The sequence below is a fragment of the Rattus norvegicus genome, chromosome 1 (assembly GCF_036323735.1).
Source record: "Rattus norvegicus strain BN/NHsdMcwi chromosome 1, GRCr8, whole genome shotgun sequence".
NCBI classification, from domain to species: Eukaryota; Metazoa; Chordata; class Mammalia; order Rodentia; family Muridae; genus Rattus; species Rattus norvegicus.
The window spans coordinates 217,371,350-217,495,410 of record NC_086019.1 but is presented as its reverse complement, the minus strand read 5'-3'; the positions used below and the strand labels follow the sequence as shown (position 1 = coordinate 217,495,410).

The following is a 124,061-nucleotide window of genomic DNA, read 5'->3' as shown; positions in this document are numbered from 1 at the left end:
CCATTTAGTATTTTCTGTAAACTTAGTCCCAAATCATAAATGATTCTCCTTCTTCTTCTTCTTCTTCTTCTTCTTCTTCTTCTTCTTCTTCTTCTTCTTCTTCTTCTTCTTCTTCTTCTTCTTCTTCCTCTTCCTCTTCCTCTTCCTCTTCCTCTTCCTCTTCCTCTTCCTCTTCTTCTTCTTCTTCTTCTTCTATCACATCCTCCTCCTCCTGCTTCTATGAGGATGCTTCTCCACCTACCCCCCCACCCTGCGCTGGCATTCTCCAACACTGGGGCATCAAGCCTTCACAGGACCAAGGGCCTCTCCACCCGACAAGGGTATCCTCGCTTACATATGTGACTGAAGCCATTGGTTACACCATGTGTACTCTTTGGTTGGTGGTTTAGTCCCTGGGAGCTCTGAGGTGTCTGGTTAGTTGATATTGTTGTTCTTCCTATGGGGTTGCAAACCCCTTTAGCCCCTTTAGTTCTTTCTCTAACTTCTCCATTGGGGACCTTTTTCTCAATCCAATAGTTGGCTTTGAGTATCCACCTCTGTATTTGTCAGAATTTTATAGAGCCTCTCAGAAGACTGCTACATCAGTCTCCTATCAGCATGCACTTCTTGGCATCCCCAATAGTGACTGGGATTAGTTACTGCATGTGGGATGGATCCCCATGTGTGGTAGTTTCTGGAAGGCCTTTCCTTCAGTTTCTGCTCTACTCTTTGTCCCTGAATTTCCTCCCATGAGTATTTTGTTCTCCCTCCTAAGAAGGACTGAAGCATTCATGAGCTTCATATAGTCTGTAAATTGTATCTTGTTTATTCCAAGCTTTTGTGCTAAAATCCACTTATCAGTGAGTACATATCATCTGTGTTCTTTTGTTATTGGGTTATGTCACTTGGGATGTGGTTCCATCCATTTGCCTAAAAATTTCAAGAAATCATTGTTTTTAATAGCTGAATAGTACTCCATTGTGTAAAGGTACCACATTTTCTGTACCCATCCCTCTGTTGAAGGACACCTGGGTTCTTTCTAGCTTCTGTCTATGACAAATAAGGCATGTGAATGAACATGTGTCCTTGTTATATGTTGGAGCATCTTTTGGGTATATGCCCAGGAATGGTATTGCTTGGTCCTCAGGTAGTACTATGTCCAATTTTCTGAGGAACCACCAGCCTGATTTCCACAGTGATTGTACCAGTTTGCAATCTCACCAGTAATGAAGGAATGTTTCTTTTTCTCCACATCCTCACCAGCATCTGTTGTCACCTGAGTTTTTGATCTTAACCATTCTGACTTGTGTGAGGTGGAATTTCACGGTTGTTTTGATTTGTATTTCCTTGATGACTAAGGATGTTGAACATTTCTTTAGGTGCCTCTCAGCCATTTGATATTCCTCAGTTGAGAATTCTTTGTTTAGCTCTACACCCAAGTTTTTAATAGGGTTATTTGATACTCTGGAATCTAACTTCTTGAATTCTTTATATATATATATTGGATATTAGCCTTCTATTGGACAAAGGATTGGTTAAAAAAAAATTTCCCAATCTGTTTCTTTCCATTTTGTCCTATTGACAGTGTCCTTTGCCTTATAGATGCTTTGCAACTTTATGAGGCTCCATTTGTCAATTCTTGATCTTAGAGCATAAGCCATTGGTGTTCTGTTCAGGAAATTTCCCCCTGTGCATGTATTCAAGGGCCTTCCCCACTTTCTCTTTTATTAGTTTGAGTGTATCTGGTTTCTTGTGGAGGTCCTTGATCCACTTGGGCTTGAGCTTTGTACCAGATGTTAAGAATGGATCGATCTGCATTCTTCTACATGCTGACCTTCAGTTGAACCAGCACCATTTGCTGAAAATGCTGTCTTTTTTTCCACTGGATGGCTTTAGCTCCTTTGTCAAAGATCAAGTGAATATGTGGGTTCATTTCTGGGTCTTCAATTCTATTCCACTGATCTACCTGCCTGTCTGTGTACCAATACCATGCAGTTCTTATCACTATTGCTCTGTAATGCAGCTTGATGTCAGGGATGGTGATTCCCCCATTTCTTTTATTGTTGAGCATAGTTTTCATTATCCTGGTTTTTTTTGTTATTTTAATGAATTTGCAAATTGCTCTTTCTAACTCTATAAAGAATTGAGTTGAAATTTTAATGGGGACTACATTGAATCTCTAAACTGCTTTTGGCAAAATGGCCATTTTTACTATGTGGTCTTTCTATCTTATGAGATCTTCAACTTCTTTCTTCAGAGACTTGAAGTTCTTGTTATACAGATCTATCACATGCTTGGTTAGAGTCACACTGAGGTATTTTATGTTATTTGTGACTATCATGAAAGATGTCATTTCCCTAATTTCTTTCTCAGCCTGTTTATCCTTTGAGTAGAGGAAGGTTACTGATTTGTTTGAGTAAATTTTATGTCCTGTCTCTTTGCTGAAGTTGTTTATCAGGTTTAGGTGTTCTCTAGTGAAATTTTTGGGGTCAGTTAAGTATACAATCATATCATCTGCAAATAGTGATATTTTGACTTCTTCCCTTCCAATTTGCATCCCTTTGACCTCCTTTTGTTGTCTAATTATTCTTGCTAGAACTTGGAGTACTATATTGAATGGGTAGGGAGAGAGTGGGCAGCCTTGTCTAGTCCCTGATTTTACTGGGATTGCTTCAAGTTTCTCTCTATTTAGTTTGATGTTGGCTACTGGTTTGCTGTATATTGCTTTTATTATGTTTAGGTATGGGCCTTGAATTCCTGATCTTCCCAAGACTTTTAACATGAAGGGGTGTTGAATTTTGTCAAATGCTTTCTTGAATCTAATGGGATGATCATGTGTTTTTTATTGAGTTTGTTTATATAGCAGATTACATTGGTGGATTTCCATGTATTGAAGCATCCCTGCATCCCTGGGATGAAGTCTACTTGATCTTGATGGATGTTCATTTTGATATGTTCTTGGATTCTGTTTCTGAGAATTTTATTGAGTATTTTTGCATCAATATTCATAAAGGAAATTGGTCTGAAGTTTTCTTTCTTGGTTGGCTTAGGTATAAGCATAATTAAATTGTCAGATTTTTAAATTTCTGCTTGATGAACTCTGCTGTTAAAAGTATTGTATTTTATTCTATTCTTCTTCAAACTTTGATTCTTTTTGTGCTATGAATCTTTGTCAAAATTCTTATTAATATTGCATATTTTCTTATTGCATTAACTTGTCCAACTATGTTCTCTTTTATTTTACTGAATTCCACAGGATTATAATATAATATAAATTCATTGTCAGGAAATTCATATATTTCCATTTCTGTAGAGTCTGTTATTCAAGAGTTGATGTATGCCTTTTGTGGACTCACAGTTCCTTAATTTTAAGTTCTTATATCCTTGCATTTGTGTCTATATCTTGTGGAGGTTGTTGGGAGAGCAGGGTTGTGAAGTGGGGTACATTTTATATACTATTAAATAGGTATATTTCAACCCATGGATAGACTTCATCATACCCTGAGCAGAATATCAAGTCTAAATTTGCAAAGGTTAGGATAATCTTAAATCTAAAACACAACTTCATTTTTACTTGTGAAAATTTTACTTCTGTGGCATTAATTTAAGTCATAATGAGGCTCGCACATTCACCCCCATATACACAATCATTCATACACGTGTACACAAATGTGCCTACACACACTAAATAAGTGCTCTAACTGCACTCACCTCAGATAGAATTTAGAAATCATGGTATTTAAAGTATCCCCCAATGTAGAGTGAAAGTCATAACAAGAACCCTCAGAGTGCTGTGGCAACTACATGACTTTCCTTCACAGAACACCCAACAATTAACTCACTGACAATATTAGAAAACCGATTTCTTTAAAAATCAATAATTGTTCTTATCTGCACTCCATGTCCAATCTTCGTTTTCAAATCTATACTTCTTCTGCTTTATCAAAGAAATTCCTCATTGTATCTGACAACCTTTAATCATCCTCTTGTGTCCATCTGATCCTTGTATATTTAATCTTACCCTGCTTAATATCCATGGTGGTCATTTAAAAATATAAAACAGTTTTAATTTCTTATTAAGAGAAACTCATATTTCAACCCCAATCTATATTTCTAACATTATTTTGAATTTTGCCTCCTTTTAGTTTTGGAGTATCAAATATATTGGATATATTTCAGTTTTCGTTTTTTTGTTTGTTTGGTTGGTTGGTTGGTTGGTTGGTTGGGTTTTTTTGTTGTTTTTTTTTTTGTTTTTTGTTTTTTGTTTTTTTGTTTTTTGTTTTTTTGTTTTGTTTTTTTTTCGGAGCTGGGGACCAAACCCAGGCCCTTGCTCTTGCTAGGCAAGTGCTCTACCACTGAGCTAAATCCCCAACCCCTTCAGTTTTCATAAATCAACAATTTTATTCCTGTTCTGGAGTTCTAGACACATTCAGCTACATTGCAGAAAATTTCAACCACATCCCTTTCTGCTCTGCTACCACAACAAAAATTCCACTCTCATTTCTTCTTGGGCACTGATAGTATCACATGTGTTCTGCCTTCCTTCACACACAACTCCCCACCACACATGAGTTACTCAACCAACAATGGTATGGAAGTGTTGGAGAAGTCTTTGTGTCTTCCCTCACAAGCAATAGAGGACAAAGATGTTGTGGAATTAACAGATGTTTCTTTCAGTCCGATTTAAGGAGTACTTTGGTTTATTTGTTTACTGTAATTATTTTTGTCCTTATTTTTCCAGGCATACATTCAGAAGATTAAGCAAATGAAGACTTTGTCTAACTAAAACCACTAAAACCTAAATAGGTCTAGGGAGAAAACTCCCAAGAAAGGCCTAAAGTGCTGGCATTGCAAACAGAAGAACCTTTGATCATAAGCACTCACATAAAAATTCAAAGGTCAACCCAGTGGCACAAGTTTGTCATCTCTATTATGGGAAGACAGAAGTGTGAGGATCTCCAGGGCTTGACAACCCACTAGCCTACCCTACTTAGAAACTTCCAGGCCAGAGAGAAATGCTGTACCAAAAGATACTATCCATAATTCTATGTATGTGAGAAATGACACACAAGGTTTTCTGATGGTCTCCACATACACATACACACATTCATCTTCACACAATACCACCATTCATACATGCATGCACACTCATTCACATACAGTATGTCAACACTCTAGCCCCACTTGCCTCAGATTGACTTTTGGAAATCACTGTATTTGAAGCCAAGCAATTGGACAGTACAGTATTAATCTTCTAAGAGCTAGTACATAGGACCTCTGTGTGGAGTCCTGCTAAGAGCAGCTCTCCAGTGAATATTGCCAGTCCTATGCTTCTCTAGGGGTTTTGTCTATTTGGTTTTTGTTTTGTTTGTTTTTGGAAAGGGAAATGTTACCTTTTACTACCTCCCTAGTTTTTTGATGAGAAAAACTGTTTGTATCTTAATGATTAATTAGTTATAGGATCCATTATTAGTTATTCAGGAAAACTACAACAGCATGATCATAACATTTACCCATCAGTATATTTTCTTTTTATTTCCAATGCTCAGCACATCTGACAGCTTCAGGCAATAGCAGCCCTGTTAGTAAGAAAAAGTATCCCAAGTTTGTAACTTCCATGGAATGGTAACTACTCTGTCACCCACATATTTTATATTCCTAAACAAGATCCTCTGTATACACCTAGGTAAACAACCCATAAGATGGCCTCGTTGATAATAGTGTGTAACATCTTTGGGCTGCTAGACTTCAAAATCAGTCTTTGTTTCTTCTCTAACAACCCAACTTTTCAAGTAGCTGGCAACGAACTTGGGAAGGATACTGCAAAACAATACTGAGGATCTTCTATATGTGTGGCCTCTTTTCTAGTTAGACTGAAAGCTTTTCTACAACAGACTTTTTATCAGCAGAGACTGAGTTATGTTCTGGATATTTGAGTCTGATGTAACTAATTTCTAAGGAACTCTGGAAGTAAATTCATGCAGCTGTTCCCTACATTCATACTACAGAAATATACTTTTTGACACAGGGCAAATAAAAAGCTTGAAAACATGTATTTATGATCTAGATCTCAGTGTTCCAACTTTCATATAAGCCAAAGAATATTACATGGGTATGAGGGATAGTTCTCCAGACTGCCATGAAAGGATCTGAAAAGATCTGCCATGGATTTACATTATCTATGGTATTTAGGAGAATATTGGCAAGTATGGTGTCTTTATTTTTTTATTCCCAGTACAAAAATGAAAAAACCCAGGTAGCCCCAGGCCTTCTAGTTGCACCAAATTCCCAGTGGATCAGCACTACCACCAGATATGTTTCCTTGCTTTTGTATGACCATCTACCTCATGGATCAAAATGGTCTAGAGGGAATCATAAAGGAGATGGTCTATAGGACCAATCTCTCCCAGAACTGTAATAAAATACAGTGGAAGCCACCCTGATAAATTTTTACAAGATTATGGTGCTAACATGAAAAAAAATAATGACCTGGGATGGGAAAATCCTGGACTAAGATCCCATAAGTGTGCTTTGTAGTTCAAGCTCTTTCTTAACATAGAAGTTTCTAGTGATTTCCCTCTTCTGTGTACATTCTACCTCATCTGAAGAAACACTCACACAGTTCTCTCTGCCCTTTACACAATGGCCACACTAAGAATCTTCAAGCCTCTTCCATTAATATATTTCCTAAAAACAAGAGCTCAGGTTTATGCCTTCAGAGTCCCATGAATGGTATCAAAGATTGGTAGGTACTGAGGTCAGGCCACAATCTTTCTCTGGATCAGACTGAGTACATTAGTCTGGTGTCTCGACCTTGACATATATCACCCCACCATATTCTGCATGTGGCAGATAATTTCTTAACTAACAAGTTATAAAAGTAACAGTATTAGTTGAGAACAAATATAGAGGAAGAAAAAACATTCAGAAATGATCAAAGGTGAAAGTACTGGCTTCCATTTTGAATAACAAAAACAGCTGAAATCATATTCACAAGCCACTTTTGGTTCTTCCTAGGCCTTTATTATTTTTTTCTTGCCTCCCAGGATTGCAGCAGAGACTGCTCCCCCAAAGGCCCCAAAGTACATATGAGTTCTTCCCACCCTTCATCTAGACTGGTGACTTATACCATGGGACATGGTCTCTTTTCTTCCCCCTTATTCTACCCCCAGGTGTCCTAGAACAAGAGATGAAAAAACATCATCACAAAAGCCTAGGAAAGACAAGTCAGCGCCTACCTTTCTTCTCAGCTGGAGAGCCTGTTATGTGTCAGATGAGGAACTGACTCCAGGAATGTACCTCAGGTTCTTTGTTCAGATGCAGTGACTTAACCACAGCTCCGGTGTCAGTAAGCTTAATTAAGTCCAGTATGTTTCCTAAATCCTAAAGAACACTGCTGAGGACCTTGAGAAACACATCTAGTTCCCTTTTGAATTAGCTGAAGTATGCACTGACTCTGCGTCCTGGTTGTGGGCATGTGGCTTCTTTAAAGCCACTGGAAAAGCAGCAGCTGGCACGACCTTTCCTACAAAAAGCAGCAGCTCAGGTTTTACTGACCATATCAGTGTATAATTCCATATTTAACAGACCAAAGTCATTATCGTGGCCCTTAAACCCCCATGAAAACTCCATTTCAGGAAAGATTGGTGACTTATTCCTGGAACCCCATTACCCATTATCCAGGATTCTGAGGCGAGAGAATTGTGACTTGTAGCTGACTTGAGCTACATAAAAAGAACCTCTCTCTAAACAGCAAAAACTTACAAATGCCTGTTTGTAACAATTTTACACATTTTCCTGTTACCGTTTCTAGAAAACTATATATGCATGCTTTTCATGTGTGTTTTTTGTGAAATTCTACCATTTGGGATTTACAACAAAGGTCCATCAAGGGGCAGCACATCGGTTACAAAAGGATAGTGCTTTGCAATGTTTAAGTAAATAACCCCTTTCAAAGCCAAAGACACATTAAAGAGAAATTCTATTGTAAAGATTTACTACACGATCTTGTCATCTTCCAGAATATAAGATTGTTCATTGATAAAATAAAATAATCCTCAGTTTAACATAAATATTAGTTTGTCTTTATTACTATAAAACCATATACCTGGTGTTGTATAATTTACATATAAAAGTACCCTTATTTCATTCACAATTTTAGGGTCTCAAAAGCATAGCCTTGGCACTTGCTGGTCTTAGTGATCTCTGGGTTCAACACAACATGAAAGATAGGAAAATGGTGGGAAACTGGCTAAGAGGTTGAGAGCACGTGGGAAGGTGAAAAGATGAAGATGCCTTGTCTCGTCTCTAGACAACACATCTTAAAGCTTCCACCTCCCTCACATTTCCCCACTAAAGATTACAACTACAACTTATGAATTCTCAAAGGATAGATACATCCAAACCACAACAAACAGGACAGGAAAGTGGTTAGCAATTTTTAGTCATTCAATAATTTCTTAGAGAAAAATTTCCATATATCAAGCAATATGTCATAGATAAAATGGTATAGAAAAATACAAATAGACTCTGCTGCTCAGCAGTTTATCTGCTTCTGGAAAATTCAGACAAGCCAACACACAAATACACATGCTAAAATCCTGGCTATCCAGTGCTTTGCCAGGTAACATATAACAAACTGAGTCGGTCATCATCGGTCCCTAGTAAACCCGGCCTTGAAACTAAAGAGAAGACTTTCTGAAGGTGATGACATCCAAAAGGAGACGTGATGAATGAGATAACCAGATGTAAGAGAGTGGAGGAAGGATGGAGATCTTTTGTACTGATTCAGTAGTCATTTCTTTAAAACTTTTACAGAGCGATTTTAACCAAGCAAAACTTTCAACAGCAGATGGACTGGAGGGGGATGTGGTGGTGCTTTTGTTTCAGGGAATGCTGGGGTACAGGCTCTATGTAGCTTCTTCAGTTGTAATGAATCTCATCAATGACCGAAGGTGCCTTGGTGGTTGAAGCTGTAGAAGTTATTAGTAAGGTTGGGGGATGGAGGAGAAAGATTTTCTTAGTAGCAGTGGTTTGAGGTTATTTTATTCTTGTTTTCCCCATACTGGTGAGAATTAGCTGAAATGAAATTAGCCCTTACAAGGGCTGGATCTGACACAGCAGTACATACATACAATGCATGTATTTTTGGAGTAGATCTGGGACCTTGGGCTTTGTAGCTGGTAAAACTATTTAATTCTCGAGTCATTAGGGTTAGAGTCTTTGTGGCCTTAATGAGTTCGACTCTACCATTCATTCTCAATGGGCCAGTTAAAGATAAAATTAATATCAAAGAATTGAGAAAGGAGATTTATTCCATGTGGCTACATTGAGAAAACAAAGAGATCCAATGATCTCCCAGACCCCCAAGTGCTTTGTGAGAGTCTACACGTGAGGTTTAAGTTTAAATAAAAGGGGACACAAATGCATATCTCAGCAGTCCTGGTACAGGTGCAGTTTAACCCAGCACTGATTCATCATTGTTTTGGCTCCACTCTCTCCTGAAAGGTGGCCTGACAAACTGTCAGAACTGCAAGAAACTCTTTCCATGAGACATATTCCTCTTCTGTTGGCACCAGGACTTCGCTCTTCTGTTTAGCCCAAAATTTATGAGGACTTTCAATCACTTGGGAATCACCATTTGAAAGGTCTGATAGCCAAGGGGAAAGGACATGTTTCTCTTTAGAACATTCCCCCTTTATTCCAGGAGAGTCAGTCTTCACCCGAAGCTGGGATATATGTTCATTCTCTGTATCGTGATGACGAACCGCCACACACAAAGTCGGGATTTGTGACTCTGAGCATCCTGGAAGTTCAGAAAAACATTGAGTCATGATTAAAGCTCTGAATGCAGGGACAAAGTACTCACGTGACCATGGAGAAGAAGAAGTTTGGGCTCAGAGCATCAGGATGCAATGCAATCTTGATCCTGGAGCCATCAGGGCTCAATAACAATATGGTAACTCTTGGTCCTGCTATGTTGGACAAGGCAGGGATCCAAGACCTGTGAAACTAGGTGCACAAGAATTCCATTTTTAAGAGAGATATGACACAGTTATGGCTCTGTTCAAGAAAATAGGGGGATTCAGTGATAATGTCTGCTTATTACCTGGGGAGCAGAGGACCACTGTAGCCCAGATTCAAATATTACACGGCAAGGAGTGCTAGCTGTTTGAATTTGATGTTATAAGGGAAAACAATGAGAGATTTTTAAGAACAGTCTGAGAAGAAAGCTTGAGAACAATTTTACTAGCATTTAAAAAGAAGCATTACAAAACAACCAAGCTGTAAATCTCAGCAGCTGCCTGAAGAAATGAGATAGAAAAGAGGAAGAGAGAAAACCAAGTCATGTCATTTGAGTTACTCACTGAGATCAACAAGCACATGGAAAATGAATAGCTGCGTGGCAAAAGTTCAGCTGAAGGATTTGCAGAGAGAATAAGGAAGTACAGAGCACCAGGGAAAGTGTACGTAGGCTCTGACCAGCAACCGGAATAAAGACAGAAGAGCAGACAAAATCATACTTTTCTGAAAAACGGTCCCTTAGCTAGGGAATTGACCTATGCTACTCGGATGTTTTGTCTCCAACCAGATCAGGGATTCCATTTTTCAGGCCTGTAACTAGAGCAGTGAATACATCTCAGCCAGTTCACCAGGAAGAGAAGGCTCTTAGAGGTGCAACTGCTTGGTTCAACAATGGCACTATTACCCAAGTAAACAGGGCACCATGACTATTCAGGTACTGGGAGGAAAAAATGGCTATTTTGGTCATTGAGACTCCATTTCCTGGGTGGGAAATGCTGTAATAACTACTAAGAGATAAGGCTGTGTATATTCACTGAGGGATCCAGTTCCTGGGAAGGCAGAACAACAAAGATCATGAAGGTCCTAGTTTCATTGGCACTCCCCAGTCCCAACCCAAAAATAAAGCCACCTGGATGCTTTGTATGATGTACAACATTTTTGTACTATATCTCTACATTCTCTTTCAGTTGTTTCCTCAAAAATATATTTGTTTATATATTTTTTGGTATTTTTGTAAGAAGGATGAATTCTAAGAACTTCTTTTCTACCATTTTCCTAAAGTCTTTACAAATGTTTCAGTTGTTGTGTGTGTGGGGAGGGGTAAATTTGTGTGAAGTATGTGGTCTGTTGAAATTGATAAATTGATAGCTACCATCCTGCTACCATTTATATATGGTATATATATAGAACATATATATACCATATATATTCTAGCTAGTCTTTTGTCTTGCTACACAACAACAGAAAATATCTGAATACCTAAGAGGTATCTATTCAAAGGAAGAAACTAGTTTATTTTAGGATTTAGAGATGGGTAAAGTTTTGGTAAACTTTAAACATAGCGGTCTTCAACTGACTTATAGTAAAGCACAATTCTAAAGACTTCAAAACCAGCTGGGCATGAGTGGGTGCATCTGGAGTCCTTGAAGTTTTCAAAGTTAGAAACAAATGTGTAATGTTCAACTTTAGATCTTTTCAGTTCTGCATCAAATGATACCTTATTTGTCTCTGTTTTAACTAAGAGTAAAAGCTAAATTTCAGTGTATTCCTATGCTCATGATAGACATGATAGACATGATTAATGCTTTTAAAAATCTTCATGTATGGGGTCCCCATTAGAGGAATTAGAGAAAGGATTGAAGGAGCTGAAGGGGTTTGCAACCCCATAAGAACAACAATGCCAACAACCAGAGCTCCCAGGGACTGAACCACCACCCAAAGAATACACATGGACAGACCCATGGCTCCAGCTGCATATGTAGCAGAGGATGGCCTTGTTGGACACCAAAGGTAGGAAAAGCCCTCGGTTCTACTAAGGCTGGGCCTCCCAGTATAGTGGAATGTCAGGGTGGGGAGGTGGGAAGGGGTGGGGGGTTGGGTGGTGAAAAGGGGATAACATTTGAAATGTAAATAAAAAAATCCAATAAAAAAAAGAAAAGCAGGAAAAAAGGAAAAAATCCTCAATATTTTTACTATATAATCCATTGTCATAAGAATGTGGAAAACCATTTAGAATGGCATTTTCACATCAGTTTGGGTTCCCCCTGTGAGCAAACTCAAAGCTCGAGACAGAGTTTTAGTGCTAATACTGCAGTTGGATGAAAACATGTGTAACTCAATTATCACAAAATAAACACAACTATTTGTCTACATCTCAGGCTGAAAAAATAAATTAGAAGACATCTCATGCTCTAAAGACACAGTTACCTTTTGTTCTTTCCTATAAAACACAGAGCCTTAGCTTCTAATACCTGTGATGTTTCACCTGTTTGTCATTTCAATAATAGAGTCATTTTAACATGTATTCTTCTTCATATCTTTTCTTTGTTACTATTGTACAACTATTGAACAATATACAACCAAGAAAAAAAAACTTAAGGATATAGCACTTCATGCCTAAAATCCCAGCATTGTCAGGTGTAGAGTGAGGAAAAATTATGAGTTCAAGGCCAATATGGTCTAGATAGGACTATCTCGTCTTAAATTAAAACAAAACAAAACAACTTCTCAGGGATTACATTAAATATATACGATTGTGGTCAAGTTTTGAATTGAGGGATTTTAGTAAAAGAAGAAAATTATGGGTGAAAAATTTGAATTTACACAATTTGTTTCATTTTGTTGTACAAGGGGGGGAAAAGCAGAAATTTACTCATAAGCATAGGAATGCCACTGGAGAAGTGATTACCCAGTGACCTGTTGAGATTAAGAAATAATCCATTTTAAAAGTAGGGTACAGATCTAAACAGAGAATCCTCAACAGAGGAATCTCTAGTAGCCAAGAAGCACTTAAAGAAATATTCAAAATCCTTAGCCATCAAGGAAAAGCAAACAAGGACTGTTTCAGCTTGAGACCCATACCATAAGAGGGAGCCCACCCTGAGACTGCTAATGCTATTCTGCTACATTTGCAGGCAGAAACCTAGCATAGTTGTCACCAGTGAAGCTTCACCCAGAAACTGATGGAAACAAGTGCAGAGACCCTCAGCCAAACATGAGGCAGATCTTGAGGAATCCTGAAGAGGAGGAGGAAAAAGGATCGTAGGAGCCAGAAGGGCCAAGGACATTATAAGAAAATGCATAAAATTAACTACCCTGTGTCCACAGGGTTCCACAGAGACTGAACTGTTAACCAGAGAGCCTGCATGGGACTGAACTGCACATATGTTATAATTTGTGTAGCTTGGTCTTCATGTGAGAGTAGGTGCTGTCTTTGAGTCTGTTACCTCCCTTAGGGACCCATTCCTCCTACTCAGCTGCCTTTTCTATCCTTAATAGGAGAGGATGTGCCTAGTCTTGCTGCAACAGGATATGCCAAAGCTGGTTGATATCCATGGGAGGCATCCCCTTTTCTGAAGAGAAATGGAGGAGTGGATGGGACAGTAGTGAAGATGGGGGTTAGGGAAGATGGGCTGGGAAAAGAGAAAAAACTGGAAACCATGGTTGTGGTATTAAATAAATATGTACATACATACATACATACATACATACATACATACTTACATACATACATTTGAAAAAGAAAAGAAATTTATATACCCATCACAATGTGAGAGAACCCAGAGGTAGTAGTAAGAGTTGGGATTAAAGAAAAGACAGTTCCCAAAACAAATGTCCATTTGTGTCCAGATGTGATTGCTTGATTTTTCAATTCATTTTTGTTGACGAGTAAGATTTCACAATGTCTATACTGGAAGAAAACTTTTTGTGCTTCTAAGGAAGGCTAAAAATCTCAAATATGACTTAGGTGCAGAAGAAACAGGGTAGAGACTCAAATTCCAAGACTGTTTCTTCAGTTCAAAATGTCAAGACATTAGAGTTCATGGAATCATTTTCTGAGCCTTAGCAATATTTCACCCTGCTTAATAACTATCAGTTTCAAATTTTCTGTTGTTTGGGAATTTCTTAACACACATGTATTGTGACCAAATGCACCACCCTTTTCCCACTCCTCCAATTCTTCCCTAACACCCCCATCACACTTCCCTCCAAACTTCTTACACTCTTCCCTTTTTAAACCTACTGAGTTCACCTTGTATTGCCTGTAAGTACATGGGTATAGAACAATCTACTGGACCATGAATAAATAGCCTCTCAAAGTCCTTAACCTCAAAGAAAACTGACTCCCCCTCCCTAGAAGCCATCAACTTCCAATAGACTCACATGAATCTTGTCCGTGTAATCACAGAAAACTGCTGTGTGTGTTTTTAGGAAGTGGTGTTGTTTACATTGTCCCAACAAACATGAAATGAAGAAAGAATATTATTACAACCATTTCATCAGCCTCCTCTAAAGGACAGGTCAGCTAGGGTATAAGAGGTGGTATTGCCTGAGAACCCTAAAGAAACAAGGAAATACAAATTGGTGTGAGTTGGTGCTGAATACTCTTATCATTTTTTTTACACAAATGCATGTGTTTCCCTGGTTCTGAGAAAAACAAGAATAAAGAACAGTCACTTCCTCATGCTAGGACAAGCAGTTCTTGGAACGAAATACCGTTTGGTCTCTTCTCTTTTCCCATTTCCAGTTCTTTAGCTCTGTGTATAATATTCTTTGTTTCCAACAGCCATAAGAAACTGCTAGATGTCTCAGGGACAGATTAGTATGCATAAATGGATAGAGGACTTTGATCACTCACATTTGTTAAATAGCTAGAAACAGTTATGGCAAATAGGAATCAGGGTGAGCACTTTCTGTGGACTTCTAGGAAGCGAACTCCTCCCTGGGCTGGACTCAAAGAGGCTGTCCTTTGGGACAGAACTGATGAAAAACATTTGTTCTTTATTCATTCTGATGTGAAATAAGAGTGGGTAGGACCTCTGGATGGAGTGAGGGTACCACCTCTATGAGTGGGCCACTGTTCAGTGACTTTGTATTAGCAAGAACAAATGAAAGGATCCTAAAAGAATTTGATACCTTTGTTCCCTGATGTCAAAGAAAAGTGTTACAATTTCTACATAAGAAAGGAAATGAATCTTACAGTGTGCCCATGGAAGAGGATCTGAAGCAGCCAGTGAGGCTACAACTCCATGGTACCAACTCCATGGGTATATCCTTGTAAGATCCTAAGCCAAGACAACTAAGCTAAGATCAGAGTCATGACCTCTGGGAACAGACTTTTGAAATGCATTCTTTCAGCCTTTGTTTGTAGAATTGATTACAGTGCAACAAAAACTAAAACACATCGTCAAGTAAAGATCCCTACTGAGTCTACCATGGTTATAACAGATCAGTTCGTACCAAGAGACAGCAATACAGAATTCCAGAGCACTTAACATGAGCAGTAGACCCTGGCAATATATTCATGACAGAGGATTATGAAGAGTGGAGGATGCAGTCCCAAATGCTTGCTACTAATTGATAAAGGAAAGAGAAAAGGCCTAGAACTGATATCTGGAACTTGGCACCTCATACAGTTGAATCTTGGGTCAGTATAATATAAAAAAAAGTGTGAATACAAAATTTTTTCAAGTTAATGAAATTTGACAAAAAGTAGCTGAGTTGTCAATTTTATTGATGTAAAAATAATTAGAAACACCAAAAAGAATAAGGCTTTAAATGGTGTGATTCCTGTTAAGTCCTTTCAGAAACACTAAAGAACCATATAACTTATCAGAAAATCTGAAATGACAATATTGACCTCTGCTCTTGAGGTTAGAAGTAAGTGCTGGTGTCTGTTAGGAGACTAATAATAACTGATGCAAGGCTTTCAAAAGAGGGCATTCCATGGCTTTGAACTTCTGTATTCTTATCTAAAACAGGAGGTAAAGGGAAATATAGACTTGACATCTAAATAAAAGACCCTCACTGTGTCCATCACTTCTAGCTTCTCAGTTAATAAAGATGGATGGGGGTAAAAAGAATGTTGTTGGAGTCAATGAGCATCAGAATTTCTTCTATCATGATCCATGAACACAAGAAGCCCTGGTCATTAGAATGAATACACTCGTGTAACATGTGTCTGATCTCAGGTTCTACTGTAATCAAGGAAGGCAAATGAAAACCTCCAAGCTGAGAGCAATGTTGAAGATCTCTGTGAGAGAAGTGTGAAACAGGGCAGGTAATGTTCCATTCTCACCTGACTTGGACCTGAAAAGGAATCCACATTCTCAGAAATGTCTCTGCTATCACTGGAAGCTCCCTACTCTTCTTTCTCAGGCTTCTTTCTACAGCCTCCTAATGTGCTTCTGGCTTCAGTGTCACCTCAAATCTCTTACCAAAGTGTGTTCCTGTTTCGTCCCAAGTTGAGTTTTTCAGATGATTTCAAGGCACAAAAAATAAGCATCGAATTTAGAGTGAACTTCAAAGTGTGTACACTGAAGCTGGATAGCCCTGGCTGTTTGTATACTAACCTTGATTTTAGAAGGTTTAAAAGTGATATCCTAATACTCAAATGGCTTTAATTAAACAGCTTAGTTACTATCTTCATCAGCACATTTCTAATTAACCGATAAAAATCATTCATGTGAATGAATTCAATAACCTCTGGGGGAGAAATTACAGAAAACGGGACCATCCATCCTGCTTTCTGAAATAAATCAGGAAGATGTGGACTTTTCCTGCAAATGGCCCTGATTTGGAGTTGGGTGTTCCACTAGGACCCTGTGTTAACAGTCTAGTACGTGCCGTGATGCTGTTGGGTGGGTGTGCAATCTTAAGGAAGTGGCTTTAGTGAGAGCACCTGAGACTTACTGGTAACTTGTCCTCCAAATGAAGAGCAGCAACTAGCAACCTACTTCTCTGTCCTCCCAACCATGAAGTCACCAATTTGTTTCACCATGGTCTTCCACCATGAAGTGCAGTCAGAGCGCAGACTTCCTCACTCCCAACAAGAATCATTTCATAATGAACCGATGCCTCTCCAACTGTAAGTTTAAAATCAAAACAAAAGAAAAAAAACAACGAACCCACAAAACTTTATTTTTCATTTTGTTAGCTCTTTCAGAGTTTCATATAAGGTACTTTAATCATATCCACTTCCTAGTCCCACTTCTCCCAAACCCACTCCCTCTGCTTTACCAACCCACCTTTATCCTCTTGCTCTTATATCTGTAGATTTAACACATCAATGAGAAAAAGGTTCATCTCTCAACCCTTACTAGAGAAGCTTCCTTTTGCAGTACATAGTGGTTAACACAGAGACCCACAGATGATCAGTGTGCAAATGATAAGGAATTGAAGGCTTCCAAGCTCTAACTGGGATATCTATGTCACATCCCCTTCTCCCAAGATCCAGGGGTCACTGGGAAATAGGGAGCAGAACAATTGAAAGAATTAGAAAAAGAGAATGACTGCAAAATTCTCTCTTTACAAGTTAATTGTCACGTCTATTTACCATATTGATTAAAAATGGGCAACTGCAAACATACAAATGCTTATAACATGAAAATATGATTGAACTTTATAATGCCAAGGCTGGGACTTGAAAGGGTGGCTCAGTGGTTGAGAGAGTTTGCTGCACTTGCAGAGGCCCAGAATTCAGTTTCCAGTACCAATGTCAGTAGACTCATGTCTGCCTTCTTCTGGCTTCTGCAGACATGCATGTATACACATACACAGACACACCCAAGCACACAAAGAAAAATAATAAGATGAATCATTTTAAAAGAAATTAAGAAAAAATTACAAGTAATTAAATAATCTTATTTACAATGCCAATTAAACTCTCACAATTATTCAAATTGCTCTTCATTTAGACATAGATGGAGACTATTAATCATGCAGTGTTAGCATACGTCTTGATCTGAAAACCTATATCATAGTTAAATAATTAAAGGGAAATATTAGATTGCTTTATTAAAATTAAAATCTGTATATGGATGGAGATATCCCTGACATCTTGCTGCAAACATTAAGGAAAAGATTTGAACTAAGGGGTAAAAATTATTATTCTTTAAAGATGAATAAAACATATGGCAAACATCTAAAAATTATTAAATAAAAACTAATTAAAGCTATCAGAAGTTCAGAAAGGTAGTTAGTAAAACATTTTATAAAGAAATTAAGTGTATATTTAAATTAAAATGTGCATTTGACTGTTTAAGAATTGAATGGACAACTCTGTTCAGTTTCCTGACCCCTCTGTATATCTCCCTATCTCGTCCCATACCTGATCCTGCTGCCCTTTTTTCCCTTCCCCTCCTCTCTTCCTCCCAAGTCCGTCCTACCTTCCACCTCCCATGATTATTTGGTTCCCCCTTCTAAGTAGGACTGAATATCCACTCTTAAGTCTTCCTTCTTCTTGAGCTTCATATGGTCTGTGAATTGTATGTGGGTATTCTGAGCTTTTTGCCTAATATCCACTTATCAGTGAGTACCTACCTTGTGTGTCTTTTTGGGTCTAATTTACCTCACTCAGGATGATATTTTCTAGTTCCATCCATTTGCCTGCAAATTTCATGAAGTCATTATTTTTAAGAGCTGAGTAGTACACCATTGTGTAAATGTACCACATTTTCTGTATCCATTCCTCTGTTGAAGGACATCAGGAAATTGAACAGAGGTGGGTAGCAATAGGGGATGGGGAATTGGGGGGTAGCCACCAGCAAGTCCAAGACACTAGGAAAGTAAGAGGCTCCCAGCACCCAACAGGAATAACATTAGCTGAAATACCCAACAACTGGGAGGAGAAAGAGAACCTGTAGAGATCATATCGAGAGGTTAGGCATACTCACCGTTAAGAGATGGGACCACCCACCCATCTCCAAAATGTTAACTTAGAATTGCTCCTGTCTAAAGGAAATACAGTGACAAAGAATGTAGCAGAGACTGAAGGAAAGGCCATCCAGAGACTGCCCCACCTGGGGATCCATCCCATATGCAGACACCAAACCCAACACTATAGCTGATGCCAAGAAGTGCTTGCTGACAGGAGCCTGATATAGCTGTCTCCTGAGAGGTTCTGCCAGAGCCTGACCAATACAGTTATGGATACTAGCAACCAACCATCAGACTGTGCATAGGAACCCCGATGGAGGAGTTAGAGAAAGGACTGAAGGAACTGAAGTGGTCTGTAACCCCATAGAAAAAACAAAAATATTAACAAACCAGACCCCACCCCAAAGCTCTCATGGGTTAAACTACCAATCCAAGAGTACACATAGAGGAACTCATGGCTCCAGCTGCAGATGTAGCAGAGCATGACCTTATCTGGCATCAATGGGAGGAGAGGCCCTTGGTCCTGTGAAGGCTCAATGCCCCAGTGTAGGGCAATGCTAGGGTGGTGAGGCAGGAGTGGGTGGGTGGGTGGTTGGGGTGGGGAGCATCCTCATAGAAACAGGAGGCAGGGAAATAGAATGAAGGTTTGCAGAAGGGAAACTTGGAAAGGGGATAACATTTGAAATGTAAATAAATAAAATATAAAAAAGAAAAAATTAGCCAGATGTGGTGATGTTGAAATCTCTGAACACAGTTTTCACTCCCACATTCTTGAATTGATTAAAATAACAAAAATTCTTGTTGGACTTCATGGGAAAAAAGGGTTGAATAGAAACTCTTGTTTCAATACCAAATATTTACAAAGCATCTCAGTGGTATAGCATTAGGAAAGAAGTGAAGTATATATAATAAAAATGCCTGAAGTAAACATGGAGAAACAAGAAAAACAAAAAAACACACAAAAAACAACCTCTTGTGAAGTTATTTTTCCAGGTTTCTTATAAAACATAGAAATTATATAAGTCAAAGCTTAGAAGATCAAGTAACTGAAGAATCTGTATGATGTATAAAAGCAAAATCTTTAAAAGGAAAGTGTAGAGATGATTAAGGAAATTAATAAATATTTGTTAGCATTGAACAAAGGCTCACTGTCAGAGCATAGGTGGCACAGCAGGTAACCTTCAGAGCCCTCTCAGTTCCTAGGAAAGAATTTATTATCATGGGTAGATCTGGCAGATTGGAAACACCCAATTCTGTGGTCAGGAAAGAGAACTCAAAATTAGATCAGAAAAGCAAAGTGGTTAGGTTTCTTGACTATGCTCTTCTGGAGAAGATTGTTTATTTCTCATAGCTGACTTCAGTATCTGACATTTTGAAGACCTAGAGTCTTCACAGACATGGTGATGGTAGCTTGTAGTGATTGCTTAGCATGAAATTGTGCAATAAAACACTCAGGAGAGTGTCAAGAGCACAACACATGCTCAATAAAAGCTATTACTTGTGTTGGTACTGATAGATTCATATGTATATGCATCTTTTGGGTATATGCCCACAAGTGGTATACCTGGATCTTAGGATAGAAATATTCTGAATTTTCTGAGAAACCACCAAATTGATTTCCAAAGTGGTTGTACAAGTTTGCACTCTCACCACATAAAGGAGTTCCACTTGATTCACATCCTCGCCATCATATGCTGTCCCTTGAGTTTTTGTTCTAAGCCATTCTGATGGCTGTAAAATGGAATCTCTGAGTCATTTTGATTTGCATTTCCCTGATGACTAAATTAAATATTTCTTTAAGTGTTGTTCAGCCTTAGAGCCTTCTCTCAAGAATTCTCTGTGTATCTCTATACCCCATTTTTAAATTGGGTTATTTTGTTTTACCAACACCTCTTAACATGAGCAATAAAACTATGTTTCACCAGAATAAATTAATTTATCTGTCCTATTTCCCCAGATATGAGAATGTCACTGCCCAGAGCCATGGTTGAATGTCTGTCTTCATCTCAGGATAACCTTCAAGGGCACCAGAAGTTGACAGAGAATTCTGAATATGTATTCTTGCCCACCACTTCCCTCTTGTGGCTCAATTGAATATATCACATTGATGTTGGGTATCAAGGAAAGGAAGCTGGAAATAGAGTCAGGTACAGTTGATTGGTACAAGCATTCATTGTGTTCCTGGCTCACAAGCCACTTTCTTTCCTCAGATCATAATGTCTCATATTTTAGTGTGAGAAACTACTTGTGGAGATCTCTAACTCCTCTCCCTCCTTCCATCTACTCTTCTGTATTTATAGTATTTGTTTCACCTCTTTCAAGTACAGCCTAGTCTCAGCAACTTTACGTATAAGGTGTGTGTGTGTGTGTGTGTGTGTGTGTGTGTGTGTGTGTGTGTATGTGTGTGTTTTGTGTGTGTGTGTGTGTGTGTGTGTGTGTGCGTGTGTGTGTGATTTAAACTTCTCAGGGAGCTTTCTGGTGACTTGAGCATTGCAACTGATAGAAAAGGAGGAGATACACTCAGTGCTAAGTTCATTAGGACATCACATACTCATAGGAAGGGAACCAAGGGTCCATTTGGACATTTCCTTGACCAAAAAAAAAAAGGTGTTTAAAAGGCCAAAAGATGTAGGATCCATTGCAATGATCGGATTCTATATCATGTGCTTTTTCTACACTAACCATATTGGACCAAGACTCCCCTGATACCCTGCTATTGCCCTGAGTTGTGGGAATGCTAAAGCTTTAGTTCTGCAGGACCAGCCTATTCAAATGCTCTAGCAGTTCATTGGTGGGATAGACGTTGGGTTAGGGCAGCTTAAACTCTGGATGTGGGCCTAGGGTAGTAGAGCTGAGCTGATGAGATCAACAACTCTCCTGTGCCCACACCACTAGTGCCAGCTCTCTTGAGGTGCACTGGTAAGGGTCAGAGCCAGCTATTCTGAGTGCCAGATCTGACACAGGGTGGGGCCAGCCCTCCTGCACTCATGCCACAACTAGCTCCACTGTGTGATGATCAGAGAAGAGGAGGGCCAGTACAGCAGGGCTCACAATCATTGACACGGCCAGAGGTACAGCCCAAACCAAGAATGCCCACTTGAACCTTGGTGGTAACACAGGCCATGGACATTGAACCAGACCCGTGTTGTGATAGGGTCATGGACCCAGACATGGCCATCAGCACACGCTCAGACATCACCATCATCAAAGCATCAGGTATCAGTCACCTCAAACTGTTCCTCAAGGCTTTCAAGTCTCCAATTTTACCTAGACACTTCATGTAGAGTAACATTAATACTTTCTATATAGGATTTTTGCTAGGTTTGTATACCCAAGTGAGAATCTTACCCTCACTACTACATCTCACCCTCAAACAATAAATAAATGCAGCATCCTTCTTTTGTTTTATAAAATTGTTTCACTGAAGCTGAGAAAAATTCTAGGCCTACCTTGCCCATCTATGATCTCTACCAAAATAGAAGAGCAGATCCTGATCTCAAGACCTTCTGCAGTGTATATAATAAATTCCTTTTCCTTTGACAACTGCATCAACTTGCACTGTTCCTCTAGCACTCATTTGTTCACAAGTACTGCCAATTTACTAAGTATGTTCTAATGAAATCCCATAAAATCTAATGGATAAATGACCTTTCCCCCTCCTACTTGAAAACTCAGATCAAATGCGCACATTGTCAGTCTCTGACATCTCTCTGGTCCCTTCCAATTTTTCAAAGATATGGAAATGGGCAATACAAGAGAGAAGGCAGAAATGAGTTATGACAGTAACTCCGAAAGCACTGTCCCTGGTGTCTGCTTGTACAATAGTAGACACACCAGTTTAATCATCTGGAAAGTGGAGTTCTCTTGTAAAGCCAGTGGCGTCTTTGCTTTATACATTCCCTGAGACACCTGGGATATAAGAATAGGAAGCCATTTTGGAAATGGCAGTGAATGATTCTGTCTCTCATTTCAGGAGATATAATCAGATTAGTCTAGAAGATCAAATGCTGGTTCCTACACCTTTATTTCTACACCAAAGACAAATCTTTTGGAGTAGTTGAAGGGTGGGGAGGGTGTTGCATATACTTTGTGACAAACCTGCTAGAGAAACAAGTAGGCCATCAAAGCAGACGGCCAAGCTTCAGACCTTCACACCCTCTCCTCTGCTCCAAATCCAATTCCGAAGTCTTAACCCCAGCCCCCTAACAATACATCTGCCCTGCTCTGCTGCTTTTCACTTCTTTGAAGTAAGAAGACTAAGCACTGTGTGGTAGAACACTCTGCTTGACTCTGTCATGTAGACCCCTCCTAGGCCATCCCCATTCCTAAATGTCAGTTTCCCATACATAGAAACACATTGATCCTAGAACGCCCTGTGTCTGTACATGTCAGAATCCAGAAGAATTCCCTACCAGGCAACCGCTACACCCTCCTGAGAACCACAGCAGGCAACAGAAAGCAAGACACAAAACACCCATCCAACAAAGAAAAGACAAAACATCAGCACCCTAAATTACAATCCTCTAAAACACAGATGTGTAGATGCCAACATAAAAACCACAGGGGCTGGGGATTTAGCTCAGTGGTAGAGCACTTACCTAGGAAGCGCAAGGCCCTGGGTTCGGTCCCCAGCTCCGAAAAAAAAGAACCAAAAAAAAAAAAAAAAAAAAAAAACACAATAAAAACCAGCCAGGGTGGTCAAGGAAGAAATAAAGAAAGAAATTAAAGACTTTTTAGAATTTAATGAAAATGAAGGTACAACATACCCAAACTTATGGGACACAATGAAAGCTGTGCTAAGAGGAAAATTCATAGCGCTGAGTGCCTGCAGAAAGAAACAGGAAAGAGCATATGTCAGCAGCTTGACAGCACACCTAAAAGCTCTAGAACAAAAAGAAGCAAATACACCCAGGAGGAGTAGAAGGCAGGAAATAATCAAACTCAGAGCTGAAATCAACCAAGTAGAAACAAAAAGGACCATAGAAAGAATCAACAGAACCAAAAGTTGGTTCTTTGAGAAAATCAACAAGATAGATAAACCCTTAGCCAGACTAACGAGAGGACACAGAGAGTGTGTCCAAATTAATAAAATCAGAAATGAAAAGTGAGACATAACTACAGATTCAGAGGAAATTCAAAAAATCATCAGATCTTACTATAAAAGCCTATATTCAACAAAACTTGAAAATCTGCAGGAAATGGACAATTTCCTAGACAGATACCAGGTACCGAAGTTAAATCAGGAACAGATAAACCAGTTAAACAACCCCATAACTCCTAAGGAAATAGAAGCAGTCATTAAAGGTCTCCCAACCAAAAAGAGCCCAGGTCCAGACGGGTTTAGTGCAGAATTCTATCAGACCTTCATAGAAGACCTCATACCAATATTATCCAAACTATTCCACAAAATTGAAACAGATGGAGCACTACCGAATTCCTTCTATGAAGCCACAATTACTCTTATACCTAAACCACACAAAGACACAACAAAGAAAGAGAACTTCAGACCAATTTCCCTTATGAATATCGACGCAAAAATACTCAATAAAATTCTGGCAAACCAAATCCAAGAGCACATCAAAACAATCATCCACCATGATCAAGTAGGCTTCATCCCAGGCATGCAGGGATGGTTTAACATATGGAAAACCATTAACGTGATCCATTATATAAACAAACTGAAAGAACAAAACCACATGATCATTTCATTAGATGCTGAGAAAGCATTTGACAAAATTCAACACCCCTTCATGATAAAAGTCCTGGAAAGAATAGGAATTCAAGGCCCATACCTAAACATAGTAAAAGCCATATACAGCAAACCAGTTGCTAACATTAAACTAAATGGAGAGAAACTTGAAGCAATCCCACTAAAATCAGGGACTAGACAAGGCTGCCCACTCTCTCCCTACTTATTCAATATAGTTCTTGAAGTTCTAGCCAGAGCAATCAGACAACAAAAGGAGGTCAAGGGGATACAGATCGGAAAAGAAGAAGTCAAAATATCACTATTTGCAGATGATATGATAGTATATTTAAGTGATCCCAAAAGTTCCACCAGAGAACAACTAAAGCTGATAAACAACTTCAGCAAAGTGGCTGGGTATAAAATTAACTCAAATAAATCAGTAGCCTTCCTCTATACAAAAGAGAAACAAGCCGAGAAAGAAATTAGGGAAACGACACCCTTCATAATAGACCCAAATAATATAAAGTACCTCGGTGTGACTTTAACCAAGCAAGTAAAAGATCTGTACAATAAGAACTTCAAGACACTGAGGAAAGAAATTGAAGAAGACCTTAGAAGATGGAATGATCTCCCATGCTCATGGATTGGCAGGATCAATATAGTAAAAATGGCCATTTTACCAAAAGCGATCTACAGATTCAATGCAATCCCCATCAAAATACCAATCCAATTCTTCAAAGAGTTAGACAGAACAATTTGCAAATTCATCTGGAATAACAAAAAACCCAGGATAGCTAAAACTATCCTCAACAATAAAAGGACTTCAGGGGGAATCACTATCCCTGAACTCAAGCAGTATTACAGAGCAATAGTGATAAAAACTGCATGGTATTGGTACAGAGACAGACAGATAGACCAATGGAATAGAATTGAAGACCCAGAAATGAACCCACACACCTATGGTCACTTGATTTTTGACAAAGGAGCCAAAACCATCCAATGGAAAAAAGATAGCATTTTCAGCAAATGGTGCTGGTTCAACTGGAGGTCAATATGTAGAAGAATGCAGATCGATCCATGCTTATCACCCTGTACAAAGCTTAAGTCCAAGTGGATCAAGGACCTCCACATCAAACCAGACACACTCAAACTAATAGAAGAAAAACTAGGGAAGCATCTGGAACACATGGGCACTGGAAAAAATTTCCTGAACAAAACACCAATGGCTTATGCTCTAAGATCAAGAATCAACAAATGGGATATCATAAAACTGCAAAGCTTCTGTAAGGCAAAGGACACTGTGGTTAGGACAAAACGGCAACCAACAGATTGGGAAAAGATCTTTACCAATCCTACAACAGATAGAGGCCTTATATCCAAAATATACAAAGAACTCAAGAAGTTAGACTGCAGGGAGACAAATAACCCTATTAAAAAAATGGGGTTCAGAGCTAAACAAACAATTCACAGCTGAGGAATGCCGAATGGCTGAGAAACACCTAAAGAAATGTTCAACATCTTTAGTCATAAGGGAAATGCAAATCAAAACAACCCTGAGATTTCACCTCACACCAGTGAGAATGGCTAAGATCAAAAACTCAGGTGACAGCAGATGCTGGCGAGGATGTGGAGAAAGAGGAACACTCCTCCATTGTTGGTGGGATTGCAGACTGGTACAACCATTCTGGAAATCAGTCTGGAGGTTCCTCAGAAAATTGGACATTGAACTGCCTGAGGATCCAGCTATACCTCTTTTGGCCATATACCCAAAAGATGCCCCAACATATAAAAAAGACACGTGCTCCACTATATTCATCGCAGCCTTATTTATAATAGCCAGAAGCTGGAAAGAACCCAGATGCCCTTCAACAGAGGAATGGATACAGAAAATGTGGTACATCTACACAATGGAATATTACTCAGCTATCAAAAACAACGGCTTTATGAAATTCGTAGGCAAATGGTTGGAACTGGAAAATATCATTCTGAGTGAGCTAACCCAATCACAGAAAGACATACATGGTATGCACTCATTGATAAGTGGCTATTAGCCCAAATGCTTGAATTACCCTAGATGCCTAGAACAAATGAAACTCAAGACGGATGATCAAAATGTGAATGTTTCACGCCTTCTTTAAAAGGGGAACAAGAATACCCTTGGCAGGGAGGAGAGAGGCAAAGATTAAAACAGAGACTGAAGTAACACCCATTCAGAGCCTGCCCCACATGTGGCCCATACATATACAGCCACCCAATTAGACAAGATGGATGAAGCAAAGAAGTGCAGACCGACATGAGCCGGATGTAGATTGCTCCTGAGAGACACAGCCAGAATACAGCAAATACAGAGGCGAATGCCAGCAGCAAACCACTGAACTGAGACTAGAAACCCCGTTGAAGGAATCAGAGAAAGAACTGGAAGAGCTTGAAGGGGCTCGAGACCCCATATGTACAACAATGCCAAGCAACCAGAGCTTCCAGGGACTAAGCCACTACCTAAAGACTATACATGGACTGACCCTGGACTCTGACCTCATAGGTAGCAATGAATATCCTAGTAAGAGCACCAGTGGAAGGGGAAGCCCTGGGTCCTGCTAAGACTGAACCCCCAGTGAACTAGACTATGGGGGGAGGGCGGCAATGGGGGGAGGGTTGGGAGGGGAATACTCATAAGGAAGGGGAGGGGGGAGGGGGAGGGGGATTTTTGCCCGGATACCGGGAAAGGGAATAACACTCGAAATGTATATAAGAAATACTCAAGTTAATTAAAAAAAAAAAAAAAACAGCCAGGGCAATATGTCTTCATTAGAGCCAAGCAACCCTATCACAGTAGGCCCTGAGAATTGCAACACTGATGAAACACAAGACACAGATCTTAAAATGGCCTTTATGAATCTAATAGAGGTCTTTAAAAAGGAAATTAATAAACCCCTTAAAGAAATCTATGAAAACACAGTCAGTAGAAGGAAATGAACAAAAGAGTTCAAGACATGAAAAAGGAAATATAACCAATAAGTGAAATCTAAATTGAGGGAAATCTAGAAGTGAAAAGTTTAGGAACACAAATGGGAACCACAGGTGCAAACCTTACCAACAGAAAACAAAAGATAGAAAAAGGAATCTGAGGCATTGTATACACCACACAAGAAACAGATACTCAACCAAAGAAAATCAAATACAAAACAATCAACAGCAAAGCAGATGACACATAATATGTAGGGAATCTGAGACGCTGTGGAATGACTAAATTTAAGAATATTAACAATGGAAGAAGGAGAAGAATCCCAGGGCAAAGGTCAAGAAAAACATTTTCAACAAAACCACAGAGGAAAATTTCCTTAACCTGAAGAAGGAGATACCTATCAAGGTGCAAGGAGAATACAGAATACCAAATAGACTGTACCACAAAAGAAATTCCCCATTGGCACATAACATTCAGAACACTAAACATAGAGAACAAAGGAAGAAAATTGAACGTTGCAAGGGGAAAAGATCAAGTAATAAAGACAAACCTATTAAAAGAACATCAACCTCTCAAGGGAGACTCCAAAGGACAGAAGGGCCTGTACAGATGTTCAAAAGACTAAGAGATTACAAATGCCAGCTCTGTTAGTCTTTCTATTCTTTTGACAAAACATGATGACCAAACAGCAAGTCAGAGATAAAGTGATATATTTGGCTCACACTTCCACATTATTGTTCATCACTGAAGGAAGTCAGGACAGGAACTCAAACAGGGCAGGTACCTGGAGGCAGGAGCTGAGGCAGAGGCCATGGAGAGGTGCTGCTTCTTCTGGCTTGCTTCTTCTGGCTTGCTCAGCCTGTTTTCTTATAAAACTCAGGACCACCAGCTGATGGATGGCACTACCTAAAATGGTCTGGGCCCTCTCACATTGATCACTAATTGAGAAAATAACTTACAGCTGAATCTCATGAAGGCATTTTCTCAACTGGGGCTCCTTCCTCTCTGATGAGTCTAACTTGTGTCAAGTCGACACAAAACCATCCAGTACACTAGCTTAGACTAATATAACTAAGAAAACATTCAATTACAATAAACAGCAAAAATTAGACGGTCCATAATAAAAACGAAAATTGAGCAATATCAGTAAACGACTCCTACTGACTGTTTGCTACACTCATAGCTTAGTACCTTGCTCTGTCATCATCATCAACCTGCAGAAGGTGAGGAGAAATACAGAGACTCACAGCCAGACATTATGCAGACTGAGATACCTTGGAACACTCAGTGCTAAAGGGATTTCTCCATCAAATCTGTCCCCTCTGTCCCCTCATGGTAGAGGACACAGAAAAATGTAAGAGCTAGAAGAGATAGAAGACCCCAAGGATGCAAGACCCTCTAAATCAAAAGTCATTTCTGACACTCTGCTAATATCATTTCCTACCCTTTTGGTTGATGGGGATGGATGGACAAAAGCAATGTCACCTCTTCCTGACTGGGACATCTGACCTGTACCTGACAAGGGTGAGTATGGAACATCCTGGATAGGCTGAAGTCTGCTGTGAATCTATCCATTCCCTTGCTGGGTGGCAGAGTATGGCCCCAGTCCACATTGGTTTAAGAGGACTTAACACAATTATGTAATAAACTTGGTTAAATGGAGCCACTGAGTGTCAAGGGTCCATCTATCTCATCAAAGGTAACTGTTCTTTTAGAAGTCAAGAACATTCTCTATGACATCTGAGTAGATTGTGAAGAGGTTAAGAGCACCAGCTGCTCTTCTATAGGAACTAGGTTCAATTTTCAATTACCACATGGTGTCTCATAAATGTCTATAACTCCAGTCTTAAGGGATCAGATTTCTTCTGGATTCTGTAGGCCCTAGGCATACATATGGTACACAAATGTACACTCAGGTCAAGCACCTATACTGTAAGAGCAGCTTTGACATCCTAGGTAACCTGAGGTGAGGCTTAGAGATGGTGAGAGATCACTCACCATACATTTCTTGAGGGAGTAAAACTTGATTCTCTGGGGATGGCACACCCTGTGACTGTGAGAGACTCTTTGAACTCTTTGGGGGCAAGGTAGGAAAAAAGAAAGAAAGCTAGCAAAAGAATCACACACACACACACACACACACACACACACACACACACATACACACACACTTGGTGAATGAAGTAAGACAAGCTCCAGCAACTTCACACATACATACACATCTACATACATACATACTACATACATTCATACCTACACACACATTCACACATTGGTTGGATGGAAGAAACCTCCAATCAGATGATATACACATATACATATTTACATATGTACACACATGTACATGTATAAATGTATGCGCATATGCATATATGCATACATATACACACATATACACATATACACATACATATAAACAGATATTCATAAATACATAATACACGTATATACATGTATATAAAATGCATATATATGTATTTTTATATATATATATGTATATGTGTATGTACATATATATGCACTAATGCACACTAGCTGGGTGGAAAAAAGCTTCAAGCAAGCTACAACAACTTTATTTTTTCTCCCATACCTTATATATCCAAGTAAATTCTTTCAAGCAGAATAAAAATTACTATATGATTACTAGATTTCTTCTAGTGAATGATTACAATGAGTATACCAAAAAATATGTTCTTCAATAGTCTCACACAAGTAAATATTTTATGTTTCAAATATGAAGTAGCAAATTATTCCCAAGAGCCCACATACATTCGTAACTGAGCAATTTATTATAGATTAACAAATTGTACCCCAGTGGGTATTTTGGCTAAGGAACCCCCACTGAGTTCTTAGAGTCTCTCACCTGCTGGGTCTCTGGTACTTTCTAGAGGGTCCTCCCACATCCCACCACTGATACTGCCTCTCTACATTCATTCTCTTGGCACTCTGGGCTTCTCTCCTTTATCCCCCCTCCCATACCTGAACCTGTTCCCCTTTTCTGCTCTGGTTCCCCTCTTGTACATAAGTCTCTCCCTCTCTCTACATCCCATGATTATTTCCTTCCCCTTTCTAAGTAGAACTGAAGCATCCTCACTTGGGATACTTTTCACCCTAGGTATTCTGTACATTTTGTCTCATATTCACTAAGCAGTAAGTATATACCATGCATGTCTTTTTGGGTCTGAGTTACCTTACTCAGGATGATATTTTCTAGTTCCATCCATTTACCTGCAAAATTCATGGTGTCCTTGTTCTTAATAGCTGAATAGTATTCCATTTTTGTAAATGAATCACATTTTCTGTATCTATTCTTCGGTTGAAGGATATCTGGGTTGTTACCAGCTTCTGGCTATTACAAACAAGGCTTCTGTGAATACAGTGGACCAATAGTCCTTGTGGTATGGTGGAGCGTCTTTTGTGTATAGCTGCATCTTCAGGTAGAACTACTGTCAGTTTTCGGAGGAACCGCCAGATTGATTTCCAGAGTGGTTGTACCAGTTTGCAGTCCCACTAGCAATGGAAGTATGTCCCTCTTTCTCCAACATGTGCTGTCCCCTGAGTTTTTTATCTTAGCCATTCTGGTTTGTATGAGGTGGAATCTCAGGGTCATTTTGATTTGCATTTTTCTGGTGACTAAGGACTTTGAACATTGAAAAAAATAGTCTTATGAAATCTTAAAAGAACCACAAGTCTAAACTTTTATATAAAAATCAGTCATTTCTATTTTAACTCTTCAGGATACAAATCTATTACCAATTTTTATTTAAATCATATCAGGAACCTGAAATTAAAAAAAAATGGGCACAAAAAATAAATTATCGCCTTGATCACCAGCCCAGTTTCAGTAAAAGACTCACATCGGCCAGTGCTGAGAGCTGCCATTGTTCATGTTCCCTGATCTAAAAAAAAAAAAAAAAAAAAAAAAAAAAAATCCTAGCTAAACTATCAAGAGTGTGCCTTTCTGAACTTTAACTTGTTTTCTAAGATTTTCTATCTCAAAGTCACTGACAAAAAAGCTGTCCATCTTCTCTGCTAGCTGAGTCCTCTGGGGAACACGAAGCTAAACAGCCTGCTATTCCCTCTGAACCTCCATTCTCCACTGACCTCTCCACCCACCTTCCTCAGATCTGAGGAGCCTAAACTATACAGGTTAGCTTTCCTTCCCCCACACATCTTCCCTACCCACTGAGTCCTCTGGGGCAACCCAGGCTACCCAGAGCAACCTGCTGTCCAGGGAGACCTCCATTCTCCCCCACCTCTCCACCCACCTTCATCAGATCAGCAGCCCCTGAACCATACAAATAAGCTTCCTCCCCATGCCCATATTTCCTAGCTAGTCTCTTGTCTTGCTCCAGCAAATACCTAAAGACCCAAGAGGTATCTAATCAAAGGAAGAAGTTCATTTATTTTAGGATTTGGAGATGGAGAAGTGTACAGTTTTGGTAAACTTTAAATGCAGCAATGTTCAACTGCCTCACAATAAAGCACAATTCTAAAGAGTTCAAACCAAGTCTGGCATTGGTGGATGCATTTGGAGTCCTTGAAATCTTCAAAGTTAAGAACAAATGTGTAATATTAAACTTCAAAATCCTTTCAGTTGTGCAACAAATGATACTTTGTCTCTTTCTGTCTTAACTAAGAATAGAAGCTAAATTTCAGTGTATTCTTTGTTCCAATGCTAACCTCCACTTTCAAGTTTCAAAGAATCACAGTATCTGCTGGTACATGCTTTCAGATTAATAAAAAGGGATACAAGCAGACACACTGGTTTCTAAACAGGGCATTCTATGGCTCTGAACTTCTCCTTTATCCTTTTCCTGAGGAGGAGGAAAGGGGGATATAGAAAGGACATCTGAATAAAAGACCCTCACTCTGTCCATCACTTCTAGCTTCTCAAAAATGATTCTGTTTTTTCAAGAATGTTGTTGGAGCCAATGAGCATCAGAATTGCTTCTATTACAAATCCATGAACACAAGAAGCCCTGGCCATTAGAATGAATACACTTGTGTAACATGTGTCTGATCTCAGGTTCTACTGTAATCAAGGAAGGCAAATGAAAACCTCCAAGCTGAAAGCAATGTTGAGGATCTCTGTGAGAGAAGTGGGAAACAGGGCTGGTGATGTTCTATTCTCACCTGACTTGGACCTGAAAAGGAATGGAGATCAATTCCACAGTTCATCCACATTCTCACAGATGCCTCTGTCTATCACTGGAAGCTCCCCACGCTTCTTCCAAAGACATGTTTCTCTATCATGCTTCTTTCTACAGCCTCCTCATGTCTTTATCTTTAGTCATCCCAAATCACTTGCCGAACATGGGATCCTGTTTCTTTCCAGGTTGAGTTTTTCAGATGACTTCTTGGTACAAGAAGTAAAATTCAAATTTAGTGTGAACTTCAAAGTTTGTACACTGGAGCTGGACAGATCTGACAGTTTGTATGCTAAGCTTGATGTTTGGAAGGCTTAAAAATAATATTCTAATGCTCACAGGACTTTAATTAAACAGTTTAGTTACTATCTTCTTCAGCACATTTCTAATTAACCAATACAAGTAATTTATGTAAATTAATTCAATAATCTCTGGGAGAAAATAAAACCATTCATATTCCTATTGAAAAATAAATCAGGAAGATGGCCCTGGGGTTTTAGAGTTGGATGTCCCTCCGGGACCCTGTGTTAACAGTCTGTTACCTGCTCTGGTGCTGGTGGCTGGGTGTGAAATCTTTAGGAAGTGACTTTAGTGAGATCCCCTGAGACTTACTGGTAGCAAATCCTCAAAATGAAGACCAGCAAGTACGTACTCAGTATTCTCTGTCTTCCCAACCATGAAGTCACCAGGTTGCTTCACCATGGTCTTCCACCATGAAGTGCAGTCAGAACACAGACCTCACCACGCCCAATGGGAATCATTTCATAATGGACTGATGCCTGTAAAACTGTGAGTTCACAAAACAAAAACAAACAAATAACAATAACGAAACCCACAAAACTTTATTTTTTATTTTGTTAGCTCTTTCAGAGTTTCATATAAGGTACTTTAATCATATCCACCTCCTGGTCCCACTTCTCCCAAACCCACTCCCTCTGCTTTACCAACCCACCTTTATCCTCTTGCTCTTATATCTGTAGATTTAACACACCAATGAGAAAATGTTCATCTCTCAACCCTTACTAGAGATGCTTCCTTTTGCAGTACATAGTGGTTAACACAGAGACCCACAGATGATCAGTGTGCAAATGATAAGGAATTGAAGGCTTCCAAGCTCTAACTGGGATATCTATGTCACATCCCCTTCTCCCAAGATCCAGGGGTCACTGGGAAATAGGGAGCAGAACAATTGAAAGAATTAGGGAAAGTGAATGACTGCAAAATTCTCTCTTTACAAGTTAATTGTCACGTCTATTTGCCATATTGATGGAAATTGGGCAACTGCAAACATACAAATGCTTATAACATGAAAATATGATTGAACTTTATAATGCCAAGGCTGGGACTTGAAAGGATGGCTCAGTGGTTGAGAGGGTTTGTTGCTCTTGCAGGGGCCCAGAATTCAGTTTCCAGTACCAATGTCAGTAGACTCATGTCTGCCTTCTTCTGGCTTCGGCAGACATGCATGTATACACATACACAGACACACCCAAGCACACAAAGAAAAATAATAAAATAAAAGAAAGTAAGAAGAATCACAAGTAATTCGATAATCTTACTTACAATGCCAATTAAACTCTCACTATTATTCAAAATTACTCTTCATTTAGACATTGATAAGAATAGCATTAATCATGCTGTGTTGGCAGATGACTTGATCTGAAAAACCTATATCATAATTAAATAATTAATGGGAAATAGTAAATGTGCTTTATTAAAATTAAAATCAGTATATGGATGGAGATATCCCAGGATACTCTTCTGCAAACATTAAGGAAATGATTTGAACTAATGGGTAAAAACTATTTTCATTTAAGTATAAATAAAACTTATATATCATACATCTAAAAATTACTAAATAAAAACTAATTAAAGCTATTAGAAATTCAGAAAGGTAGCTAGTAAAACAATTTATAAAATATCGCATATATTTAAATTATAAATGTGCATTTGACTGTTTAAATATTGAATAGAGACCCTTGTTTGAATAGCAAAATATTATAAAGCATCTCAGAGAAATACATTAGGAAAGAATGTGAAGTATGCATAATAAAAGTGCCTGAAGTAAACATGGAGAAACACTTGAGGGGAAAACTATATTCCTCAGAGAACAAAGAAAAGACTCACTTTGCCAAATACAGAAATGGACTCATTTTGGAGATAAAAAGTTTGTCCAAGTAGTTAAGTGTATGTAATAGACTTTAAGATTTTAGCCAGAGAGGCAGTAAAAAGTATAAGGTATGTCAATAAGTGAATGCTTAGCAAGCAAACAGGGCAAAGAGACCTAGAGAGTTTAGTGAAAAGTTGAAGTGAACTTCACTGAGATAAAACCAGGAAAGTGTGATCACAAGTATCTCCTAGTGCTTGTAGATACTTTTTCAGGAATAGATAGAAGCTTTCCTCACCAAGCAAGAGATGGCCTCGGTAGTCATCAAGAAGATACTGGACGAAATCTTCCCCAGGTCTGGAGTGGCCAAGGTAACCTGGTCAGACAACGGCCCTACTTTCGTTGCCAAGGTAAGCCAGGGTGTGGCCAAGTATTTAGAGGTCGATTGGAAATTACATTGTATTTACAGACCTCAAAGTTCAGGACAGGTAGAGTAAATAAATAAAACTCTAAAAGAGATTCTGACCAAATTGACCATGGAGACTGGCACAGACTGGGTGGCACTCCTTCCCTCTTGCTCTCTTCAGAGCAAGAAATACCCCTTCCAGATTCAGCCTTACCCCCTTTGAGATCTTATATGGGGCCTCAGCTCCCCTGACTGTATTAGATGATGTTACTGAACCAACATGTCATAGTAATAATGATTTGTATGCCAGGCTAAAAGACCTACAGGTGATACAGAAAGAAATCTGCTCAGAGCTGGCAGCAGCCTATGCCCCGGGGACCCCCGAGACATCTCATCAGTTCCAGGTCAGAGACTCGGCTACATACGATGGCACTGAACCCAGATACTCACTGGAAAGGACCGTACCTGGTGCTGCTGACCACCCTGACAGCCGTTGGTTCTCAGCCCTCACCAGCCGTGTACTAGCTGTTGGGGCTGAGAGCTGGGACCTAGAGGGAAACTCAGATCTTCAAAAAGCTCCCTAGACTTAATTTCATGTTTGCCCTGGGTTCTATCAAGATAGGTGTGGGGATAGGCTTGATTTCTATTACAAATGATGTAACATTGCATATGTTAGTACTCCTAACACTTCTTGGAACTGTGCCTCAGGGATCACAATCTGTATAAGTTTAGGAGTTCTAAAAGCTAGTCATGACCTTGGTGTGTAGGTTTAGATAGTGTCCAGATTGGAATCCTGATGCTAAAGACTTAGTAAGACAAAAAAAGAGTTGAGAATTACTTAAGGCTATCTAGGTGCTGCAAGGGCAGCACAAGGACATCTGCCATTGCCCTGCAATGCAAGGCTTATAGAGAATTCAGAACTGCCATTGACTCAGATATAAAAAGAGTGAAAGACTTTTTAGCTGACCTCCAAGAATACCTAATCTCCCTCTCAGAGGTAGTCCTTCAGAATAGGAGAAGATTAGACCTGATATTCCTTAAAGAAGGAGCCTGTGTGCTACACTGAAAGAATGTTGCTTCTATGCAGACCATTCAGGAGTAATTAAAGACTCCATGAATAAACTTAGAGAAAGGTTAGACAAAAGACAGAGAAGCGCATCAGGGATGGTTCGAGAGCTGGTTTAGTAGATCTCCTTGGATGACTACTCTGATATCTTCCCTTATGGGACCCTTCTTAGTTTTGTTTCTGCTTCTGATTATAGGTCCATGTGTGTTAAAGAAACTAGTTAATAGGTTTGACTCCTACAAAAAGATAGACGCTCAACAAGGTTGGTTTGAGTCTTGGTTCACTCGGTCTCCCTGGATGACTACCCTACTCTCTGCTATATGTTTGGGCCATTACTAATAATTTTCTTGGTTTTAGTTTTTGGACCCTGCGTGACAAACAGGTTAATTGCCTTTGTTAAAAATCGAGTGAGTGCAGTGCAGTTGATGGTTCTGAGACAACAGTACCAGTCAGGACAACTGGTGAGACCAAATAGGAGATTTGATATCAAAATTCTAAGATTAGAATTACTTAGTAGAAGAAGAGGGGAATGAAAGGAATATACAGATTTAAGGTTTAAAAATATGAAGTTAAAAGAATAAGTTTCAAAATTCAGACTCAGGGCTAAACACTGTGAAAAGCAAGTCCAGGCAGCCCCGCCCTGCCGCTAGGACTAACAGACCATAAAGATAAAGAAAAGGAATGCGGGAACCAGCCCGAGTTATCAGGACTGACCCAAACCATCTGGCAGAAGGGCACCTCCCCCAGCTTACTCAGAGTCACACCTTAACCAGATGTTCTTCAAACCCTGATACGCCCCTAGCTTCTAAAATCCTGTATGCTCCAGTCAATACGTACTCTCCAGCTGTGCTGTAATCTCACTGCTATGTTTAAATGAGCCAATCACTTATAGCCATGCCAGAAATTAGCCAATTGTGTGTAACCGCGCCAAACCCCCTAGCCTTCCCTATATAAACCCCTGACTTTTGAGTTTCAGGGTCGACACCTCTGTCTCCTGCACAGGATACGTGTCGACCCGGAGATCCCCGTAATAGATCTCCGTAATAAACCTTGCCTTTGCTTATTACATAAAAAAAAACAATTTATAAAATATCACATATATTTAAATTATAAATGTGCATTTGACTGTTTAAATATTGAATAGAGACCCTTGTTTGAATAGCAAAATATTATAAAGCATCTCAGAGAAATACATTAGGAAAGAATGTGAAGTATGCATAATAAAAGTGCCTGAAGTAAACATGGAGAAACCAGAAAACAAAAACAAAACAATAACAAAAATCCTCTTGTGGAGTTAGTTTTCCAGGTTTCTTATAAAGTAGAGAAATCATATAAATCAAAGCAAAAATATCAAGTAACTGGAGTAGCTATACCATATAAAATTGGGAAAGAAAGTGCAAAGATAACTAAGGAACTGAACAAATATTTCAAAGCTATGAACAAAGGCTCACTGGGTAGTGCCCCATATCAGAGCCTGAGTGGAACAGCAGGTGACCTTCACAGCCCTCTCATTTCCTAGAAAAGAATCCAATATGAAGTGGCAGATTAAAAGACCAAATCTGTGGTCAGGAAAAGGAAGTCGAAATGAGATCAGAAAAGCAAAAGTGGTTAAACTCCTGCCTATGCTCTTCCAGAGAAGATTATTGATTTCTGAACCCCAGCTCCTGTATCTGACACTTTGAAGGCCTAGAGTCTTCACAATGATGGTAGCTTGTACTGATTGTTTGTTGTGGAATAGTTCAATAAAACATTCAGTAGAGTGTCCAGAGAATAACACATTCTCAATAAAAGCCATTATTCCTGTTGGTACCAATACATAGCTATCAGTCCTCCATGTCTCAAACGTAAGCTCTTGTTGCAAATGTGAAACAAATCGAGCTAAAGCTCTAAACACTCATTTTCCTTATCTGTCTATAGATGAATGGAACTTACCACACCTGAGTAACTTCTCTCATTCTAAACTGCACATCAGAAATGTACTTTCTAATTAGCAATTATCAATTGTTTGTTGGTAAAGTCTAATATTTTAAACTCATTCTGAATTTGTGGGAAAGTCCACAAATGGTGCTCTTATTAATGTAATAACTTTACAGTCAAAAACTCTGACCCAGAATTGTTCCTGTCTGAAAGAACTGCAAGAACAAACATGGAAAAGAAGACCCTGAGGAGAAGGAGGACCAGTCAGGCCCCAATTGAGATCCAGCTCAGGAAGTAAGCAGATGAGAGAGTCAGATGCAGATATTTATACTCAAGCAATGGACAGAAGCTGGTGGCCCCTGTGGTTGAATTAGGGGAAAACTGGAAGAACCTGAGGAGGAGGGTGACCCCATAGGAAGACCAGCAGACTCAACTAACCTGGACCCCAGGATCTCTCAGACATTGAGCCACCAACCAGGCAGCATACACCAGCTGATATGAGGCCCCCAACACATATACAGCAGAGGACTGATGGACTCGGTCACAGAAGATGTATCTAACCCTTGAGTGACTTGGGGCCCCAGGGAGTGGGGAGGTCTGGTTGGGTGGGGTTGTGGTGGTGGGGACATCCTCTTGGAGACCGTGGTGGGGACTGGAGGAGGTAGGGGATGTGGAGTAGTCAGAGAGTAGACCAGGAGGAGCATAAAGTCTGGACTGTAGAAAAAATAAATTAAAGGATAAAATAAATAAATAAAAATTTCTGACACAATAAAAACTTTACAAATTTTGAAAATCAACTCATAACAAGTAATTTACTTCTAGAGGGTTTTCAAAATTAATCTTATAGAATAAATTTAACTACTAGCAATTTCTTTTTCTTTTTAAATTACTGTTTGTGTGTGTGGCACATGTGTGTGTCTTTGTTCATACATTTGTATATGAACATGCCACGTCAATGTGAAAGGTCAAAGGACAACATCAGACAGTGATCCTCAAGATCTACTTTTCTTGACAAAGGGTTTCCTGTCTCCTGCTCTAGATTTCAGGCTATTTGACCCCACAAGTCTCCTTGACTTCTACCCCCACATCCTATCTCATGGCAGGAAGCACTGAAATTGCAGAGGGTCACATCCAATTTTGTACAGGTTCTGGGGATCCAAATTCAGTCCTCAGACTTTGCCAGCATGTGCTTGGCCCACGGATTTGATAGCAAGACACCAAGCAGGATAAGAGGCGCTGCTGATGCCCCATCCCTAGCTGAGGAGCCATGGCTAATTCATAGCTGGGGAAGGACAGTGACTTTCCTTTGGTGGGTGTCACTGACAGTTGTTCATGCCCCAGTAGATGACTCTACACCTTTAGGATGTCAGCAGGCCATTACCATTGCTCTTGATTACACTTTGACACTTGAGAGTAAGACCCTGACACTGAAGACACAGCACAGGAGTCATAGAACATGACTGAATCGAGCTGCTAGTGACCTGGAAGCTTATCCCTATTGGCTAGCTTTCATAGTGCTATGAGGTAATTTTTCCAATATTAAACAATAGTTTAAAAATACATGAAATTGAAAGGGATATGTGTTGGGGAGGACATGGGGATGGGATGGAGGGATGTAGTTGGGAGTGGATATGATCAAAGACATTTAGAACTAGAGAGATCGCTCAGTGGTTAAGGGCAGTTGCTGCTCTTACCGAGTACCTGAGGTCAGTTTCTAGCACCTATGCCATAAGAACATTAAAGAAGGGAAAGGAAACGTGAGTAAATAAGAGACAATATCTAGAAGATGCCCTTATCTCTACCAAGAGTACAGGGTAGGACAAAGGTAGAAGAAACCAAAACCACTCTTTGATATTAGAAGTTGTAACTACATTTGTCACTATCATGCTTAAGTGGTTAACTATCTCATTTCTTACAAGGTCCCTTTTTTATTTTTACATTTTTTATTTATTTATTTATTTATTTATTTATTATGTATTTACTTCCTTACTTATTTACATCCTGATCACAGCCCTCCTCCCTCCTATCCTCTCAGTCCCACCCTTAAAATCCTTCCTCTATTTTCCTCTCATTTTTTTTCCTCAAGAAGGTGAAGCCACCCTTGTGTATCATCCCACCCTGAGACAGTCCCAGTAGGACTTGCCCACCGAAGCCCAACAAGGTAGTCCAGTTAAAGGAAGAGGATCCAATGGCAAGAAACACAGTCAGAGAAAACCATGCTCCACTTGTACAGGACTCACATGAAGACCAAGCTGCACATCTGCTCCAAATGTGTAGTGGCCCAGGTCCAGCCGGTGCATACACTGTGGTGGGTGGTTCAATCTCTGTGAGTCCTCGTGGACCCAGATTAGTTGACTCTGTAGGTCTTCTTGTAGTGTCCTTTACCTTTCGAATTGGCTATTCCCCAGTCTTCCACAGGAATCCATGAGCTCTTCCTGATGTTTGTCCATTGGTCTCTGCATGTTTCCATCTCCTGCTGGATGAAGTGTCTCAGAAGGGAGCTATGCTAGGTAGGTTCCTGTCTGCAAGCAGAGCATAGTATCATTAACAGTGTCATGGGATGAGTCTCAAGTTGGGGCATTATTTGAAGTTCCCTCCGTTGCTGAACCATCTTTATCCATGCACATCTTGTAGGTAGGACAAATTTCAGGTTGAAGATATTGTGAGTAGGTTGATGTCCCACTCCCTACAGTGGAAGTCCTGACTGGGTGCAGGAAGTGGACACTTTAATCTCTATATCCCGCCACTGGTAGGAAACTAAACTATAGTCATCCCCATCTACTCCCCATAGTCTCTCCAACCTCAGGCCTCCAGCTAGTCCTAGAGATACCCCACATCGCTTTCCATTCTCATTCCCAGCCCCCTTCGAGCCACACCTAATTGCTATCCCTGTTCCTTTCTTCTCCCCCTCTCCTACACATTTCCTTTCCATCCCATGACTATTTTGTTTCCCATTCTGAGTGACAATTACACATACACTCTTGGACCCTCCTCATTAGTTTCTTTGTGTCCATAGATTGTAGCATGGTTATCCTGTACTTTCCAGATAAATGAGTACATACAATATATGTCTTTCTGTGCCTGCCTTACCTCACTCAGGAGGATATTCCTACTTCCATCCATATGCCTACAAATTTAGTGATCTCCTTGTTTGTAATAGCTGAATAGAATTCCATTTTGTAGCTGAACCACATCTTCATCCATTCTTCACTTGAGGTCCATCTATGTTGTTTCAAGTTTCTGAATATTATTCTAAAGCTGGTGTGAACACAGATGAGCAAGTGTCCTTGTGGTGTAGTGCGGCATCTTTCTGTATTTGCCTACAAGTGGTAGAGCTGGGTCTTGGGATAAAACAATATTCAATTTTCTGAGAAACCACCAAATTGATTTCCAAAGTGGTTGTACAAGTTTGCACTCTCACCAGCAGTGAAGGAGTGCCCCACATGTTCCACAACGTCGCCATCATGTGATGTCCCTTGAGCTTTTGATCTTAGCCATTCTGATGGCTGTAAGGTGGAATCTCAGAGTCATTTTGATTTGCATTTCCCTGTTGACTAAAGACACTTAACATTTCTTTTAGGTGTTTCTCAGCCATTAGAGCTTTCTCTCACGAATTCTGTTTATCTCTGTACACACTTGTAAATAGGATTATTTTGTTTTACAAACACCTAACACTGAATTTCAGCAGAATAAATTAATACAGCTGTCATATTTCTCCCAAAAATTAGAATGTCACTGCCCAGAGCCAGGGTTGAATGTCTGTCTTCATCTCAGGATAACCTTCAAGGGCACCAGAAGTTGACTGAGAATTCTGAGTATGTATTCTTCCCCACCACTTCCCTCTTGTGGCTCAATTAAATATATTGCAGTGATGTTGGGTATCAAGGAAAGGAAGCTGAAAATAGAAAAGAGTCAGGTACACTTGATAGGTATAAACATTCATTGTGTTCCTGGCTCACTAGCCATTTTCTTTCCTCAGATCATAATGTCTCATATTCTAGTGTAAGAAACTACATGTGGAGATCTCCAATTCTGCCCCCTCTTCCCACCCACTGTTCTGTAGTATTTTTTTTCATATCTCTCAGGTACAACCAAGTTGCAGCACTTTTATGTAAGGTGTGTGTGTGTGTGTGTGTGTGTGTGTGTGTGTGTGTGTGTGTGTGTGTGTGTGTTTCAAACTTCTCAATGAGCTTCCTGGTGACTTGAGCATTGCATCTGATAGAAAAGGAGGAGATATATGTAATGCTAAGTTCATCAGGACATCACATGTTCATAGGAGGGGAACAAAGGGCCCTTTAAGGCATTTCCTCATCTTTAAAAAAGGTGTTTAAAAGGCTGAGAAACATAGGATCCATTGCAATGATCAGATTCTATACTGTGTGCTTTTTCTACACTAGCCATATTGGACCAAGACTCCCCTGATACCCTGAGTTATGGGGATCCTAACGCTTTAGTTCTCCAGGACCAGCCTATTCAAATGCTCTAGCAGCTCATTGGTGGGATAGATGTTGGCGTAGGCCAGCTTAAACTCTGGATGTGGGCCTAGGGTGGAAACTGAGCTGGTGAGATCACCAACTCTCCTACACCCACACCACTAGAGCCAGCTCTCTTGGGGTGCACAAGTAAGGGACAGGGTCAGTTAATCTGAGTGCCATATCTCACACAGGGTGGGGCCACCTCTCCTGTGCACATGCTACCAGAGCCAGCTTTCCCAGGTGATGGGTGAAGCCAACCCTCCCGAAACCATGCCACAACTGTCACCATGTGTGGTGGTCAGTTAGGGGTGGGACTAGCTCGGCAGAGCTCACAATTGACAAAACCGCAGGTGGCAGCCCAAACCAAAAATGCTCACATGGCCATTCATGGTAACACAAACCGAGGACATTGACCCAGACTCCTGCTGTGTTAGGGCCATAGACCCAGCCAGGCTCAGACATCACAATGGCATCAGGTGGTACTTCAGGCCAACCACCACAAACTGATCCTCGAGTTGTTCGTGTCTCCAATCCCCCCTCTTTTCAGAGTACATAAACTGCTCAGCTTCTCTTTCATTCCTATCTCTCCACCACTTACTTCTCATTGTGTTGTCAGTAGACTAGCAGATGATACAGTGTACCTGGGGATGGATCCCATTTATCAGCTTATTTGAAATTTTCTTGGGGGATTCCACTTCTCACACGGGACTGAGACACAATGGTCAAGGGAGACAATTTCTTCCTCCTTTACTCTTAGTTAAAGTGAAAAGTCTCAAAAACTCTGTTCACTCTAATGACATTTAAGTGAATCCTAACCGGAGTTTTTGTTTATTACAAGTATTCTCATTTGTAAGCTTTGGTTTTGCTCTTCATGTGAACGCGCACTTCCTCCGTTTTTGTTCTGATTTGTCTTGTTTGTTTTGTCAGAGAGGGGATTGATCTCATTTACCTTGTCCAGAGAGTCCACGTGTTGTGCCTCCTATCTTTGGGTAACTTGAAAATTAGATCTGCTCCTGAATCTTGATGAAAATAAGTGATTAAAAGTGTAAACTGACATTAATACTTTCTGTATAGGATTTCTGCCAATTTCATATACCTGAGTATGAATTTACCCTCATTTCTACATCTTACCCTCCAACAATAAATAAATACAGCAACCTTCTTTTGTTTTATAAAATTGTTTCACTGAAGCTCAAAAAAATTCCAGGCAACAAAGCTCCCTTGCCCATCTACGATCTCTACCAAAATAGCAGAGCAGGTCCTGATCTCAAGACCTTTTGCAGTGTGAAACAAGTTCTTTTTTTTTTTTCATCTTTATTAAATTGGGTATTTCTTATTTACATTTCAAATGTTATTCCCTTTCCCAGTTTCCAGGTCAACATCCCCCTAACCCCTTCCCCTCCCCTTCTCTATGCGTGCTCCCCTCCCCATCCTCTCCCCATTACTGCCCTCCCCACAACAATCCCGTTCACTGGGGGTTAAGTCTTAGCAGGACCCAGGGCTTCTCCTTCCACTGGTGCTCTTACTAGGCTGTTCATTGCTACCTATGCAGTTGGAGCTCATGTTGGAGTCCATGTATAGTCTTTGGGTAGTGGCTTAGTCCCTGGAAGCTCTGGTTGGTTGGCATTGTTGTTCATATGGGGTCTCGAGCCCCTTTAAGCTCTTTCAATCCTTTCTCTGATTCCTTCAACGGGGGGTCCTGTTCTCAGTTCAATGGTTTGCTGCTGGCATTCACCTATGTATTTGCCATATTCTGGGTGTGTCTCTCAGGAGAGATCTACATCCAGTTCCTGTCAGCCTGCACTTCTTTGCTTCATCCATCTTATCTAGTTTGGTGGCTGTATATATATGGGCCACAATAAAACAAGTTCTTTTGACAACTGCATCAACTTGCACTGTTCCTCTATCACTCAGTGCTTGCAATTTACTTACCAGATAAGTTCTAAAGAAAACTCATATAATTTTATGGATAAATGACCTTTCCCCCTCCTACTTGAAAGCTCAGATCAAATGAACACGTTGTCAGTCTCTGACGTCGTACTGATCTTTCCAATTTTTCAAAGATATTCCAGTTGATTACAGAATGGAAATGGGAAATGTAAGAAGGAAAGATAGAAATAAGCACCTTTATAGAGGAAGGGGAGGGGGATGTGATAGGGGGCTTATGTCTGAGAAACTGGGAAAGGAAATGACATTTGAAATGTAAATAAAATATCCAATAAAAAAGAAATGAGATGGCAATGACTCTGAGTACAATGACTCTGAGTACAACAGTAGACATACCACTTTACTCATCTGGAAAATGGAATTCTATTGTAAAACCTGTGGCATCTTTGCCCTTACATATTCTATGAGACTCCTAGGATATGAGCATAGGAAGCCATTTTGGCAATGGTAGTGAACCATTCTGTCTCTCATTTCAGGAGCTATAATCAGATTCAGTCTAGAAGATCAAATTTTAAGTCTAGAAATTCAATTTTCAGAGCACAATAGCTGAACGGAAAAAATCTTCAACAAGCAAGCTCCAACAACTTTATTTTTTCTTCCATAGCTTATATATTCCAGCAAAGTCTTTTAAGCTGTAAAAAATTACAATGTGGTTACATTCTACTTTTTTCTATTAAATGAGTACATGAAAGAAAAAAAGTGTTTCCCAATACCTTCATATGAATATCTTAATTGTTATAAATGAAAAAAATTATTCCCAAGAACCCACATATTTCATAACTAAGCAATGTACTGTACATTAACAAAGTGTAAGCAAGCAAGATCATTTTCTCAGCCACTTTCTCTTATTGGCAGTTGGCAACTTGCAGGTACAAAGTAAGGATCAATTATTTTATTATTCATCTTCAAAAGTGATCTCATATGCTGACAGGTGCCTGATATAGCGTCTAAGAGGCTCTGCCAGAACCTGACAAATACAGAGTTGGATGATCACAGTCAACCACTGGTCTGAGAACAGGGCTCCCATTGGAGCAGTTAGAGAAAGGGTTGAAGGAGCTGAAGGAGCTTGCAACCCCATAAGAACAACACCAACCAACCAGAGCTCCCACCCAAAGAGTACACATGGACTGACCCATGGCTCCAGCTACCTATGTAGCAGAGGATGTCCTTGTTGGGCACCAATGGGAGGAGAAGCCCTTGGTCTTGCCAAGGCTAGACCCCTCAGTGTAGGGGAATGTCAGAGTGGAGAAGGGGGAAGGGGTGGATGGATGGGTGGGGGAGCACCCTCATATGAGTTGAGGGGGGTATGTAATAGAGGGTTTATGGACGGAGACTGGGAAAGGTGATAACATTTGAAATATAAATTTCAAAAATCCAATAAAAAATCTTAAAAGAACCACAAACCTAAACTTTTACATAAAAAAATCACTATTATTTCTACTTTAAATCTTCAGGGTGCATATCTGCCTTCTATCAATTTTTTATTAAGTCATATCAGGAAGTTGAGGGCCACAAATGGATACAAGAAATTAATCATCATCTTGATCACCATCCTTGCTTCAGTAAAAGATTCACAACAGCATGTGCTAGGGGAACTGTTATTGTTCCTGTTCCCCAATCTAAATAAATAAATAAATAAATAAATAAATAAATAAATAAATAAATCCCTTCCTCGACTATTAAGAATATGCCTTTCTGAACTTTAACCTGTTCCCTAAAATTTTCTACCTCAAAGTTACTGACAACCTCCACCCCCACCCCATTTTCCCTGCTTGCTGAGTCTTCTGGGAAACACCAAACTACCCTGGCAGCCAGCTGTGCTCTCTGGACCTCCATTCTTCCCTGGCTTCTCCACCCATCTTCATCAGATCTGAGGAGCCAAACATTACAGGTTAGCTTTCCTTCCCCAACCCATCTTCTTGCTCACTGAGTTCTCTGGGGCATTGAAAGCTTCCCTCAGCAGCCTGCTGTCCAGGGAGACCTCCATTCTCCCCCACCTTTCCACCCACCTTTATCAGATCTGCAGATCCTGAACCATACAGATAAGCTTCCATTTCCCCACCCATATATCCTAGCTGGTCTCCTGCCTAAGCAAAGACTGGAGAGGTATCTATTCAAATGAAGAAATTAGCTTATGTTATGATTTAGAGAAGGGTGAGGTTTGGGTAAACTTTAAATGTAGCAATGTTCAACTGTCTTATAGTAAAGCACATTTAGGTTCAGGAAGTTGAATATGTAGCAGTCGTGGGTGGTGACCTGAGGGTAGCCACTATAAGGTCCCGGATACCAGGGAAGAGAGAGACTCCCTTCAAATGGGAGATAGACCCTGTAAAGACCACCTCCAATAGATAGGCACATCCCCCAGATGAATATGGGACTACATACCAATCTCAAAATTTTTAACCCAGAATTGTTCCTGTCTAAAGAAAAGACAAAAGACAAGGCCAAAAAAAAAAAAAAAAAAAAAAAAGAGCTATCCTATCTCCAGACACCAACTCCCTACACTATTGCTGATGCCAAGAGTACTTGCTGACAGGAGCCTGGTATGGTTGTCCCCTAAGAGGTTCTACCAGCACTTGACCAATACTGATGCAGACACTCACAGCCAACCATCAGACTGATCCTAAGGACCCCAATGGAAAGCTAGGGGAAGGACTGAAAGAGGTGAAGGGGATTGCAATCCCAAAGGAAAAACAATATCAACTAACCACACCACCCAGAGCTCCCAGACTAAAGCACCAACCAAAGAGTATACATGGAGGGACCCATGACTCCAGCTACGTATGTAGCAGAGGATGGCCTTATCTGGCATCAATAGGAGGGGAGGCCCTTGGTCGTGTGGAAGCTTGATGACCCAGGGTAGTGGGATGCTAGAGCAGTAAGGCAGCAGTAGGTGAGTGGGTGAAGGAGCACCCTCATAGTAGAAAAGGGAAGTGGTCAAAGGGGGTATGGGATGGGAGGGGTTGTGGAGGGGAAACCAGGAAAGGGAATGATATCATTTATAATGCAAATGAATGCAATGATTAACTTAAATTTTTTAAAGCCTGGCATTAGTGGGTATATCTAGAGTCCTTGAAATCTTCAAAGTTAAGAACAAATGTATAATGTTCAACTTCAAATTCCTTTCCATTGTGCATCAAATGATGTGTTATTTGCCTCTTTCTGTTTTAACTAATTATAAAAGTTAAATATCAGTGTATTGTTTACTCCAATGTTAACCTCTGCTTTTAAGTTTCGAAGAATCACTGTATCTGCTAGTACATGTTTTGAGATTAGTAAAAAGTGATACAGCAGCAGATACAATGGTTTCTAAAGAAAGCATTCTATGGCTCTGAACTTCTTCTTTATTCTTATCCAGAGGAGTAGTGATAGGGAGATGCAAAAAGGACATCTAAATAAAAGACCATCACTATGTCTGCTACTTCTAGCTTCTCAAAAATGATTCTGCTATTCAAGAATGTTGTTGGAGCTGATGTGCATCAGAAACAATTTTATCATAAATCCATGAATACAAGAAACACTGGCCATTGCAATCAATATACTCATGGAACATGTATCTGATCTCAGTATGTATCTACTACAGTCAAGGAAGGCAAATGAAAACCTTCAAGCTGAGGGCAGTGTTGAAGATCTGAGAGCAGTGGGGAAAAGGGCTGGCAATGTTTCATCCTGAAACATTTGGACCTGAAAAGGAATGTAAATCAGTTACACAGTTCATCCACATTCTCGATATGCCTCTAACACTGGAAGCTTTTCTTCCAAAAACATATTTCTCTCATGCTTCTTTCTACAGCCTCCTAATGTGTTTCTGTCTTTAGTCTCATCTCAAATCACTTGCCAAAAATGGGATTCTGTTTCTTCCCAGGTTGAGTTCTTCAGATGATTTCTTGGCAAAAGAAGTAAGCTTCAAATTTAATGTAAACTTCAAAGCTTGTACAACAGAGCTGGACAGACCTGGCCACCTGTATGTTAAGCTTGATTTTTGGAAGGTTTAAAAATGATATCCTAATACTCAAATGAATTACATTAAACAGCTTGGTCACTATAATCTTCAGCATATCTCTCAGTAGCTGATAAAAGTAATTCATGTGAATAAATTCATTATTTCTCCTAAAAAATGACAGAAAATAAAACCATCCATCCTCCTAATGAAAGTAAATCAGGAAGATGTGAAATTTTTCTATAAATTGCCCTGGATTTGGAGTTGACCCTGTCCTAGTTCCCACTATGGTACTGTTGGGTAGGTGTGAAATCTTAAGGAAATGAATTTAGTGAGAACACCTGAGACTTACTGGTAACTTGTCCTTTAAATGAAGAGCAGCAACTAGCATTCTCCTCCTCTCTGTCCTCCCAACCATGAGGTCAACAGTTTGTTTCACCATGGTCTTCCACCATGGTGCATAGTCAGAGAGTACAGACCTCCCCATTCCCAACAGGATTCATTTCACAAAGAACTGATGCCTCTCAAACTGTGAGTTTAAAAATGAAAACAAACAAGCAATGATAACAATAAACCCACAAAACTTTATTTTTCATTTTGTTAGCTCTTTCAGAGTTTCACATAGTGTATTTTGATCATATTTACTAACTCTGGACCCACTTCTCCCAGACCCATTGCCTCTTCTTTATCCATCCTCCTTTGTCTTCTTGTTTTTATATCTGTAGTTTTGACACATCAATGAAAAAAGTTTCATCTCTAAACCCTTACTAAAGAAGCTTCCTTTTGCCCTACATAGTGGTTAACATACAGACCCACAGCTGATCAGAATGCAAATGATAAGGAATTGAAGGCCTCCAAGCACTAAATCGGATATCTGTATCACACTCTCTTCTCCCAAGAGTCACCATGAAACAGAGAACAGCATAAAATGAAAGAGTTAGAGGACATGAATGACTGTGAAACTTCCCTCTTTATAAGTTAATTGTCACAGCTATTAGTCATAGAAAGTGGGCAACTCTAAACATACAAATATTTGTAATATGACACTCTAATTGAAATTTATAAAATGAAGGCTATTATTGAGAGGTCGGCTCAGTAGTTGAGATTGTGCACTGCTCTTGCAGAGGGTCAGAATTCAGCTTCAAGTAAGTATATCAGTAGACCCATATCTGCCTTCTTCTGCCTTCTATAGGCATGCATGTAAATATACACAGACACACACCAACATGCAAAGAAAAATAATAAAATAAAACGTTTTAAAAGAAATTAAGGAAAAATTGCATGTAACTCGATATTCTTATTTACAATGCTAATTAAACTCTCACTATTATTCTAAATTAATCTTCATATAGACAGAGATGAAGAATGGTGACATGCTGTGTTGGTATATGTCTTGATCTGAAACCATTGGTCATAACTAAATAATTAAAGGGAAATAGTAGATGCCCTTTATTAAAATTAAAATCAGTGTATGGATGGGGAGATCCATGATACTATTCTTCAAACATTAAGAAAAAAATTTGAAGTGCTTAGAATTACTATTATTTAAACTTGAATAAAACTTACATGGTAAATTTCTAAAATTACTAAATGAAAACTAATAAAGCTATTGGATATTCAGCAAGATAGCTAGTAAAACATTTTATAAAGCAATTGTGCCCCTTCTGGCTGGCGCCTTCTGCCAGGCCAGATCACCAGCTTGTCTGCTTCTCTGAAGACACTACAGTCTAAGGGCGTCCTAGGAGGCCAGCTGCATGCAGGGTAACTGGTAAGGGACTCTTGCAAATAGCCACTGGGAATTCCAAGGAGCCCAGCAGACTCTGGACCCATCACCTTCTCCTCCCCCTGTCCTCTGAATCCTACTTCCCCTTTGGATGGTGCCTTCTGCCAGGGCAGATCCCCAACTTGTCTGCTCCTCTGAAGACATGATAGTCTGAAGGTCTCTCAAAAGAGTCACTGCAGCCAGGGCCACAGATCATGGACATACATGCCCCTCTGAAGGCTTTAGAGTCTAAAGGACTCACAGGAGTTCTGCTACAGCCAAAGCCACAGGCCTACCAGGAGACCTGCAGCAACCCAGGGACACAAGAGGCAGGCACGAGACAGAGAGACACAGACCAGCTAACAACAAGGATAACCAGATGGCGAGAGGCAAGTGCAAGACCATAAGCAACAGAAACCAATATACTTTGGCATCATCAAAACCAAGTTCTCCTACCACAGAAGCCCTGGATACACCAACACACCTGAAAATCAGGAAGCTAACCTAAAATCCTATCTCATGAAGATAATAGAGTCCTTTAAAGAGGATATAAATAACTCACTAAAAGAAATTCAGGGAAACAGGTTAAAAGGTAGAAGACCTTAAAGAAGAAACAAATAAATCCCTTAAAGAAATACAGGAAAATAAAATCAAACAGGTGAAGGAATTGAATAAAATGGTCCACGACCTAAAATTGGAAGTAAAAACAATAAAGAAAACAGAAAGTAAGGCAATCCTTGAAATGGAAAGATGTCAGTAGTTAAAGATGTAAGCATTAACAACAGAATACAAGAGATAGAAGAGAGAATCTCAGGTGTAAAACATACCTTAGAAGATATTGACACAACAGTCAAAGAAAATAAAAAAGTCAAAACATAAAATACTCCTAACCCAAAACATTCAGGAAATCCAGGACACAATGAAAAAATAAATTTAAGAATAATAGGAGTAGGGTTGGGGATTTAGCTCAGTGGTAGAGCGCTTGCCTAGGAAGCGCAAGGCCCTGGGTTCGGTCCCCAGCTCCGAAAAAAAAAAAAAAGAACCAAAAAAAGAATAATAGGAGTAAAGGAGCGAAGATTCCCAGTTCGAAGGACCCAAAAACTTCTTCACCAAAATCAAAAGAAAACTTCCACAACTTAAGAAAAGAGATGGTCATAAATGTACAAGAAACCTATAGAACACCAAATAGAGTCACATAATAATCAAAACACCAAATGCACAAAACAAAGAAAGAATATTAAAAGCTGTAAGGGAAAAAGGCCAAGTAACATATAAAGGCAGACCTATTCGGATTACATCAGACTTCTCAGCAAAGACACTAAAAGCCAGAAGTGTCTGGTCAGAGGCCATGCAGACTCTAAGAGAACACAAATGCCAGCCCAGGCTACTATACCCAGCAAAACTCTCAATCAACGTAGATGGAGAAACGAAAATATTCCAAGACAAATTCAAACAATATCTGTCTACCCATCCAGTCTACAGAAGATTCTAGAAGGAAAACTTCAACACAAGGAAGGTACCTCCACAGAAGAAAAGGCAAGATATTAATCATCTCACAACAAATCCAAAAGGAGAGAATCACATGCACCACCTACAACAACAAACATAACAGGAACTAACAACCATCTGTCTTTAATATCTCTCAATATGAACAGACTCAATCCCCCAATAAAATGACATAAGTTAAGAGTCTGAATGCAGAAACAGGATTTAGCATTTTGCTGCATACAAGAAACACACCTCAATCACAAAGAGAGACACTATCTCAGAGTGAAAGGCTATAAAAATGTCTTCAAAGCAAATGATCCCAGGAAACAAGCTGGAGTTGCCATCCTAATATCCAATAAAATAGACTTGCAACCAAAAGTTATCAAGCAAGATGAGGAAGGACACGTCATATTCATCAAAGGAAAAATCAACCAAGAGAAGGTCTCAATTCTGAACATCTATGCACAAAATGCAAGGACACCCACATTCATAAAAGAAACTTTGCTAAAGTTCAAAACACATATTGAACCCCACACAATAATAGTAAGAGACTTCAAGAGCCCACTCTCACAAATGGATGGGTCATTGAAACATAAACTAGACAGGGACACAATCAAACTATTAGAGCTTATGAACCAAATTAATTTAACAGATATATACAGAACATTTAACCCTAAAACAAAAGAATATACCTTCTCAGCACCTCATGGTACTCTTTCTCCAAAAGGGACCATATATTTAGTCACAAAACAAGCCTCAACTGATAAAAGAAGATTGAAGTAATCCTGTGCATCCACAGAGTAAGGCTGATCCTCAGTAGCAATAAAAACAACTGAAAGCCCACATACACATGGAGGCTGAACAATTCCCTACTCAGTGATAACTAGGTCAGGGAAGAAACAAAGAAACTAGTGACTTCCTGTAATCCCTGTAATTCAATGAAAATGTTGACACATCAAACCCAAACTTATGGGACACAATGAATGCAGAGCTAAGATAAAAATTCATAGTACTAAGTGCTCTTGTAAAGAAATTGGAGAGAGCATACACTAGCAACTTAACAGCAAACCTGAGACCTCTAGAACAAAAAGAAGTAAACACACCCAAGAGGAGTATAAGGCAGGAAATAGTCAAACTCAAGGGAAATCAACCAAGTAAAAACAAAGAAAACAATTCAAAGGCAGGTTCTTTGAGAGAGTCAACAAGATAGATAAACCCCTTGCCAAACTAACTAAAGGGACCAGAGGCAGTATCCAAATGAACAAAATCAGAAATGAAAAGGGAGACATAACGACAGAAAAGGAAGAATTCAAAAAAAATCATCAGATCCTACTACAAAAGCCTAGATGAAATGGATGATTTTCTAGACAGATACTACCTACCAAAGTTAAATCAATAGCAGGTAAACTATCTAAACAGGCCCATATCCCCTAAGGAAATAGAAGTAATTAAAATCCTCCCAACCAAAAAAAGCCCAGGGCCAGATGGCTTTAGTGCGGAATTCTATCAGACCTTCATGGAAGAGCTAATACCAACACTCCTCAAACTATTCCATAAAATAGAAACAAAAGGAACACTACCTAATTCATTCTGTGAAGCCACGATTACTGATACCTAAACCACACAAGGACCCAACAAAGAAAGAGAACTTCAGACCAATTTTGCTTATGAATACAAATGCAAAAATACTCAATAAAATTCTTGCAAACCAAATCCAAGAACACATTGAAACCATCCTTTACCAGGATCAAGTAGGATTCATCCCAGGGATGCAAGGTTGGTTCGATATACAAAAATCCATCAACTAATTCACTACATAAACAAATTCAAGGAAAAAAATCACATGATCATCTCATTAAATGCTGAAAAAGCATTTGACAAACTACAACAGCCCTTTCTGTTAAAAGTATTGGAGAGATCAGGAATTCAAGACCATTCCTAAATATAATAAAAGTAATATATATCAAACCAACAGTCAATAACGCATTAAATGGAGAGATCCTTGAAGCATAACCACTAAAACCAGGGGCAAGACAACAAAGCCTACTCTTCCCATATCTATTCAATATACTCAAAGTTCTAGCTAGAGCAATACGACCACAAAAGAAGATCAAGGAGATACACATTGGCAAAGAAGAAATAAAGGAATCACTATTTACATATGATATGATAGTATACATAAGCGACCCAAAAAAATCTATGAGAGAACTCCTACAGCTGATAAACACCTCCAGCAAAGTGGCTGTATATAAAGTTAATTCAAATAAATCAGTAACTCCTTTATACAAATAATAAACAGGCTCAGAAAGAAATTAGAGAAAAAATATCTTTCACAATAGTCACAAATAATATATAATATCTTGGGGTAACTCTAACCAAACAAGTGAAAAAATCTGTATAACAAGAACTTCAAGTCTCTCAAGAAAGAAATTAAAGAAGGTTTCAGAAAATGGAGAGATCTCCCATGCTCATGGATTGTTAGAATCATCATAGTAAAAATGGCCATCCTACCAAAGGCAATCTACACATCAATGTAATTCCCATCAAAATTACAACACAGTTCTTCAAAAACATGGAAAGAGCAATTCTCAATTTTTAGTAGAAAAATAAAAAATCCGGGATAGTGAAAACAATTCTTAACAATAAAAATACTTCTGGGCGAATCACCATCCATGACCTCAAGCTATACTACAGAGTAATAGTGATAAAAATGGGCTGGTATTGGTACAGAGACAGACATGTTCATCAATAGGATAGAATTGAAGACCCAGAAATAAAACCACACACTTATGGACATTTGATCTTTAATAAAGATGCCAAAAACATACGATGGAAAAAGAGAACATCTTCAAATAAATGATGCTGGTCTAACTGGCAGTTGTTATGTAAAACAATGAAAATACATTAATACTTGTCACCTTGCACAAAACTCAAGTTCAAGTGGATCAAGTACCTCAACATAAAACCAGATAAACTGACTCTAATTAAAGAGAAAGTGGTAAAGAGCCTAGAATTCATTGGCATGGGGAAAATTTCCTAAGCATAACTCCAATGGCTGAGGCTTTAAGATCAAGAGTTGAGAAGTGGAACCTCTTGAAACTGAAAAGCTTCTGTAAGTCAATAGGACAAATCAGCCACCTACAGATTGAGAAAAAATTTTCACTAATCCCACATCTGATAGACAGCTAATATCCAAAATATATAAAGAACTCAAGAAGCTAAACACCAAAAAGGCAAACAAGTCAATCAAAAAAGGGGGCATAGAACTAAACAAAATTCCCAACAGAGGAATCTCAAATGGCTGAGAAACACTTAATAAAGAAATGTTCAAAGTTCTTAGTGATCAGGGAAATGCAAATCAAAATGACCTTGAGATTCCACCTTACATCAATCAGAATAGCAAGGTGAAAAACTCAGGTGACAGCACATGTTGTCAAGGATATGGAGAAAGAGGAACACTTCTCCATTGCTGGTAGGATTGAAAACTGGTAGACTCTGGAAATCAATCTGGAGGTTCATCAGAAAATTGGAAATAGAGCTACCTGAAGACCCAGCTATACTACTCTTGGTATACCCATTAGATGCCCCACCAAGCCACAGGGGCACGTGCTCCCTTATGTTTGTAGTGGCCTTATTTGTGAAATCCAGAAGCTGGAAATAACCCAGCTTCACGCAACAGAAGAATAGATACAGCAAATGTGGTTCATTTACACAATGGAATACTATTCAGCTATTAAGAAACAGGGCATCAAGAGTTTTGCTGGCAAATGGATGGAACTAGAAAATATCATCCTGAATGAGGTAATTCAGACCCAAAAGAACATTAATAAGTGGATATTAGCCAAAAAAGTACAGAATACCAGGATAAAAATCCAAAAAACTCAAAAAGTTCTTTGAAGGGCCCAAGTGAGGATGCCTCAATCCCATTTGGGAGGGAGAGGAAAGCAAATGACAGGGTTCGGGGGAGGGGTACTGGGAAAGTGAGGGACCTGGGTGGGAAATGGTACAGGGAGAGGAAAGGAAGACATGATCAATATTGGGGTGAGGGGAAATAGGACTCAAGCCCTGAGGGCCAGCAGAAAAAAATGTGGAAACAGGCAACCTGGGAGGTAGGAGGTGGGGACACCCTCTAGAATGTATCAGAGACCTGGGAGGTGAGAGAGGCACAGGACACAAAGGGAGGGACCTTACATGAAATGTTCTCGAGCTTAGAGAGGGAACTTGTAGAGTCCATCTCCAGTAGAAAGACAGGACATCAAGTGGAGGGATGGGGTTGCCATCCCACATTAAAAAATTCTGACCCAGAATCGTTCTTGTCTAAAAGAATTGCAGGGACAAAAATGGAGAAGAGCCTGAGGGAAAGGAGGTACAGTGACTAGCTCAAATTGGAATCTACCTCAAGGGGAGGCCCCCAAGATTTGACAGTATCACAGCTCTTGTTGGGCCTCTCAGAGACCCATGCTAAGCTAGGGCATGCCTAGAGGTTGAGAGGCCTTTGAGAGGCCCAACAAGCAGCTGTGAGAGTCAGATGCAAATATTTACACCCAACCAATGAACAGAAGCTGGGGGTCTCTGTGATTGAATTTGGGAAAAGGTGGAAGAAGCTGAGAAAGAGGGTGACCCCATAAAAAGACCAGCAGTCTCAAATAATCTGAACCCCTGAGATCTCTCAGACACTGAGCCACCAACCAGGCCACATACACCAACCAATATGAGGCCCTGGACACATATATAGCAGAGGACTGCCTGGTCTGGCCTCAGTGAGAAAAGATGGACCTAAACTCCCAAAGACTTGAGGTCCCAGGGACTGGGGGGATCTGGTGAAGTGGGGGAGGAGATAGGGACATCCTCTTGACAATGGGAGGGAGGAGGTATGGGATGAGGAACAGTCAGAGGGCAGACCAAAAAGGGGATAAAGTCTGAACTGCAAAAAAGGATTAAAGAATAGAAAAAAATTAAAACATGAAAAATTGTGCATATATTTATATTAAAATATGCATTAGACTGTTTAAGAATTGAATAGAGATTGTTTAAATACCAAAATATTTATAAAGCATCTCAGAGGAATACCATTAGGAAAGAATGTGATATATACATTATAAAAGTGCCTGAAGTAAGCATGGAGAAACCAGAAAAAAAAAAAAACTCTTGTGAAAATATTTTTCCAGGTTTCTTAAAAAAAAAACAGAGAACTTATATAAATCAAAGCTAAGAAGATCAAATAACTGGAGAATCTGTATGATGTGTAAACTGAAAAGGTTTGAAAAGTGTGAAGATGATTAAAGGAAATGAAACTTATTTGTTAGCTCTGAACAAAAACTCACTGGGTTGTACCCCCACTGTGAGAGTGAGTGGAACATCAGGTGACATTCAGAGCCTTCTCAGTTCCTGGTAAAGAACTCAACACGGGTAGAAGTAGCAGATTGAAAACACCCAATTCTGTGGTCAGGAAAGTGAAGTCAAAATGAGATCAGAGAAGCAAAGTGGTTAGACTCCTGCCTGTGCTCTTCCGGAGAAGATTGTTTATGTCTCAATTCTGGCTTCAGAATCTGACGGTTGAATGGCTTCACTGACACAGTGATGGTAGCTTTGGCATGGAACTGTACAATACAACACTCAGGAGAGTGTCAAGAGCAGAACACATGCGCAAGAAAAGCTACTATTGGTGTTGTTATTGGTAGATACATGTTTATATGCCACATTGCAAGACGGATCAACATGTGTAGTCTCGAACACAATCTCTTGTTGCAAATGTGGGGTAAATCAAGTTTTACTCTAAACATTCATTCTCCTTTTCTGTTGCTAGATAAATGGAACTTGTCACATGTGAGTGACTTCTCTAATTCTAACCTACCCAGCAGAAATATATTTTCTAACGGTAATCAACAATTGCTTGTTGGTAAATTCTAATATGTTAAACTTGAGTTATATTCTGAATTCATGGGGGAAAGTCTGCATATGATTTTATTAGTATAAGAAGTTTACATATTTTGGAAACCAACTCATTTAATTTACTTCAAGAGGGTTTTCAAAATTAAACTTATAGATTGAACTTAACTACTATCAATTTCTTTTTCTTTTCATCTTCCTGTGTGTGTGTGTGGCAAATTTGTATATCTAATGTGTATATCTATCTGTGTTCATACATTTGTACATGTACATGCCGTAACATATGTGAAGGTCAAAGGAAAACCTCAGGCACTGATCCTCACCAACTGTTCTTGACATAGTTTCCAGTTTCCTGCAGATGTCAGGCTGGTTGATCAACAAGTCGTCATGGTTTCTGACTCCACTTGCCAATTCATGACAGAAAGGACTGCGATTACAGAAGGGCCGTGCCCATATTTGCATAGGTTCTGGGGATCCAAACTCAAATCTTCATACTTTACAACAAATACTTTGTTCACAGATTTGTTAGCCTGGAATAGCTTATTTCTGAAAAAAAAAATAGCCTGGAAGTGCTGTGAAATGCAGTGCTCTGAACAGAACAAAACTGTTACACATATTAAATCACAAAATCTGTAGTTATATCCTTAAAACTTGCATGAGACCATGCTGGACAAATTTTATAACATAGAGTGCAGAAGAAATCCTGATGCCCCATCCCTAGCTGAGGAGCTATGGCCAATTCATAGCTGCTGGGGAAGGACAGTGACTTTTTTTTGGTGGGTGTCACTGACAGTTTTTCATGCCCCAGTAGATGACTCTACACCTTTAGGATGTCAGCAGGCCATTGCCATTGCTCTTGATTACACTTTGACACTTGAGAGTAAGACCCTGACACTGAAAACACAGCACAGGAGTAATAGAACATGACTGAATCGAGCTGCTAGTGATCTGGAAGCTTATCCCTATTGGCTAGATTTCAAGTTGCTATGAGGTGATATTCTCTAATATTAAACAATAGATTAAAAATACATGAAATTGAAAGGGATATGTTGGGGAGGACCTGGGGATGGGATGGAGGGATGTAGTTGGGAGTGGATATGATCAAATACATTTAGGACTAGAGAGATCGCTCAATGGTTAAGGGTAGTTGCTGCTCTTACCAAGTACCTGAGGTCAGTTTCTAGCACCTATGTCATAAGAACATTACAGAAGGGAAAGGAGCCTTCGAGTCTCCATCTGCGACCAGAGCTAAGGCTGTCTCACAGCCCTCCAGACTGCCTACAGAGAGTTGGACTACCAGGAGTGCTTTCACTCCAAAGCCCACAGGTGAGACCCCACTTTCACTCCATTGACTATCTGAAGAGGGACCCATCGGAACACACAGGGTACAGGAACTGCCAAGCAGTCTGGGACAGGACCATTCCAGTCTCCATATGTGCTCAGAGCTAAGGCTGTCAACAGCCCTCCAGACCCAAAGCCTGTACAGAGAAAGCTGGTCTCCCAGCAGTGCTCTCACTCCTAAAATCACAGGATCACAGGCTCACAGGCCCAAAGGAGGGACAAGCTCCAGTCACAGACAGCTAAGACCAACTAACATCAGAGAAAACCAGATGGTGAGAGGCAAGCACATGAACCTAAGCAACAGAATACAAGACAACAGAGCCCAGTTCTCCCACCACAGCAAGTTGTGGATATCCCAACACAATGGAAAAGCAACATTTGGATTTAAAACCACATCTCATGATGATGATAGAGGAATTTAAGAAGGAAATAAATAACTCCCTTAAATAAACACAGGAGAACACAGGTAAACAAGTAGAAGCCCTTAAAGAGAATACACAAAAAATCCCCTAAAGAGTTACAAGAAAGCGCAACCAAACAGGTGAAGGAATTGAACAGAACCATTCAGGATCTAAAAATGGAAATAGAAACAATAAAGAAATCACAAAGAGAGACAACCCTGGAGATTGAAAACCTAGGAAAGAGATCAGGAGTCATAGATGCAAGCATCACCAACAGAATACAAGAGATAAAAAAGAAAATCTCAGGAGCAGAGATACCATAAAAAGACACTGACAAAACAGTCAAAGAAAATGCAAAACACAAACCTTCCATTCTCCATCTGCACCCTGATCTGGGGCTATCCCACAGTGCTCAGATACAAAACCTGCCTGCAGAGAGCTGGTCTGCCAGAAACGCTCTCCGGCCTACGCCCAACAGTCCACAGGTGGGACCCCACTTTTTCTCCATTGACTGTCCAAAGAAAGACCGCCTCCTGGAGTATACAAGGCTTGGAAGCTGCATGACTTTTATATGTTATATGATCTTTACCCCTTACTACTTTTAATAGTCTTTCTTTGTTTTGTGTATTTGCTATTTTGACTATTATGTCACAGGATTTTTTTTTCTGGCCCAATCAGTTTGGAGTTCTGTAGGCTTCTTTTATGTTTATGGACATTTCTCTCTCTCTCTCTCTCTCTCTCTCTCTCTCTCTCTCTCTCTCTCTCTCTCTCTCTCGGATTAGGAAAGTTTTCTTCTATAATTTTGTTGAAGATGTTTACTGTAGGTCTTCTTGTAGTGTTCTTTACCTTTCCAATTTGCTATTCCCCAGTCTTCCACAGGAATCCATGAGCTCTTCCTGATGTTTGTCCATTGGTCTCTGCATGTTTCCATCTCTCAGAAGGGAGCTATGCTAGGTAGGTTCCTGTCTGCAAGCAGAGCATAGTATCATTAACAGTGTCATGGGATGAGTCTCAAGTTGGGGCATTATTTGAAGTTCCCTCCGTTGCTGAACCATCTTTATCCATGCACATCTTGTAGGTAGGACAAATTTCAGGTTGAAGGTATTGTGAGTAGGTTGATGTCCCACTCCCTACAGTGGAAGTCCTGACTGGGTGCAGGAAGTGGACACTTTAATCTCTATATCCCGCCACTGGTAGGAAACTAAACTATAGTCATCCCCATATACTCTCCGTAGTCTCTCCAACCTCAGGCCTCCAGCTAGTCCTAGAGATACCCCACATCGCTTTCCATTCTCATTCCCAGCCCCCTTCGAGCCACACCTAATTGCTATCCCTGTTCCTTTCTTCTCCCCCTCTCTCACACATCTCCTTTCCATCCCATGACTATTTTGTTTCCCATTCTGAGTGACAATTACACATACACTCTTGGACCCTCCTCATTAGTTTCTTTGTGTCCATAGATTGTAGCATGGTTATCCTGTACTTTCCAGATAAATGAGTACATACAATATATGTCTTTCTGTGCCTGCCTTACCTCACTCAGGAGGATATTCCTACTTCCATCCATATGCCTACAAATTTAGTGATCTCCTTGTTTGTAATAGCTGAATAGAATTCCATTTTGTAGCTGAACCACATCTTCATCAATTCTTCACTTGAGGTCCATCTACGTTGTTTCAAGTTTCTGACTATTATTCTAAAGCTGGTGTGAACACGGTTGAGCAAGTGTCCTTGTGGTGTAGTGCGGCATCTTTCTGTATTTGCCTACAAGTGGTAGAGCTGGGTCTAGGGGTAAAACAATATTCAATTTTCTGAGAAACCACCAAATTGATTTCCAAAGTGGTTGTACAAGTTTGCACTCTCACCAGCAGTGAAGGAGTGCCCCACATGTTCCACAACGTCGCCATCATGTGATGTCCCTTGAGCTTTTGATCTTAGTCATTCTGATGGCTGTAAGGTGGAATCTCAGAGTCATTTTGATTTGCATTTCCCTGTTGACTAAAGACATTGAACATTTCTTTCATTGTTTTTGGCTATTAGAGTTTCCTCTCAAGAATTCTCTGTGTATCTCTATATATTTTCTGTATATTTATATCTCTGTAAATAGGGTTCTTCTGTTTTATAAGCACCAATTAACATGAGCAATGATACCTGTAAAACTGAATTTCAGCAGAATGCATCTGTCATATTTTCCCAAATATGGGAATACAACTGCCCAGAGCCAGAGTTACATGTCTTCATTCTTCTCAGGATAACCTTTCAAGGCACCAGAAGTTGACTGAGTATTCTGAGCATGTATTCTTGCCCATCACCTCCCTCTTGTGGCTCAATTAAATATTTCACATTGATGTTGGGTATCAAGGAAAGGAAGCTGAAAATAGAGTCAGGTACAGTTGATTGGTACAAACATTCATTGTGTTCCTGCTTCACAAGCTACTTTCTTTCCTCAGATCATAATGTCTGATATTTTAGTATAAGAAATTGCATGTGGAGATCTCTAACTCCTCCTCCTTCCATCCACTGTTCCATATATATAGCATTTGTTTTACCTCTCTCAGGTACAGCCAAGTTGCAGCACCTTTACATAAAAGGTGTGTGTGTGTGTGTGTGTGTGTGTGTGTGTGTGTGTGTGTGTGTAAGTATGTGTATTTGTGTGTGTTTGTTAATGAATGTGTGTGTACATGAATGTGTGTGTTTGTGTGTAAGTGTGTGTATATGCGCATGTTTGTGTGTGTGAGTGTGTTTGTATGTAAATGAGTATGTGTGTGTTTTGTGTATATGAATGTGTGCATGTTTGCATGCATATGAATATGTGGATGTTTGTGTGTGTAAAGTGTGTGTGTGTGTGTGTGTGTGTGTGTGTGTGATTCAAACTACTCAGTGAGCTTCCTGGTGACTTGAGCATTGCATTTGATAGAAAATGTGAAGATACATGTTCATCATGGACATTACATGGTCATAAGAGAAGAACAAAGGGCTCTTTAGGACATTTTCTCACCTAAGAGAAGGTATTTAAAAGGCCAAGAAACAAAGGATCCATTGCAATGATTGAATTCTATACCACTTGCTTTTTTCTACAATAACAATACTGGACCAAGACTCCTCTCTGATATCCTGCTATTGCCTTGAGTCATGGGGCTCCTAAAGCTTTATTTCTGCAGGACTGGTCTATTCAAATGCTGCATCATCTCAAAGGTGGGATAGATGTTGGGGTAGGCCAGCTCAAAACCTTGGATGTGGGCCTAGGGTGGTAGCTGTGCTTCTCAGACACCAACTCTCCTGCACCCACACTACTAGGGCCAGCTCTCTTGGGGTACACAGGTGAGGGGCAGGGCCAGATCTGGAACAGGGTAGATCCAGCTCTCCTCTACACATGTCACCAGGCCCAGCTCTCCCAGGTGATGAGGAGCCATTTTAATATTGAATAAAATCGAATTTCAACCAAAAGTTATCAAAAAAGATGAGGAAGGACACTTCATACTCACCAAAGGAAAAATCCACCAAGATGATTCTCAAATCTGAACATCTATATTGCAAATGCTAAGGTACCCACATTCATAAAACAAACCTTATTAAAACCCAAAGCACACATTAAACCTCACACAATAATTGTGGGAGACTTCAATGCCCGACTCTCACCAATGGACAGATCATTGAAAGAGAAACTAAACAGAGATATGGTGAAACTAACAGAAGTTATGAACCAAATGGACTTAACATATATCTATAGAACATTTCATCCTAAAACAAAAAAATATACCTTCTTCTCAGTACCTCATGGTATCTTTTCCAAAATTGACCACATAATCAGTCACAATACAAACCTAAACAGATATAAGAAAATTGAAATAATCCTATGCATCTGATCAAATCACCATGGACTAAGACTGGTCTGCAATAACAAAAACATCAGAAAACCCACATAAACATGGAAGCTGAACAATACTCAAGATTACCTGGTCAGGGAAGAAATAAATAAAGAAATTAAAGATGTTTTATAATTTAATGAAAATGAAGGCACAACATATCCAAACTTATGGTACACAATGAAAGCAGTGCTAAGAGTAAAACTCATAGCTCTGAGTGCCTCCACAAAGAAACAGGAGAGAGCATACATTAGCAGCTTAACAGCACATCGAAAAGCTCTAGAACAAAAAGAAGTAAACATACCCAAGAGGAGTAGACATCAGGAAATAGTCAAACTCAAGACTGAAATCAACCAAGTAGAAACAAAGAGAACTACACAAAGAATCAAGAAAACCAGGAGCTGGTTCTTTGACAAAATCAACAAGGCAGATAAATCCTTAGCCAGACTAACCAGAGAGCACAGAGACAGTATCCAAATTAACAAAATCAGAAATGAAAAGGGAGACATAGCAACAGAAACTGAAGAAATTCAAAAAATTATCACAACCAACTGCAAAAGACAATATTCAACAAAACTGGAAAATCTGGATGAAATTGACAATTTTCTAGACAGATACCAGGTACCAAAATTAAATCATGAACAGATAAACCATCTAAACAGTCCCATAATTCCTAATGAAATGAAAGCAGCCATTAAAAGTCTCCCAACCAAAAAAAGTCCAGGCCCTGATGGTTTTAGTTCAGAATTCTATCAGACCTTCAAAGAAGATCTAATACCAATACTCTTCAAACTATAGAAACAGAAACAGAAATAGAAACAGAAGGAACACTACCCAATTCGTTCTTTAAAACCACAATTATGCTTATACCTAAACAACACAAAGACCCTACAAAGAAAGAGAACTTCAGAGCAATTTTCCTTTTGAATATCCGTGCAAAAATACTCAAGAAAATTCTCACAAACTGAACCAAGAATTCATCAAAACAATCATTCACCATGATCAAATTAGACTTCATCCCAGGGATGCAGGGATGGTTCAATATATATGGAAATTCATCAACATTATCCACTATATAAACAAACTCAAAAAAAATCACATGATCATCTCATTACATGCTGGAAAAGCAATTGCCAAAATTCAACACACCTTCATGTTAAAAGTCTTGGAAAGATCAGGAATTTAAGGCCTAGACCTCAACATAGTAAAAACAATATACAGAAAACCCATAGCTAACATCAAACTAAATGGAGATAAACTTGAAGCAATCCTACTAAAATCAGGGACTAGACAAGGCTGCTCACTCTCTCCCTATTAGGGAAGTGAATGAATGTGAAATTTCTTTCTTTATAAATTAATTGTCACAGTTATTTGTCATACTGATAAGTGGACAACTGTAAATGTACAAATACTTGCAATATGAAACTATAATTGAAATTTATAAAATGAAAGCTATTATTGAGAGGTAAACTCAGTGGTTGAGTTCGTTTGCTGCTCTTGCAGAAGACCAGAGTTCAGTTCTCAGTAGCTAAGTCAGTAGACCCATATCTGTCTCTGCCTTCTACAGACATGTATGTGCACACACATACACACAAAAAATAAATAAAATAAAATAAATCCTTTAAAAAGAAATTAAGGAAAAATTACATGTAACTTGATATTCTTATTTACAATGCTAATTAAACTCTCACTATTGCTTTCTAATCATGGGAGTGGGGGAGCAAAGTAGGGAGGGACCTGTGTAGTAGAAAGGACAGGGAAGGGAAAGGGGAACATGATCACGAATTGGGGAGACAGGGGAATCTGTAGTGAAACCCTGAGTGCCAGTAAAAAGAATGGAGACGGCAGCCTCTGGGGGTAAGAGGTAGGGGGACCCTCTAGAATGTACCAGAGACCTGAAAGGTGAGAGTTGCTCAGGACCCAGAGGGAGGAACCTTAGATGAAATAACCAACAGTGGGGAGAGCGAACTTGTAGAGTTCACCACCGGTAGAAAAACTGCGCATCAAGTGGAGGGATGGAGTTGCCATCCCACAGTGAAAAACTCTTGACTCAGAATTGCCCCTGTTTAAAAGGACTACAGGGACAAAAATGGAGAAGAGCCTCAGGGAGAGGAGGTCCAGGGACAGACCCAAATTGGGATCCAGCTAAAGGGGAAACCCCAAGACCTGACAGTATTACTGATGCTGTGGTGTGCTTACAGACAGAAGTTTAGCATGGCTGCCCTCTGAGAGGCCCAACAAGGGGCTGTAAGAGCCAGATACAGACGCTTATACCCAATCAATGGACAGAAGCAGGGAACCCCTGTGGTCGAGTGAGGGAAAGGCTGGAAGAAGCTGAGGAGGAGGGTAAACCCATAGAAGGACCAGCAGTTTCAACTAACCTGGACTCCAGAGATCTCTCAAACACAGAGCCACCAACCAGGCAACATACACTAGCAGAGATGAGGCCCCTGACGCCTATACAGCAGAGGACTGTCTGCTCTGTCCTCCGTGAGAGAAGAAGCACCTAACCATGAAGAGGAGAGGCTTGAGGCCCCAGGGAGGGGACAGGTCTGGTGGTATGGGATTGAAGGATATCCTCTTGAAGGCAAGGGAGGAGGAATGGGATAAGGAACTCTCACAGGGATGACTGGGAGAGGGATAAATACAGGACTGTAAAAGAAATTTAAAGACTAATAATAAAAAATAATAATAAATTTCACTATTATTCTAAATTAAATCTTCATATAAACATAGATGAAGAATAACATTAATCATACTGTGTTGGCCTATGTCTTGATCTGAAAATCTATATTATAATTAAATAATTAAAGGGAAATAGTAGATGTGCTTTATTAAAATTAAACTCCATATATGAATGGAGATACCCTGTGGTACTATTCTGCAAATATTAAAAGATTTGAACTAAGTGCTTAAAATTACTATTACTTAAACATGAATAAAGCATACATGACAAACCTCTAAAAATGAGTAAATGAATACTAATTAAAGCTATTAGAAATTCAGCAAGTTAACTAGTAAAACATTTTATAAAGAAATTGTGTGTGTTTAAATTAAGTGTGCATTTGGCTGTTTAAGAATTGAATAGAGAATCTTGTTTAAATACCAAAATATTGATAAGGCATCTCAAAGGAACACATTAGGAAAGAATGTGAAATGTGCATAATAAAAGTGCCTGAAGTAAACATGGCAGAACCAGAAAAACAACAACAAAACCTCTTGTGGAGATGTATTTCCAGGTTTCTTATAAAGCAGAGAAACTACATAAATCAAAGCTAAGAAGATTAAAAAAAAAAAGCAACTGGTATAGCTGTGCCACATCAAAAGAAAAAAGTTGACATTTCATAGACATCTGTCTGATAAAGTATGGAGATGATTAAAGGAACTGAGCAAATGTTCAAAGCACTGAGCAAAGGCTCACTGGGTGGTGCCCACCAGTCCAAGCCCGAAGTGGCAGGCACAGCAGGTGGCCTTCAGAGTCCTCTCAGTTCCTAGAAAAGAATTGGATATGAAGTGGCAGATTGGAGCCACCCAATTCTGTAGTCAGGAAAGGGAAGTCAAAGTGAGATGAGGAAAACCAAGTGGTTAGGCTCCTGACTATGCTCTTCCAAAGACTGTTTATTTCTCAACCCTGGCTTCGGTATCTGACACTTTTGAAGGTCTAGAGTCTTCGCTGACACAGTGATGGGAGCTTGTACTGATTGCTTGGCATGGAATTGTACAATAAAATGTGCAGTATAGTGTCCAAAACACAACACACATTAAAAGCTATTATTCGTGCTGATACTGATAGATACATATTTGTATGCCACATCCCAAAGTGGGTCCCCATCTGTAGTCTTCAAAGTTTTTGTTACAAATGTGAGACTGAAACTCCAAACATTCTTTCTTCTTCTCTGTCTACAGAAAAATGGAATTTGCTGCCCTTGAGTGACTTCTCTGAATATGACCTAACCATTAGAAATGTGTGTTCTAGTAGGTAATCAACAATTACTCATTGGTCAAGCCTAATATTTTAAACTCAAGTTACATTCTAAATTTGTGGGAAAGTTCAAATATGATTCTATTATTCATGGAAGTATTTTACCCATTTTAAAGATCAACTCATAATGTTTAATTTACTTTACAGAGTTTTTTAAAATTAAACTTACATAATGAATTTAACTACTAGAAATTTCTTTTTCTTTTTATCTTTGCATATATGTGTGGTGCATGTCTGTGTTCATGTTCATACATATGTACATGTGCATACCACAACATGTGTGAAGATCAAAGGACAACCTCAAACATGAATCCTCACTTTCTCCTTTTCTTGGCACAGGATTTCCTGTCTCCTGCTCTAGATTTCAGGCTAGTTGACCCCACAAGTCTCCTTGACTTCTACCCCCACATCCTATCTCATGGCAGGAAGCACTGAAATTGCAGAGGGGTCACATCCAATTTTGTACAGGTTCTGGGGATCCAAATTCAGTCCTCAGACTTTCCCAGCATGTGCTTGGCCCACGGATTTGATAGCCTGGATGACATGTCTGAAACCTCAGGGGAAGAAATAGCCTGGGAGTGCTGTGGAATGCGGTGCTCTGGACAGCACACAGCTTTACACATACTCAGTCACAGAATCTGTAGTTATGTGCTTAGGACTTGCAAGACACCAAGCAGGATAAGATTTCTAGCACACAGTAGAGAGGCGCTGATGCCCCATCCCTAGCTGAGGAGCCATGGCTAATTCATAGCTGGGGAAGGACAGTGACTTTCCTTTGGTGAGTGTCCACTGACAGTTGTTCATGCCCCAGTAGATGACTCTGCACCTTTAGGATGTCAGCAGGCCATTACCATTGCTCTTGATTACACTTTGACACTTGAGAGTAAGACCCTGACACTGAAGACACAGCACAGGAGTCATAGAACATGACTGAATCAAGCTGCTAGTGACCTGGAAGCTTCATCCCTATTGGCTAGCTTTCATAGTGCTATGAGGTAATTTTTTCCAATATTAAACAATAGATTAAAAATACATGAAATTGAAAGGGATATGTGTTGGGGAGGACGTGGGGATGGCATGGAGGGATGGAGTTGGGAGTGGATATGATCAAATACACTTAGAACTAGAGAGATCGCTCAGTGGTTAAGGGCAGTTGCTGGTCTTACCGAGTACCTGAGGTCAGTTGCTAGCACCTATGCTATAAGAACATTATGGAAGGGAAAGGAAACGTGAGTAAGTAAAAGACAAAATCTAGAAGATGCCCTTATCTCTACCAAGAGTACAGGGTAGGACAAAGGTGGAAGAAACCAAAACCACTCTTTAATATTAGACGCCGTAACATTTGTCACTATCATGCTTAAGTGGTTAATTATTCTCATGTTCTTACAAGCACATTTTTTGATTAATTTGTTTGTTCACTTTACATCCTGATCACAGTCCCCCTCTCTCATCTTGCCCCAATTCCTCCTTTCACATCATTCCCCCACTCCCTCCTCCCCTTTTCCTCAGAAAAAGGAAAGCCCCACCCTCTTGGGTACAACCCTGCCCTGTGACATCTAGCCCCAGTATTACTAAGCTCTTCCTCTACCACTGAGGCCCAACCAGGTATTCCAGTTAGGGGAAGGGGATCCAATGGCAGGCAACGGAGTCAGAGACAGTCCTGTTCCAATTGTAGAGGACTCACATGAAGACCAAGCTGCACATAAGCTCCAAATATGTAGGGGCCTAGGTCCAGTCCCTGCATACTCTGGTTAGTGGTTCAGTCTCTGTCAGCCCCCATGGGCCCAGGTTAGTTGGCTCTATAGGTCTTCTAGTGGTGTTCTTGACCCCTCTGGCATGCTCAACTCTATCCCCAACTTTTCAACAAGAATCCTTGAGTTCTGCCTGATGTTCGGGTGTGGGACCCTGCCCCAGTTTCCATCTGCTGCTGGATGAAGCCTCTCAGAGGACAGTTATGTTAGGTTCCTGTCTGCAAGCATAGCAGAATATCATTAATAGTGTCATCACCCTCGGTCCCAAGTTGGGCAGACATTGATTGATTGTTCCCTCAGACTCTACACCATCTTTATCCCTGCACATCTTGTAGATAGGGCAGATTTTGGGTTGAAGGTTTTGTGGGCAGGTTGATGTCCCCTTCTCTCCACTGGAAGTCCTGCCTCGCTACAGGCAGTGGAAACTTCAGTCTCTATGTCCCCACATTAGTAGGAATCTCAGCTAAGCACCCCCCATAGATTCCCCATAAGCCTCTCCCATTCCAGGCCTCCAGCTAGTCCTAGAGATATCTCCCACCAATTTCCATTCTCACTCCCAGTCCTTCCCTAACCCATCTCCTCACACCTTATTGTTCTCCCTGTGTTTCTCCTTTCCCACTCACGTCCTCTCTCTCTATCTACCTCCAATGACTATTTTGTTTACCCTTCTGAGTGAAATCACACATCCTTCCTTGCTGCTCCTCTTATTACCCATTTTTGGGGGGTGGATCTGTGGATTGTAACATGGTTTTCCTGTATTTTATAACTAATGTTCACTTGTGAGTACATACAATATATGTCTTTCTGGGTCTTAATTACTTCACTCAGGATAATATTTCTTAGTCCCATCCATTTGTCCTTGTTTTTAATAGATGATAGGTATTCCCTTGTGTAAATGTACCACACATTTTTATTCATTCTTCAGTTGTGGGACATCTAGATTGTTCCCAGTTCCTGGCTATTACAAATAAAGCTGCTACGAACCTAGCTGAGCAAATGTCCTCGTGGTATAGGGTGACATATAATGTGTGTATGCTCAGGAGTGGTATAGGTATGTCTTGGGGTAGAATAGTCCCAATATTCTGAGAAATAGTCAAACTGATTTCCAAATCGGCTGTACAAGTTTGAACTCTCACCAGCAATGGAGGAGTGCTCTGCTCCCCTTGCTCCACATCCTCGCCATCGGGTGATGCCCCTTGAGTTTATTTTAGCCATTCTGATGGTCTTAAGATGGAGTCTCAAGAGTCATTTTGCTTTGTGTGTTTCTGATTATTAAAGATGTTGAACACTTCTTTAAGTGCTTCCTAGCCATTAGAGATTCCTCTATCGAAAATTATGTTTATCTCTGTAGCCCATTACTTAATTGAGTGATTTGCGTTTACAAGTACATCTTAATGTGAGCATGGTATCTTTAAGACTGAGTTTCAGTATAATGAATTAATATATCTGTCATATTTCCCCAAATATGAGAATGTCACTGCCCAGATACAGGGTTGCGTATTTTTCTTCATCTTAAGGTAACCTTCCAGTGCACCAGTAAGAGAATTCTGAGCATGTATTCTTGCCCACCACCTCCCTCTTGTGGTTCAATTAAATATATCATGTTGATATTGGATATCAAGGAAAGGAAGCCAAAAATAGAAAAAGAGGCAGGTACAGTTGATTGCTAACAAACACTCATTGTCCTCCTGGCTCACAAGCCACTTTCCTTCCTCAGATCATAATGTCTCATATATAGTATAAGAAACTACATGTGAAGATCTCACTCCTCTCCTTCCTCCCAGCCACTGTTCTATATTTATAACATTTGCTTCATATCTCTCAGGTACATCCTAGTCCAAGAACCTCTACATATGAGGTGTGTGTGTGTGTGTGTGTGTGTGTGTGTGTGTGTGTGTGTGTGTTTCTGTGTGTATGAATATGTATGTGATTTGTGTGTATGAGTATGTGTGTGTTTGTGTATGAGTGTATGAGTGGGTATGTGTGTGCTTTGTGTGTATGAGTGTGTGTTTCGATGTGTATGACTATGTATGAGTTTGTGTGTGTGTTTGTGTATGAGTGTGTGTGTATGAGTGTCTGTGTTTGTGTTTGAATGAGTGTGTGTACAAGTGTGTGTGTTATTAAACTTCTCAAGGAGCTTCCTCATGACTTTAGCTTTTCATAAGAAAGAAAAGGAGACTACCCATGAAGTGCTAAGTTCATCAGTACAGCACATGTTCCTAGGAGGACAACCAAGTTTCCTTGAGAACATTTCCTTAAGGGCAAAGGTTGGATTACCCTAACTCAACCTTAAAAAAAACCAAACCCTTAACACTAACACACACACACACACACACACACACACACACACACACACACACACACATTCATATATAGGGATTTATTCCATCAAGTTGGGTTCTCTCAAAAGCACTGACTAATACAGTGTAAATCATATAAAATGTTCTATAAGACAACTGACAGCATTAATTATCCTGTGTAATAATAAAGATTAATATGTCTGTTAGTAGTAATAAAGATGATTAACATTTTTCCATAATTTTTATTGATTCTTTGTGACTTTCACATCATGCAACCCAATCCTATTCATTCTCCAGTCCTTCCATATCCATCCTCTGCCCTTGCAAACTCCTCCTGGAAAAAAAGTACAAACAAAATAAAACAAATTACAAAGAATCTTGCTATGGAAGGTTCAGTGTGTCATACCATATACCCTTTTGCCCAAACAGCTTTACTTGAAACTGCTCATTGCTGTGGTCTGTTTCTAGAACTGACTTTTTCTACACCAACAATAACTGTCACTCAGCAAAACTCCTCTCTGATACCCTGCTCTTGCCTTGAGTTATGAGGATCCCAGAGCCTTTGCTTGACTGGACTAGCCACTTCACATGCTCCAGCAGCCCATAGGTTGGGTAGTTGTTGGTGTGGGCCAGATTAAATCCTGAGATATGGGCCTAGAAAGGTAGCTGAGCTGGTCAAATCACCAGCTGTCCTGCACCCACACTACTAGGGCAAGCTCCTCTGAGTACCAGAACTGGCACAGGGTGGGGCCAGGTCTCCCATGCTCATGGCATGAGAGCTAGATCTCCAACATTGCCCAAGTGATGGATGGGGCCAGCTCTCCTGCACCCATGCCACAACTGGCACCACTGTGTGGTGTCCAGTAAAGGGTAGGGCCAGCTCAACAGGACTTTCAAACACTAATGTGGCCCCAGGTGGCAGCCCAGACCAATAATGTCCACATGGCCTTTGGTGGTAACACAGGCCATGGACATTGACCCAGAGCTCTGCTGTGGTAGGGCCATGGACCCAGACATGCCCTTGCCAGCAGCATGAGCTCAGACATCACAACGGTGTCATGTGGAAGCACAGGTCAGTCACCTCAGACTCTTCCTCAAGGCCTTCATGTCTCCAATTACAACTCTTGGAGTTTGCAAACTGCTCGGCTGCTCTTGCTTTACTATCTCTCCTCCACTTACTTGTCCACTGTAGTGGAAGTGGACCAGGCCCCTGACCTCTGGCTGCCGATTATCCTTTTTAAGCATATAGTAAAGCAACTTTGAAAGGAGCTAACAGAACTGCGTGTTTTAATTTTTAAATCAGTATTATTCTTGTCTGTATTCTAAATACACGTTCTTATGCTCCCAAGTGAGTATAGCTCTCGTCCCTCATCAGAGAGGCATTTTTGTTGTTTGCAGGATAAGGAGACTATTACAGAAATCTACAGCTGGTAAAAATGCAGAGAACAGCTGGTGTAAAGTCTAAACCCAAATCGATATATCTATAACCCAATCCCTGCACTGAAGGCTCCAGGAGCTTATGTAAGAGGGGACAAAAAGATTGGAAGTCCCAGAGGATCAAGACACTTTCTGCTAGATAGTTTCTAGACATGACAGGAAAAACTACACCCATGAAAATTCAGTGTTACAAGTGCCTGAACAAGAGCAACAGGACACCATCAGCTGGCACAACTAAGTGGATAGGGGAAACTTCACAAGATGTCATCCTTAGATAAAGGGCTATAGGCTGTCAATGGCTGCTGAGAGAGAAGAGGATAGGAGACAGAGAGAGAAAGAGGGAGACAGGGGGCGGGGGTGAGATTCAGTTTGTTACAGGGACAAGTTTCCTGATAGGTTGATAGGTTATCCAAACACATACACATATCTATACTATAGGGTGTGTGTGTGTGTGTGTGTGTGTGTGTGTGTGGTGTGTGTGTGTCTGTGTGTGGTGTGTGTGTGTGTGTGTGGTGTGTGTGTGTGTGTGTGGTATGTGCTGTGCGCTATAATACTAATTGAGAAAGAGGTCATGAATTGAAGAGGGAGTGGGGGACACCAATGATGTTTGGGGAGAGGAAGATAGAATTGATATATAATGTTACATAAAATCCTTAGCAAGTACATTTTTAAATTAAAAATGGAACAGAATTTACAAAGTGTCTCAAAATCAGGGCTGAAATCAATCAATATGAAACAAAGAAAACAATACAGACTATCAATGAAAAAAAAAGAGCTGGTTCTTTGAGAAAATCAACAAGACAGACAAACCCTTTGCCACACTAACCCAAAGACACACAGACTTTTTCAAATAAATAAAATCAGAAAGGAAAAGGGAGACATAACAACAGACATGGAGGAAAAATCAAAGAATTATTAGGTCATACTTCAAAACCATATACTCCACAAAATTGAAAAATCTTAATAAAATGGATGATTTTCTAGACAGATACCACTTACCAAGTTGAATCAAGATCAGGGAGCATCTTCATTTTGGTCATCCTTCTTCTTGAGCTTCCTGTGGTCTGTGGATTGCATCTAGGGTAATTCAAGCTTTTTGGCTAATATCCACTTATCAATGAGTGCATACCAAGTGTGTTTTTCTGTGATTGAGTAACCTCACTCAGGATGATACTTTCTAGTTCATTCCATTTGCCTATGAATTTCATAAAGTCATTGTTTTTGATAGCTGAGTAGTACTCCATTGTGTAAATGTACCACATTTTTTTTAATCCGTTCCTCTGTTGAGGACATCTGGGTTCTTTACAGCTTCTGGCTATTATAAATAAGGCTGCTATGAACATAGTGGAGCATGTTCTTTGTTGTATGTTGGAGCATCTTTTGGGTTTATGCCCAAGAGAGGTATAGCTGGGTCCTCAGGTAGTGGAATGTCCAATTTTCTGAGGAACCTCCAGACTGATTTCCAGAGTGGTTGTACCAGTTTCCAATCCCACCAACAATGGAGGAGTGTTCCTCTTTCTCCACATCCTTGCCAGCATCTGCTGTCACCTGAGTTTTTGATCTTAGTCATTCTGACTGGTGTGAGGTGGAATCTCAGGGTTGTTTTGATTTACATTTCCCTTATGACTAAAGATGTTGAACATTTCTTTAGGTGCTTTTTGGCCATTTGATAATCCTCAGCTGAGAATGTTTTGTTTAGCTCTGTACCCCATTTTTAATAGGGTTATTTGGTTCTTTGGAGTCTAACTTCTTGAGTTCTTTGTATATTTTGGATATAAGGCCTCTATCTGTTGTAGGATTGGTAAAGATCCTTTCCCAATCTGTTGGTTGCCGGTTTGTCCTAATGACAGTGTCTTTTGCCTTACAAAAGGTTTGCAGTTTTATGAGATCCCATTTGTCGATTCTTGATCTTAGAGCGTAAGCCATTGGATCAGGAACTTTTCTCAGTGCCCACGTGTTTGCGATTCTTCCCCACTTTTTCTTCTATTAGTTTGAGTGTATCTGGTTTGATGTGGAGGTCCTTGATCCACTTGGGCTTAAGCTTTGTACAGGGTGATAAGCATGGATCGATCTGCATTCTTCTACATGTTGACCTCCAGTTGAACCAGCACCATTTGTTGAAAATGCTATCTTTCTTCCATTGGTGGTTTTAGCTCCTTTGTCAAAGATCAAATGACCATAGGTGTGTGGGTTCATTTCTGAGTCTTCAATTCTGTTCCACTGGTCTATCTGCCTGTCTCTGTACCAATACCATATGGTTTTTATGACTATTGCTCTGTAATACTGCTTGAAGTCAGGGATGGTGATTCTCCCAGAAGCTCGTTTATTGTTGAGTATAGTTTTTGCTATCCTGGGTTTTTTGTTATTCCAGATAAATTTGCAAATTGCTCTTTCTATCTCTATAAAGAATTGAGTAGGAATTTCGATGGACCCCCAGTGCAGGGTAATATGAGGGGGGCAATAAAGATGATGTATAGGTGAATACCCGTATGAGAGAGGGGAAGGGAATGGGGGCTTATGAACAGAAAACTGGGTAGGAGAATAATGTTTGCAATGTAAGTAAAGAAATATATCTAATTAAAATTAAAAAAAAAAAAACCACGGACTGCCTCTTCATCGGGATCTGCTGTGGGGAGCCATGCGGAAGGCCTTCCCCTACAGAGCCACCTTCTAATTTCTCCTGTAGAAGGCCTCTCTGCATTCCCAGCCACAGCCACCACCAAGCCCAAGCCCATCACTGTCAAGCCAAGGACTCCCCTTACCCCCACTTTGGGAGACCAGCCAAGAAGGATTTAATTTAGTTTTAATTTATGTGTAAATCTATGTATGTGTGTTGGTGGCCAAAGGCCAGAAGGAAGCATCACATTCTTCAGAGCTAGAGTTACAAGAGGTGGTGAGCTGCTTGGTGTTGCTGGCTGGGAACTAACTCTGGTCCTCTGTAATGGGGACAAGAATTTTTTTTTTATTTAGAGAATACTTTATTAGTTTTTGTAATCAAACCCACGTAGATAAGACCTTACATATTTAATACAGTGCTTTACCCCTGTACAAATGGAAAAAACTTAAGTTCAACATTTCTAGACCAATATGGCTGTTAATTTCTGTACAGTGCCAACTCAACACAGTAAACGGGGATACTTTTTTCCAAAGTTGACAGCACAGCTAAAGTTTCCAAAAATTCAAATTATATATCTGTATATATATATTTATATTTATATAAAAAGACCAATAATAGCAGTGTGTTATGCATCAACAGCAGCAACAGCTTTTCCAGGTTCTGCAGTCATCTGAACAAAACTGTAGAGACATCCAGCACACTCCATTAAAAAAAAAAAAAGTAAAAAAACAAAACCCGAGAAAACAGCACAGTTCTGTTACTCTTGTGGTACCTGGCACCATTTTTTTTTAAATTAGCTTCTCAATCATCATCTGGAAAGAAAACATTCTGAGCAACATCATTAAAAACAGCTCTGATAAAGCACGGTCACTACTATGTATCATAAAGCAGGTACAAGCTATTTTACATCCACAGAGGTATGATACAGTACTGTCCTACATCTATAATACTAGAGGATACAATTTAAAAGGCATTATTTGAGACTTGATTCTACTTTTCCAGCAGAGGGCCCAAAGGATGGTGTGTGACACAGCTTTGTAAAGAAACATACTCTAGACAGGATTTCCTTTCACTAGTGGCACAGTTCTAAGGATTCATTCTCTCCATGAATGTCAGCTAAAACCGTTATTAAAAAAATGAAATATCCCTAAAACAAAACCGTATAACCACCGGATTCACATGAAGATGACCTAGTGGAGACAAGCTGGACCTCATCTTACCAACAAGCTATCAAATCTGTTACGTTTAAACAGTGAGACCTCCAAGGAAGGAGATGCCAAGTAGTGCTTCAAAGCTTCGGACCACAATCAAACACAGCATCCTTTTCAACAGAAGCAGAAGCTCATCTGAATATGCTCAAGGATGCTGACATCAACATTTAATCATCTCCTCACTCATCCAGGAAGAAGGGGAGATCAGTTACTACTGTACTTTATTGTGTTCAACCAAATCACCATGTTACAAAAATAGCAAGCTGCCATAATAAAAAAATAAGGCTCCTCTATCCAGCACCAGATAGCATCATTTTACTTTCAAGCCTAGAAATGCCATAGACACATCCAAAGAACACAAGGGAGCAAAAGAACCACAGCTGATGGAGCAATGGGACTGCCCAGTGTCCAGCTGAGCTACTCTGTGGTTATCACTCTTCTCCTACTTCTGGTGTTTCATGCTCCTTAAGATTAAACTGTGCGCACTTACAGACTGTTTGCACACTTGTATATAAACCAACCGAAGATGCAAATGTTACACGGGAGGTGCGAGCCTGTGGAGCCTTGTTGTAATCGGTGTAGCAGCTGTCAGTGTAAAATGCTCTATGCCCCTTGTGTATCTCACAGGACAGTGTCACAGATCACTTCACCCCGTGGCTGCTGGCATTATTTGACTTCACTTTCCCTGCCTGCCCACCCTCAATAAACCACAGCCTTTATGATTTTGTTTCTTCGGTTTTGATCGCCTGAGGTTTGATTGGTCCAGTTCTAACAGGTTTGGTGGTTATGGTGGGTGCAGGGGGTGGCTTTTCTTCTACTTTTTCCTGACAGGTACCAGGAGGGTCACTCAGTGTCTCAGGTTTACTTGTATCACTGTCCACTTTCTGGGCTTTGCCTCCTATCTGTTTGCTCTGTTGCTGCTCAGAGAAGAACCGCTGCGTGGACTGAAGAACCTCTGCTCTCTGCTTTGCCTGGGGTGCAAACTGTGCAGGAAACGGCTGTGCCATTCTCACTGTGGCAGGGGCTGACTGGAACTGTTTCTGATAAACAATGCTGTTCATTTTGCTAGACTGGCTGTTTGGACTTGTTGATGTAGCCCTGAATGGACTAGATGTTGGCGTGGTGCTTCGACCACCAATTGGTGGTGTTCCTGATTTGATATCAATGCCACTCCCAAAGGCTTTTAGTTCCATTTCAGACATTTTTCCTGTGGTTGCCATCATGCCATGCTGCGTTCCAGCAGGGATTAACCCTCTGAAAGGCTGGCTTACTTGGGCAGGACGGCTCAAGCTCTGAGCCTGTGCTTGTGGGGTTGTGTGCTGTAACTGGGGCTGAAGTGTCTGAGGCAAGGCAATCAGAGGCTGTCCTGTAGATCCAAAATTAGTCAAGGAAAGCTGGGATGCTGGTAATGGTACTGTAACCTGCTGGAGAGCACTTGGTGATTGGGCAGTGTTATAAAAATTTGTCTGACCAGGCTGCTGTACTTGTCCAGAGTAAAGATTTGACGCTTGAGTAAGATTTGTTCTTGCCTGAAGAAGATGTGTATCAATCAGCTGAGAACTTCCTAGTCCTGATGCCTGACCCAACTGATGTTCATACAGTATAGGGATGGGCTGAGTATTTGAAGTCTGCTGAAAGGCAAGACCTGACTGTGCCTTGGCAAGCTCCTGGTGCTGGACTGCTGGGAAGTTGTGGAGAGCTGTACCAGAGAGGACCACAGAAGGCTGGGAAAGGCTGCTTTGCATAAAGGCTGGCTGCGACCTATATGGTTGAATTGAAGAACTGAATAATTCCTGAGCCTGGGAAACAGCAGGCCCAGCCCCCAAACTCAGCTGGGCTTGATGCTGCCCTTGTAGTGGGGCATAGATAGGGATTGGAATCTGCTGAACGGATGTTGGCTGCGACAGACCAGGTTGGAAGCCCTGCTGCTGGGCCAGGGATGGCGGAGCCAATCGCGCATGCTGGGTATTGAATAAATGACTTGTATCCATATAGAAGGCTGGGATTTGAGCTGCTGCCGACTGAGACACATAAAATTGTGGACTCTGCTGTTGCTGTGCAATAAGGGAAGGCATACAGCTTAACTGTGAAAAATGACTGGCAGAAGGCAAGCTGCTGGTCTGTAATTGTTGGGGTTTTACTTTACAAATATTAGGAGGGTCCGACGTGGTTGTAGATTTTGTACTCAATGAAGAGGTAGTGTAAGTACCAGCTCCTGATAGCGATGCTGTAGGAGTGACCGAGGCAACTGGGATCTGAGGCATTGATGCACTGGAAAATGAGTTGTAATTAGCAGTGCTTGGTCCACTGGCACTACTGCTGACGCCACTCACAATTGGAGGTGCTGTAGAAGTGACTGGGGACCCCTTTTCCCTTAGATTTGGAGAATTTTCCCATGCCTTCCGTGCAGACTCCATCTTGAAGGTGAGGCTGAAAGTAGTAGGAGGAACTGAGGTCAGGCTGGAGCTCTGTTGCATGGCCTCCCTCTTAGGGAGGGGAAGGCTGCTGTGCAGGGGCACCTTTGCATCAGTGCCATATTCTGGAGAGGACACCGAGATCATTGCTCCGATCTCAGCAGACATTTCTGAGACTGCTTTGGTTTCTTTTGCTGTTCCAGGGTCTGTGCTTCTGACCACAGCCGGGCTGGGTTTCTCTTGTCCTTCTGGTTCAACCTGTTGGGCATCTTTCACTTTTCTATTTTTTAATGATCGTTCCTTGGTGGCCAAAGGCCAGAAGGAAGCATCACATTCTTCAGAGCTAGAGTTACAAGAGGTGGTGAGCTGCTTGGTGTTGCTGGCTGGGAACTAACTCTGGTCCTCTGTAATGGGGACAAGAATTTTTAATCACTAAACCATACTCCAAGCTCCTATTTTGGCAGACACCCTGTAGGAGGAACTGCGAAAAAAAGGGTCCCCTTTTCCCCCTTGCACCAGGCTAGATCCAGCTATGTGGCCCCAACTCAATTCTCAGCTCTTTTACGGCATCCAGTGGTGCCTGTGTGTTTGAGAGTCTGAAAAACAGATGGCCCCAGCCTCCTTGCAGGCCTGGAGAACCCAGTGCCAGCTCTGGATGTCCCCCGCCTCAGACTGTGTTTCCCCACGTCCAAATTAGTGTCCTGGGGCTTCCCTACAGCCCAACACCCATGCTGTGAAAGTGTGCGGTAAGCCAGGTCAACTCCTTTCATCCTGCTTCCCAAGCGGCCATGCCCTGTGGCGGAGCAGACATGGGACCCTAATAACCCAACAGAATATAGCAACAACAAACATGAGAAGGCACAACAACAGCAAGAAGCAATCCAGTGATGAACCCTGCAGGGCTGTGCATTCACCTCGGCTGTGCATAACACAAAGGTCTGCTGTCTCCAGGTCACTCACTTGCTAATCGCAGTTCCTCCTACAGGGTGTCTGCCAAAATAGGAGCTTGGAGTATGGTTTAGTGATTAAAAATTCTTGTCCCCATTACAGAGGACCAGAGTTAGTTCCCAGCCAGCAACACCAAGCAGCTCACCACCTCTTGTAACTCTAGCTCTGAAGAATGTGATGGCTCCTTCTGGCCTTTGGCCACCAACACACATGCATAGATTTACACATAAATTAAAACTAAATTAAATCCCTCTTTATTTTCTCCTATTCCAGTTAAGAAGATAACCCAAGCACTGGAGTTCTCTGGGTCTAGGTCTTTAGGACATACTTTTGACAGAATGTCTCCAGATACATAATTCCGTTTTCCCACCTCAATCAGCCTTCCTCACTTTCCTGGGCATCCTCCAGACCGGAAGGCAAGGTACCAATACCCCGTTGAGAAACTGAAAGACAGCGCTGTAATTGCCATGACTGAATGGGCACAAAGAGCCCATATCTGTACCTGGACCTCATCACTGACCCTAAACCAACCACGCATGTGACATGTTGCTCTAACATTCTCTCCCCCCACCAGAAGGTCCTTGGGAGTAAGGGGTTAGAAGGCACACAATCAACAACACAGATTCCAAGGTCCAGGTGAGAAGGAGAAGCAGACTTGTGTATTGTAATAGTAAGAAATGCCTTTATACTCTCTGCCATACCCCGCGCTCCATAACTGTTGGTCCAGTACAGTTGGCACCAGCCGTTCAGGCAGGTTCCAGGGTTAGTGACCGTGGAATTGCCTGCTATGCATGCATGGGCCATTGCAGGCCATAGTAGGTCATAGCCAGAACGAGCTGACTCACTCCTCCCGCAGTGATGGATATCACATCTTCTCCTTTGGGAGTTGGACACCAGCCTCTTCCTGCTTTCTTCTTGCAAAGGGCTCAGTGTTGCATGCCCCCATCCTAGTTTCTCTGCCCTGATAACTTTCACATCTTAAGTGTTCCCCCTAGGGTCTTATTTGAGCTTTTCTCTGTGACCATTCTTTCTGGTATTTTAAGGCACACCACCATTCATTTATCTTATATTTGCTACCATTTTCCTTCAGATCAATAGTTTAACACTGGAGCAATCTGATATCCACTGCCTCAGCCATGTAGTAGAATTAATGTCAACGGTGAAGTCTGAGGGGATAAGCATGACGTCCAACCCTACAAACCAAGTGCACGCACACCTCTCCTCCCAGAAGCCACACCATTCTACCCACATACATGTATAAGGCTTCACCCTGGTTAACTTTCTTAACTGCTCTGTGCCATCCTCTATGTCTTTAGAATGCAGATGGCTTCATAGCAGTTCTCCAAGGAATAGAATGCAGAAAGCTTATACCAAGCTCTATGAACAACACTTTATAGCATAGGAAAATCCATCTCTTTTCCCCCCACCCCCATCGCCATACATAGTTACGATGTTCTTCCTGAAATCCACTCACACAACTTTCCAATACCCTCTTATTACCTCAAATAAGGATTAGTAATGCATGATGCAAAGGATGTGCACTAATTGTTTATATCCTTGAGCATGTGACATTTCACCTTCCTGTTTGTATACCCACATATATACACTGTGCATGCACATGCACACATAGGTTGCCACCATATATGAATCTCCGGGTGCACCACAAAGCTCAAGACAATATTTGCCTTTTTGCAACTCTCATGAATGTTGTAGTTTTCTCATCAACTATCCAGTAGGTGGCAGCAAAGCATGTTGGGACAGAGCAGCAATTTCTACTTTATTCATAAAAGGGAATAGAAAGACTAAAGACATGAGTGTTCATATGGATAAGATGGGACACAGGCAAAAGACTGTTCATTTCATCTGGGATTCCAGGGCAATAATCAACAGAAATTTGTGCCAACACTAAGACAGAGTAAGAAAGAGGTGGAGTCTGCTCCTGAGACAATTAAAATAAAGAATATTCTCCTCCCCCTCCTCCCTCTCCCTCTCCCTTTCCCCCCTCCTCCTCCTTTTCTGAGAGGAGTCTGCTATTACTAGTGCTGTTGAGAATCACCTACATATGAATGTTAAAAGGCAGGTGGCTTGCTGTAAATTTTCTGCAGACAGTACTGACCCCTATTCTGTAACTCGAGGGAGCAGTAAAACATTCCTTGTTCTCAGTAGTCAGGGAGATGGCAATTTATAAAAAGCAACACCATTCACTCAAGAAAAAGATAATCACAAAAGAAATAATCAAAATGATAATTTTTATGTATCCACCTATAACAAAGTTTAACGATTAAGAGACCATGAGATTAAGACTGAAGTAAGGACTTCATTAGAAGCAGGATATTATTTGAGAATGCTACTAGAAAATTTCCTTAGAAGAAACTCATTGAGCCTGGCCTGGTGCAGAGCTCTATAATCCCAGCATTCAGAAGGCTGAGGCAGGAGAATTTCTGAAAGTTCAAGGCCAGTCTGGGCCACACAAAGACTCAATTTCAAATGAAATGAAAAAAGTGTTGAGAAAATATGTGAGTTTTCTTTCTCCTCCCACCACAAAACTCTCCTCAACACCAGCTCTGAGTCAGAGGCCATAGTGGGAGCATGTGAGAAGATTGGTATGAGTCTGTCCCTGTTTAAGGAAACGGTAGACTTTTGTCCAACACTCTCTGAAGAATAAAAGGAACTCAAGACCAGGGCCTTCTGCTCTGTGGTCCATGTGTTTCTTTATTGCTACGTAACAAATAATCACCAGAGAGGTTTAACATACTAATTCTCATATGGTTACCATGACTCCAGATGCTAAACATGGTCAGATGGGTTCCTAGCTTTGGGGCCTCATTGGGTTGAGATCTAATCTGATGCCAGCCTGGGGAGATCCTACTTGGGTCTTCTGCAATTGCAGCAATCACTCTTAACTCTTGATCCACTTCCCCAGCCCCTTTCTGGAGTCATTTAAAAAACAGTTGTTTGTTGTTTCTCCCTCTCTCTGGGTGCAAAGGTCATGGACCTTAAAGGAGAATTCATTGCTAGCATTTTGCTAAATTGATACAGTACTCAACAGCCTTCTAAATACCTATCCTTAGTCAGAGATAAGGGTAACTCTCACCTCTCATCGAATAAACTTTTTCTCACAGGTGAAGGCAATTACTGAGAATCACAACTGGTCAGAGTATATGGACTAAGTGACTATGGCATGCTCAGCCCCAAATAGGAGATCTATGACATAGTCAGTATACTCAAGACTCGGGGAACATTGTGGATGAAAGGGCAGAAAAATGTGGGAGCCAGAGGACCTGAAGGATTGCTTCGTGATAGCTTCTTCTCAACATAACAGGAATTTTACACTCTCGAACTCTCAACAATATGGTTTCCTCCATAAGAACACACCAGTCAACATTCTAACATGGCCAGAGGAAAGGTTCACAAGGTCCCACCCCTAATAAGAGCTACATTCAATCAATGGCTGCTGAGGGAGGGAGAGTCCATTTTCTTCAGGGACAAGGCCCCTTTTATTGGCCACATAAGCTTCAGTGGTCAGCCCTAAGACCATGAACATACAGGCAACACAACTGGACTCAGTAGGGTGTGTGTGTGTGTGTGTGTGTGTGTGTGTGTGTGTGTATATGTGTATTTATGTATATACAATTATAAAAGAAGATATGAGTTTAGGAGGGTTTTATGATGAGAGTAGTGGTGGAGGCACAGGAGAAATCAGAATGGAGCAAATCATATAAATACAAGTGTATTTATGTATAAAATTCTAAAAATATGACTTGTAAGAAAAATCAGAAACTATTTTAATCAATCTCATTTCCACATAATTATTAATACAGAACTCAAACCCACTAAAGGACACACCTTAAGTGGATATTCAGCCAAATGAATTTTATGCATGTAATTACATATAAATAAGAAATACACACTCCTTTAACCACCACCTACATCAAAGTATAAAAATGTCAAACACCTCTTTAGACTTCTACTTAATTTTCCCCAAAGTACTGTTTTTACCTCTACTTTATAACTTAGTTTGTCAGCTTCGTAGTAATAAAACCGCACAGTGTGTTGTTTTGTATAGTGGCGCTTTACTGTCTGTGGCTCCAGTTAACTGTAGTCACCTATACTTTAAAATATAAAACAGTAAAACCCAATATTTTGACAGGGAGGAAGAGAGGAACTATGACAGACACACCAAATTCACATAGCTTTTTTAACTACAACATATAGTTGTAATTGTTGTTTTCATAAGTTATTGTTGTAGATCTTTCGTCCCTCCTAATAACTCTTCCATAATTTAGTTCTGTGTTGTTTATGGATTTGGGATTGCTCATTGTTTCATTTTTTTAATAAAGTTGCTAAGTACTAGAAGAAGAAGGAGGAGGAGGAGAGAAGAAGAAGAAGAAGAAGAAGAAGAAGAAGAAGAAGAAGAAGAAGAAGAAGAAGAAGAAGAAGAAGAAGAAGAAGAAGAAGAAGAAGAAGAAAGAGAAGTAGTAGTGGGTGTCTCAAACTGCCTGGCTCTGTACCACATACCTTAGAGTTTCTCCTAACATACATAGAACAGTTATAATATGCTGTGGTTAACTTGAATTTTCACTATGCCTGCCTATCTGTCTGCCTGTCTGTCTGTCTGTCTGTCTGTCTCACTTAGGGTACAATTTCACCACACTTCACAGATTAGAAACATAAAACTAACAAACATTTGTTTTTACAACTACCTATAAACATTTTAAACCATGGTGAACTGTGGATAATAAAACCACAGAAAGCAAGACTACAGATAAAGGGTAGGTGCTACCACATGGAATTAAAACTAAATAAAACGAATCAAATTAATTAATTTATGCTTAGGATTGCAACAAAGTCATGCTTCTAGCACACATAAAACCTGACCACTGGTTTGTCTGCTCAGAACCTCTTGGGGCCATGCTAATTTATGACAACATCGGTTTTAGCTTCAAGTCCACCAGTAGTGTATGAACGTCTACCATGGCATTGGAGTCTCCATCTTTCTCTTCATCTCTACAGGATTCCTCTTCTGCTTCCTTCTGTCATTTTATAGGCCGTCCTCTTTTAGACCTATGCAATAGATGTGGGTTGGATTTCTGCTAATTTTTGTTTTTAATTTATTTGGAGATATTTTGAGACATATTTCTTTTTATTAAAAATAGTTTATGAAAATAAAAATTTGCCTTTCTATGGTGTATTGTAATCACTGCTTCTTTTCCCTCTTCACCTCCCCACCCTTCCAACTCCATGTCTTTCTCTCCCTTTCAACTCCATGCCTTTCTCTAGAAAACAAACAGACCAGTAAGCAAACAAACAAGCCAGAATAAAACAAAGCAAAGAGGAAAAATGGAGTAAATAAAAAGGGAAATCACAAGAAACACATACACATGCAGAGATGTACACACACAAACCCCGTAAAACCATGACATCTGATGCCAAAAGGAGAAGCAAGATACAAATAAGGTTTAAAAAACAGCGACCAAACAATGCATCATGAGATAAAACATCTCCAAAAACACCATTGAGTTCACTTTGTGTTGGCTCTCCACTCCCTTACCTGTGGTTTGTATATTCACTGAGACTCCGTTGAAGAAACAAATGTTTCCCTTGTGAGCAGCTATTGCGTTTTACTTTTTAAAAGTGGTTTCCGACCAGCTAGAAATTGTCTCTATGTCAATAAGATCACTCACAACCAATAATTCTAATCTTCATAAACTCTTTACTTCCTTTCTCATTAATTCTGTAGCAGCCAGATGGTGAATTACTAATATCTTTCATTCAGAGGATAAGGGGACAGACTTAATGCAACTGAATAGAAATGCAAGGAATCATTCCCTTCTTGACCACATCTGTTTCGTGAGAAGATATTATTTTGTGTTATTTTTTCCAAACCCCAAACTTCAGAAAGGGGAAGCAGAGCAGCCTTTCATTTTCCAGCTACTTGTAATGACTGCAAATTCACATCCTGTGTAATCATGAATACTTCCAGGGGAAGCACACAAAATGCCTGAGTGTCAAAAGCAGAGAGTGAAACTTCTGGAGGGAACAGCTGGTGAAAGGTTGAGCCTGAGTTCTCCCAGGAGCAGAGTGAGCAGGCGCAGGAGCTACAACATACACCACAGGGCTGTGAGGACAGGTAAGCCACTGGGAGAGGCTGTGCTCTAAATAGACAGCCTGCCTGGGAAGTGGATTCTCATCCTGTCTTTCCTGTTGACCCCTGGCATAAGTTGGTGAACCACAGGTCAATCTGGAGCCTCAGTTTACCTATGTGTCAAAAAGGAAAGCACCCTTGGGATCAGTTGATATTTGAAGTGATGACCTTCTATAGTTCCCTTTATTTCCCCACTGCTGCCACGCAGTCTTATAAAACATGTTCTCAAGGAAGACTGGGGTATGAGAATATGTTGAATTTGGAAAGTATGGCTCAAATCTAATATTGCAACACAGAAAAGCATTGTGTGCAGAGGTGTTTGCCTGAATAGTAGAGATTTTGAAACCTTTTTGAGAGCTGAGGGCCATTCCCACTTCATGTGGATATAAATAATGAATGCTGAAGGACAAATCATAGTTGGATTGGGAGGCGATGGTGTCAGTTTCCAGACATACTATAAAATGTAAGAAACTTCATCATGTAGAGTTCCTCTCAAAATAGCCATATGTATCCAAATTAAAAATAGCTTAGGGGTTGGGGGTTTAGCTCAGTGGTAGAGCGCTTGCCTAGCAAGCACAAGGCCCTGGGTTCGGTCCCCAGCTCCAAAAAAAAAAAAAAAAAAAAAAAGAAAAGAAAAAAAAGCTTAAATTCTGTAAATACACATCTACATGCTATTGTAAATAGATAATTGAATTTATAAAATAAGCATAAGTTCTATGTGTTCTAAAGTGCACAGGTATTTCTTACAACATTGTTCATGGTGATAAAAAAAAATAGAAGGAACCAAAATGACCATGAATATGCATCCAGTTTAATAAAATACAATCATTTGAATTTATCATTTGAATTTTAATTATAGTTAAAAATCTAATTACATAATTGTAGCATTCTAGCTACTGGAAGTTTGTGATTTGCATGACACCCTCATGACCATCCACTAAACAACTACTCTTCATCTCTCCCCCAGCCCTTGGAAGCCACCATTTTACTTCTCTACAAAACTGAGTAGTCTGGGTACCTCATAAATAGAATCACACAGCATCTGACTTCTTTGTCTTCATATAGGGTTTTTTTTTTTGAGGTTTAACAATGTTCATGGCATATGTCAGAATATAGCCATTTGCCTTTTATACTTAAGGCTGTTATATTAATTAGCCCAAGATTAATAGGGATTCTAAATGGCTGGAATGACCATTTGTAAAGTGTGGAGAGAATAGTGAAGAAAGGAGAAAAAGAACATAAAGGAAACTGAAACTGATGACTTTATGTTAATTGTTGGGGAGTCAGGAACATTTTGATTCATGCAAACTGTATTCCCTTTTAGTTAACATTGTTGTTATTTGTTCTTTTTAACAAATGGTCAACTTAAAAACAAAAACAGGAAATGCATGCACATAATGTTAACAGACTAGAAAACATCAGATTGGCATCCAGTTCCTAACACAGAGCTCAGAATAAAGCATGCAATATACTTCTTGGTTATGAGACCTGGAAAATCTAAGAAAGAAAGGAGAACCTGAAGGAGATACTTAGCAACAAAGATCAGGTAGAAATCCAGGCTTCCTGATATGGGAACATTTCTGGAAAGAGACACCTTTACCACACTTCCCCAGGATCACAGTCATTCCTAGGGGCAGACTTTGAACTCATGAGTGACAACTAATGCTCAGATGCAAACGTCATGTGGCTTCCATTGCAGAGCCGTCCCCGTCTTCCCCAGTAGTAACAAGAATATGGGGTTCATTTTAGTACTACTGACCTGGTGGAGCACTGTTTGTTTCTTGAGTAGAGTTATTAATATTATTAGGAAGAAAGAAAAGGCAAACGAGGAGAATTAGTGTCACATAGAGGGAAATATTGCAAGACCTTAAGCCCAGAAGACATAACGCACACACCTGCGAGTTCTGCAATCATAGACTAACAATAATTATATTTGCTACAGTGTATTAAACACATGAGATGCAGCAGGTAAGTTCTTTTTGAAATGTTCATTTAATGAAATGAATGTATTAGTCCTGGATTGCTAATATATGAAATGGACTTAGTAACATCTAAGATGTAAGGCCCTTTGAAGGATTAAGATCTTTGATATTCTAGTGCATGAAATACAATGTGACTTAAGTGTTTATGTTGATAGTTACTAAGCTGGTAGAAGCAAAGGGCACATTCTGGATTAGACACATGCTTTTTATAAACTGGAAAGCACTTACTCAATAATTTAATGGCAAGAAAATGAAGAGAGGAGGACTGGACAACATAAAGGCAGCTTCGGTGTGATGTCCTGAGAGATGTGATAAATGATTGAACGATAGGGGAAGCAGAGGTGCAAGAGGAAGAAAGAGGGAGCTGAAAGTAAAGGCTTTGGGGGACAGGCAGTGAGATGAAGACAATGCTGCAGGCAAATTCTGTTTGGATTACTCACCTCCTAACTGTGGAGTTCCTGAAAATGTTTGCAAACTTCCCTGACAGAATGGTTCTTGATCATCATGGATAGAGTGCAGCAAGCAGTCTATCCTATGCTTCCCTGAAAGCTACATCAGTTTTGTTTGTAGAACAACTAGCCAGACCATGCCATCCCACCCTGAGTGTACTCAATTCTTATCTAAAGAAAACTCATTTTTCTTCGCTCCCTGCAGACTCTCGTGCCTGTGAGTGTCGGTGAGTCAAACCCTGGGGACTGAGTCCAGTGCCTCTTCTAGCGTCCTTGGCATCATGGGTCTTCGGCTTGGCACCAAGATCACTGCGTGGGACTGCTTTCCAAAGGATGTCATTGTCCACAAAAGAGAGAAAGCTGGACACACATATGAAAATGGAGAGGACCTGCTGATTGGTGTACCTAGTGAAGCCACAGTTCTTGGGGTAAGTCCATCTCATTAGAAGGAGAATGCTGGAGAGACATATTAAGAATGTGTCCAACTACAAAGCTATAATGGGTCCGGAAGCATCCTGGACTTGTTTGAGCCAGTTCCACAAACAAGCCAGAATATGAAATGGAATGGGAAACTATTCCCTCCTTGGGCTTTCATTTAAAATAACTAAAGCCACTTGTGCTTTTCCACCAGAACACTGCATAATTAAGAAATTAGTTTCTGATCATTGTCTTTAGTAGAGATTTCTAACTTGACCATATGATAATTTTTAGTCTGATTAAGTTAGGTCTTTTGATTTGGAGTTTTCTTTTTCAAGCACTTTGAGATGACACCATCTAAAGTGCTTTCATCCACACATTTCTCTGTGTCCACATGAGCAGCTGTACAATATCTAAGTATCAACATCATTGTCCCTCATAGGCAGGATCCTACTTATCATAGGGTTCTGGATACTTCCTGCTGAGACTGAATCCCTACTCCTGCACCTTCAGAAACTTTGCTGCTGGGAACCTTCCCTGCACCACAGGTACTGAGATGGGACACAGAGTCAGACAAAGGCCAAACAAAGCCTGGTGACCTCTGGCCTTGTAACTCTCTCTTACTATTCTGGTGGCCAGAAGCTAATGGTCTCCCGGCAATTTAAACCTACCTCTCTTGCTATTCTGTGACTAAAAGCTGCTGGTTTCTGGAAATTAACTTCTGCTGGTAGCAGCAGGACCTTGAGAAGCAAACTCAGTTAATAGGGCTGTTTTCTCTATGACTCAAGGGCTCCCTGGCCAGGTAAGAGGCCAGGAGTTAATTAACTGTTTGTGACCCAGAGAGAAAAGAGAAAGAAAGGGAGAATTCAAGCACACACATAGACACACAGAGATACACAGAGACACACCCTTTGGCTGAGCCCAGCCACCTGTCTCAACAATTTCACAAGTGTTCATACATACTTACATACATACACATATACCTACATATGTACATATGTACACACATATAGACAGATAAATATAAATGCATATATATAAATATCTATATATACGTATATACAAATATATATATGCATATATATGCATGCATGCATTTGGTGGATGGAGCTGGGTAGGCAGAACTCCAGATGCCACACTTTATTATTTCTCTCTGGCCTTCTAATATCTTCTAAGACAAAAGTTCTTTATAAAATTACCTCACAGATAAAATGTTACACAAAAGGAGAGTTAGAGAAGGATGTTGATACTAAGTTCAAAGCAGTGTTTCATTCTATAAGCTCATTATAAGTTCAAAGCAACAGTTTCACATGACTTTGCTTTATCATACTACACACCTGTGGCTTCATCCTTAGACCTAACCTACGATGAATGCTCTTTTTTGATCAAAAATTAATTCAAGCCTGCTTTCTTATCCTAGTGCAATTAGCCTTGACACGTGAAGGTTTACAAAGCTGTATTTGTATCTTTATTCTATAGAAGTCTTGAGATCACTTGTATCAATTTAAGAGTTCTATAACATCGTCAGAGATTGTGAAACCATCAGTTCATCTATACAACATTACTACATGAAAGTACATCTTCATATTGATCTGCAGGAAATTTGCCTAAATAGGTTGGGCTGATGCTCAGGAATCATTAGGCTAATTTGACAGGAAGGGCATATCAGCAGCAAGAAGCAACCCTGGGACAATGTTTCTAAGGACACTGTATCTCAGAGCTCACCCATCCCAGGCCATGCAAAATGGCGGGCCATCTCCAGAACACTCATTTGCATGCCATAGTCTTTCCTAGATGGTTACTGACACCTTCCTAAATGTTTCTTCTGTGATTTAGGGTCCATTAACATCATTCTAGCCTCTTAAAATATGTTTAATTGAAATAGAATTAAAACTTCTATTGGGCAGGGTAGCCTAAGTATCTCCAATATAGATAATTAATGTAGCCTCTTGGTTGCTTCTGGGGGTCTGGGGGAGTGTTCTTACAGCTGGAGACACTACACACTCAGATGATTCAAGCTGGATATGAAAATATCTTTCTTTGCTGTAGCTTCCATGGTTCCAAAAATTCTATGCCAAGGAAAGGAAATGGTTAAACAGTTCTACACAACTGCAACACCTATAAACCATAACACTTACCAGCAAAGCAAGCCATGCATACTCGTGAAATAAGTAGCACTCTCATGTCAGTGGCAACCAACAGCTGTCTATCTGCACTTAAGGCCTACTCAGCAGGAAGGCAATCATGCTTGGTACTAGAAATCAAGCCAGCCTCTTAAAGCTAGTGAAGTCAAAAAACTTAGAAATAGTTTACGACAGCCACTTTGCTAGACCAGCATAATTCATTACTGCATCTTAAATCTTAACTATTGGATTCTTTATCCCTTTTCTTTGTTTAGTCTGCAGCACATTGTTTCCTGAAAACACTCCTTCAGCAATTTTCACACTAGATCATTGAAATGATATTAGCATTGTCTTTGTTTCTTGGGACTCAGAGATCAATCTTTTAGCTTTCTTCTCACCCCTGAACAAACTCATGTCATGCTACTAGCTGCTATTTCACTATCTTCATACCAAGATCTTGGCCCTTATATCACTAACACTGCTTCCAATAGATAGATAGATGATTGATACATAGATATGATATGATAAATTATACATATATAATTATATATATATATAAAATCATGTTTGCTACTGATTATATTCCTTATTCTTTCCCACCTTTTGCTGGTTTTCTTTCTCTTTCAAATATTCTCCTTCTGCCTTTTTAGTGTGTGTGTGTGTGTGTGTGTGTGTGTCTGTGTCTGTGTGTCTGTGTCTGTGTGTATGTATACATATATATATATATTTAAATGTGCATTTTATGTATTAGAGGAAACAAAGTATTTATTTTTCTGAACCTGTCTTAGATTTCTTAGTATGGTGTTCCTTAGTTCCACCCATTTCACTATAAATGGCATTTCTTCTTCTTCTTCTTCTTCTTCTTCTTCTTCTTCTTCTTCTTCTTCTTCTTCTCCTCCTCCCCCCTCCTCCTCCTCCTCTTCCTCCCCCCTCCTCCTCCTCCTCCTCCTCCTCTTCCTCCTCCTCCTCCTTCTTCTTCTTCTTCTTCTTCTTCTTTTTCTTCTTCTTCTTCTTCTTCTTCTTCTTCTTCTTCTTTTTCTTCTTCTTCTTCTTCTTCTTCTTCTTCTTCTTCTTCTTCTTCTTCTCCTTCATTATTTAATACATTATCATTGTCTGTAAAAACCACATTTTCTTTTTCTTCATATTAGCCGATAGACAACAAAATGGTTCATGCCTTGGCTACTGTTCAGCAATCAGCTTATATGTTCAGGCCTCTCTGCAGTGTGCTGACTTTGGTTTCCTTCGGGAAATACCCAAGAATTTGAGGCATATGAGTTTTGGTTTTGTGAGGAATCGTGGTGTTGATTTCAACAGTGGTCACACTGGTTTACATTCCCATTTTACAGTTCCTCTTTTCTCAAAACTTCATCAGATCTGTTATCATTTGTTTTCTGGATAATACCCAGTCTGACTGGGATGAAAAGGAATCTGAAATCAGTTTTTATTTACATTCCTAATTAGACATTAGAATGTTGAATGCGTTTTTTTTTAACATTTGTTGGTTATATGTATTTCTTCTTTTGAAAACTGTTTATTCCATTCACTAGCCTACTTATTTGTTGATTGGGTTTTCTTAGTGTTTAAGCTTTGAGGCTCCCCATAGAATATATAGGCACCAACAGCTTTCTTCTAATTTTCAGACTGTCATTTCACTCTCATGTTTGTTTCCACTGTTAGAGATTTTTCATCCCATGCAATGTTGTCAATTTTTCCCATTGTTATCTGAATTATTGGGCTTCTTTTCATGAAATTCTTGTGCCTTGAAGTGTTTTCCTGGTGTTTGGCTCTACAAGTTTCCAAACCTTATACCATACCTTAACAAATTTGATCTATTTTGAATTAGTTTTATGCAGATAAGATGAGGATCTAGTTTCATTCTTTGACGTGTGGATTTCTGGTTTCCCCCGCACCATTTTTGAGGACACTTTGGTAAATATTAGATGGTCATATTCATATGAGTTCTCTTCTGGCTCTTCTATTGTGGTCCAGCATCTCCCATCAATTTAAACATGAATCTCTGTCCTTGATGGTCCCCATCCTTGATTACATGTTCTAATAATACTTTGTCACAGTTGCCATGGAACTTGACTTTACATGGTACATGTAAGATATAAGAATCCACCAGAGTGACTTTCATTTGTTGCCTGCCTCTTGGTACATGGGTACTCAATGAGTAATTGGGGTAAGAGGTGACTTATCTTAATTTTGGGTAATTATGTCCATGTGTTAATTACAATATAGATTCAGTGATGGATTAAACTATGAATTCTCATTCAAACAGGAGAGGTCAGACAACATTCCAGTTTTGACATTTGTGCAAGTTTGAACAACTCATCTCCCTCATGTTCCTCATCAGTTACAAAGATGTGATGAATACTGCTTAGAATGCAGACACCCTTAAACAAATGTGAACCACTCATAACCGCCATCATAAAAATCACAATGATTCTTAAAATCAAACGACAAAAAGGATGAGTGACAGCACCAGCAATGTGATGCTCAACAGCTTTTGTTGAAAGCCGAGGCCTGCACTGAGACCCCCATTGGAGGTTCCTTCTCTATACTAATCCAACTGGGCTCTAGTCCAGACAACTTTTCCCAATGACTTTTCCAAAAAGAAATGTTTTGTGAGGCAGATTTTTCAGAATTAAATGTTCACATAATCTCTTCCTGAGTTTAATGAGCCTTCCACAAAATAAAAGAGCTAAATTTTGAATTTTTCTCTTAGAATAGGCTTATTTGTTCCTTGTAGGATTTTCCTTTAATATAGAAATTAATAATGTATTTTAAACTCCATTGTAAGTCACAAATAATCCTTTGCATCTACTTTAATCATGATCTAGAAGTCCCTGCCTTGTGTGTTACAGACTATCCAGCTAATATGTGCCCTGATGATTGCAAGCTTTGGGGGAATTTTGGTGTCAGCTTCCTACTCCAACCCAGAAGCTTCCACCACTTTGATGTCTGGATACCTGTTTACTGGATCCTTCTGTGTAAGTAAAATGTGGTCTCAAAAAAAAAGTATGCTTTCTAAATACCTGCCAGGCACTCAATCATGGAATGACTTCATCTTCAAGAAGAACGAGGCAGAAGGAAGCCAACTCAACATTCCTGTCACTGCCCATGTCCTGTATCTCCCATTCGAAAGTTAGCACTTTGGGGTGGGGTTGTCTAATTAGGACAGAAGGCAGAAGGAGAAGACAACACACTGGGCACATGAGCACTTTTCTTAGCTGATGCCACATCCTCTTAGACCAGAGGATGATTTTTCATAACCCTCTTTGAGGTTTTGAAGATACCATTGGATTCTAGCCATTTCAGAGCAATCACTTGTCGGGTGAGAGTGAGAAGGCTCATTATACAGTACGCTTGGACCCCTGGCAGATGCCACAGCTCTGCAGACACTTATCTCAGTAATGGCAAGACGCCTGGGAAACAGAAGCATTCTTCTGCTTATAGGTAGCCCTGATCATCTGTAGAGCTCTTGGGCTTCTTGTCATATAATGGCTCATGGACCCTACCCCTACTGGATCTTATTTTCAGAGTTTCTAGGCCCAATCCTACTAATGAGCAATTCTCTCGAATAAAGAATCTTGAAATAAATGAGGAAAAGAGGCACATTCTGAGAAGATGATTATGCAAAGGGGTTTTAGTGACCATCGTCCCTGCATGGGCACAACTGCACAATATGCACAAAGCTCTGCTCTTGTCCCCAAAGTACATTTTGTCCTTGACTTTACTGTCTCACTGGTGGTGGCAGTCTCCACATTTCTTACTAATGCTTCTGCTAGTTCTTTCTTGGCTCTAATTGGTATTCCTCAACACTCAAGACACAGGCATAATCAGTGGTTTAGCTGTCCCAAATTGCCATCTCTCTTCTTGCTGGCCTCTAGACTCACTGGGATCAAACTGCTTCTCAGGGCTTATAATAAAGATTCCTTGTTAGAACTTTTCCTCCTGATTTCCTAAACTCTAGGTAATACTCAAGTTGCCTATATCTATAGCTTCAATTCCATATTTGTCTGTCTCTTGCCACATGGGAGGCTCTTTCCTTGGCGCTTCTCTATATTGTTTCAAGTCTCAAGTCATAGATACGGCTCAACATCCTCTTTCAATTTCATAATTTAGTAGCAGTTGCCAGGCATCTGTTGCATTTGGTCTGCAATGACTGCTGCTTTCCAATAACATGAACCTCCCTGAGCAGAAGCTTATTCTCAAAGTCTGTGTAAGCATCCCAAGCAGATATGAAGCATTCCTAGCAGTACAAGCATGTCATTCTGTCAGGGTTGTATCTCTAAAAGTTTCCCATCACTTTTTTGAGTGATTTAAAAGCAGCTTAGGACAGCTCTCTTTTATCTCTCTTTCTCTCTCCTGAACAGTTTGCCATGGCTGGAATTCTCTCCATCATCTCTGAGAAAATCTCAACCAAAGCCTTTGTAAGTATGAAGACCATCAACCTCAGTTGGTTGGGATAGTTAAAACCCATAGTTAATTCTTCTAGTTTCCATCTTCCGTTGTAGTGTTTAGGAAAATGAAGTTCAGAACAGGTTAGGAAGCATATTGATCTGGCCCATTGGCACACTTTGGAAGTCACTTCTGAAGTGAGCGTGTTCATTTTCCACATGTGATGAGAGGAAAACTGGAAACACAGAGCAGGAAAGAGCTTGCCTGGTCAAACACACAGCTTAGTAACAGCTGAGATAAGAGTCCACATTTCCTGATGCCAAGCCCATAACTATGACCCAATCCAAATGCTGAGAATTCTTCAACCACCCTGTACAACTCCTGGGTTTGTACGGCAGCTTCGGTTATCAGGAGCAAGTGTCAGTCAATTCCTAAGCCACCTGTGTGCTCCCAGACATAGCTCGCCAGACCCTGTGTCTTCTGGACTCAGGACGTGGCTCCATGTTGGTGGGCATGTGACAGGAAGTAGGAAAGGCTGCTACCCACAGGAGCAACAGTTCCAGCTGCTTCTTCCTGTGTTTTCAAGACTACGGTCCATTCATTCTATTATTTGGGACTGGGCATGGCAAAAACTACTGAGACTAAGCCCAGACGCCAGAACTTCTTGCCCTTTCCCAGAGTGAGAAAGAAAGTTCATCTTTGTCAATTGTTAAATGAAAGTGCAGGCCATTTCCCCTTAGGCCTGACCACCCTTGAAGGTATCCATTCTCTACAGTGTGTTTCCACTAAAGCTGCTTCTTTATGTGAGGTCAAAGTTTAGTCTAGGCTCTCCAGAGCATGCTAGGCTATATTCTAAGAGGTCTTCAAAAGAAGAACATCCTAAGAATACTGAGGGAGTCAGTGGGGGAGATTGGCAACAGGCTGAGGATCCTGGATCAGTGTTCAGTGTTATGGAGTGTTAGGAAGCTAGACTGTGGGGAGCTGTTCATATTGTGCAGGTCACCACACATTTCCCAACTATCTCATGTGACAAACTGTGATACAAAGGCAAATTAGTCATAGTTTGCCTGAAAGGAGGTCCCAGGCTATATTAGAAACAAATTCAAGGAAGAGCCATGGCAGTATAGTGGACAGAGGGAACAGAGAACCCTGTACCAAACCTGTGATGGGAACCCAACACAGAATCTCTCTTCTAGGCACTGAGCAGCCTGGCCTCCAGTGTAGCAAGCTCTGTTGTTGCTATGATCGGTCTCTTCTTCGTCACCTATTGCCTGATAGTCCTGGGGACTGCCTTTCCACACTGTAACTCAGAAAAGAAATTCCTGCCCTTATTGTCTTATTTGGAATCCCATGATTGGAAGAATGAAGACAAGAACTGTCGCCTGGCTTATGTCAGTGCTATAGTAAGTAGTTCCAGACTAAACATCTTCCCATGTAAAACCCCATTGTCTTCCTCCACTTGGATAGTTTCTGCTTTTTCTCTGGTCACTCTGGTCTGACTGTCTAGGGCAGACAGGAAGAAAAACAATAAACAAATATGACAGAAAGGCAGCAGATTCGGTGTGGGGGGAGGGGGAGGTGCATGAACCACAGCAGAAAGGGAAAACAATGAAGAGATGAAGAAAACACAATAGCTAGTCTTAAAAATCTTAAATCACAGCAGGGGATGCTGTTCTTTGTTGTTTCTGTTGGGAAATAGGAAGCTCTCTCTTTTTTTTTTTTTTTTTTGATCGTGTAATGGATACTAGGTGTCCATCACCAGTGTATGGCTTGGGTTGACTCCTAAATGCATTTTTTTTAATTAACTTGAGTATTCCGTATATACATTTCGAGTGTTATTCCCTTTCCCGGTTTCCAGGCAAACATCCCCCTACCCCCTCCCCTTCTTTATGGGTGTTCCCCTCCCCATCCTCCCCCCATTGCCGCCCTCCCCCCAACAATCTAGTTCACTGGGGGTTCAGTCTTAGCAGGACCCAGGGCTTCCCCTTCCACTGGTGCTCTTACTAGGATATTCATTGATACCTATGAGGTCAGAGTCCAGGGTCAGTCCATGTATAGTCTTTAGGTAGTGGCTTAGTCCCTGGAAGCTCTGGTTGCTTGGCATTATTGTACATATGGGGTCTCGAGCCCCTTCAAGCTCTTCCAGTTCTTTCTCTGATTCCTTCAACGGGGGTCCTATTCTCAGTTCAGTGGTTTGCTGCTGGCATTCGCCACTGTATTTGCTGTATTCTGGCTGTGTCTCTCAGGAGCAATCTACATCCGGCTCCTGTTGGTCTGCTTCATCCATCTTGTCTATATGGGTGGCTGTATATGTATGGGCCACATGTGGGGCAGGCTCTGAATGGGTGTTCCTTCAGTCTCTGTTTTAATCTTTGCCTGTCTCTTCCCTGCCAAGGGTATTCTTGTTCCCCTTTTAAAGAAGGAGTGAAGCATTCACATTTTGATCATCCGTCTTGAGTTTCATTTGTTCTAGGCATCTAGGGTAATTCAAGCATTTGGGCTAATAGCCACTTATCAATGAGTGCATACCATGTATGTCTTTCTGTGATTGGGCTACCTCACTCAGGATGTTATTTTCCAGTTCCAACCATTTGCCTATGAATTTCATAAAGTCATTGTTTTTGATAGCTGAGTAATATTCCATTGTGTAGATGTACCACATTTTCTGTATCCATTCCTCTGTTGAAGGGCATCTGGGTTCTTTCCAGCTTCTGGCTATTATAAATAAGGCTGCGATGAACATAGTGGAACACATGTCTTTTGAGTCCTTGCCTGAAGCTGAAAAGTTCCACCCATTAGAGAGCTTGCCTTCTAGTCACAGGTACTCTTAGACTTGGAGTAGAGACAAAGTGCTTAATTTCCTTAAGTGCACATTGCCTAGGGCTGGCAAAGAAGGAAGTGGGGCTGGAGAAAGCTACCCAGTAGATATGACTCCTGTGAAACATCAGTGTTTTGGGGCAGAAGTTCCTTAGCACCTTTCACAAATTTGACAGCTACCACCTAGTGATAGTGACAAGCCTGACTTAGTCCATTTTCTAAATGCAGGATTATTGTGTTTAAACCCAAAGTTATTTAAGGAGAAAGATCATCCTTTCATGATTTCTCCTACTGGAGCAGTGAGTAGTCAAATTGGTGATACCTTTCATTCCCTTGTGTCCATCTGACTTGGGAGTTTTGAAGAATGTGTGGAAATTTTTGGACTCACATCCTATTATGAGTCAAGCCACATGAGTAGATCAGACATGTTGACCTGGGAGCTTGAGAAAGTGAAAGAGAACAGAGACTGATCTGGTTGGAAGTGAGCGTGACAAAGCCCAGGAGATCACACTGCAAGATAGAGAGGGTAGATTAATATGTGAAAAGCACCCTTTGAGGGACTGTTTTAACTAAGAGTAACTTCAGTATATCGAATAGTCTTCTACTCTCATGTAAGTAGAATCCAAAAGAACATCCTTAGCATCAGAAAAGTTGTAGCATGGCAGAGTAAGCCAACCTCAAGAGAATGCTAATTTTTAATAAATTCAGCATTAACCTGAACAAACAAAAAACTGTGTGTGTGTGTGTGTGTGTGTGTGTGTGTGTGTGTGTGTGTGTGTGTGTGTGTGTGTGTAAAACTGAAAGAAATAAAAAGGAGCTGGAGGAAGGAAGACATAAAAATGGTTTAGCTTACAGAAGCTAACAAGGATTCTAAAGACAAATCATCAAACCAGAAAATTAGGAGAGTCTGCACGGAAATAGGTGTTAGAGACTAGGATGCCCAGGGTAAGAGTTGAGGGTTGTTAGGATAATAGGAACACAGGAAGAACCCTGCCAATATATTAGTAACAGAGGTTAGAAATTCATTCCCCTTGTGACAATCGGACAAGGAAATTAGCTCACTCCGCCCCATGCAGATAACACAGCTAAACTCAGAGTTCCATAGACACTAGGAGTTCTTCTAATAAAGGGATTTTAAAACTGCTTCTGTATCTCTGTATCTGAAATTCCTAAGGTTCTTACAAAAATCAAACTTAAAACAATTGTCTAGGGACATATCAATCAATTCCACTCATGAGATTCCCACATGTTAAAGAAATATACTAGCACCGCCACTGCCACATTTGTATTTAAACTATATCGTGATGAAAATATGAATAAATGTGAACTCGGTCTTGAAAGCAGCAGTAACAGGTTCTAAGAACTAGAAATCATGTAGTCTTTTGAACAAGCCCATAATGAAAGTATATTCTTAGAAAGGTAAATTAATTAATTAACATAATCAAAACCTAGTTCTGATTAGTTTTATGTCAACTTGACACAAGCTGGTCATCTGGGAAAAGGAAACCTCAATTGAGAAAAGGGACCCATCGAATTGCCCTGTCGGAGAGCCTGTGGTTCATTTGTTTGATTGATGACTACTGTGGGAGGGTCCAGCTCACAGTGACTGGCAGTCTTGGGTACTTATGAGAAAGCAGGCCAAGCAAACCAGTAAGCAATGTTCCTCCACGGCGTATACTTCCATTCCTTCCTCTAGGTTCTGTCCTTGAGTTCCTGCCTAGACTTCCCTCAGTGATGATCTGTTACCTAGAAGAATGCGCTAAAAGACACCTTTCCTCTTCAAGTTGCTTTTGGTCGTGGTGTTTTATAACAGTAATAGAGACCCTGACTAAGACAAAGCCAAAACTTGGCAACAGGGCAGTAAGATCAAAGGGACAGGGGGACTTGATAAACAGGAACTATAAGTAGAAAAAAATATCTTTGAAATTAAAAACTGAGATAGATGAAAAGCAGATTTAATGCATCTGAAGAAACACCTCATCAAATCGTATCAAATTTGAAAAATATGACTGGCACAGAGGCTGAAGTTACACAGGATGAACACAAGTTCTAATAGAAATGAGTAGGAGAGACTATGAAACAAATTATCTGAACATGAAACAGCATGCTGAAGGAGCACACAGAAGACCTTATAGAGTAACTGAATTCGAATCCACACCTAAAAAACAGGATGAACCAAGGACAAACAGGAAACTGTGAAAACAAGCAAAGATATGTGGCCAATCACTCCTACTTCTTATCTCTGTGTGATCACTAAAAGAGAAAGCAGAGAAAAAGACTGAGCCTTTGCCTCTGCTTCTGTTCTCCATTGCCCACCACTACCCTGCCCCCACCCCACCCTGACCCCTGCTCAGCGGACCCAGAGGCTTTGTGTGGGGTCCCACTCAGTTGTGCTGCTTTGCAGAGTACTCTGGGGATCATGCTCCTCTTCATCGTGCTGGAAGTTTTGCTAGCTGTATACAGTTCTATCTTTTGGTGGAAGCAAGTCTACTCCAACAAGCCTGGGGTAAGTACCTGATATCTCTCTGACACCCACTGTGTCCCCTGCTCTGAGCTACAGTGATACAGACCTAAAAGATCAGATGGAAAATAAGAGTTCACCTGGGGTCAGCTAGTGCCTGGGGACAGCAGAGCAGACAGAAAATCCTTCCCCAAGAAACAAGCTGGCTCTAGAAATTGGCTCATGAAATTTCATAAATAAACCAAGAGAAAGAGAGTTTATACAGCCTTGTTCTTGAAATATATACTGACATCTGGCATCTGAGACAGTCTCCATGGCCAAGCCCTTGCTAATGTGATTTTACCAAGACTTTATTGTTTTGTGGATGTTTTTTCTGCTCTTTCCCTTGCCTTTTTTTAGCCCCTTGTGTTATAATTTTAAACTGTATTCATTTCTCCTAAATGCTACAATGAACAAGAAAACATAATTTGAACGAATTATGATTCAACTATGAGACACTAGAAAGCAACAAGAGAGACCAAGGGCGGCATTTGTGTGAACTAATATTGCTGCAACTATATTTACGATAAAGTTGCATAAGCAGTACCATAAGATAATACATTGCTATATTTGAGGGAAATATATGAAGATATTTTAAACCCTACCCCCAAAATCAAAGTGTTAAACTCAATTAATGAATTTTATTCTTTAGGGTGCATTTTTCTTGCCTCAATCACAAGATCATCCCTAACTTGTCAAAAGCAGTTTGTTGCAGTAATGGATATGAAATACAGAAGAAGAAAGAAGAAATCTAGTGCTTGTGGCAGAGCACAGCTAGACTTTCCTGAAATCTCAACCTTGGTAGATCCTAATAAACATCTGAAGAAAAGCTTGTCTGTCGTAGTTTCAATATGAGTCACTCATTTCCACTGAAAGTCATTTCTTAAAGTCCAAGTCAGCGAAATTCCCATTCCCCATTCTGCAGTGACCACAAACTGTACCAACTTCTCCAAACAGAGTGAACAGACAGTGTTGTTAGCTGAGAAAGTCTGTACTCCTTCAGGGGTGGAAGCTGCCAGGGTCACATGGCTAGGTAAGGTCTTTCTCTGCGTTACTTGCACATTCCTTGGCTTAAATAGTAGACATTATGCATTCCAACAGCATTTGAGAGCCTTTGAAAATAGGACGGCCTGTACAAGCTCCTGGGTGTGATGCCCCAACAATAAAAAGAAATAATAAATCATAGCCAGTCATTATGCTTTATGCCTGTAATCCCAGCATTTGAGAGGCTGAAGCAGAAAAGATTGACATGAGTTCAAAGTCAGCCTGGGTACAAAGTGAGACTAGGTTGAGAAAAGTGGCTTATTTCTGTCTCACTTAATGATTTCAATATATATTGAAATCACACACACACACATACACACACACACACACACACACACACACACACACACACACACACACACACCACACCCCTGGGGATTGAATTTAGGGCTTTGCACACACTAAGAATGTGCTCTACCACTGAGTTATAGCCCCAGTACAATGGCTTTATTTTTCTTTAGATTCAAAAACTATAATTAATCATGGTGTACTCTCTCATCTAAGTAGTAGACTGAGTAAGATATTGGACATTTATAAGCAATAACAACTTAGTTGCTGGTTTGGAAAAAAATCAACATTGCTAACTCAAGAAAGAGAGCTTCTAATGTTGCTCTCCAAAGAGAAATGTGTAACTGAAAAAAATATATGTAAGTTTTCCAAACATACAAATGAACATGCTATGGAAATGCATGTGCCTTCAGAGACCAGAGGTATCAGCTGCCCCTTATAGGAAGTTATGAGCCACTAGATATCAGTGCTGGGAAGTGAATTCCAGCCCTTTGAAAGAGCAGTACACACTCTTTTATTTTCTTATCACCATCATCATCATCATCATCATCATCATCATCACTATTATCTTATACATTTTAATTAAAAGATAATGACATTACTTGTCTCCTACTTTTTCTCCCTGCACTCCTCCCAAGTACTCTCCATTGAACTCCTTCTTTGTTTCCTATCCCCAAATTGATAACCTCTTCCTCCCTGATTACTATTGCTGTGTGTGTGTGTGTGTGTGTGTGTGTGTGTGTGTGTGTACAACTATGCACAAATATATTAACATAGCCTAGGGAGTCCATATTTGTTGTATGCATACGGTTTCAGGGCTGAATCCTTTTTCATGGACAACCAGTTAGTGGACTCATCCCTGGGAGAGGCTAACTCTTCCTATCTCAGCAGTCATTAGTTGTCAATATTTCTTTGTCTAGAAGTGGGTTCCCATGAGATTTTCCCCCCTTTCACATTAGCATGTTTATTGATACTACCACTCTCCAGTTCTTCTTCACGCAGCCATTTCTATGAAAGACTGTTTCAAGTAGACATCTTGGTCTTCCGGCTCTCACACTCTTTCCACTCCTTCTTCTGAGATGTTCCCTGAGCAGGAACAAGGGCTGTGATATAGATGTGCCCACTGGATCTGTGATTCTTATGATATACTCATATTTGCATTGTGCCTAGTCGTGGTTTTCAGTGATGGTCTCTACTTGCTGTAAAGAGAAGCTTTATGATGAGAGGTGATAGCTACGCTTACCTGTGGGTAAGATTTAGAGTGGAACAATTTTGCTGTTCTAGCAAAGTGAAGGAAGTAGTTTTATTCTAAGGTCCTGACCTCACTAGCCCTGGGTCATTGGCTAAGTTTCTGGTATCAGGAATGGTTTCTTTCCTATTCAGTGGGCCTTCAGTAACCTTAGATGGTTCTTGGTTGCAGACAAGGTTATGAGTACCAGTAGTGTCTCTTTAAGGGTATCTTGCCATGCTGGTCATTGTTGTGAATCATAGGTGAAATAACTGGGGATGGCTATTGATCGCTTCCCTTCTTGGGCAGCTTGCACAGTATTGGAAATACTGATGTAAGCTAGATCAAAGAAGAGGCCTTCGGATTAGACTTGTGTCCTAAGTGTGTGTTGTGTTCAGCAAAAAGGCTTTCGACCTCTGAGAAGCGACCGAGGGCAGCAACAGCTATAGTCTATATTGTTTGGGGAGGGAGTCACTTGGATTTCTCTGGCCAACCATTCTAAAGGAGAGGTCTCGTGCCTGGTACTGGAATTTTTCTTAGTCTATGATTCTTGGAGTGAGCTTTATCAGCACTAGTGGCATAACTTCCTAAAATGATAGATGATAGATAGATAGATAGATAGATAGATAGATAGATAGATAGATAGATAGATAGATGGAAGATAGGTAGATGAAAATGCATACACTTATATGTATTATGTATAATTTGGATAAATATAGAATAGTAAGACTCCTTGAGGCTCTATCAAACAAACGTGTTATTTGTCCCTCATCCCTTCTCCTTCTGTATTAACCACCCCTCCAACTTCCAAATTGCAGTCCCCTCCCATTTTTCTATTTCCTGCTCCATATTACCTGTATCCTCTTATTTCCATGTCAAGGCCCCTCACCATGAACCCTTTTAGACTTTCTTGGTTTCTGCAGCTACTCCATATTGTATACTCACATCTAACTGAAGCTAAGAACCATAGATGAGACAGAGCATGTGGCAATCAGTCTTTCCAGGCCTGAGGTACTTCGCTCAATGTAATCTTTTCTAGGTCCATCCATTTGTCCACATAATTCATAATTTCACTTTTCTTTAAAGCTGGACATTCTATCTTGTATATGTACCATATTCTCATTATCTATTTCTGCTGAAGCGCATTTGGGCTGTTTCTATTTCTAGGTTATTATGAATAGGACGGCAATGAAGATGGTTAACAAGTGCCTGTGGACAGGATGTCAAGTCCCTTCAGCACATGCCAAGCTGTGGTATAGCTGGGCCATTGGGTAGATTTATCTTTCATTCCTTGAGGATTCTCCATACTGATTTCCAGAACAGTTGCACTAATTTGTATTCCCCTTTCCCCACAACCCCACCAGCCTTGGTTGTCAATGTTTTTATCTTTGTCATTCTTATTGAAGACAAAATCTCAAAGTTTTTTCTTAATTTCCATTTCCCTAATTGCTAAGCATAATGAATACTTTTTGAGCTATTTCTTAGCTACTTTTATTTCTTCCATTTATAACTCGGTTTAAATCTCTTGCCCATTTATAATCGGATCATTTGTTTCCTTGACTGTTTTTTTGCTTGTTTGTTTTTGTTTGATATCCTTAAAAGGCTAGAAAACATAGACACAATTCGCCATTTATGTTTATACTATAAGGCGTATTGTTAAACAATAACATTTTTTCTAAAGGAAGGAAACTCCATTTGCAAAGGGAGAAAGTATGATTGAACAGTAAAAACAGATTTTGGAGACAGAAGGACTGGCTCCTTCACTTGGCCCTTGGTATTTATCCTTTGGCAGTTTGGTCCTCCTGCTCCTCAGTTCGAGCACTGAAAATTGTCCAATGTGCCACCACAATGTACATTGAAACAAACTAAGCCCCTTGCACAGGACCTGGGGCAGACCAGATATGCCAAAGACTTAGTTCCTTTATGTTTCATAAGCAAGTTCATGAAAATTTCAAGAGAAGTAATATGTCAAAACACCAGCAAATACAAGGTAAGAAACGCTGGTATTTGTGATTGCTGCAGGCTAGGAAATCTCTCAGATAATATTTGCATATATTATGTTTGGCCTTATTAAACTGTTTGCCTAGGTGATTTGGCACTTGAAATCACAATGAACACATAAATATAAAAGAGTAGCCTGTAAAACAAAATTCTAAACCATGCGAAGTCATAATTAGTATCTGGTAGAGTATCAGACCATAATTGTTAAATATATGTGTATGCATGAGTGTATGTGTGTATATGTGTAGCTATGCATATATATTAATACAGACACAGGCATTCCTTTTGTGAGCGCCATCTATCTAGTTTTGTGTTTACTATATGCTTTTTAAGCAATCAGATAATACAGTAAGCTTTCCAGGTTTCCTCTGTAAGAATCAAGAGGGCTGACACACTCTAGAATTCTCATATTCTATGACCCAATGACTGGGATTCTGTGGTTCTAGTACTAAGTAACTGCGAAGGGCTCATTGCGGAGGACTCAATGGGGCCCTAGGGAAGAAATACATCATGATTATTGCTGCAATATCCTTTCGCTCCTCTCCTAACAAAGATCTGCACTGAATCATGGAGGCGCCATCTGAGGAGAAGAGAAGGAACCATGTCATCATTATAGACCCAGACGAAACTGTCTTGACTGCCTATCCATATAGACCTCATAGCTCTCTGCTCGATTTTCTTAAGGGGGAGCCAAAACTTTTAGGGGTGAGTTCTGCCTTATCATGGGTCACCCAGAGGGGAAATAAGGGGTTGTATCTCCACATTTGTCTACAGAGGTAGCTTTGTGCAATAACATTCAGAGAATGAGTTAGTCTCCCTGGTCTTTCTTCTGCAATATAGCCTTCCTACAGTGAAGGAAACTCCCAAACCTCCACCTTCCTGGAGGAGCTCTTCACAACTAGTGGTTGCTAGCAGGGGTGGATCAGTAATTTCCTTCAATAGTGTAGCTACTGGTAAGTTTGCCCATGCTCCAATAAATAACACAGTAAATTTGCTTATGCTCCAACAAACACATAAAATAAGTACCTCTAATTAAAGCCAGTGAGTCACCCAAAAAAAAAGACCTGAAAATGAAAGAGGAGTTAGAAAGAAGAAAGGGTCGGCATGAGGATCAGGGGTATGGGGAGAGGGGGTAAGAAAAAATAATAGGATAAATGTGAGAAATCCATTGTATACATATACAAATTTTTTTCAAAAAATAGAAAAGCAGCACATCTAAGTCATTTCCTTGTGCAAGAAAGCCGTATCCACAGAGAAGAGTCACTATGTGCCACTTCCCTGGATTTTGATTAAAAGAAAGAGAACCAGAAGATCTCTGTAGAAGTCCAATGCACAGTGTGCCCTGGGTCTCTGTATGTTAGCTCTCAGCTGTCAATGCAGAAATGCTTCTGAGATGATGAATTAAGTAACTCTCAGGATGACTGTTCTAATAACTCCTATAACTCTAGGGAGAGCCTAGGAATGTCTCATTGTGGGTTGGGAGGGCTAGTTCTGATCTTTGATTTCTAGCACAGGGAAGCAGGAAACTATATAATTTTTCTAAACACCTTCTTCAGGAAGTGACCCCAGAATGTAGCAATATCACAGAATTAAGCAGCAAGTGAAATTGAGGTCAAACTCCATCAGTGGAGTCTAGGTCTAAAGGATGCATAACCACAGGCTCAACCAACATGGAGTGAAAAATGTTTTAAAGTCTTATCTGTACTGAACATATGCAGTTAGTTTTCTTGTACCCATTCCACAGACAGTACAATAAACATACTTCCTGCTTTTACGTTTTCTTAAGTATTGTATTCACTTCTAGGCAGATGATACCCAAAAAAGACCTGAAAATGAAAGTTTCTGATGCTCTTGTGTATTACCTTCCAAAGAGACTATTTAAACTACACAGGAGGAGTACAGTATGGGGACATAAGCCTACCATCCCAGCTTTGGGAGGTGGAGGCAGGAGAGTCAGGTGATCACGGTCATTCTGTACTACATAGTGAGTTTGAGGACAGTTTTGAATACAGGAGATGACCCTGTCTAAACAACAAAAAGTGTATAAAGAGGAAAGTATGTATAGAATATCTACAAATAATATGACATACAAGAGACTTAAACTTCCTCAGAATTTAATCCTGGAACCAAGCCTCCCACCTACTTTCTCATGCAAACCAAGGAATGACAGCACTTACCATTGAAAATGTAGAGGCATTATAAGAGGTCAGTGGGACAGAAGAGGAAGGGGGTATAAGAGAATCATTTGTGGGACCTGTCCTTGAGAAGTTTACAATCACTTACAAAATTAGGTTTAATCCCACATGAATTCAAACAGGTATGTTGCAATATATACTGATGATTCTGGGACATAGTAAAGGAAGAGAGTGGAGAATTAACATCAAGAGGGACTCAAGCATGGTAGAGTCATGGAACATGTTTAGATTGGGGTAGCATGCAGCCAGGGGTGTGTATAGGGCAGCCCATAGACCTGGGCTCCAGTCACCTCATCTTTATTTTCTCTTTCCAGGCCATCCAAATTCTTCTTTCTCTGGTCATTATAGGTCTTGGAGTTATAGTAACACTTAATTTCATGTTTTCATCCAAAAAAGTTCCTCTTGTGATCCTCTCAGGATATCCATTCTGGGGAGCAGTTATTGTAAGTATCATCTGCTAAGAACTTGTCAGAAATTGCTATAAAGACAGATATGATTGGATTTATCTCTGTGACAATAAATCTTACAAATGTGTTCCTTCGGGAAACCAAACAGGCAGCCCGCTCCATGGCAGAAGGCAGAAGAAGTGACCCTGTTTTATTCCACTAGCCATTTTCTACTGCCCTTATAGTAACAACTGTCCCTAGCCACAGAGCGGTTTTCCAAAGCCCATAGGTTTAGTCCATCCTGCTGTTCCGATCTGGAGATGAAATGAGTAGATAGCCATCTTTATCCTGTGCAAATGAGTAAGTTTGAACACAGATAACTGGAGCACATCCAAAAGGCACTCACAGACTCGGACTCAGTGAGAAAGAAAACTTTAGGATCACTGTAGCTCATCACCCTTCTTAGCCTCTGAGGGTTTTTATGACTGTAAGTCATGGGTAATCACAGAGTCATCATACTGGTCTTAGTACAATGCTAGTTCCACAGAACCCTAGAGCATTGGTTCCTAATTCTGTGCTAGACGTTTAAGGGTAAACTCATTAGAACATCTCAAATCAAAACATGCAAGAGGGCATACAAGTGGGTCTGTTTTATCTGCTTTAATATTCCCAGAAATTAGAATCATGCTTGAGCTATGAGATGTGTGAATGAATGTATGTTAATCAACCAATAAACAGCTGAAATAAGGATCTAATGAAACCACTGTCTCTATTAAAACCAGTACTGTGGTTTGATAAGCATTCCATGCCTTTTCTATAGTTTGAATTTCAAAAACAACTGGTAACATTTTTCACTTTTCCAACAAATTAATATGATGTCGATTTCTAAACTACATTCATTCTAGTGTAAAGAACCAAGTGAACCCAGTCCTTACCTCCTCACTCTCCAACTGTATGATTTGTGAGATCCACAGGTGTGAATTTTAACATGGTTTTATTTACTGCTTTTTGAAAATCCATTCTCTGTGGGGAAGACATTCATTAAATGTACAACTACATCTGCTTGGTAACATCTCAGGCCTGTTAAGTATTGATAAACAAAACCCTTTCTGAAAAATGTGACAGACAGTTTAACAATTATGCTCGGTGTTCCAAGGAGCTGTATGAGGGTTTAGTAGAAGACCCACCTGGCGTGGTACCAGCAGCAGAAGAGTGCTTCTTCATAAACAGGTTCTCACTAGTTGTCATAGAAGGAATGTATGTATCCTCTGGCTATGACAGAAAGCACAAGCTAAGGGTGTGATGTGGGAAAGAACCGCAGAAGAAAAGTGCATGGTTATACATAAAATGGAACCACTCATTTACTGTCTGTTCGTTACCTGATGGGCATCTAAGCTGATTCATTTCTTAGCTACTGTGAAGAGGGTAGCAATGTACATGTATGTATTTGTGTAACGTCAATATAAAATCAAAGGTTATCTCTTGGTGATTTTTAAGGAAAGTACTTTTGTTGAAAGATGTGACCCTATTAGAGTATATTGTGGGTTTTTGAGTGGAAAATTAATTCAAGGATGACAGCCTTGGGAAGAAGTTGCAATTACCCAGAAAAAGGATGGTAATACTATAAGGCCCAAAGAGAAGAAAAGCATTGAGAGTGACTTGGAGGTAAATAGGCCTGGTGAAACAGAGGAAGATACCAACAGTAACTTTCCACTCTCTGTACTGAAATATAAGGACTTTAGATTCTAAGACCCAAACATCTCCAGGTACCAATACCAACTCCTACAGATGGAATTAAAACAAAGACCTTTCGTCCCAACACTCAGGCTTGAAAGACTAGATGCTCTTGTGGTTGGAGTTGGGGGTTGTTAGGAGCAGTTTGAAAACCCAAAGAAGATTGTGTTGTAGCAGGTTAAATGTAGCACCTGTTAACTATTACCTCTTCTCTTCCAAATAGTTTTTTCTGACAGGATTTGTCACAAAGTCCCATGATAAACAAAGACAAATTCTGGTAAGTCACTTTGACGATTTCTATGTTGTTTAAAATCTATTTGCTTTCTGACAGCTTTGGCCTTAAGTTTTAATGTTTCCCAGAAAGTTCTTTATGTATTAAATTTCTAGTTGAAACCCAACCTTTAATGATTATCTCTGCATTGTTTTCCTTGATCCTACTTCCCTGGTCAAGCAAAATAAAAGCTATTCACTGGGAACCATCCTGCATCATTGTAATTAAATAATTTTTAAATGGGAGTAGATTTTCTGCCCCTTCTCTTTCCCTGGGAAAATACTTCACTGTGTTCAAAGATATTTTTTAATTTTCATAACTGTATAAGGTATATATTGGCAACTATAGGGTTATTTCTAAGCATCCATTTTCCTTTTAGATATGTAGTAATGTTTTACCTGTTTGTATTTATGTGTCCCGTATGCATTGCTGGTGCCCACAATGCCTAGAAGAGGGTGTCAGAGCCCCTGGAACTAAAATGACATATTTGTAAGCCAACTTACAAAACTGTCGAACTGAACCTCGGTCCTCTGAAAGAGCAGTCAGTGCTTGTTAACTACTGAGCATCTCTTTAGCTTCCTCTAAATGTTCTTTAAAACAAAGGAGCACAGGAAGACATCCTACAACACAAAATTCATCTGACCAAAATGTCTACAGTCTCAAAGCTGAGAAGTGCCACCTCAACCAAAACCCATCACTGAGCCAAGTAACCCTCATTTTCTATCCCTACCCCACCTCAAACACCAACAGAGGCTTAGCTTGGAGGCCTGCCCGAGGATCAGACCAAAATGTGGCACTGATGCCACAGGACTGTAGCATTGAGTCAGAGCTTTCTGGCTCTCGCTGCTCTGTCAACTCAAAGGAAAACTATCTCTCAGAGGTACTTTGAAGATTAAGATATTACTTACAAAAGGACACAGTGATATTCAAATGTTCCTATTCTCATCTAATCACTGTTGAAAACTCAAGAGCTGTGGACTTCCTCTCAAAGTTACTGGATCTGTTTTTACCACCCTCTGTCAGTTTCATCAGGGATTGTTATAAACCCTAGTGAGGTCCTAGGGAGAGGAATTAATGTCCCAAATGCCACTTTGGAAATCAATGCTGACATTCCCTATATAGCCTTCTCCAGAGCTGAGACTGAGACATTCTCAATGGTCATCCATGCCCCATGAAGAACTTTATAGGTTGAAAAGTTTTGACATGACACATGGGGGTGCAATTGCAGAAGACCTGGTTTCCACCATAGCTTTTCCACCAAGCATGGGATGGATCAGTCACTTAGTTTCTAAATTCAATGCCTCTCTAAGACATCCTGACATCACAGTCATATTTTCCACCAAGCATGGGATGGATCAGTCACTTAGTTTCTAAATTCAATGCCTCTCTAAGACATCCTGACATCACAGTCATATAATAAGGACCAGATGAGAGTAGGGCTGGGTGTGCAATTTGTAAGGCACAATCTACATGAGGGATCAAATATCCATCAATAAACTTAGTCTTTTAATGTTCCCTGTAGAAGCCAAAACTAGAAAGACCAAAGGGCTTAATATGGAGAGAGCTTGACAGATTTGCACGCTCCTTGGCTTTTTGTTATTTCTTTTTTTTTTTTTTTTGCCAAAACCACTTGTTTTCAGTAAAGATCTCAGTGTAGGATAAACAGTCATAAGTGTGCTTCCCGGTCTTGACACACTAGGCTACACACAGCTCCAGAAAAGATAGGCTATGTAAATGCTTAGCTTCATTTCCATCTTCAGACGTAATGCAACCAATGAAAGTACAGTAGGTACATGCTGAAATAACACTTACTTTTTAATAAGAAAAAATGAATATGAAGAAAATATTATCATCACATACACCCCCCCCACCCACATACACACACCTTTCTTGTAAGAAGCCCAGACACACATACCTCTCCCTTCAAACATGCTGGGAGTAGATAAAGGAATTAAGCAGAGAGTAGCCAACATCAACTGATACATCTACAGTACAACCCTTATACTGAAGGCTCAAGGAACATAGTGGAAGATGGGGCAAAAAGACGATAAGAGCCCGGGAACCAGATGCAGAAATGCATCTTCTGTATATGAGAGGGAATCTATACTCATGATCTCAACAATAGGGTTACCTAAATAACATCTGAAAAATAACATCAACTGACATGCCAACAAGAATGAAAAACATAACAAGGGCCCACGCCTAGAAAAGGAACAATGAACAATTAATGACTGCTAAATAGGGAAAATCAGTCTATTCCAGGGTCAAGGCCCTAGTAGATGATCCAAACCCACATGTTTAGCACTAAACAAACATACAAATGAGCAACAGCAAATTAACTCAGTAGGTAGTGTTTATAAATTGTATGCACATGCATGTAAAATGTAATCATTAGCTCATAAGAGGCCATGAACTTGAGGAATGAGAGGGGAACAAAGGACAAGATAGAAGGAAGGCAATGTTGCAAACACAAAACACATAGGAAATTCTCAAAAAATATTTTTTAATTGAAGGGAATTAAGTGGGGGCATTCAACTTTTTTTGCCTCCCATTTGAAGTATTAAGACTATAAAAAGGGCATCTTTAACCCCTAGTCCATCTTTAACCATATTAATGATCTTGTTAACCACCATTTGCTCTTCCTGGGGATAAGCGAGCCATGTGATTGTGGACTGTCAAGTCCCACAAGAGTCTTTATATACCTGGGGCCTAACGTAATGATGATACAGCTATAGCATTCAATATTTAGGAAACACATACTGCACTAAAGCCATTCTCATTTCAAAAGGTAGAAAATTGAGACCCAGACAGCTCAAATGGTTGGTACAAATTCTAATTCTAAGACTCCAAATCAACTCTTACATCCAAGTTAATACACACCAGACCTTCCAGGTTATGAAAGACAGTTTGCTGCTGAGCTGAGCTGAACATTTTCAGTAGCAACTGACTACAGGTTATTGTTCCCCCATCCTATAGCTCACTTTGCCTTCTGACTATGACCAGTAAAACTGAACTTGTCGAGCCTTCCAATCACAGGAACCTTTTGAGGCCTCTAGAGGCAAAAGAGTTCTGAAAATTCCCTACAAGATATATTTACCTTTAGTTTTTACTTGCTTTATATCATGTTTTATCACATCATCTGTTTTCCAGAAGCAAGACATCACGGTCATGAACATCTTCAGCTCGTTGACTGCATTAGCTGGGATTGCCTTGATCCTCTTCAGCTTTACACAGCATCACAAATTCTGCCATATACCCTCCCTTGACGGACCGTGTGTCGTGGGCAAAACACTTCTCCTTGTGAGTGATCTGATTGCAAATGAGGAGTTTGAGTAACCTCAGCCAAGCCTTGTCCATGACACAAGGACGAGTTGATTTTTAATCCTGACTTCATGTATTATGGAATTATGGAATTATAGATGCTTCCGGAGACATAGTCTCTTGATTTTTAATCCTACTTTTAGCTCCTGGAAGCTTGTGGCCTTGGCCTAACATGGCAGGGTCTCTATATCTTGGTTTTCCTCCTATAAAAAATTAAAATCTTAACATCATATGTGTCACTGAGCTGTACTAAGAATTACTTCAAATAATACTTGCCAAACTACTAATACCCAGTGGCTCTAGCTGGTATAACTATTATCACATCAACTCATCAATTGTATTAAATTTTACCTTTTTGCTGATCAAATAATTGCTTGGTTGGCATGAAAGTTAATACAGTGGAATAAAGTATTTAAGTGAGCTGTTTCAATAATTTTAGATACAAACTATTTCATATAAATATATAATTTTTCAATCAGCATGGTAAATGATGTATTCCTTCACCAGAAAATATAATTATACATACATTTTTATTTCACTTTTTTACATGTATGTGGGTACCTTGCCTGAATGTGGGACTGTGCACTATCTTCATGCCTAGTGTTCTCTGAGGCCATAAGATAGCATTGGATCCTCTGGGACTAGAGTTACAAATGTTTATGAGCCACCATGTAGGTTCTGGGAATTGAACTCAGCTCCTTCTGGAGAGCGCCAGCATTCAAAATTGCTAAGTCATCTCTCTTGCCCCTAATTATAGTTAAGATTTTAAGAGTCTATCTTATCATACAAGTAACACATGACATTATAATTATATTTATTATTTTTTACACTAATTTACTCAAGGTGTGTGTGGTTCACAATGCCATAGCTTATGTGTGTACATCAGAGAGAATCTGGCAAGAGTTAGTTCTTTTCTTCAAAAATGTGGATCCTGGAGCTCAAACACGAGCTTGGAAGATTTCAAATGCTTATACATGCTGAGTCATCAGGCCAGCCCTGACAGCATTTTCAATCATGTCAAAGATTCCAATAGGCCTTTCCTCTGATCCCAAAGCAAAGTCTACTTCTGGATAGTGACATCTTGAATACTCGAGTCCTAGAATTTGAAAATGTGAACCAATAGGACAAAAGGAAAGTAGAATCATGGGAAATTATCTCCTATGATTTAATCCCTGTACTCACCCACTGAAGTGAACCAAAGAACCTTCTTGTGTGTGCTGAGACCAACCCAGAATTAGACTTGAGTTCCTAAGGAAAGTCAGAAAACAATTATAAGAGAATGAAGTCCTACCCTACTTTGCCCAAGTGCACATGATGGAAGGTTTACAAGTACTGAGGCCAGTTCTCTCCTGTTAGAAGGCAGAAGGCAGGGAACCCCACACAGTAGGGTGTACACACTTCAGCTTTAGCAACCAGGGAGCTATTTAAGCTTCTGCATGAAGAAACTGAGATTCAGAGAGCCTTAGTCACTTTCCCAGCATAGGTGTGACCTTGGGCCCAATTGTACCCAGCTTTGCTGGTAAAATTTGCTAGTACAAATCTAGTATTTAAGTCTTTTTGAATACCACACTGCTCCATCTTGCTGCTCAATCAAAACATTACCTTAAAGTAGTGCCTACAAAATGCCAACCTATAAACCAGGTCCATCTTGAAGGGTTGGTTTATTTGCCTAACATAGGTGAGTACATAGCTGAGACTTTCCCTTCAAAGAATGTACATATCCAGCCTCCTTGGGAAAGCAAGAATTGAATTACTTTATCCACAAACAGAAATAATTCATTGTAGCTAAATGGCAGATGCTTATAGGAATGCTACCGCAGTCCACTGTGCTCCTTCTTTCCCTCTAGAAACTATCTTAGCCCTATAGACATTGGAGTTTGTTACCTTCTCCTTGCTAAAAAGACATGAAAATGATGCAGTACTTAATAGCTACAGAACAACAGGAATATGAGTTTTCACAAACTCAGTCATAAAGTGTAAAATGTTCTCAGCCTCTGTTTTTAAAATGATGCTACTTTTATCCTAAATATGATTCCTTTCTCTTCCTTATTTACAGGGAATTTTGTCAATCTTATTAATCATCACCATAGTAGAGTTCAGCATCTCTGTGACTATTGTATCCTTAAGAAGCAGATGTTGGACCAGTCCAAGAGAGGTGAACCCAGGGTTATCATGAGAACCGAGAGAAAGAGAGAGAGAGAGAGAGAGAGAGAGAGAGAGAGAGAGAGAGAGAGAGAGAGAGAGAGAATGTGAGTGGATGAACATGGATGCATGCTTGAGTGTATATGTGTGGGGGATGGGGAACAGGTATCTTCATGCCACAGAGCAAGGGTGGAGGTCAGAGGATAACCTTGTCCCTTGTGAGAAAAGGTCTCTCCTGCTGTTCACTATTGAATACTCCAGGCCTTCTTGACCACAAGCTTCCAACTCTCCTGATTTTCTTGTCTCCTTCCACCTCTGAAAGTACAAATAGCACAGAAGTTGTTACTACTGCAACCACACTGACATCATCACCCCACATTGTACAAAAGCAATATACTGAGATACCGCGCTGAAACTCCTAAATTTAGGAAGGTCAGAGGGGGCTGAGCTTAAAATTGATGCTCACGCTACTCTATAAGATTAACTTCCTTTCCTTTCTGGTTATATATACAGTCTTCAATTATCTCTCTTCATATATAATTCTTTATTTTCCTGAAAAAAATATAAAGGGAAATACAGGACTTTGTAGAAAACCCATAGTAATGTGAAGAGAAAAGTGTATGCCTTTATTGATTGTTTATAATATTAAACATTATTGTAATCACTAGGTGACAACTTAATTCATACCCATACTAATATTATATCATTGCCGCCTTGTATTATTTTTTACTTCAGAATGAACTAAGACTCAGCAGAAAGGTTAATTAATATCTCTAGTATCACAGAACTCCAGGATTCTGAGGTATGGGGCAGCTTCTGACCTTGCTTTCCAACACCAGTCTAGGGTTTGCTCGTTTCCTTCCTTGCTTTTAACTTTAAAAATCAAATTCACCCATTCTAAGTATGCCATGCAGTAAGTTTTGAATATATATATAAAATCTTCCATCAAGACATGGTTCGTTCCTACCATCCCCACAAAGATCAATTTGGATTTTCTTTATGGTGTTGTATCTGTTTGCAGGGATAGATCTTCTTTGAACAAGAGCTTTTTATAGACCCATGCCTATTTCTTAGTGTTTTCATATATACAATTTCTTATTAGATAAATGGTCTGTAGATATTTCATCCCACCCTGACCCTTCAGAGTATTACTATTTTTCAACATTCCAGACAGTACCTTCAATTTACAAAAGTCATACTTTTAGCAAATCTGATTTATGTATTCTTTTTCTTTCTTTTGTTGTTATGTTTGATTCTATGTGCGATATTGTGTGTGTGGTCTGTGCACATGTGTGTGCATGTGTGTGTGCATATGCATGTATGCACATTGTGTGTGCTCAAGGTCAACATGGTGTAGTTTCCTCAATTTGGCCAGTTTTTATTTGTTTTGAAGACGGGGTCTCTCACTGAACCACGGGCTCATGGATCTGGCTAGCTCATTTCCATGCTCCCAAGGCTAGAGGAACAAGAATGTATTGTCATGCTTTGCTTTTCACATGGCTTCTGCCATCTGAACTCAGGTCCTTGTGCTTGTGCAGTAGGTACTTTACAAAATGAACCATCTCTCCAGCCCTCTTTTGTTGTCTTGCACATGAAATCATCACCAAATCTAACTGTGACAGCTAATCCTGATTGCCATCTTGATTGGATTACAAAGAGCCTAGATGACTAAAGAAGGCCTCTGTGTTTGTCTATGAGGATGTTTCTAGAAAGGAAAAGGAAAACATGTGCTGATTGTGGGCAGTATCAGTCCAGGATACTGGACTTACAGAGGAAAAGGGTCTACCAAAGTGGACATTATTGGCTTTTAAGTTTGATCCACTGTGAGTTGATATTTCTCCATGCTGGGTGAGAGCTCAGTTCATTTTTCAGTTTTTCTAGTGCCAGTTGTTAAAAAGACTGTCCTTTTACACAGAATGATCCTGGCATTACTTTTGAAACTCAAAGAACTATAGATGTGATGTTTGGCTTGTGCCCTCTATTCTATCTACCTATCTCCCCACATTTTATGAATGTTGAATTATTTTTCCAACTATTATTCTTCTGTTTAAATGATTTTGCTTATTCTAGGACCCTTAATAGTCCACATAAATTCGAAATTAGTTTTCTGTATAACTGAGAGAAGTTATTTATTTACATTTTGATATGGATAGTATTGAATTTGTGTATTTTGGCACAGTGTTGATTTTTAACAAATTTAAGCCTTATTATGAACAAACATGGGGAAGATCTCCATTTGTCTAGTTCTCCTTAAAAATATTTTTAGCAATATTTTGGAGGTTTTAGCATAGTATTCTTTTAACTCTTTGGGTAGATAGTTTCTTGAATATATCATTCTTTTAAATGATACTGTATGAACTCTTCCTCAGAATATCATACCTATTTCAATAATAGGCAATGTGCTAATAATTTTATTATTATCTACTCATGTGTTTGATTATAATTTCAAGCACTTTAAGGGTAAAATCTGTTTATCTTTTACTACTAACATTCAGTCAAATATTAGACTTTTGTGTGTGACTATTAACTGGATACTTCAAATGTCTTAGAAAATTTAGTATTAAGTATCAGAGAAATCCTGAGGCAATTTTGATCAAATTCCTCTGTTCAATACCTAGTTTATAAGGATGGTGACTCACACAAATCAATACTTATGAATCGACAGGAAAAACAGAGATGCTGATTGCTGTTTTACCTTCATCTCCTTTCTACCTACATGAGTTCATGAAAGAGGAAAGATAATTTGAGAATACAGTTTAAAAAAGACATAAAGACAATTCTGGCCTATTAACACTCTCCTTTCTCCTTAATATTACAGGCTGTGTTCTTCTTTCCTTCAGAAAGTCCTCTAAATATTGAACATCCTACCCCAGAAGAAAATAATACATTACAATTTGAGTTTCAAGAAAAATCTTCCAAGGATAAGACAGTTTCAAGCATAAAAAGTGTTTTCTTAGGAGGTTATGCTTTCTTCAAGTTAAGAGTCTCAAGAAATCCTTCAGCTCCCAAAACTATCCCACAGAAAAGCGATAAAGGAACGTCTTCTATGCATGTTCCTCCAGTGGAACAGGAGGCTATTCCTCCACTCTCCCCAGAGCAAGAAGCCAAATTGAATACTCTACCTCTCTCATTAAAACCACACTCTTCAGAAAATACCCCTCAGAAAGACTCTAGAACTGATCACCTGATTGATGAGGACCTATCATCTATTATACGCCAAACTTCTGATATGCAATCCAATGTGCTTGACTATGAAAATGCGTCAGTCAAAGGTCTTAAAACTCCTTCTTCACATAATTTCTTCCATTTTTCACCTGAAAATTTGTCATCCCAATCATTAGTGGCATCTCTGTCAACACAAGTCTTACAATCTAAACAGCCATCACTCCATATTTCAGAGTCATATGATCTGGCATCTGAAGATTTTCTGTCTGAAAACATCCCATCTCAAGACAACCAAGACCAAGACATCCCTTCTCCATACACTCCACCCCAAGACATGCAATTCCAAGTTATACTAGCTCAAGACATATCATCCCAAGAGACTCCACACCGAGAGCCATCGTACCAAGACACACTAACTAAAGATGCATCACCTCAAGAGACTCCAAACCAATATATATTGACAAAAGAAATACCATCGCAGGAGACTCCATTCCAAGGAAATCCACCCCAAGGAACTCCATCACAAGGGACTCTATCCCAAGGGACTCCACCCAAGGGGACTCCATCCCAAGGGACTCTGCCCAAGGGGACTTCATCTCAAGGGACTCTATCCCAAGGGACTCCATCTCAAGGGACTCTACCCCAAGGGACTCCATCTGAAGGGACCCCAATCCAAGGGACTCCATCTGAAGGCACCCTAATCCAAGGGACTCCATTCCAAGGGACTCCATCTGCAGTGACTCTATCCCAAGGGACTCCACCTCAAGGGACTCCATCTGCAGGGACTCTATCCCAAGGGACTCTACCTCAAGGGACTCCATCTCAAGGGACTCTACCTCAAGGGACTCCATCTCAAGGGACTCTACCCCAAGGGACTCCATCTCAAGGGACTCTATCCCAAGGGACTCCATCTCAAGGCACTCCACCCCAAGGGACTCCACCTCAAGGGACTCCATCTGAAGGGACTCCATTCCAAGGGACTCCAACCCAAGGAACTCCATCCAAAGAGCTATCATTCCAACATTCACTAACTAAAGACACATTATCTCAAGAGACTCCATACCAAGAAACTCCATTCCAAGATACACTAACTCAAAATACACCATCCCAAGACATCCAGCCTGAAGAGATTCTGTCACAAGAGATTTCCTCCCAAGATACTCCATTCCAAATTACTCCATCCCAGAATATAAAATACGAAGATATACTATCTCAAGACAAAATATCCCAAAACACTCAAACCCAAAATATAGTACCTCAAATACTAAACACTGGAGTTCAAATCCAGCAACATCCAGAAATATTTTATAAGGACATTCGAACAGAAGTCATGGAGATGACTGAAGAATGGCAGTCTAATCAGGACAAGAAACCCACGAGAAGACTTTCCTTATCCTTGCCAGGCAAACGTGGGCAATTCTATCCCAAGAGATATTCTTTGGACCTGCAAGTCAAAACTGAGAAACCAAGGAGATACTCTGAGGACATACAAAGTAGAAGTACAAGACGGAAATCCATAGATCAGCAAATCAAAGCCTGGATATCCCCAAAGAAACATACCACAGAGAAACAAAATGCATATACCCAAACCCAAGAGCAAGCTGAAGATCAGCAGGTCAAAGAGGAGGAAGTCCCAGTACAACAATCCCAAACTGAGCAAATCAAACACCAAAAATCTGTAGAGGAGCTAGTATCAAAAGACAAAGAGAATAAAGATCAGCAGTGTGATAAAGAGCAACCTCCACAAGAGCAAGCTCAAGTTCAACCAGCTGAAGACCAGCATCCCAAAGAGGAAAAAACCCAGCTCCAAAATTGGCAGGGAGGACAACAAGTACTAATAAAGAGATCCCCAATGCAGTTGAGTGATAACTGGGACTCCCAAAGCCATCAATACACAGAAAGTTCATGCTCCTTCTGGTCAACTCCATCCTGGCAGCCTATTAGCCAGAGATCCCAAGACTGGGTAAGCCAAGGTTGGAGAAACAAAGATTGGAAAGCACAAGAATGGCAGTTTGCAGTGCAGCCTTCCCTAGACTGGGAATCCCAAGAGCTATTAGAGAGAGAATCCTTAAGGCAAAGGGCACTATACCGACAAATCCAACCCCACACCACCATAATTCAGCAAACCCCAGATCATCAATTGCGAAACTTTATATTTCAAGTAGGTCTGCGTCAAGATACTAGACAACAAGACTCTGAATCTGGTGTTTTAATAGAAGATGTGTCTGAAGATGATGCTCAGTCAGGAGACAGAGAACCAGGAGATACAGAAGATACATGCCAGAAACCAACAGACCAGCGGTCAGAAGATCTGAGGCCAGATAATTACCCTGCGTCTTTTCAGAGCCTGGTTCCATACACATACGTAACCTGTTTATCCAACATAGCTTCAGAGCAAGAGGTGCAGAACAATACACCCTACTCAGGTTCATCCAAAGATCTGAATGCCACTTCTTCCTCCTCATACCAAAGAGATCAACAGCAATATGAAGATTCAGACTAACATGCACATCTAACCAAAAACCACAGATGCCAGATAATACAATCGCATGAGGAGAAAGCACTTGATTCTTCCCTAACCTGTGTTCTTGCCTGTGCTTGCTGTCTAATTCATACACCACAGATGAAGGACACACAGGACCTTCAAAGAACTCAATCCTTTTTAAATGAAAATGACAACAAGCTAAATGTTAACACTATATCAGAACCTTCTGGGGTTGAAGGAATAAATCTCATGTAAACTGTAAACTTTTTGTAATCAATTTTTTTTTAAATTTGTGATCATCAGTTCCCCTCACGGCTTACTACTATATGGATCTATTCTCCCATAATGCTTATTTTTTTCTTCCCACATTTGTGTTGAAGATATGTGTACTATGTTTGGTTCAGTACTTGGTGAAATAGGAAACAAAGCTAGAGACAGTAGAGTAGAACACAGGAATGGGTGTCCATGTGCATGTTATAATAGAAAATATGATAAACTGGACTGTATTGAAAGGAGGTCCACTTTGTTCTTTTTCACACACACCAGCTCTCACTGTTTGGTCAGCCTCAGGAGTCAATTTCACCTTCAGTGGTCAAAGGAATTGTGTTGGAAACTATCTTCCAAGCTAATAACAGTTTTCTAGTCCTCTTTCTGTTTGATGTCTTTAATGAGATCTTGATTTATTGTCATTTCTAAAGCTTGTATTTACTTGTCTACACAGTCTTTTCTTTGCTCTGGAATTGGGTCTGTTGTTTTCTTACTTGCTTTTCGACTTGCAACTTCCTACTGTTTAAAAAGATGCTCAATCCATTTTTTCCTATACTGAGTCCTCTTTGAGGGAGCCTCTACTAGAGATGCCAAAGCTCTTAAACTCCATTGCTGTCATACAGCTGCCATCCTGGACCTACTGTCCAGCATTCTAGGTGTCCAGAGGAGTTACCTCTTGCCTTATACCTGTGAGCATAGCACTGTCCTCAGATATGTATCATCATATGGTTGAGGTGTGTCTTTGAAACTCCCCAAGCTTGGTGAATAGACCTTGACAAACATGTAATACTTTTAATCCCTCCCTGACATTAAAGCAAAATAGGTCTGGTATTTTTAGTTTACTCACATGAACCATATTTTGACCTGAATTTCAACCAACCAGTAAGAATCCTATTTAACTTTGTGCCATGACATTAAATGCAGAAGTTCTGCTTGATGAACATATATCAATAAACTAACTTAGATCCAACATTGTGTGTCTCTAAAATTAGCACTTATCTTTAATATCCATTTCCATGTGTGTTCTCTAGGCTTCTGTATTTATAGAGTAGAAAGCCTGGGTACTTTGATGTACTAGAAAGCCTCATGAGCCACATTTTCTACCATAAAGTCAGGGTCTATAGTTAATTAACCCTGGTTAAAGTATAGAAACAGCAAGAGTGGGCAGAGATGTGCACTGACATGAAGAAATATGATCTGACACAGCAACTCCTTCAGATGAGGCCATCACAGTCTCTCTGGGCAACAGGGATTATTCACACAGATAGTTAGGCCCTGCTGGGACAGAGACTTTTTCCCCTGAATATAGTAGATTCATTAGAATTCAGGGTTCAATGTTTTCAGATTTGCAAAATCTTATCATATTTAGCCATTCCAACGTTCAAATCCCATTTGTTCTTACCAAGAATCCCCCTTTAATAGCAGTGATTTGAAGAACAGAAAATTTAACTTGCATTCTAATCCAGCCAGTTGCTAAATGAGATCTTGTACTTAGTTTTTGCAACATTAACTCTATACTACAAAAAAGAAGAGGATCCTTCAAAATACACAGTAGTTTGTCATTTCTATTGTGCTTAATTTGGGGACTAAAATCCCTGATCTCCTCCCCCTCTCTCCCTATTGTTCCCAGGGGAAAAAAGGTGGCAGCAATCAACCTCATTATACTTATGCACTCTGAAAAACATTTTCAAGTATCATGAGCAGTGAAATTCACCCAGACTCTTGTCTGCTTAATTAGGAGCAGTAGGTGGGGAAATATGAGAATCCAAAGCCAGGTCAAGCCATGGACTAATAGTGCTCTCTAGGACTGAAGATAGACTCATTAGCATCTTTATATTTGATGGAATTAAAGAGCTTATTTGGAAAACTCCAGAACAAATGTGTAAGAGCCACTCTTTTTTAAATAGTCAACATCAGGAAAGGAAGGTTATTCTGTTCAACAGAAACTTTCCTTAGATCAAAACTCATATTAGTCATAGATGTCTGGGTAAACAAATCACTATTAGAAGAGTGGATAGAGACACCCGCCGATCCTGGCCCGCAGCAGCTCTCTGCCCCCAGACCCTGTGAGAGAGAGACCCAACCGCCTGGTCAGGTGGGCACTCCTGAGGCTGCAGAGCGGAAGAGACCACCAACACTGCTCACCCCTGCCCACATCCCTGGCCCAAGAGGAAACTGTATAAGGCCTCTGGGCTCCCGTGGGGGAGGGCCCAGGAGCGCCAGGACCCCTGCCTGAGACACCGCCTGAACCTGAGGGAAACAGACTGGATAAACAGTTCTCTGCACCCAAATCCCATGGGAGGGAGAGCTGAACCTTCAGAGAGGCAGACAAGCCTGGGAAACCAGAAGAGACTGCTCTCTGCACACACATCTCGGACGCCAGAGGAAAAAGCCAAAGACCATCTGGAACCCTGGTGCACTGAAGCTCCCGGAAGGGGCGGCACAGGTCTTCCTGGTTGCTGCCGCTGCAGAGAGCCCGTGGGCAGCACCCCACGAGCGAACTTGAGCCTCGGGACCACAGGTAAGACCAACTTTTCTGCTGCAAGAAAGCTGCCTGGTGAACTCAAGACACAGGCCCACAGGAACAGCTGAAGACCTGTAGAGAGGAAAAACTACACGCCCGAAAGCAGAACATTCTGTCCCCATAACTGACTGAAAGAGAGGAAAACAGGTCTCCAGCACTCCTGACACACAGGCTTATAGGACAGTCTAGCCACTGTCAGAAATAGCAGAACAAAGTAACACTAGAGATAATCTGATGGCGAGAGGCAAGCGCAGGAACCCAAGCAACAGAAACCAAGACTACATGCCATCATCGGAGCCCAATTCTCCCACCAAAACAAACATGGAATATCCAAACACACCAGAAAAGCAAGATCTAGTTTCAAAATCATATTTGATCATGATGCTGGAGGACTTCAAGAAAGACATGAACACACTTAGGGAAACACAGGAAAACATTAATAAACAA

At 40.2% G+C, this 124,061-nt stretch overlaps 2 protein-coding genes across 2 annotated transcripts; both read left to right on the top strand.

Moving 5' to 3' along the window:
- Positions 1-85,767: 85,767 nt before the first annotated feature.
- Ms4a7 (membrane spanning 4-domains A7) lies at positions 85,768-101,392 on the top strand. Its single transcript, NM_001410291.1, has 7 exons — positions 85,768-85,856; positions 88,508-88,730; positions 93,710-93,835; positions 95,222-95,278; positions 96,443-96,649; positions 100,468-100,569; positions 101,216-101,392. Exons 2-7 carry the CDS (start codon positions 88,584-88,586, stop codon positions 101,252-101,254), a joined length of 678 nt encoding a protein of 225 aa, NP_001397220.1. The 5' UTR covers positions 85,768-85,856; positions 88,508-88,583; the 3' UTR covers positions 101,255-101,392.
- Positions 101,393-105,571: 4,179 nt separating this feature from the next.
- Positions 105,572-121,086, top strand: Ms4a14 (membrane spanning 4-domains A14). Its single transcript, NM_181082.2, is given in 6 exon segments — positions 105,572-105,829; positions 107,634-107,762; positions 109,663-109,716; positions 112,861-113,010; positions 115,088-115,186; positions 117,992-121,086. Coding segments are annotated over 6 exon segments (3,420 nt in total). The 5' UTR covers positions 105,572-105,691; the 3' UTR covers positions 120,842-121,086.
- The last annotated feature ends 2,975 nt before the right edge of the window (positions 121,087-124,061 follow it).

Excerpts from the sequence above, each read along its gene's own strand:
- Ms4a7 (NM_001410291.1), top strand. The coding sequence starts at position 88,584 with ATGGGTCTTCGGCTTGGCACCAAGATCACTGCGTGGGACTGCTTTCCA. Across the intron at positions 88,731-93,709 it reads GTGAAGCCACAGTTCTTGGG|ACTATCCAGCTAATATGTGC; the intron begins GTAAGTCCATCT and ends TGTGTGTTACAG. Across the intron at positions 93,836-95,221 it reads TGTTTACTGGATCCTTCTGT|TTTGCCATGGCTGGAATTCT; the intron begins GTAAGTAAAATG and ends TCTCCTGAACAG.